The sequence below is a fragment of the Lonchura striata genome, chromosome 9 (genome assembly GCF_050655825.1).
Source record: "Lonchura striata isolate lonStrDom1 chromosome 9, ASM5065582v1, whole genome shotgun sequence".
Classification (NCBI taxonomy): domain Eukaryota; kingdom Metazoa; phylum Chordata; class Aves; order Passeriformes; family Estrildidae; genus Lonchura; species Lonchura striata.
Window position 1 is genome coordinate 28,900,634 of NC_140711.1, and position 128,511 is coordinate 29,029,144.

General features: G+C 43.6%; 1 protein-coding gene and 1 long non-coding RNA gene across 3 annotated transcripts; one reads left to right on the forward strand and one right to left on the reverse strand.

The window, feature by feature from the left end:
• Window positions 1–15,576: 15,576 nt before the first annotated feature.
• On the reverse strand, window positions 15,577–87,690 carry LOC116183971 (uncharacterized). 2 transcript variants are annotated; one of them, XR_014957416.1, is made up of 6 exons: window positions 87,554–87,690; window positions 87,096–87,452; window positions 86,493–86,666; window positions 83,023–86,312; window positions 16,430–16,532; window positions 15,577–15,713 (listed from the first exon to the last, which is right to left on the reverse strand). It is a non-coding gene; the product is annotated as an uncharacterized LOC116183971 (long non-coding RNA). The 2 variants fall into 2 exon arrangements; XR_002467101.4 differs by lacking the exons at window positions 15,577–15,713; window positions 16,430–16,532 and adding an exon at window positions 75,248–79,754.
• SLITRK3 (SLIT and NTRK like family member 3) lies at window positions 85,851–98,808 on the forward strand. Its single transcript, XM_085588060.1, has 3 exons — window positions 85,851–88,896; window positions 96,623–96,680; window positions 97,129–98,808. Exon 1 carries the CDS (start codon window positions 85,851–85,853, stop codon window positions 88,686–88,688), a length of 2,838 nt encoding a protein of 945 aa, XP_085444186.1. The 3' UTR covers window positions 88,689–88,896; window positions 96,623–96,680; window positions 97,129–98,808.
• Window positions 98,809–128,511: the final 29,703 nt, after the last annotated feature.

Sequence of the window (128,511 nt, forward strand, 5' to 3'; positions counted from 1 at the left end):
CGCTGGTTTTTATCCTCATTTCCCCATTTGGCACATTTTTTTCTCCAAAACCCCAATCTGGTATTTTCTCAAGGGCTTTAACAGAGTGGATCCACTTGGGGAAATGTTGTAGGGAGAGAATTTAATGGCTCAGCCTCCAAGCCAGGCTGCTTTTGTGTTGGGAGGGGGAGATGCAGATGGGCACACAGATACAACTTCACACAGGGATGTAATCACTGATCTTAACAGAAAACCAGGAGTATTTCGAACAAAGCTCTTTCTGTGCCTCAGCTCTACTATCAGTGAGTAGAATTTTATGTTAGCTGTGTTAAGTTTAATCCCCTATTGATTAAAATTTTTTTCCTTCGTCTTCTGCTTCTCTTTTTTTTCTTCAGATTTTATTTGAAAATGGGCCTCTAATGCTTGCAAATTCTTAAACATTTATGGATAAACCCATGAATCTGCAAACACTTGCAGATTTCCCCTGACAGCTTGAATTCCTATATTAAACCTCATCTGGTAACTGCAAGTGTCAAAATTATTCCTAGTGTGCTGAATCAGCCTAACTTTGTCATTGCATCCAAGAGAAGTGGAAAATTAAAGTGAATTTCTTTGCTTCACAGCTTGATACATGAAAACACACGTACAAATGAACAGCACATACAAAATTATAATTTTAAATTACATTAATTTATGTCCTCTGGAGAGTTCTGTGTGTCACCAGGCAGGAAAAGACAATCTTCCTCAGTAACCATTATTATTTATTGATTTTTTTTTTAATATCCCAAAAAAATAATACCTGTGGTGGTAGGTCCAGGAATCATGTTGAATGTTTTAATAAAATTTCTGATGAGAAATAGGGAAATGTCAGAAAAACAGTGAAAGATGGGGAATTTCCTTTCCATGCCACCATGTGAATATTAGTGATTCCTTTCTCACAAGCTGTTAAAATTCCTTAAAAATCTGACATGAGTGAAAGACATTAATGCACGTTTAATTAATGCAAATAAAATGCTTTTGGGGGAATCACAAAGCTCAAAAGAGTCAAATATCATATATTCCTTTATTTGTGCTTCTGACATGTGTATATGTTAATATTTTATCCCCCAAACCATTTCATCTCCTCTCCTTATCTCTTTTTCCCAGTCTCTCAGAAGAATTTGAGTGAAATAAAAGGCATTTTAAAGCATTGTGAAGTTTCCACAATAATCTTCCTCTGACCATCCCTTGGGGGCCTTTTTTTTTTTTTTGTTGGTGTGTTCAGCGGTAGGGATAGGAAATAAAAAAAAAAAAAAAAAAAAAAAAGAAAACAAAAAAACCCCACCACAAAACCAAAAAAACACCAAAACCTCCTGTTAAAAAAAAAAAAACAAACAAAACAAAACAAAACAAAAAACAAACAAACAAAAAAATTTTCAATGTTATTTTTTAGCTCCTTTTCCCTTCCCCACCCCCTGGAGCCAGTTTGTGCTTTTGCCCTCTCTGTTCTTTCTCACTTGGCCTGAATCTCCTGCCATTTATCTGGAGTGCAAGCAGGCTGCCCTCTAATTCCAGCAGATTTGCTTTTGACCCAAGGAAATGGGGAAACCTCTGCACCAGAACTCAGGGATTGATGAGATTTAGGAATATTATTAATTAGAATTATGAGAATGTCAGCCCGCATTCTTCTGGTGTAGAACAGGTATCGGTCTCTTGGACCAAGGGTACTCCTGTGATTTTAGGGGGAAAAATATTTCTTCCACACTCCTTTGTTTTGTTTTATTGACTGGTTGTTTGTGTGGAAAAGGGCTTGGAGGAGATTCTGACCATTCCATTTTCCTCTCTGTGCCTCACAGAATTATCTCTGCTCCTTCTCTGCTGACCCCAGGCCTCAGAGAGAGCCTGGAGGTCTGAGTGCAGCGACCCAGGTCCCCCCGGTTGTTTCTTTTTCACAGCATGCCCAGCGAGTGTGAAACACCAAACAGCTCTAAAACCTTGCTTTTCCTGAGGTGAGCCATTCAGGATGAGCTCCTGCTGGAAAGGAATTGTGCTTTAGGCTCTCCTCAAAACCTCCTCGTCAGCTTTGTCTCCATAATGTGCTTTTACATCCCTGCAGCCCTGCGAGTGAGGAACCTTTATAGAGGTCTGCTTCCACCAAGCAATCAAAGCTTTTGAGGCAACTTTTTTGGGGAATGATTGCCTCAGTTCCCACTCCTCAGAAGCTCTGAGGTTGCTCATTGAGTGGTCTCAGTAAGGCCTAAAGAGCGCAGCAGCATAACACTGAATTTGGGCTTTTGTTTGGGTGTAGACACAAAGTTCTGCCCGACAGAGCCCCTTTCTGTTGCAGCATTTCTGAGAGACAGAGGTCATGATTTATGTTTGGAATGAGATTTGAGCTACTCCAGTCGAGGCCTCAGATTTCAGCCTTGTGAGGCCTTCCAGCCTCTGACGCAGTTAGAAATTAAGAGTTTTGGCACAGGTAGAAATTAAGAGTTTGTGGCACAGGTAGAAATTAAGAGTTTGTGGCGCAGTTAGAAATTGTATTAAGTGTGATGGGGAGCACTGGGCTGCCTGGGTGTGAAGTAGTACAGGTTTATAGTGTGAGGTTTAGGCCACCTTAAGACAAAGATAAACAATGTTAGCTTGCCAATCAGAGTGCCTTTGTAAACTTTAAACTATATAGAAGTGTATAAAAACTGCCATCTTCTCTCGAATAAACGGAGCACGTTGCATTAATCATATTGGTTGGATGTGTGTTCTGTCCTGTCCAGCTTTCCCAGTTTATGAGGTCCCTGGCTTTACCTTTCCTGTTGGAATCCTGGATGCTGAGAATTCTGAACTTTCTGTGCTGAAAGGCACAGACCCACAAGAGAACACTGCACTTGACCTGAGGTTGTGGAACAGGCTTTTAAAATTGATTAATAGCACTGGGATTACTGGGTGGGTAGTTGGTTAGAAGTGTGTAATATCACTGGGTGGAAAGCTTAGAGTTTGGGGTTTTAGAATATAGAAATAAATATGAAGCAAGATGGAGGTTTTTGGGCGGATGCAGATTGTTCTTCTTTACCTTCTTCCTTTTTCTTCATGGGTTTGGGTGATGTTTTGTAATTGGACAGAAAGGTCCTCATTGAGGGCTTCTGGGGATCAGTTATTGGGTTAAAAGGGAAAATAATCTAGGTGTCCTTTCTTAACTAGATAGTTTAGTTTTAAAAGGCCTTGTAACAAGATTTAGTTAGCAATTTTGTGCCTTGATAATGAAAAAGCTGTCAAACTCACAGTAATGAGACTGTAACATAGATAAGAAATGATAAACACCCGAGTCTGAACATGAAATACCATCTCAAGTGCCTTCAATCCCAACCTTGAGAAATCCACATTTTCCTAAAGCCCAGCTTTCAGCAGTCCTGGCAATCAGGTGGTTCTGGCCATCTGAAGGCAAAATTTCTCAAGAAGAGCCTTTACAGTCCTGAAAATTCCCAGGACACACCAGCTGAGATTGAAGGAAGGCTTGACTTCCAGCCAGAGGGGGAAAAAATCATGACAAACAAAAAATAACAACATTTTCCAAGTATCATAAAAGCAAAAGGACAGTGAAGAGACTGCATTAAGATGTTTTTAGAAGATCAATTCATGCTGCTTTATATCTCCCCTCATTTTAGTGCAGGCACACAGAGAACCTATTTTACCCATCTGGCTGAGTCTCCCTCCCTTAAATTGGGCTCTTTTTTGCTTGTCTTGCCTCAAAGTTTAAAGAGGAGACTACATTTGCTTGAAAATGCCATTTAAATATGTAAGAGTTTTATCAGCAGAAAGCCTTCATTATTGGAAAAACAGGAATATGAGCCACTAAAGAGACTCGGAGCAAATGCAGGAGGCAGGAGGTGAGGATTACTGTTGCTGTGCTATCAGTGATGCTGAAAGGCTGGGGAGCCTGGAGGAAATTTAAATCGTGTTCTATCTTTGGCAGCAGACGTGCTGGGTAGGGCTGGAGCAAAGGTGTGCAGCTTAAAAGCTCGACAAACCTGTGCAGAAATGAAACCACCTTTCCTCCTCGGTGTTTTATGGCTGCTTCTTCCCACTTAATTTTACAGCCTGGCAATGAAGATAATTCCTTGTGTCTTCCCTGTCATCTCATACAAGCATTTTGGTTTTGTTTAAACTCGTCCTCATCTAACACCACTTACTCCGGGTTTTGCCTCAGGGCTTTAGAGGTGTTTAGTTTTTATTGTTCTCTTGTTGTAAGCAGAAGCACAAACACATCTTAGATCATGGCAGGCTGTGTTTGACACGGATTCACACATCCATGAATTAGTTTGGAGCATTACAAGGAGAAAAGGGAGATTTAGGGCAAAGTGATGAGCAGGAGCAGAGACTTTCTGTCCATTCCTCTGCAAGATCTCAAACAATTCCTTTAAAATCTGCAACTGATTTTTTCTTTATGAAAAAAAATTCAGACCAATTACACCTGCAGACTATAAAGGTTCTATATTCCATTATTACCAATATTTAGATGTGGTGTAGCATTAAACTTACAAATGGGAATTTTTTTCATAAAGTATAAATAATTAGCATTGCTTTATTTCAACTACAACATCTGTTAGTTCAGTTTTGCTGGTATTTTTTTTTTTTTTTGCTGCTTTTTAAGCTGTAGAGTCAGAGAAGAGAGCAATTAAATGATATAATGTGCTTAATTTCATAACCTGGGGTAATTTCATGAAGAGTAAGAAATAGAAAAATGAAGCTTGAACATCAGGATAGGAGGTAAAGAAGTATAATAAAGAAAAAACCTCAGGGTATTTCATCATTTGGGTGTCTTAAAACTAGTCAGGAAAATTGACTTTAATATCTATTCTAGGAAGGAACCCCAAGAGTTTGCACAGGCTGGGCTGGAATAATCTCATCCCTTTGTTTTCCTGTTGTTTGCTGTGCTGTTCCTGAGACATGACCATGCAAGTTCTTTCTGTTTGAAACATGGAAAATATCTGTCCTTTTCCCAAACATCATTTCCACTCCCATCAAGCTGCTGTGAAGACCCCAAGGCATGAGCAAGCCCAAGAGGTGGCCTAAAGCCAGCAGAGAGTGAAGAAATGCCTCCCTGTCTCCATCCTGGGGAGAACATATTTCCCAACTCTCTCCTGCTGGAGCCTGCTGACTTCCAGAATAATCAGAATTTGTCTGGAAAATATTTCTAACAAAAAGCTTTGTAATGGCATCTCTGTCTTGGTCATAGCAAATGATACAACAACAGCTGTTTCCTCCCAATTAATTGCATTTAATGGTGCCCAGACTGGGATGCAGAGGCAGCTCCTTCAGATGAAGATGTCAAAACTAATGGAGTGAACTATCTCAAGGTGTGATTAATTCCCGGGCAAATATTTTTCTTTATTAGGCCGCTAATTAGATTACTTTCTGAATTCTCAGTTAATAAAAATATTAATATTTGATATTTATCTGGTGCCAGGCACTAATAGGCAGCCTGTGAAAGGCAGCTCTCGTGGAGCTGTATTTTCTCTGGGTTGATGAGCTCTGCTGCAGCCGGGGTGGGCTCGGTGCTGATTTCAGCACTGCACTCTGTAGCAGTCATAACACCTCCTATTAGTGCTCCAGGGGCCAGGAAAATCAGAGCCCTGATTATGCTGGGTGTGCTCTTACACAGAGTTGTAGAGCTCTACAGGAACTGCTCTGAAGCCAGATGTAAAAAAAAAAAACAAAAAAAACCAAAAAAAACAAAACTTAAAATATAATAAAATTAGAGAATGTGTGAAAGTCCCTGCTTTGCAGGGAAAATAAAGCAACTGTGAAGGAAGGAATCAAAATATACAGAGCTCACATTAAGTCCTGTTGCCAGACCAACAGTCTGGGGGGAATTCTAACCCAGCACTTTACTCAGAGTTGTATTTACAATGAGGCTCCTAATTGTATATGGTGCTGGAGAATTGCCTGGTTACAGATAAGAACATATAGCTAAAATTCAGAAGATCTGTGAGCAATTCTAAACATCAGGATCACCTCAGAGGTGCCCAAAGGGGGAGGTGGGCTGGCAGAGGTGAGGGCTGATTCATGTTCTTAAACCTGGTTTAAATAACAATTATTATTATTTTTTTTTAAATAATAATAATAATTTGTTAAAAGAGAAATCATAAAAGAGAAAATAGAAAAGGAGAAAGGAGAGAAAAGATAAAAGAGAAAATAGAAATGGAGAGAAGAAAAGAGAAAAAAGAGGAAAAGAGAAAAGAGAAAAGAGAAAAGAGAAAAGAGAAAAGAGAAAAGAGAAAAAAAGAGAAAAGAGAAAAGAGAAAAGAGAAAAGAGAAAAGAGAAAAGAGAAAAGAGAAAAGAGAAAAGAGAAAAGAGAAAAGAGAAAAGAGAAAAGAGAAAAGAGAAAAGAGAAAGAAAAGATTGACTCATTGCAGCTCAAGCCAAGGCTGGGAATGTGTGAAATTTTACCTAGGTCAGCTGCTGGGCCTGTGGGACATGATAAAGTGCTGCTCTGTGATAAATTAAAAAGAGATAGATAGATGATAGATAGATAGATGATAGATAGAGAGATAGATAGATAGATAGATAGATAGATAGATAGATAGATAGATAGATAGATAGAATATGATATTATTGACTCCCAAAATGTAATGGGACACTTAAAATCAGACAATGAAGCTGCAACAATGGCAGAAAATGCCAGCTGAACCCCCCGTGGTGGCTGGGAGTTAAATGCCATTCTTTAGGAGTTACTGGACAAGTGGAAATAATCCACAGCACATGTCAGTCTGGAATAATTAGCAGGATGAAAGCTGATGCTGTGGCGCAGGAAGCTGAGGTGGAACTAAAATCAGGTTTCAGTTGTCAGGTGGCAGACAATGAAAATAGTTCTGAGGACAATTTAATGCTAAACATTTGGGCCAGAATAAGTGATGGATGGCTTCCCAATAGACCCTTCTCAAAACCTCCAGTAATTCCAGTGTGGTTTAAGAAATTAAGTCTGGCTCTGCTCTTGTGTCAAGATAAAATGGTATCTCTAAATTTCAAGGAGATTTGGAATTTCTCCTTGGAAGACAATTTTAATGGCTATTTTGGTTTTGCATCCAAGAAGAACACTGATAATGCCAACAAAATCAGACTATAATATTAAGAATTAAAAATTCAAGATCTATCTCTTATAGGAGCATATTTCACCTTTTATTCTCTCATGGCATTTGTGCCAGGTGACACAACGCAGTCCCCACCACCAAGGGCCTGCCACCTTGTTATCTCTTACAAAACATGATAACCTTTATTCTGAGATGAAATTCATTAAAATGCAGTTTAGCATTTTTGAACATCGTTTTCTATATCAGATTGTTGTCTGCCTGTGACAACAAGAGAGTTTAGCACTGTGACACTGACTGAGTTAAAACCCCCATACTTCAGTGTGCTAGACCAGCTGCATTGCTGTGAAATAATTTTTCCTTGATACTGAAAACAGTTGCTTCTGCTCAGCTCCTGCATTATGTAATAACCTGGTGTGTTGTGTCATTCTGTACATTGAGGTTTTAAGGTTTTTAATGTCATATTTTCAGCTGATGAGCCCACACAATCATTTGGAGTGGTTCTGATGTTAAAAGTTTAGTGACCTGCTGGCATTTGAGCCCTTGACCATTTCCTTCCATCCACAATAACCTCATTATGCCTCTCTTCAATCACCCAGAGAGGAAGGCAAAGCAAGGACCACATTTGCTGATAGAGCAGCCTGCTTTCCGTGGAGTTTTGGAATGATTTGATTTTGCACAAAGCTATATCTCTCTGCACGTATCCATAATTAATGACGGTCAATTGCTCCTGGTTTTGTTCATGCCAAGGTTATTTTGGACAACACTTTGGTTCAAAAAGCTTCAGCAGAGTCCTGTAAACACTCCTGGGTCACTGATGACAAGGTTGCTGCATAATTTTAATACATTATTTTCCAAGCTGCCCCTTGATGTCTCCACTATAGCCCAAACACTGTTTTGAGTGCCTCTATTTACAGATGGTCTCTGCTGTCCCAAAGTTTAAACACATTCTACATGTCTGGATTTAATTTATTCCCCTGAATGAAACTTTCAAATAAAAGCTGCTTTTTTTGGTCACACAAATACCAGCACATCCAAAGTCAGATGAAGTTTGATGTGGGAGTTTCTGGAGCATCCACCAAGCTGAGCTCAGAGCACATAGTGTGGGGGATCCTCATCCATGGGAGTGTCAGGTCTGGGCAGAGCTGTTGGAAGAAAACCTCAGAGGCCCCTTCTTGATGCTTCAGATTTAGTTTTTACTATTTTTCAGGCTCTGTGCTGCTTTACTGTGTGGGTCTGGGTTTCACCTTATGGGATGGTGAGCTCTCCTCACAGAGCAGAGACAAAACAATTCCTGCTCCAGCTGGGCACCAAGGACAAATGATCCAAACCTCAGCCCAGGAGCACAAACAGCGTGGGCTGGAGAGAGAAAAACAAGCAGGGTGGGACTGATGGGCTGGAGCTGGAATGGGACAATGACCTCCAAGGTGCCAATGGAGCAGAACTGATCCCAGGGAGAGCCCCGGGAGCGCTCGTGCATTTTGGGACCATTTTGGGTCATTTGGGTGCAGCCCTGGCTGGGCTCTGGTGCTGCCCAAGGTGGATCCATGGAGGAGATCCTTGAATAAATCCCTGCTTTGTTCTGTGACTCTGCCCAGCTCTGCTCCAGCTCAGCTGCACAAGGTTTGCAGCCATCCTGGAAAAGGAAGAGGGCACAAACCCCTGGGGGACTTTGGAGGGGTTTGAGATCCGACCCTCGTGTCCTGAACACCACCACTGACCCCACTCCTGCTCCACCACCCTGCCCAAGTGCTCTTCTCCAGTCCAAAAAGTGGCATTTTCTCTAATACTGATGCTTGGATGTAGTAAAATTTTGAATGCCCTTTTTAGGGTGGGGCTGGAAAAATTGCATTAGGAATGAAATAATTTCAGGAAAATTTCCTGAGTAAAGTGTTTTTGCTGCTTAGATAAAAAAAAAAATCCCAAAGGGAGCTTATTAGGACAATCTTTCTGTTTTTTAAGAGTAAGGATGGCTAAAAGATGGAGTAGCTTGTGGAATTATTATTATTTTTTTTTTTTTTTTTTTTTTTGTGAAGAAAAGGCTTTCAAATATGATTAAATAGACATTTACCAATATTGCTTTCAGGACAGGTGACCCTGGTTTGTGTTAGCAAGGACTGAATAGATGTGTCACATCTTTTCTTCCTTTTATTTACTCTTTGACAGTTAATTTTCATTTTTATAATACCAACTTTGACACTTAAATCAATTCCTGTAGGTTGTGTTTTGAACCTTTCCAATAAGATGAAAACTCAAATACACCTGATTTTCCCTGGCTGTACCATTAGTTTCCTGAAGTTGACTTGCAGGCTATTAGCTCAAGGTTGCTTTTACAATACAAAGAAATGAAATTTTCTAAATTTTTAAGACTTTTAAAATGCAAGACAAGAAATAGAACCAGGATCATTCGATTTTTCAACAGGAAGAATTAGGAACTTGCTTATGTAACTAAATAAATATAAGAAAAATGTACCTAATGGTTTAAAGAGTGCTTTGGTTAAAATATATTTGTGAAGTACAGAGGTATTTGCTTTGGCAGCTGCAGATGTCAATAAAATTTACAGACTTTGGTTTTTCCTGAGTGACCCATCCCACAGAATCATGAAATCATTTAGGATGGAAAAGACCTTCGAGGTGAGGTGCCACATCTACTAGTTTTTGAACATTTTCATCATTTAATTGCCAAATTCTTGCCACTGCTGTCCCCTATAACTGCCTGCTGAAATGCTTTTGACACCTCGGTGAATCCTTAGGGAACTTGCACAAATATTGTCGTATAGGAACTTAAAAATATTTTTTAAGATGTTACCAATTTGCGAAATGCCCTTGCCCAGTAACTCACAGCTGATGGCTCCATGGATTGCATTTCTGTTTTCGTGTCTCATTTCTTTGTGCTGAGATCTCCCAGAGTGAGCCCTTTGCACTCCAAATTAAATGGAAATAAAGATGCACAAATTCAGAAGAACTCTGAATAATTTCCACTTGCTACTGTTCCACCTGCATGTTTCAGTTACTGAGCATGAGCTAACGATGGAAACAACACTAAGAATATTTTTTCATTGCTAAAGTGGAGTGGAAGGTTTGTCCTTTCCCCAGTTTCCAGCAGAAAGATCCCTGTCAGAATCGGGTTGCTGCAGCACAGATCTGCAGTACCTGGGGATGGCAGCAGCCCAGAGATGCTCCAGAGGATGTGCTGGGAATTGCATCTTTTGCTCTTTCCTCACCTCCAAATAAAAATAATAATTTTCCCTTTAAGGAATCATGTTCTGCTTCCTTGAGTTCTCTGCTCCTCAGAACATCCCTACAAAAATAAAGGGATGTGCCCAGTCCTCTGCCACCACTTCCAGCTGGACGAAAGTTGTTCCTCTTCTGCTTCACAGTCCACACACACAGGTTTTTTGGGGGCAGCAAAATTAAAAATATATTTCTTAATTTTTATCTCTGGATATGAGACTTGCTAACAAAACCCATCTTTTTTTTACCTTGCACACATAGTAATTTCTTTTCTGATTTATTGACAAGATTTGTTCTTAGGAAAAAAAAAATTGCTTATTTTCCCTATTTCTTTTCCAAAAGTACAGAGATAAATCCACTTGTATTGCTAATATGATACTTTGCCAGTTGCATCTAGTTATTTAATAAGAAAGAAGGTGATATGATTTGTGGAGAAAAAGATGTTCAAGCTAATAATTTTAAAGTTTTACTAAATGAAATGTATTCACTTATAAAATATTTAGTATTAGACAACCTCAAAGTATTTAGAAGCCTGGAACAAGTGGAGGATTTCATTTCACAAGCTAACCTCCAGTTTTGCTTTTGGCTCAAAAGGTTTCAAAATGCTTTTGTTAAAGCCAATCCAAAATTATTTCCCTCGATTTTTCAGAACTGGTAGCTAAATAAAAAATCAGCTCATACTATTCCGAGGTTATTTGAGGATTTCTTTGTGTTACGCTTGCTCTTCCAGTTTCATTCTCCTGGCTTGAGTAGCAGTAGTTAATTATTTTCTCAAAAATCGAAGTAGACCAAAGCAACATGAAAGCAATAAAGAATTTCAATGGATTGCATTCACTCAACAGGGTAAAAATTTCTGAAGCCTGAAAAGTTCCTGCCCTGGAGAGTGAAAGGCCACTAATAACCCCTTGTCCTTGAGAGCAGCCCTGAAAAGAAAGAGGCAAAACTCTACTTGGCTGTGAAGTGGGGTTTCATTCTCCAGCTCCTGTAGATATTGCAGCAGACACATGCAAGAAATAAAAGTGCTCCTGAAGCAGTTAACAAGGTTTTTGCAGAAGAAAACACACACCCTTCATTATCCTGGTGTGAGGGGCCTTTAGTCTTCCTCTTCAGGGCTGGAGTGAGACTTGAAGCCCAATAAAAATTAAGATTTGTTGGTGTGGTTGAGGTATAAAAGGCAAAGAAAAGAGCTGGTGTTGGTTTTAACACCCCCCACCCCCCAATCAAGGTTTACATCCTTTGCTGTAAATATTGTAATATTCAGCTAAAGTCTGGTCATGGGAGAGGGTTGGGGTTTTCCCCCTGTAAATTTAGTGATCTGAAGATTGTCTTTATTTGGTGAAGTTCGTGATTATTTCCTAATGAAGGCCTTGCTTTGCTCGGCTCCCAGCCAAGGCTGAGGACTGGGAAACGACTTGCAATGAGCAGAAGTGCCACCCTGCATTTCACTAACTTGCTGCACCCTCCTTGATCCAGTGCCTTTTGTCATCTGGGGTCTCATCTTGAAGCCCTTACTGAGGGAAAATTCCCTCTGACTTCAAAGCTGAGCAAAGCCTTTATGAATAAATCACCTGAGGTTTTGGTGTCACTGATCACAGATCCAAACTTCCCAGCCCATGTGGATTCAGGAGTTGTTACCAAGCTTTGCTCTTGGCATCCCTAATTCCTGCTTGCTGTGTCTTCCCTAATTCTCTTTATCATCTCACCGCTTGCCTTCTCAAGGGCTACCTAAAATAAAAGCAGGCAAACAAAACCAAAACCTCTTTTGGATGAGCTGACTTCACAGAACTCACAACAACTAGTTTAATCTCCATATTTAAATATTTAAACCATTTCTCCTACCCAGGATTTTCCTCTTATTATAAAAAAATTACACTCGCATTGGAAGTTAAAGAGAAAATAAATTCATTTAAGGGGTATTTTCCTTCTGTTGAAGCAGCATCTTGCTGTTGCTGACATAAATGGGTTTTATTGTCTGAGGTAGGAGGGAGATTCTTGTGGGTGTAATTGAGGGAGCCCAGGCAGTTTTCCCACTCAAGAGAAGCTGAGGATGTTGTCCTCAATTTTTAAGCCATGTGAAACTATTAGTGCCTGATGGAAATAACAAAGGGGATAATCAGATGTTGGGTTGTAGACATGGATAGAAAAGTCCAACGAGCTTTTTATGAAAGCTTTGCAGAGATTTCTTCAGATGTATTAGCAAAAGCAAATCTCTTCATGAGAAGTGTTGCTGCAGCAACAATCACACACCCTCCTTGAGCTGTTACAGTGCAATTGTTTGAAGGCAAAAGCAAAGAGCTGCAAATTAACAAACTTCAATTATTGTTTTTAAACTTCAAGACTTTCTTCTTTCTTCTCTGAGAAACAAAGCAAATGTTAGAGAAGCTGACAGATCATCTTCCACACACTCCAAAATCAAACATGCTATCACTTGAAATATTTAAGAAAATGCAAGTGATATACAGACTTTTTTTTTTAATGTTTCTCCCATCAACAGTAACTTTCATATTTCCAGTTTAGCAGATTTCTGTTTCCTCTCAATTAATTCTGGCTTTTTCCAAGAGATTCATCTTTATTCCTTTGAAACTGAGGATGGATGTGTGTGTGCCTGGCCTTGAGAAGAAGAGCCCAACATCAAAGTTCATCCCCTGACCATGGCACAGATTATTTTATGTGATTAACCAAGTCTTCCCTTGCTCAGCTCTGTGAAAGAGGCTGCTGATAATTTTTCTTCCCCACGTTTTATCTCTTTCATCCAGTACATGAGATTGGCTGTCAGGGTATGTCCCATTAAGAAGCAGAGCACCCAGCACAAGAGAGCCTAAATTGCCACTCACGCTTTCCAAAGCAGAAATTATGAAGAGATCCAGCATTAAATTAATAAATATAATGTGTCCCAAAATGAGGGAAATCATCTCCACCGTAAGCATCTTTATTTTCCTGGGGAAACTTCAGACACATTCAGAGTAGCTGATGAGCAATAGAAGCAGTGCTAAAAGACCAATAAAATACATGAAAATCAACACAGACAGATGCCAGCAGGTCACCTTAGATGGTTTTGTGTAAATTAATAAGAAATATGAAACAATTTACAGCTGGCCCTTCTGTGAGACAGTTCTTTGGAAAATTGATTAGTAATCTCACAGGCTACCCCTTTCTTTGCCTTAGTATTTTACAGCTTGCACCATCCATCTGCCACCCAAGCATATAAGATCAGCAGCTACACAAATCAGGAGCTGGATAAGAACACAGCCTATTTGCTCGTTTTTAAAAAGAACTGCAGAAAAATTGGGAAATTTGGGGTTCTGGGGTGGTGCTGGAATCCAGGACTGCACAAGGACTGAGGTGATTTTCAAAGGTACAACACCCTTGCACAGCAATGTCCCAAGGTCTGAGAACTCAATATATTAAAAAATTACTGAGTTCCAGTTGCAAGCAAAGTATAAAATAAACTCTAATAGAGGCAATTTCCACTGTGAAATGTGAGCCAGCACATGTAAACAGTGATAGAAGTGCAGGCTTGGGTTTGTCTGAAATGAGATTCCTGAGGGCTCAATCCTGACCTTTCCTGGTTAAACAGATCCTATCCTGACCATATTTATAAATATATTCGTGGCATATATATTCATACTGTTTATGTACTCAGAGAATGATCTTCCTGTCTCAGAGACAGATCATCTGGAAGTGCTGCCATCCTTCCTCCCAGCCAGAAAAACCCAACCAAGCTGTCAGAGCACACAAGTCAACATTATAAAATACTAATACCATTTTTATAAGTAATTGCTAATTAAATACAGCATATATCTACTGCCTGGTGCGTTTAAACACTCTTGAGTGTGCAGAGTGCTGGACTTCTCACCTTCAGCCCTGTCCTGATCCTCCCCAAAATCTGCAGGAGATGGGGCTGGGCTGTGGCTGCATCTGACACATTCTCAGCTAAATCCTAATCTGAGCTTGTGCAGAACAACCTCCTGCAGCCTTCAATTACCTCTGCAGAACTCTGAAATTGGATCACCCAGGGCTCTCCTGACGAGGAGAACACGAGGTGATTTTTATTGTGCACAGCCAGCTCTGGAGTGCCAGGTTAGGCTGGAATCAGCTCTAATACATATTTTTAATTATACCTTTGCAGCAAGGAGTGGAGATCGATAAAGCAGCCTCTTTTGTCTGAGATCCACAGGAGACAACGACCAGCATTCCTCTAGGGAGCATTTCACCACCAAAAAACAAGGGGGAAAATAGGTGGAAACCTGGGATTTCTTCTCTCAAAGAAGATGCAATGCATTTTCTCATTGCCCAGCAAATTTGCCTCATTTTTTAGGTATCACATGTCCTATCACCATCTTTTCTTTTTTGTCATGAGCAGAGTGGTTGAATGTGGGAGTCCAGGGCTTCCCTCTGGCTGCCCTGGGACCCTGGCAAGGGTCAGGAACCCCCTGGACAGAGCCCCAGAGACACTGTCTGTGATCTCTGGCCATGGAAAAGAGTTTTCAATCTTACAGGATGAATTACCAGCTCTGAGCGTTTGATATCAGTAATAATTAAGTGTGGCACAGGTGCAAAAGTAAAATTTTAGGATTCTAGATGAGGGGTCCAAAGGGGACAAGATGGAGGAAATTGGGTGTGCCTTGTCCTTTTTCTCCTTCTTCATGCCCTCCATGTCTCACTGTGGTGTTGGCATTTTTCTGTTGGTTCAGGCTGGGGACACACTGTCCAACGTAGGTGACAGATATTGGCACGTTCTTGTAAATGCAGCCCAGGGAGTTTCTGGTATTTAATGTTTGTCACATCCCACTGAGGGCAGAGCCCCACACGCTGCCCTGCAGGACAGAGCTGGGCAGGGCAGCAGAACATGTGAGAGAGAAACAGAATAAACAACCTGGAAACCAGCACAGACCAATTATGGCTTCTGCTTTGGCAGGGGGCTGACAGACAGAGACTTTTACAACCTCAGAATCATCAATACCTCAGATTCTGACAGTTGAAGGAGTGACTTCAGAGCAGCCCCTCCTGCATTTGCTTGAGGGGTGGCTGCAGCTGGGGTTGTCCCTGCATTGGCCTTTGGTCACATTCCTTCCAGGAAAATCCCTCAGTGCCACACTCAGGCCAGTGGAGAAACTCATCAGCATTCCAGGTGCCCTCCTCTGAGCTGCCTTCTCTCACCCAACGGGACATTTCCCACCCTGTTGTCAGGGCTGTGTGGATTCAGCCTCTTACAGGCTCTGGAAAGAGGTGGGCAGCAGAGTCACCAAGTGCAGGGGTGCTGGCATTGGGCACGAAATGAGAACACAGAGGCTTGGTAAGTACAAAAGAGAAAAAGAGCTGATTTTATTTTTGATTTTGCGATATATAGAATTCCAAAAGTGACAGTGGATTGGAGGATGAAATTTCCACCTCTCCAACTACACTGATCAAACCAACAGTCCATCACTTCTCTCTTCCTACAAAGAAGAATGCAAAACAATCATTATTTACATGAATAGTGCATGAGAACGCCAGTAGAAATATGTAAACATCGGAAAGCATAGAAAACTTTTAAAAAAACTTTACAACTTTCAAAAGAACTATAAAATAAAACTTAACACTTAAAAATTAGGGCAACACAGGGGTGATGGGAGATGCTGTTGCATCCTCTCCCAAGGGGCTGGGAATGAAATTGAAATAACCCAACAATTATCCATTCTGCCCTAGGGGAGGTGGGGGAAAATCCCTTTATTTCTATGAGAACTCTGAAATGCTTTACTTATCACAACCTGCAATGCAAATGTTGGGAGGCAGTGGGAGAGGTCACCCAGAGCCCCAGGAGTGACACTGCACACCTAAATCAGGAGAATTCTTGGAGAATTAGAGCTGCCTATTTGTTCCTAATTATTCATCCTCTGATTTGCATTTTAAGGAACTCAATTACTGCAATATCTGAAGGAAAAACACTTTTTTGGATATGTTGTGCTTAAAACAAAGCAGAAAACACCAAAATTCTCTGTTCTGCTTTTCCCTCTTACCATGGTGTTTATATTTTTATTGATTATTAATAACAATTTTTAATGTACTGAAAGGACTGAGCCGAACACTGGATTATCCCCCAGAGCTCTGCTTGACCTTGTGAATTTGGAGGACTTTTATCAGGTGAAATTACCTGAGAGTCAGATTTCCTCACCTTTCTCCTCATGGATTTCAGTTCCCCCCTTGGTGTCTCCTTTTTGGGTGCCTTTGCAGAACTTTTGGACTTCATCTCATTTTAAGCATAAGGCAGAGTTTACCTGAGAAATATTTAATAAGAAATAGGCCTAAACAACAATTATGAATTTATCATAATATTATCTGCAGCTTCAAATGTGAAAAGACCTTGCAGTGCATTTAAAATTTTGAAAATATCTTTCAGAATGTATTTTTAAATTTTCAAATATTAACATTGCATCATAATATAACTTCTCTATTAATTTTTTGAAGGATTCCCAGGTACCTTCATTATTCTTCCCTATATACAAATTATTCTAAATACATAACACACTTTTTATTAAAAGATTGGGAGATTTTATTCTCCCAACTCAGTTTATCAGAATTTTCACCTGCATTTCTGGGAATTTTCTGCTCTGAACTCTGTGTGGCCCACAGGGATGAAAGAAAGAGCCTAAATAAGCAGGGATTTCTGATTTTCTGCCAATAACTCTTTTTTCAACCTGGAAGTGACAGCTGTACATCAGGAATTCTTTGTTTCAGAGATTTACCTCCAAACTCTCTTTTGCTTCCTTTCAGTGGATTGTTAGAAAATCTATGGTATAAAAAACCCCATCTCTGATCAGATTCTTTCAGGAATAAGATGCCCAAATGAGCAGATCCTTTGTCAGTAAACCAGGAAAACTCTCCAGAAAAACTACTTCAGATTTATTTGGCCATCAATATCCCTCAAAAAAAAATTAAAAAACAATAACACATAATTATCATTTCAGCAGGAGCAATCCACATTTAAACTTCCAAAATTGTCTCTAACTGGAATAAAAATCTTGATTACGATTGCTAAAGAGACACATTTTCCCCAAATAAAATAGAATTATAGCTACAATGCTCAAGACTAGGGGATTTTCCTTTTTTTTAATAGTGAAAACTTCTATCACATTTGGAAATTTTTTCCATAGGCCAAGGTGATATTGGAAGATGCATCTCAATAGCATAAGGAAAAATATATTTTTGGTTTTTTTGTTTTTTTCTGGAATAAACAGAGAGTTGGTTTTTCTCCTTTTTTTTTCCCCTTTTCTAGATAACAAAAACTACAAAATTGATCCAAATAGAATTTTCATATTTTAAGTTACACTACATCAGACATTACCTTTTCCAAAGGTTAAGAAACCAAGGGCTACCTAAAATAAAAGCAGGCAAACAAAACCAAAACCTCTTTTGGATGAGCTGACTTCACAGAAATTGTAATAAACACGTGAAATCTGATATACCACAAGCAAAATCAAGGTTCATCATTTATTCATGGCTTCATCAATAGCTCCAAGAGACTCCCAGCACAGACAGATTTGTTATGCCACATTAATATTTTATTGGGTTTTATGGAACGGGAGAAAAAAAATGAACAGGGAGGATAAAATGATACAAATAAGATTTAAAAGACAAAGGAAGAAGAGGGGGGTTGGAATTGCTGAGATTGAGGAGAAATGAGAGGGAAATGGTTAAATTGCACTGGGTGGGGCTGGGTGCCACCACACCAGAACTCACACAGGACTCACAGAGCTTCATTCTCCTTCTTTGGCATCTAAGAAACCCATCTGAGAAATTTATATTCAGACAAGAGGAAAAAAAACATTGAGTCTGAACTTGGTCAAACTTTTTCTCAAGTGAACGCCCAGAGCTGCAACCCAGAGTCCTGGAGCCCAGAGCTTTGCCTCTGCCTGCAGCATTCAAACTGAAACGTAAATTTTAAGGAATTTAGAGATTTTAGAGGAGCTAAGATTTCAGTTAGAGATAAGCTTTACTAGAGTTAATTAAAATAAATGAGTAGGCCTTGATGAAGTTAAGAGTTAGTGGTTAACTAATAACTGATTGCTTGTCAGCACAATGTTGAGTTAGCTGGGTTGATAATGAAGAATATAAATTGACAAATTGCTTTTAGGAACATCAGACAATTGTGGGGCTCCTCTGCTCTGAAACCAACTGGAGACAAGGAATGGGAGTTCTACCAAGAGTTCATTTGTCAGATTGGCATTGGAAAGGTGGAAAGGTCAGAAGGAGGAAGACTTCATTGACTTCCTCATTTTGGGACCCCTCCCATGGAAGAGACACCGACCCATTTCAAGGAACAAACCACACATGCTGAATGGCTTTTGAAATGATCAGCATAGAAAGTGAGGAATGGGATGTACCAAAATTATAAACATGTATTTGTATTTTGGTATTCAATACTTGGATTGATAAAAAGGGCTCTGTAATCACCTGGAAGCTGTGGTGTGGATTTGGGAACGATCCCACACACAATAAACATACACTTTCTAACTTTACACTGTCAGAGAGTTTTTGTCCTCACAGTTGGATATCGGTAATAGATGAATATCTGTATTTTTTTAATAAATCAAAGCCATACTTTCTCTGAAAAGTGGGATTTTCCCTCAAATGCACTCCCATCAAGCAACCCGTGTCAGCAAGGCCACGCCTGTCCTGCTCTCAGCACCTTCCACCTGGAGCAGTTTTAGCTCAGCTGGTGACACTGCAGCAGAGTATTCTCAAAACTGAAAGTTGTCTCTACTTGAAGAAGCACATCTCCCAGCTTGAAATTAGCTTTTTTCACTTTTTTTTACCTTTTTTTTTTTTTTTTCATGGCAGAGAGCACAGTCGAGAAATGATGGATTATCATTTCTCATTTGGACTCAAAGTCCATGCAACGGCCAGAGGAAATAAGCAGTTTCTCCCAAGTGGCAGAAAGTGCATTGTTAAGGTGAAAGGAAAACCAGGAGATAAAATTAAAGTGATTTGTCCCAGATCCCATGGCTGGAGAGCTGAGCTGAGGCTTTTTGAGATATTCACTCCTGACACCGACTGGGGGTGGACACAAAGAAAATCCTGAGAAATGGAGGCTTGATGGAGTGAATTCAGCTTAAACTTCACTCCAGTTTTAGAGTGAAGTGATTTTAGATGCTGGGTTTGCTCCTGGTTTGTGGTCACATAAGGAATGGCATCCTGGTGAAATCCCCCAAAAAAAGGACTTTGAGGGGATGGAGTGGGGCCAGGGAAGGGAATGGAGCTGGGGAAGGGAATGGAGCACCAGGAGGGGCTGAGGGAGCTGGGAAGGGTTTGGAGAATCCTGAGGGAGCTGGAAATGGCTCAGCCTGGAGCAAAGGGGGATCAGGGGAACCTTGTGGCTCTGCACAGCTCCTGACAGGAGGGGACAGCCGGGGGGATTTGGGATCTCATCCCAGGGAACAGGGACAGGAGGAGAGGGAACGGCCTCAGGCTGGGCCAGGGGAGACTCAGGGTGAATATTTGGGAAAATTATTCATGGAAAGGGTTCTCCAGCCCTGGCACAGCTGCTCAGGGCAGTGGTGGAGTCCCCATCAGGGGATTTAAGGTCCCTTCCAACACAAGCATCGATGATTCTCTGAGTGTGACACAAAACACCAGATCTCACTGCAGAAAAGGCACCAAGAGAAACAGAACTCCTTTTCCTTGGATTCTCCAGGACACCAGAACCATCCCATATTTTCCTGTGCCTCTTGATCAATTCTAACAGCAGCTCTCCTGCTTTTTCTTCTTTGGGGAGTTTCTGAACAAGTTCTTGGCTTCCCAGCCAAAGCTTTGCAGTTCAATTTCTCCCGGAGCACCAGAAAAAAAAAAAAAAAAAGAAAGAGCAGTCATTTGCTGGAATCATGAGCAGCTAATTTGCTGAGTTTAGTGGCAGGAAGCCTGAAGATAATCAATCCAGCTCTTCTCTACATATATGAATGTAAGGCAGAGTGCTGAGGAGGGAAAATTGCGCTGCTCAAAGCAAGATGAACAATCTTATCAGGTGAAACTGTGGATAAATCTTCACTGGCAGAACACTTTCCTCAGAGTATCTCCAGGTTCTTGGGAGACTTTTGAGCCTCTCATGTAGTCAGAACCCAGCACAATTGGATAATTACACTGATTTAGGATATGTTTATGTTTTTATTTAGAAGAAAGTTACATTTGCAGCACAGATTTCCAGATTGCTGCAGTTATTCCTCCTCTGAGTTCAAGCAGTTGGACATAACTAAGTTTATATGGAAGCTGTTTATATTTAAGTTTAAATTAAGTTTATATTTAACTGTTAAACAATTCCTAATTCTTTACTGCCTCTTTGTTTTTCTCTATGTAAAAACTATTTTTAACACTCTCTAGTACTTGCTTGCATTAAATTATAGCATAATATATTAAATATATAATTACAACATAGACAAATATAGATATAGATACAGAAAAAATAAATATATAAATAACAACACAGATTTTGGCCTTCTGTGCAGCTAAAAACTCCCTTCTCTGTTTCATCCAGCCAGATTGCTCAGATCCATCAGGCAGCAGAGGAAGTTTTCTCTACCCATCACATAGCTCAGACCCTGAGACAGCCAAAATAAATGTGAGCTGAGCCGGGCAATATAAAACTGCCTAAAATCCTTCTGGGGCTGTACAACTCCATAATTCTTCTGAGATTCACTGAGCAGTCATTTCTCTCTTTCTTTCTCCTCTGAGCTGGGTTTAGGTGACAGGACCAAAGCTCATTGCCAGGAAGTAAAAAAGGAGAAAACTCTAGTGGGTGTTTTCCATCTGGGTTGTAGCTGGAGAACTTCAGCAGCCCTGCTGTAAAAATCCCCCCATTGGCATCTGGCAGGGAAATATGGACAGAAAGACAAACAAATCTAGGAATCACTTCCCTGTCGCTGTCGAAGCAGGATGGGAATGAAGAGACTCTGATCAGAAGCTGCTGAGAGTAAAACTCCGATTTATTCAAAATACACTACTCTTTTATACAGAGCTTCATGAGGAACAACTCCGTTGGTCCTGAAATGAAAACAACGTACACCATTGGTGTACAGTGCTTGACACACAGTGATAGAACTTAACTATAAACAATGTGAAAAATAAGAGAAATAAAGAATTATTTACATTCTTCTCCAGCTCTTTCCCAGGCTTCTGCCTGGATAGAAACTCTCGTTTCTCTCTTTGACTGAATCTGAGACCCACACTTCCCCACAGATGACATTTAGGGCTGTGCTGGGTCTGTCAAATGAAACCCTGAGCAGGGAATTGATTCACAGCTTGCTTCATAGAGTTGGGACCCTCCAAGGTCTGCAAAAAGAGTCTTTGGGGAAGTTTGAAATCCCTTGCTGCGTGATGAGGTTTCTTCACAATTGTCCAGAAACTTGTTGGAAATCCAGAAATATCCCGTCTTGTGCTCTTTTGGAGTTCAGGCTTTATACTCTGCTGTGAGCAGCAATCCATGTGAAAGCAAACAGACAAAGCAAAAACAATATCCTTTGTAAATTCCCCTGGCCAAGTTTCAGGCACTTACAAAGCAATGGCTTTATTTTTCCCACACCAGGGATTTGTGTTCCATGTAGGCACACAAAGCCAGGAGCACCAAAGGGAAGGTGAGATCCTGAATTCAGGTGCATAAATTTGGACAATTTTGCCATGTCAACACATGTTACTTTTTTCACTGACAGGGTCAACTGCGCTTTTAGAAATGAAATCTGAAATAAGCTTCGGTTGCAAAGTTTCAAATGAGCTCTTTTAAATTGAAAAACAAATGAACAGGCTGCTCAGCCTCATCTTTTTGAGGGCATATGTGAGATCTCAGCATTAGAGCAGACTGAGAAAAATATTGTGGCCTACTGAACTCTGTACAGAAAAATAGAAAGGAAAAGCAATATTATTCCAACTTATTGCACAAATACACCTGTGTGCACCCAAACTGAAGACTGAAAACCAGTGTGCCAACGTTATCCTCTCTAATTAGGGAATTGTGAATAATGCTGCCAATAAAAAAACACCGTAAAAGGGCAAGAAAATTGCATCCCCCATAATAAAAGATGTCTCCTTTGGGGTCACATTTAGCTTTCGTGGGCTGACAAAGGGATCAGTCTCCATGACATATTGTTAAGTGACTGATCCTGTGATCCTGGAATGTCTTCTCCACTCACAAACATATTTCTGGCTTGTTAGGGAGGCAGCCTGACAGTACAAAGGGCTGGATGTATGTCTGTGCATTGTAAGCAGAACTTGGAGATGCTCTGAGTCAGGATTTTATAATCAGATGCCAGGGCTAAGTAACTGGTTATGTTCTACATCTTCCCCCAAAATAATAAAAAGAAAAGTCTGAAGCAGCTCTGGATGCAGGGAGGCTCTGCAAAGCTCTTTTTTGAAGGTTTTTAAAATGCAAGATTGGAGATATCTGCTGGGTTTTTTTGTCTTGTGTTCCTCAAAATCTGATCAAACGTTGACGATGATCAAATTTACATGGGGGAAGAAAGCACAAACTTCCGCCATTATCTCCTTTTCTGCTTCCTTATAAACCCAAACTGGATGGCATCCAATTTCTGCTCGCAACTGCCTCTGGAAATGAAAGGGAGCCTGAATAGAGGAGGAGATGAGCTGCTTTAAATGCTTTTTCATAGTTCTCACTGCTATGAAAGCTTCATTAAAAGCTGCAGCTTGCTTGTTTTCGAACTCTTCCGAAGTAATAAGCATATAATTGTGCTGGAAGCTCGGGAGGAGCGTGTCCCTGCCAGCCACTGCAGCAGCCTTTCCTTTCAAGGTCCTTTTGCATTTTCGTGGGGATCAGTCATTCCCATCTGAAGGAAATTTAGAATCTTTTTTTTTTTTTTTTTAAGAACATTGACGATTTCCAATGTTGATATGTTGACAGAAATTACTTCCTCACGTATTGTTGACTCTGAGGGTGTGTTGTGAGGCATAACAATTCTTTTGCCATTTTTTGTTGTTTTTTTTTTATTATTATTTTTTATTTTTGCTCTTCTTAACCCACATTCAAACTGTGTCAGGCACAGGCTCACTGCTGAGCCCTCTTATATTTATTTTGATTCCTTCAGATGGAGAAATGTGAAGAATGAGGAAGAAAATTTGTACTACCAGCATTTTTTACAGTTTCTCCTAAAAAAATTCAGCTGCAGTGCTGAGATCCACGCATGTTCTGAATGATTCCATGGGATTTCTTCTGCTATCTCCTGTGAAGCAAAAGCAACCTTGCTGCAGATGTTAATAAATGCTCTTTTGAAACAGCTGGAAGGGATTTTGGGAGCATGGACAGATGAATTTCATAACACTGAGGGTGAGAACAGCATTCAAAGCCCTTAAAACACCCTCCTTAATGAAATCCTTCAGTATCAAAAAATCCACTTTGTGGGTTCAACAAATTCAATCCAATATTTACTCATGAAATTCCACATTCAAAGTCCTGGTCCAGGATGCAAGAAAACAGAGATTTCTACATTGATTGAGACAGGATCAGAATCTTTTCTTATTTGTCTCAAAAATCACAGCCTGAAATATCCCAGGATGAAACCCAGTGTATAACAAATACAGTATTGACAAGATTTTAGATAATTCCCACCAAAAATGTAGGGAAAAATCTCAGGGTGAACTTAAATTACTGAAAAAAAGCCTAATGGGAACACTGACAAAGATATTTAGAAAGTCAGCTGTGGATTCTGTTAAAAGGAATTGACATTTATTTAAAATATACATTCCTGGGGAATACATTTCCAAGCCATGCTTCATTGCCTTCTTCCAGTCTGCACAAATTTATTACCCAAAATACAGATCACAGCGCCCAAAGAGTCACTTTGACTCCTTTCCATCTTGTTTCCAGTTTATTTCTAGGATTCCAGTGAAAATTCCCTCCTAGTTTACAATGAAACACATTGGATTCATAAATCATAAACCACAAAACTATGAATTTTAATTTTTTCTCACAGAACCTTGAGCGCAGCATTTCCCAGATTTCCCCAAGTTAATTCCACACCAGAATCCAGAAATAAGAAAGTGTATTTACATTTGTTAATTTGCTTTTCACCAACTGAGAAAAATAACACACAATAATAGATGTAAAACTGATAGTGAGGTTGAAGATAACTCCAGTTCCCACTGAAACAGTGAAAATTTCCTGGCACATAAAATAAATAGGAATAAAACCAGTGGAAAATCATTGCTTTACTTTATTTTACTCCTTCTTTTTAATCAGTAAAGATATTGCCACATAAAACCCTATTTTGGAATTTTATTCTCTGAGAGGCTCTTTTGATAGAAATAATACTCCCAGCAAGTCAAACAACTTTTACCCCACAGGTTTTGCCATAATTCAGAGGAAAACATCCCTACAAGCCAAATCTCACTGGAGAGTTGAGGATAGAGGGTGATCCTAGAAGAAAATATTGAGTTAATTCTCCTCCCCCACCATTTTCTCCTCACAAATTCCTCATTTCCAAGCCATAAATTCCCCATGAGTTGCACCACTTGAGGTTCTAGGAGCAGATCCTAAATTTAGGACCTACTCAATCCATACTGCCCAGCCATGGAAGCCAACCCAGCTGGGTGGGGAGCTTGGAAATGGACTCCTGAGCACAGATGTGACTCTTTTCCTTTTTAATTTGAAAATCCAGTGAGGAAATGAAGGAAATGTTTGCCTTGTTGTCTGTGCGCCACGATCTGTGAGTTTTCATCAAAACCCTCCAATATTTTCAGGTAGAGTCATCTGCAGACCCTCCCAGAAGCAATTAACACAGCCTGGGTTTGTAAATGCTTCCTGCCCGTGTTTGTTTGTCCTGGGAGCTGTACAAATATTATTTATATGGTTCCTGGTAAAGCTGGGAATGCTCATCCCAGAATCCTGGAGCTGCCTGCGAGCTTGGGGATGCTGTTTGGAGCAGGATATTTTGCTGTCAGGCATCACTGGGGTGGGAGATGGGTAAATCTCTCACTTGACATTAAAAGGGGGAAGAGAGGGAGAAGGATGCTCCAACTTTGAGTGGCTGAGATGTTTTTCTTCTTCTTCTTCTTCTTCCTAGGAAAAATTCCACGAAGAAAAGAGCCTTGAAGTGCAGCTCATTCAGGGCTGACCTGTGCAGAGGGAGGGGGCTGGCTGTTAGAAATAAAACAACAACAACAGTGGAATTTTAGGGCTTTAGGATTTATGTGGAATTTTAGGGCTTATGAATGTCCTCAGGCATGTGAAGGTCTTAACCCTTCAATGCTCTCATAACCCTTCCTACAGTGACATTGGCATCCACAAATTCAATATGAAATACCCTGAAAAAAGAAATCCAAGTGCTTCAAATCCTCCTAAGCAACAAAAATCAATTTAAAATATGTGATCCATTACCACAAGCTTACCAACTTTTTTTTTTTTTTTTTTTTTTTTTAAATTTTCCATTATGGGCAGCAATTTCCCAGTTGCTTTTTCTGCCTCTTGCAGCAGAGAAGGATGGGGGGCTGCAGAACCAGCACTTAGGATTTATGCTGAAATATTTATTAACACAAGAAGCAAGGCACCACAATGTTCTGGCTTTGTGTCACACTCGATTCACCCACGCAGGTACAACCTGTGGGCAGCTGTTACACCCAAGGAACAAATCAGTCAAAGAATTGAGGGGCACTAATGCAAAGCAGCCCCTGCCAGTGGCATGCACAGCTCCTAAAGAGGCTGACTGGCACATTTTCTGCCTTGTGCTCTGCATTTTTTGCTCTGTTTCGTGGGCTGAACAATTTGCAGGGCAGGAATTTGATGTGGCTGCATGTCACTACAGGTGTTGGAGGTGCTTATTTGATTTATGAGTATTTTTGGGTAATGCTGGTGTTTCCGAGGAGCTTTTTCATTTCATTTGTTGCCTTACAAATTCATATGAATTAGGCAATTATATAAGTTACTATTTTGACCAGAGGGAGAAAGAAACCTGTTAGGACAGAGCAGTACAGAAAACCAGGGCTTAGAAGTGGCCTCAGGCATATGAAGGTCTTAACCCTTTAAATGGTCTCATAACTCTTCCTGCAGTGGCAGTGGCATCCACAGTTGCAATATCAAATACACTGGAAAAAGAAATTCAAGTGCTTCAAATCCTCCTTGCTCCCACTTGTCAGTCATGGCTCATTTTCAGGATTATTGAGAGAAAAAAGAAATTATTCTGTCCTGTGCTTTTTTCCCTCACAAAGCTGCTGCATTGTGGGGCTTGTAGGAGAGCTCACTCGACAGCACAGCAGGCAGAGGCAAAATCTGACTTTATTAAGATGAAATCATTGTCTGTAGGCAAAGCAAAGCCATGTGATATCTCCATCAGCGAGGCTTTCATAGGCAGCTACTCAAAACCCTGGAATAAATGGAGCTGATTGAGGTGAGCCAGAGGCAATTCAGCCACCAGAGCCAAGCAAGGGGAGGATCAGAGAATGGAGCTCCCTCGTTAGCAGGGAGCTCCTCCAGCTGCCAGGGGGAAATGAGGAGATCCAGAGCTGGAAGGTGCTTTCTGGTGTCCACAGGTCCATCTCCCAGCTGGAATGTCCCAGCCTTGGGAGCTGAAAGCAGCCGAGGGGCAGTCAGAGAGCCCCAGGAGCTCTCAGTGAGGGACAGTGTCCCCAGGAGGTGACTGGCAGCTCAGCAGAGCAGATGAGACACTACAAAAATTAAAGTGGAGACAAAGAGGGATGCAGGGACAGCAGCTCATCATTATTCTCTTGTGAAATGTTTCTGCTCCAGCTCCAATTAGCCAGGAGAGGAGCAGATTGCCATTTCATTTCAGACCTCCAGCCTGGGGGACAGAGCTGGGCCAATGTTTAAGCAAGGCACCTGGCAAAAAATACGAGAAAGGGAAAGAGCATCTCTGTGGCACACTTGCAGGCCATGCAGATTAATCTCTCTGTGCCTCCCAGCTCTTCCATTCAAAGATCGTGGAATTATGGAATATCCTGAGTTGGAAAGGCTCCACAAGGATCCTCAAGGATTATCCAGTGCTGCTCCTGGCCCTGCACAGACACCCCAAGAATCCCACGCTGGGCATCCCTGGGAATGTTGTCCAAACTCTCCTGGAGCTGTGGCAGCCTCGGGGCTGTGCCCATTCCCTGGGGAGCCTGGGCAGTGCCAGCACCCTCTGGGGAAGAACATTTTTCTGGTGAAAGAAAAAAGTACCTCCTTGTGGGAGCGTTGGTGGATGGAAATGCTTTGCCAGTGAAATAACTTTTAGAGGCTCCAGCTCTGAGAGAGGTAAAGCCACTGGTGACCCTCACACAGCATGTGCTGAACTCCTGATAAGTTGTCCATGGGCTTCAGAACTCCAGCTTTGGGCCCCCAAAAATGTCCAAAACCGATCCTGAAAACTGAGCTCCAAATTACCCCTAATACACAGTTCTTGGGGAAGATCTTTGGATGAATGCAACCAGCAAAGCAGCATTTTGTAATATCTGCTGCAGATCATAATGAATTCACTGTCAGGCCTCCTCTCCACTAATCCTTCCTGTCCCAGTCCAGGATAATCCAGTCTAACAGCTCCTTTTCTGGACACATGGAGCCCTTTTTAGCTGTGGCTATCTTCACATTACCAGATAATATTGGCTGAGCCCCTCTTTTCTTCCCATATCCAAGATTTTGTCACTCAGTGTAGAGAGCTGGAGTTCAGTGTGTAATTCCCAGTGTCCCTTGTGTGCCCTTTCTGGGACAGTTTCCAAGCTGCAGCAATTCCAGGATTTACCATGTCCAGTGAGAAAAGGAATCCAGGCTCAGAAATCAGGCATTTCCAGGGTCTCTCTGCTGAGGTGGTGACTGTGTGTGCCAAAGAGCCACATACCCCATCATGGCAAAAATAACTGCAACAGTGAATGCAGTAAATCAAGTGTTTAATTATTTCTTTAATGGGAGAAGTCATTGCCCAGAAGCTGGTGGTGACAATCCATTCGAATCCAGGGATGGAAATGTGTGGAAACCACCAGTAAAACCAGCAAAACCAGGGTTAAAGAAATGCCATTTTTAATTACTATGGAAGATGGAGGCCAAATGATATAAATATAAGATGACAGGACAATAAACAACAGAATGAGAACCATGAAGTCATGAGGCAAAATATCCTGGCCAACATCACTGCAAAACCAGTTTTAGATTGATAACCAGGATATTTTTATATCACAGCTATGAGCGGTCATTTGCAACCCATGATTTTTTTGGTTTGGATTGATGGGGACACGCTAAAAGAATTGTTGGTATTTTATGTTCTTTTAGAGAATTGAAAAGGCAGTCTATGGATTAGTTTGAAATAAAAAACTTATGGCAGATGATTTCAGCTGCTCATCAGCTCCATGCACTCAATTATAGTGCCCACAGTGAGTTGTGTTTTATAATTTCCCTAATACATCAGAATTGGTTGATTTCCCTTCGTTTTCAGTGCTAATTTTGAGCCTTTATTGGATTATTGCACAAATCAAAGCACACAAACCCCACTATGTGTATGATTTTATCCTCGCTGAAGATTTTAACATTGATTGGAAAAACTACATTTCTTCTTCAGCATTAAATGCTTTTAAAAATCTGGTAAAAAAATCTGTCACTGATAACTGCATTATCTAATCCATATATTGGGTAAAGAACATCTGTGCATGTTTTCAACCAGAAAAAAAAAAAGCTGTTTTTTCCTTATTTTTTTATATTTCCATTAAAACAGTGCAGGGGATTGAGAAGCTCCTCTGGGATTTAGGTGTTGTAATTTGGAAATGAGTTTTCTTTATGATGAGGGATAAGAATAAAAAGCAGGTTTGTGGGGCAGGGAAGGAGAAGTCTCTGCAAATTGTTGTGTCAGCTGGGTAGAAATCTTGCAAGGAACTTCGCTGTGCTGCTAATGATCTTTTTGGGAAGTTGCAACAGAAAGGAACAGGAAGTTATTTGATCCAACTGAGAGTATTTTAGAATAGGTGCTGGTATAACAATGGGCAGAAAAATAGATTGATCAGGGAACAAGAGGATAATTGGCAAAAATCACTCAGGCAACTGATCCCTTCAGGGAGATGGAATTCAAGACTTCTGGAGTTGTGCAGCTATTTCTATGTCAAAAGCTGTAATTTCCCTTGAAAATGAGTGACAGCTTCTCTGACTAAGCCCACTTGATTTTGATTTTCTCCACTGAGACTCTTCATCCATTGGCCTTTTGTATTCATTTTCATCAGTGAGGGCTTCTTCCTTAATTAGACCCAATATTTTGGAAAAAAGCAAACCTGTTTCTCCATTTCTCCATGTTAGGATTAGAGTTTTAGCTTTAAAAATCAAGTTTTACTGCAAGATGGCATTTCAGCAAATATTTCTAAGAAGGTGAAGCTGTTAAATAACTCTTCATCCCATTCTGGAGAAAGATCTCCAGTAGCAAAGATGTTCTAAAGAAGAGGCTTGGATAAACTTGTCTTTTTAGCTGGGTTTCTGTTGAACAGCCCATAATTTTCTTTATCCAGCCCTTTTTAGAACATAGGAATTACAGGGCTGTCATGGAGACTTTAAATTCAAACAAAATGTGAATCTTTGCAGATGCAGCAGGAACTAAGGAAAGGGGATGTGTCCAACTAAGAATTTCCTCAGAGGGAGCAAAGGGTGAGCAAAGATCTCAGTAATAAACAGGCAGATGTGATGGAACAATGCCAGACAGGAATTCCAACAATATTAGAAAGGTGGTGCCTGTAGGACACATGAAGTACGAGCAGATGGAGGATGCCTCAGATCATGGCAGCCCTTGAAATCAAATCGTAGAATCATGGGATGGTTTGGTGGTAGAATCCAGAGCTTCCCTCTGGCTGCCCTGGCAGGTCTGGGACCCTGGCAGGGGTCAGGAACCCCCTGGACAGAGCCCCCAGAGACACTGGCTGTGATCTCTGTCCATGGAAAAGAGTTTTCAATCTTACAGGGTGAATTACAAGCTCTGAGTGTTTGATATCAGTAATAATTAAGTGTGGCACAGGTGCAAAAGTAAAATTTTAGGATTCCAGATAAGGGTTCCAAAGGGCACAAGAGGGAGGAAATTGGGTGTGCCTTGTCCTTTTTCTCCTTCTTCATGCCCTCCATGTCTCACTGTGGTGTTGGCATTTTTCTGTGGGTTCAGGCTGGGGACACACTGTCCAACGTGGGTGACAGATATTGGCACGTTCTTGTAAATGCAGCCCAGGGAGTTTCTGGTATTTAATGTTTGTCACATCCCACTGAGGGCAGAGCCCCACACGCTGCCCTGCAGGACAGAGCTGGGCAGGGCAGCAGAACATGTGAGAGATCAACAGAATAAACAACCTGGAAACCAGCACAGACCAATTATGGCTTCTGCTTTGGCAGGGGGCTGACAGACAGAGACTTTCTGCAATCCCAGAATTATCAATACCTCAGATTCTGACAGTTTGGGTTGGAAGGGACCTTCCAAGGTCATCCAGTTCCATGGGACATCTTCAACTAGACCAGGTTGTTCCAATCCCCACCCAGCCTGACCTTGAATATTTCCAGGGATGAAGTATCTACCACCTCTTTGGGCAGCCTGTGCCTGAGTTTTCCACCCTCATCTTTCTTAAATCCAATCTGGATCTACCTTCTTCTAGTTTAAAATCATCACCTCTTGTCTATCAAAGCAGGCCCTACAAGCTTCTTGGGTAGAAGCTTAAAGAATGGTTAACTGTTTAAAAAAATTATAATGAAGTCTAAATTCTATTAGTCTAGACCATGAGCTTGCTATTTTTTGGTTAATTTTGCTTTATACCTCTGCACGATTAATCTGTCTACAAAGTGGAGAGAGAAGCCATGTGGCTTTTCAGATGCTGATAATCTATTTATTTATCACCTTGTTGTAGGAACCAGAAAACCAGAGCCCCTGATGGATTTCTCACTCACAGTGGCGATGGCTAATGGTGGTTAATGTTTTCTCCTCCAGCTGCACATGTGCTGGTCTTGAGAGGTTACTAAATGATTTTTCAGGAAACACTGAATGATTTTTCAGGAAATTGCAATATTTTTGCAGTTGTCATGCTCATATATAAGGATAAAGCGGCTAATCCAGCCTTTAATTTTGTGAATAACAGAGATACCTAACAGAACTCTATGAACAATGCAGAAGTTTTACTAAAAATCAAAAAAAAATTATAATTTTAATCACCTTGAGGTTAAAGTATTTCTATAATTAAACCTAACTCTGTAAGGTAAAAGGTCACTGTAAATTATTTTTAAAACATGCTTATTAATTTCAATTATTTCCCAGTAGTCTTGCTTGGATTTAATATCACTATTATTATTATTATTGTTGTTAACTCATTTAGCCCTAGGACAAAACTGTGATCCTTTCAAAACACACAAGAGACACAAAATGTCTCTGTAGCTTTATGGATATATAAAAATAAGTAGTTTGATCTATTCCTTTAGAATCTTGCTGCTCTCAAAAGACTTTTAAATCTATTTTACTTTCAGTCAGCGGTGAACTTTGGTGTGACAGATGAGTTTGCACCAATTCAGCTGAGTGTAAGGGAGAAGAGGAGGAGAGGATCAGCAGTGATCCAAAAAGAGAAATTAAATAAGAATTGGTCATTTTGGGTAAAGAACCCTTTTGGCGAGGTTGGCTGCCCAAGGGTTTGGCTGCACTGAGCTGGGTTGGAAGTGAAATTCTGAGTGCCCTGAGTGTGTTTGGTAACACCCACCAGGGGATGTGGGCATGGCACCAGCAGTGGGTAATCCTAACCTTGTAGAACACAATAATTAGCTCTCCCTTTCCCCTTTGTCTTGGGCAAACAAATTGCTACCATCGTTTTCTGAGATCATGGAAAAATCCCTGCAAATTGAACATCTGCTTTTTGATTAAACACATGCAGAGATATTTAAGCAGATACCCATTAATCAAACTTAAACTTTGTTTTACCTCATTTTTAGTTAGTCAATTGTTACAAACATCTACTTTTTTTTCTATTTATCCGATGGTTAAAGAGGTACAGGGCTACAATGTGGTTGGGGAAGGACGTGAAAACATTGAAGACATTATTTTCCCATGAATTTCCCTCACTTGTAAAATTCATTTTGGTTTAATTTTCGAAATGGGTGAGCAGCTATTTGAGATAACACAGCCAGGGCTGAGTGCCTCTAAAGCCAGCACTTCCAGAGGTCCATCACTGCCAGCTTTATTAAGCTCAAAGCTGAGGAAAGAATGATTTGCTGCCTGCAGAGTCTATGGCAAAGCTGATTTGGGAGCCTTGGGAAGAGCCGTATGAGGGAAGAGCTGAAGGAAATTTTTTCTGTCTCCAGCTTTTCTGAGTTTTGGCATAATTAGCTGAGGAGTCAAAGCTGGCAATGCTTTAAGTATGAAAGCAATAGAATGACCTAACGTGTAGGGTCAAAATGTGCTAATTAGGTAACAATTAATGTTGAGTGACCTCTAGTGGTGCTTTCCCACAGTTTATCCTCAGACTGGGATCTCTGACAGGACCTGGAGTTTGGGATCTATGTTAAGAGCTCTCATGCACCAGTAGGATAAACAGTCTGTAGAAAATGGGGTTTGTTTATCTGAGAAAAGTTCTGATAAATTGAAGAAGAAAATATTTTTTTTAATAAATTGCTTTGTGCTAAAATCCTTTATTGTCACACCAGGCAGAGCAGCAAACTGGAGCCCACCCCTCGACACAAGTTTTGATATAAAATTATTTTTTATTACCCCGACATTTGAGAAGACTCCAGCTCTCAGAGGGTCAACTGTGAGTGCTTTGTGGTGATTCCATTTTCCATATTCCATTTTCCACATTCCATTTTCCACATCTCACAGGAAGGCAGGACAATCATTTATTTGCTAAGTGCCCATCACACACACACCTAGACCTGTACAAACACCAGCAGCTCTGTTTCTTTCCTGAGCCCCTCTCTCAGCATTCCCACACACCTGGGATTCTCCCACTGGCACTTGTGCCATCAAACCTCTCCTTCCAAAAACACACCTGGTCCCCAGGGATGTGCCAAAGGCTCTCCTGGAGGTGACCTCTTCTGATGAGAAGTGAGAACAGGTCCCTCACAACTCATAATTACAAAAATAAAATAATCCCATGAGGTGGTTCCTAAATGGGGCAGAATGAGCCCAAATGTCTGGACCAACAGGGTCAAGTCTCACCCTCCATGTGAGATGCTCCTATGGGTATTCATTCCTAAACATCTCAAAGTGATGTTGGGAGAGGCTGCAGCCAGCCAGGCTGATCCCAAGGCCATCCTTGGAATTCCATGGACAGCTGGAGTTTATTCTGGTGAAAAGAAGGCTCAGGGAAAAACTCAGCCTGACAGGAGGTTGTAGACAGGTGGGGATCAGGCTTTTTTCCCCAGGGAACAAGTGACAGGACAAGGGGAAATGGCCTCAAGTTACACCAGGGAAAGTGCAGGTGGATATTAGGAAAAGAATTGTTAGAGTGGCTCAGCACTGAAGTGGTGGAGTCACCATCACTGAAAAAGTTCAAAAACTAAGTATGTGTGACATTTAAACTCAATATTTTTTAGTGGGTGTGATGATATTTGGTCAATGGTTGGACATGACGATCTTGGAGATCTTTTCCAACCTTGAGGAGTCTATGGGATCACCTGGAATGGCCTTACAGCAGCTACCCCACAGACAAACCAGCTCCCCAAAGAGAGATACACAGATATTAAATCACAGGAAGTAAAAGGATTTGCTCAGGATAATTTTGTGCGCTGATGGGGATGGTGGGAGTGATCCAACGTGACAGCACCTAAATACAAGCTTCAGTTAAATGCTGTAAACATGATTTTTTTTAATATGATTTTTTCAAATGTTCCAGAACACCAGTCAGGTAATAAATGAATCCCCTTTATTCCCCCTAAACTCTTACCTCGGGGTGAATTTTGAAGCGCACCCCGAGCAGAAATTCTCAACGTTTGTTCTGGATGAGCGAGGGGCCGTAAAACCTTTGACGAGGACCACGAGAAATCCAAACCCGTAAAGATTTACTGTGCTCACAGTTACAGCCCCACAGCCCCGTGAAAAGCCCCAGTAAAATATACGAGTTAGTTCTGCTGAGCAGAGCTGCAGGCTTTAAATCCGCACAGGTGCTGCCTTCCAAACACGTAAATAACACCTCAAATGCTCCCTCAGAATGCACCGGAGCTCACTGGGACACGGGGCCTGTCCTGTAGGTGTTCGTTTTTGTAACGTGGAAAAAGTCACTTTTTATTTGCATTCCCTCAGTGTTGATGAAGATTTCAGCTGTTGATGAAGTTTTTCAGTTCAGCCTCAGCTGGGATGGGAGTCTGAAGACATTTGTGGGATATATGACATAATTATTTTCCCTAATGGAAAAAACCATTCCTTTCAATGGCAGTCCTAAATTATTGATGCCTTAAAGGCAAATGCTTTAATATATTAAGGATTTGAAAACTGGGTGATTAGTAGAGTAAGTCTTGAGTAGGAAGAGCAAGAAAAACCTGTGTTAATCCATTACTGAATTCAGCACTGAACACCTTGCAAGAATTTATCCTACTCTATATTTATTTCTTCTTCATGCATGCCCTGCTATTTTTATGGGCTGAATATATTTGTTTCTTCCTTAATCAATATTCTTTTAGCTCTTTAATTTCTTGATAGCCAATAGAACTCTATGAGCAACACAAGTTTTACCAAAAAACGAAAAAATAGATAATTTTAATCACCTTGAGGTGAAAATATTTCTATAATGAAACCTAACTCTATAAGGTAAAAGGTCTTTTTAAAATATGATTATTAATTCTCAATTATTTCCCAGTAGTATTGCTTAGGTTTAATACTATTATTATTATTATTATTATTATTATTATTATTATTATTATTAACTCATTTGGACCTTGGACAAAACTGTGATCCTTTCAAAGCACATAAGAGATAGAAAATGTCTCTGTAGCTTTATGGCAATATAAAAGTAAGTAATTTGATCTAGTCCTCTAAAATCTTGCTGCTCTCAAAAGACTTTTAAATCTATTTTACTTTCAGTCAGCGGTGAACTTTGGCGTGACACATGTGAGTTTGCACTTAATCCATTTTGTGGTGACCTGCTCCTTTATTGCTCTCTGCTCCAGCGTGGGAGAAAGATGGTTAAAAACCATCAGGAGCTGATGGAAACGCCTCCAATGAAATTTCATTTTTCAGAGCAAGGCAGGGCAGCTCCAAGAGCCAAATTTGTCTCTTGTCAAAGGAGAGAGAGCTGCTCTTTGGAGGCACTGACTGCAGGCAGAAAGAGGCACGAGGAACTTAGGCAAGGGTTTAACTTTAAAAAAGACATAATCTGAATCTCTTGCTTTCACTTGGGCGATGATTTAAGTTTGCAATTGTGTGGAGGCCAATTTTCCAATTTTAATGTTTGTATTGGGATCCAAAATGAGAGCTTTCCATTAAAAACCTTCAGCTTTGTAGCAGATCCTTCTTAAGTTGCCACTGTCTACTCAGTCTGTTTTGTGGGGTTTGATGGTTATTTTTTAACTCATAAAAAACCCCTGAAAAATGCTGTTTAAAATATTTAAAAATAAGCTTATAGATAAAAAGCCATTTATGAGACTTTCCAGACATATGAAAAGAGTGGAAGATTTCAAAAGCTTCTTATTATGAAGAGTATTTTATGCAAATGCTGTCAAAGATACATCTATGCAAAGGAATTTTTACTGGTAAAGTAAAAATACAGTTTAAAGATTCATGCTGCAGTTGCAGGGCTCAATCTTGGGTTTCCCAAAGGCAGCAAGATGGATTCTGAAATCCTTATAAAGCCTCTGCAAAACATCATGTGCCTGCCACAAATTCCTGCTTAGAACAATTTAAGTTGCAAATAAGGAACCAGTCCACAAATTCTGCATTTTTGGCTTGCTTTAAATGACTTGTCCTTGTTGTTATGGTAATTCTATGAAAAAGATTCTCAGAAATCAATTTGTTGTTTTTGTATAATTCCCCAAACTGAGAAAGAAGCTGCTGGGTGTTGGCTGGATGAAGGAACTGGTGAAGGTGTTGAGCTCAATTTAAGCCTATCAAATGTGGCAGCATTTAAAATTCAATAATCTTGAATTTTGAATTCAAGGTCAGGAGGGAGTGAGGATGCTGAAGGCATGGCTTGGATCATCCCAAAGGTTATCACCCAGCATTTGTCTCAGAAAATGAGATGTACAAATCCCAGGAAGGGCAGGGCCAGTAGAGCTTCTTGGTGTGGGAAATGGATTTGTAGAGAGTTTTCAGGGTTTGACAGAAGGTTTACATACTATGTATTTGTATGTAAACTTTGAGATAAGAAATGTTGACTTAGAAATGTTATAGAATGGGATAGATATTGTTGAGAGAGAAATGGAGTTAGAAAAAAAGTTTTAAAGGATGGTTTTGTAAATAAGATTAGATACTTTGGAGAAATAGAACCATAAGAGATGTATTGTCGTAGGACTCACGAGGAGTAATTTCAGATTATTGCTTTTAAGGTATTTACAGTATAGTGTGGTAAAAAGCTGATAAGATAAGGAATGTTTATAGTTTTTTGTGATTAATAGTTGGCTTTTGATTGTGATAGTGTGAATTATAACATTTGTATTGTCTCACTCTTTTCATAAAACTGAAAATAGAATAAAAGATTTTAAAACATGTCTTAGTTGCCTCATGTCTAGGTTAAAAAAAGGCATAATCCAGGTATAATAAACCAGTACCAACATATCAACAATAAACAACCAATAGCTTCACTGGTAAAGATGTTAAATTACAAAAATCAGACAAAACTTGGAGCCAGGTAAGAAGCAACACAATAACACAAATGGGAGGAGCGAAAGTTGGATTTACCAAGCCAAAAACTGTGCTGAAGGAAAAGTGGCAAGAATATTTCCACTTGTTAGAGGTGTAATTGTGCAGAACACAGGCAAAGGCACCGTGGAAAAGCAATAACAGGCGTTGGAAGAGTGGGACCGATTGTACACGAGGAAGTCAGGGCAGGTGCTGCACTCTGCGTGCCCATTAAAACCCCAAAGCACAGGATTTACCTCGGAACCTGGCAGAGGGAATAGACTTTTCCAAAGTGTGCTTGTCCAAAGGCTGGCAGCGCCGTAGGAATCCCAATTTTAAAAACACGCTAATTCTGACTGAACTCACACGTTGGTGCCTATTGAAGTAGGCGAGATTACCCTGGGGGGAGCCAGTTACCTGCAGGATTTCAAAGACGAATGGATTGAATCCTGCAGAGAATAAATAGTATTTTCTGGTTTTTGGATGACATACTAATACCTGGGAGGAATTCAGACGAGTATTTACAAAACCTTGAGGAAATTCCAACATGTTATAAAGCTATGCTTTAAAGCGAACAAAAATAAGATTGTAAGCATGAGATTTTTTTTTTTCCCAGCTCCCTAAAACCAAGTTCCTTGCCTAAGTTTCAGAAATAAAGGCTTTAAAAAGGAAAATAAAAACTATTGAGCATGCATTAGTGCCTCAATGTTACCTAACTTCTGTTGTTTTTATCCATGTGAAAGGCTTCTTATGGAAGTTCCAAATTATCATTGCTAATTAGGTTGCTGTTTTCCTGATAAAGGAAACATAAAGTAGATGTGGATGGAGCATTAAAATAAGATTTTTTTTTTGAGGAAGAAAACCAAAAATCCCAAGAGCTCTATAGCACCCTATAATTTGAGGTCATTCAGAAGAACCTTAAACCACAGTTTCCTGAAGGAAAATGGGCTGTTCCTTCATAAGACTCCATCATGCAAAAAATTCTCAGTTATTTGCCTTTCAGATCATTATCAAAATCTGAAAATACATCTACATTTTTAAAAGAAAAATTGCACTCCCATTGAGAAATTAATAAATTCTAGGAACATCTCTTAAAACATATCTTGATGCTGATAGAAAACCGGAGGTAAAAAAGAGGGGTGACTAATTTACAATTTTTGGGGGGAAAGCAGTTTGGGGGATCAATCTTTTTATTGTTTTTAATATTGTAAACTTCCCTGTAGACTGTGAAACAAGTGTTCATCACATGCCTCCTTCCAGTCAACCAGGAATTCAGCTGGAGACAGAGAAGAAAAGATGATTTTCCAAGGAGAGGCCTGGATTTCTGTGTGTTTTTAAACAGCCTCATCACAGGAGATATTCAAGCTCCAGTGCTTCACTGAGCAGCGTTACCTGGGCAGGAGATGCTGCTTTCCAGGAGGACCAGCTCCAAAGAGCTTGGGGACCTTTTTACCAGCAGAATTACCCCAGTAGCATCATGGAGAAATAAAGAAGAACCAAAAGAAGCTGCTCTCGGTGCAAATTTTGATCAGGGCCCTGAGCCCTCTGGAGCCCGCAGGAACAAGGGCAGGACGTGTTTCTTCCACTCTCTTTGGCCTGTACCTCTTGTGTGTGGTCACCTGGACTTGCAGCAGTGTTTTTATGGAGGATTTCTCTGCAAATCTCTTGCGAGGCCTTCCTGGGGGACACAGTGACCCCAGGAGCACTCGATGTGCTTCTGCCTTGCCCCATCCCATGAGAGTCCCCTTGGTAATGTCCATTCTCTCCCCAAACCCAAGAGAAATGGGGTCCTGCATATTTGAGTACAAACTCGTGTCTTTTGCTCAGTAACAGGGAGGAAAAGAAAACATTATTGTCCTCAGTTAATTGCTTCTTTGTGACAGGCACACTTCAAAGGCACTTTAGTCTCAAGTGCATCTTAGCAGAGAAAAACCCATATTACCGATTTTAACCCCCACTATTTCCAGCCACAAAGATGAATGAATTCCACCTAATAGAATCCCCACATGGTGGAATGTGAAATTAATGTGGGGTTTGGTTGGGGTTGGGTTTTTTGGTTTGTTTTGTTTTTTAAAGTCCTGTTTTAATGAGGTGTTTAGTTTAGCACATTTGGCTCCTCCAAATTACCTCAAGGGGATTCATATGTTAACGAACTCCACAGCTGTTGTTTGTGAAACCAGCCTAGCACAAGCAGAGCATGTTGTGCAAAGATTTAAATGCTCTGTTGGAGAGGTCACTGCACTCCTTTGTCTGCTGTGAGTTATTAATAATGAGCCTACTACTTAATTTTAAACACTGAGTTAATTTTTTTTTTCAGCATCGAATACATTCCAGGTGGGTTTCGTTTGGGATTCAACGCCTGGGTTCCCTGGCAGAGGGAAGCTGCAATCAAAGGATGACCTGATTTTATGCAATTGATGAAACATTTTGGGGTGAGGACAACTGGTGATGAAGTTTCAGGCTTTGGAGGTGGCCTGATGAGCCTGCATCGAGCAGAGAGAACGTTTGCAATGGTAATTGTTTTATAAACATGCCTTGATATGCTTCAAAAGCTTTAATTCTGGATTTCTTAAATTAGGCTGGCTTTGCTCCTGGCAAGCAATAAACTGTTTTCATTTCAGATGTCACTTTACATTTAAGGAAATTAATAACTAGGAAAGAAAAAACAATCCTGTTTGCTAAGTAAGGGCAGACAATCGGTTTATTTCAAGTATCCAGTTAAAATCCACAGCTCTCCTCGTTGAACAAACCTTGGGTTTTAAGGGCCAGAGTGACAGAATTTATATGCTAGAAGAGTAATCCCAGTTCTTACCATCTCATCAGAAGCAGGATGTGCTCTGCTGTTCCTGGAGCCCACCTGGCCACATCCCAGAGTTGGAAAATCCCTTGGGCAGCAGATTGTCCAAAAGAATTGGGCTAGGGACTGCTGCTTCCCAACCTACTCCCACATAGCACATTCCATGGCATTCTGGCTCGTAGATCATTTCATCTTTTCAATATTTGTGTTTGATTTCCTCCATGTGCTTTATTACTGAAAATAATGAATGATTTAATAATGAATCATTAACATCAGAGCAGCCTCTGCTGGCTGGTGGAGACAGAGCTCTGATGCACAGCTCCACGGGGGATTTCATTTGGATGGACCAGGCTTTATTCCCTCCCTCAAAGGTATCAGCATTTAAGTGCAAGGAATGATATTTTGCCTGGAATTTAGGCAGAATATAAAATAGATGTCCAACGGGAGCATTGCCAGATTCGTGCACTCCATATTGGATGAGATCAGGGCTTCTGTCAAACAAATGCAAATGTGGTGTGACTTTCTTGCACACAAAGCAAGAATTTCATCTGAGCCTCCATGACACAGCTCTGAAAACATAATTAAGCTCAGACTCGGAATAAAACCTTTGCCTTCCTCAAGACAGAGATGTTACTAATTATTGTAAAGTGGGTTTGTTTTTTTTTTTTTTTTTTTTTGGTAAATCGTGTTTTTGGAAAGATTTGGCATTGCTAGAAGAGCTCATCTAAAAAGAGAATAATCCGTGTCTAGCAAAAATACAACAATGCTTTCCCCAAATCCTTGTGTTGCTATTTTGCAGAGGCAAAACTGAGGCACAGTGTCCCTGAGAGCTCATTCTCCCAAGGTATTTAGCTTGAGAACAACCTGCAAGCTCCCATGGGTTCAGAGTTCATTTTTAAGATTATGGGATACTTTCCATCCAATACCACCTGAGAGGGACGGTTGGGATGTCATTTAATGTCACCTGCAGTGGCTGCTCAGCAAATGGTCTTCTGTCCTCGAGGCCGGGGGGTGAAATCAGCCCTTCATTTAACACAGGCCATTGGAAACCAGCCATGCACAGGCTCCTCACTTAAGCAGATGAGCTGGATGCAAATGGATGAACAGGATTGCTGATGTTGTGTTCACCCCCTCCCATTTGCAAGCCCCATTTCCAAATGTCCTTTGAATGGGGATAGGTGGAAAGGGGAGAGATTTTTGCATTATTTTCATTGCTAACTCTGAATAATGGAAATGCAGCAAATGCAGCAAATGCAGCATGTGGGCTATTTTTTGGACCATTCTTTGGACCATTCTTTGGACCTTTCTTCTGTGAACATTCAGTTCAAAAATATTTGTTGCACAGTGAATAAGAGGCTGTTCTTTTGCTCAGCATGGAATTAGAATGACTGCCAGTTGGGAATGAAGTCACCTTCCATTTCAGGATCTTTGAGCGAAAAAGGACAAGTTTCCCTGTGGATCTGGATTTGTCATGTGTGTTCCTGAGGAAATGTTAAGAAACCAAATATTTCAGGAAGGTGGCAGGCTTGGAAATGCATTTATACCAAACATTTTGGGAAGGTGGAAGGTTCAGAAATACTTTTCTACCCTCTTCTCCTTTGTTCAGTGCATCCCAGCCCAAAGAGCCCAAAGGCTCCAGAGCACAGCTCCTGTCCCCACTGTGACTTCGCTGTCTCCCAGGACATGCCAGGATTTCCAAAGGGAGCTAGAACTGGGAACAGGTCAGCAGAAACCACAGCACCCCAATATTTCACCTTGTTCATTTATGGATTCCCCAAAATATATATTAAAAGAGCTCAGAAATTCAGGAAGGTGTGGATGGATGGATGGATGGATGGATGGATGGATGGATGGATGGACGGACAGCAGGTACTTGAGGTTCACCAGTACTCCTAAAAGTAAAATCCCCTGACCAATATTTAAGCAACAAAATTAGCGTTCCTTTAAGGAGTAATTCCAATTTTCTAGATATTTCTCAGGTATTTCTAATAACAAAAAACCCCCAAAAATCTAATGACATCTGAAGATGTAGCAGGTCCTGTGGAAAGTAACTTGGTCAAGTCTTTTGGAAAGGGAGACCAACAGTGATAAAGATGCAGACTCACCTCACTCGGGGCCATTTCACAGAACAGCAACACACACTATTTATATAAACCCCATTTATAAAACCCTTGTTAGACCCCTTTAAATGCTCCCTGACACATCCCCACTGGTGCAGTGCCATTTCTGATAAAAGCCCAACTCTTTTCCTGTATCAAAATGCGCTCATTGTGCAGCAATTCAAAGACACGGCTCTTCCTCTTTATGAGCTCTGAAAATATCTCATTAAGAGTTTCACAAATTACCACCATCACTTCTGCTGATGCGCTCGTTCGTCCTCGGAGCCAAAAACCTGCGGCTGACAACTTTAATGGAACAAAGCAGGGCTTTCCCAGGCTGTGATTCAGCACTCAAACACCTCGGTGTCATCTTGAGCTTGGAAGTTTGTTGGAGCCAAGGTGTGAGGTGCCACTTGAGACAAGTGAGGGAAGTGTGGGGATATTTTTCCTCCCCTCTCTCGGATCTACGGTTTCAGCACTCTTCACCATCTGGTGGAACACTTCAGAGAAGAAAACAGTTCTGCAATATCTAATTTTGCCATGTTTTTGGAACATCATTATAATGATCTTTGTGTCATTTAAGTGTGATTACTCGTCCTCCAAGGCTTTTCCTGTTTACGCTTAAATAGTACTGGAGCATGGCCAGATACGCTTGAAATGAAATGGTACAAAATACTACATTTTTATCATAAAGGCTTAAAAGCAACATTTACAATTAGGAGACTCAGCCTGTGCTTTGCATTCCGGTAGGTTTTTTGTTTTGATCTCATTGTAGTAGTAGATAAATAAAATTAATTAAGCAAGCGTAATTGCCGGTTAAATTTTACAAAATCCCGAAGAAATGGAAGGCCTAATTCAAAGTGGCGGTAATGGTGTAAATAATTAAGTCAAATTGTTTTCATTTTCATGCCGCATATTGTTTCCTTCAGCATGTAATGGTACAAGGCAAAGTGTACGCAGTGCTTGAACTAGACAAATAATAGATAAATTTATTCATAAATACTTTGTGGATTGTAATTAGAAGTTCTCTGCTGCAGTGTCTATAGCACCAGTCTATTTTTTCCTTCAGTTTCTGTAAATATTTGTCTGGGTAAATTTGTGCTTTGAGGAATGTAGAGAGAAGGAGAATACATCACAAAAAGTGTTGCAAAATCATCTTTGCTGCTTGTTTTGATGGCATCCGGGGTCCCAGCAGCATGCAAGCTCTGTGTCCTTAGCATGGCCCAGGTGGTCTCTGCCTGCAGCAGGAGGCTGGGAGCTGGGTGTGAGATGAGTTTCTCTTCTCTCACTGCTTGGTGCCCCAAATAGAGCTTTTCCAGACAGGAGATACAAATTACCTGGCAGATCCTGCCAAAAAACCCACGGGATGTCAGGGCTCCGGTAGAGATTGCCTGGACACGGGGCTGGGTGCACCCAGTGGGAGGAACACTGTGGGAGGAGAATGGGATTGTTTCTCTCCAGGCCTGGGGAACTTCTCCATGAACTCGTTCCAGGCAGAGCTGTGATAATCCAGGCTGGGTGGAAGCTCAGGAGATCCTTCAGGGGTCACCTGAAGTATCCTTCAGCCACTCACCGTGGCTTTGAACACTGCTCAGCAACCCTGAAAGGAGAATTTGGGGACAGCCCCCCATCAGCAGCTCCTGGGTGAAAGCCATTTGTGTAACCAGCTCGCTCTCAGCATAGCACAAATTTATTAAAACAGCAGTTTGGAAAATTCAGGGACAGAGAAGGTGAAACCTATTGGATAAATCTGCACACTCTCAATGTATTCCCAATGAGAGCAGTCAAGGATTGCTTTAGGAATTGGGAATGAGTGAAGTCAAGGATTGCTTTAGGATTACCTGTACTCCCTAAGGTTTGAGGCACCTTATTCTGCCCCAGTGCACCCACCTGAGTACTGTGAGTGTTGTTAAGCCATGGAATGAGCAGCAGAAGAGATTCTGGCACTGCTTGGAGCTGGCATGTGCCATTCCTCGACCACCTGGGCACAGAGTGCAGCACCAGGCACTGCAAACAAATCCCTGCAAAGCTCTGCATGGGGGTCAAAAAGACTCCTCGGGTCTGTTGGTTTTTCCATGTTCTTCCAGCTGGAGGGAGAGCTGAAAAATACTGTGGAGCTTTTGTTCACCTCTCGCTGCACTGGAGCAGAGCTTCTGCATAGCACTACTGGCCTCTGCTGCCAGCATGGGAGAGGAGGAGAGCAGAGAGGCTTCCCACACCTCTGCCTCTCCAGAGGGCCTCCTGATCCCTGAGTGCAAGCTGCAGGGAAACCAATCTTTCATCTTTACCTTATTTTCATGCTTACAAATAAAGGTCAAGGCTCCTGTGCTGTAGCCGACGCCGAACGAGCTTTGAACAACCACCCTGAAATGTGATTGTAATTAGTTTCCTTTCAATCTTGATGTGAACAGTGATCTTAAAATGCCAGGACTGTAGCAGTGCATATGATTAACAAGCACACAGAAAGGCAGTCTGCGGAAAAATATGGATAGAAATGAACAAAATGCAAATGTTGCACTGCTTTAAATTTTATTATCCTCCCAGCTCTTCATAAAATACTGTAGACATAGTTTGATTATATTTTTAGTCTAGGGAATTAATTTTTAACTAGGGAACTCGTTTCTGTCTTATGATTACTCTTCTCTTCAATGGCCTGTAGGTCTGAACTAAAAAAAAAAAAAAAAAATCAAAGTTTTTATTGTGCTAATGATGCCCAGAACTCAAATTAATCTCACTTAGGTGTGTGCCATGCCATGCAATATATGCCAGAGCTGCAGGCAACTCGTGCATCTTTTCATACCAGTGATTTCTCCAGGAGCCAGGTGCAAAGCCTGGCCAGGGCTAAGGCAGTGTCCTCACGGTGTCACCACCTGGGAGACTCCTTGGAGGAGCCCGAGTCTGTGCAAGCAGTGGGGGCGAAGGAAGAACAGAGGCAGTGGTATTTCCTGGTCACTCCTCTGATTTCACTTCATTGTCTCAAGTGGCAGCAGAGCCTATGGGAGGGTGGAGTTTTGAGCACGGTGCTCTGGTCACATCCACTCACAGCCCCCGGTCCAGCTCCCTTCTGCACCAAGGGATGGGTGGGAGCTGCTCCCAGGGAGGCAGAAATTCCCTCACCCAGCCAAAAAGGACTTCAGGGCTGCTCCACTGCTTGGAGCAGGAGGAATGGGAAGGAGAAAGAAACAGAAGAAATTACATGGGTAATATTTTGCTTGAGAAACTGCCGAGCTGTATTTTCTACCTGGGAAAAAAAGTGTTGTTTTTTTTTTTCTAACTGCCAAGTAAATTCACTTTGTCAAAAAACAGATCTTAAAAAAAAAATCAGAAGAATAAAGCTAGAAGGCTATGGTGGAGGCACAGAGGAGATAAAACAGAGAAGAGTCTTCAGAGGAGGAATGTGGCTTAACACCCTGCAGGTAACTGTGGCTCTCCTGCCCTTCAGGCTGACTTGTCCTGTAGCATCCTGACCCAGACATGCAGCAGTGTCTCAACCTTGACATTGTTCTGGGAGCCAAAACTGCACTCCAACACCTACCCAAACCTTATTTATTCTCTTCTCCAGACATTTTCAACTCAGATACCCCTGCTTTAGAGCAGCACAATACCCTGATCCAGAGTTTGTGGTAGCCAACACCTCAAGAGCACAGCTCTGCTCAGTTACCTCATCCCACTGCCTTGGGCTCTCACTCTCCACACTGAAATCCACTTCAAATGGAGTGCTGAAAATCCAATTGTTTGCTGTCAAAAAGTTTCCATTTTGTGATGAAAGATGTGACCTTTCCTTTTGGAGTGATTAGTAAACATGAGGTAAAATGCGGGAGCACGCCAGTGTTAACTTGATACTGCCACAGGCTCTGTGCATCAAATATTTCTGCTTTATTCTGAACGTCCTGTTAATGAGAAAAATATTCAAATCAAAGAAATGTGTTTCCTTCAATTCTCTTCACAGTGTAATTTGGAGCTTCAGAATAGCATGCTCAGTTATGTCTGTCTTATTCCTAAATTAGGGGGGGAAGCATCAGAAAATTATTAAATAAACCTCTTAAAACCATTAAGCAACATCCATATTAATTGTTTAATTGCTTTTTTATTATTTTCCATCAGGTAAGAAGTGAATAGCACGCTTGCTCAAAGGATTTCTTCTACAAAACACTTTGGAACACCAAATTCCAAAGTCAGGCAGACTCCAAAGGCAAAATGCCTTGGGAGATGGGCAGGAACCTTTCCTTAAAAACTGCTGGAGAGGCTCCTGTGACCAGATGCAAGGAGCAGCATTTTTTCACATGTTCTGGCACTTCATGGGATGTCTGGCAAAGGCTCACTTCCAGACTGAGCAGCAGGGATGTGCCCGTGCTGCAGAGCCAGCAGCAGGTGGGGGCTCCTCGATGCTCAGCAGCTCCCCAGGGTGGATGCAAGCCCTCTGGGCATTGGGTTTGTTTTACCCAGAGCTGGTGCTTCCCCTCGGGATGAGGATTTATTCATCCCAGCTCCCCTGGGCTGCTGGGCAAGCCATCCCACGCTGCCATCCCACTCTGCATTCCAGGGAATCTCGCCAAGCCAGGGCTTCCCCTCCCGGGGCTCTGCTGCATCCCTGCGGGGCCACCAGCCCACGGTGGGCTCATGGACACGACAGCAGGAGCTGGGATTGCTGAGGAACCATCCCAGCCATGCCCACATCCCAGGAGACTTCCCTGAGGAGGCTCCTGAGCTTCCTGGGAAGAGTGAACAGCGTCAGCACAAACCCAGCGACACCAGGGGTGTTTTGGGGGCATGCAAAGCAGGCCTGCTTCCCAAATTTCCCAAGAGCCACGAGGAATTAATTCCTCAGATATAAAACATGCTTCTAGTATCAGCTAAGATGGCACATACCAAAGGAAACAGATGGGCAGTGTTGTTCCTTTCTCCTTCTTTGCACAGGCTGAATTTTCCATATTGAGTCTGCGTAGGTTGCATTATCCATAGGTGGGATTTTAGGGAATCCAGAGGGTGCTGGGGCCTGCCCAGGCTCCCCAGGAAATGGGCACAGCCCTGAGCTGCCAGAGCTCCAGGAGGGTTTGGGCCATTGCCCAGGGTGGGATTGTTGGGGTGTCTGTGCAGGGCCAGGAGCTGCATTGGATGATCCCTGTGAGTCCCTTCCAACTCAGGATATTCCATAATTCTATAGCAGCTTTTTTTTTTCTCAGTATCCCTTGGGCAGAGTGCTGAGACCACCACACTGAGGCTGGGGACATTTCAACTGTGAAATGAGCCCGTGTACTCCCCAGGTGCACCTTCCATCATCAGCATTACTGCTGGCATTTACTGCCACCCCCATAAAATGCATCTGCACAAAGGCTGTGAACTGCTGATGGAGACTGAACCACGAATGCCTGAATGAGAAGAGTCTTGAAAATTGCCTCTGGAAGGCTGAGAGGACAAAGGACCATGGATTCTATGAAATGGGACACAATACAAACTTTTTTTCTGGCATCTATAGATAGATAGGTTTCTTTTCAGAATCCTGCAAATTATTGGTTGTCTTGTTCCTCATAAGGAGGAGAAGATTAAGGTCCACATGTAAATTTGTTCACATTTCAGCAGCCAGATTTTCCTGGACTACCTTCAGCAGCACCCCTGAAACCCTCTTGAACACCTGGGATGAGGATCTCTCCTCCTAATTTCTGCCAGGACAAATTGTGCCCAAACACACAGTCCTGCAGCTGTCCAAATCCTGGCCTATGGGTTGGAAGTTGCCATCCAGGTCAGGACTGATATTTATAAAAAATCCATCTATGGCAAGTTCTGCACCTCAGCTGCCTGGCTTTATATTTGATTTTTTGTCTCCATGAACATGCACTTATTTCCTAAACCTTTTTTTAAGAAGTATTACCATAAAACAGCTCCTTCAAGAGCAATAACAAAGTCCCATAGTTTCAAGTCCATCAAAAAGACTTTGTCACACTGCAAAATAGAAGTGTCTTCAGAGATAAACCTCTTGCTCCCTAAAATAGTCCCCATCTAAACATAAATACAGAGTCCAAACACCTTGTTATGTAGTTCAAAATTCTGCTCAAATAAAAACTGTTTACAGCAATTCCATCAGCTGTCAGTTGACAGCACTTCTGTACCAAGTATGTGATTAATCCCTCATGTGAAAGTCACGAGTTATGTCAAAATAAATGACAACCAACCCGTCTCACTACTCACAGCAGGGAGGAGATGCTGAGAACGAGGAGCTGGGCACAGCAAAGCCCTCAGCAGGACGAGGACCAGGTACAGAACAAGAAACTTTCAGATTCAGGCTGGATGCTGGTCCTCGGTGGATTCACATCCATCTGTCAGCCTCACTTGGGACCTCGCTCCCTGATTCGAGCTGATGGCAAGGATCTGAGTCAAATAAGTGAATATTTTTGCTAAATGTTGTCTGTCACATCCTGTTAGTCCCGCTGGGTTCCCCGCCATACGATGTGGTGGAACGTCGCGTGATGCAGCAGGGATGATTTCATGTGACATGACAGAGCAACACTGCTGCAGATTTTGGAATAAACACCTGCTTTTAGCAGTTATTTCATCTGCTGGGAGTGGTTTCCTAAAACAGATAACCTGGATCCTGCTACATTGAACTTTGCTCTTTGTATATCTCTAATATCTTCCATAATACTTTGATAATTTTCTTTTATTCCATAAGTCATGTTGCCTTATAGGGTTGGGTTTTCATGGTTTTTCTTTTCAACAGAATTTAAAATGAACTTACAAAAACTGGGAGAAAAGGAACTACTCTAAACCAAGAGGAGACACATGGAAAAAGTTCTTATTATGGAAGGAAGACACCGACTATATTAACAGCAAAGAACATATTTGCCCACAGGTAAAATAATAACAGAAACAAAGTTTAGAAGACTTATTCTTCCTTCAGAAACTTCAGCAGAATGTTATAAGTGAAATCTGGGTAAAAATCTTCTCTCCTTGGAGAAATACAGACACAGAAAAGGCAAACATTTAACTGTTGATTTTGTACTTGCAGATGTAGGTTTTATGAATGGGAACATTTGGAATTTAAAAAAAAAAAACAAGTTTTGGGTGACCCTTTCTAGAATTCTGCTTCATTATCCTTGACCTGACTGACAGAAATATTAGCAGTGGGGAATAAAACTGCTGGTTTAGTTATTTAAAAACTGAAGTAATTTATTCATCTTGAATAGATTCTCTCCTTCCAAAAATCCTTCCATCTGCATGTGAATGCATGAGAGCTAATTAAATTGGCAGCCATGGCTCTGTACTTCTCATTTGGAGGACCTTCATCTCAAGCTAGAAGAGCTTCATCCTCCAGGACCTTGTTAGAGAAGAGGGAAAGGGGATCAAACACAAGTGCAAAGTTCAAAACAGACATGGATTTCAGGAAAAAAAAAAAAAATAATAAACCAAAATAATTAAATTTGGATCACCCCAGTCTTCTCAAAGGGAATAAAACTGGTCCCACAAAGCTCCAGAGATGGTTTCTGCACACAGAAGCTGGCAGAGAGATTGGGAATGTTCTTTGTGTACCTGGCACTTGTGATGGAAAAGCCACAATGTCACTGGGTCCCTGCCAGGATTCCACCTGTCCTTCCTACCCCTTGCCCAGGACAAGATGCCACCTCTCTGTATGGCAGGCAAAAATTCTAAATTTAATTAGAATTACTTTTCAGAGAGGCATCACAAATCTTGGCATTTGATAAGACAAATGGAAATGGCCCCAAATTGCACCAGAAGAAAGGGACTGGATATGGGGAAAAATTTCTTCAGGAAAAGCCTTGTCCAGCCCCAGCACTGGTGGAATCACCATCCCTGGAAGGATCTAAAAGATGTGTAGAAGTGGCATTTCAGGATATGGTTCAGTGGTGGCCTTGGCAGTGCTGGAGGGACTGGTTGGACTTCTTGATGATTCTTCGCTAATATAAAAATTTCCCCGATTCCGTAATTCCACGATTCCATGAAACACGGGCTGGGCTTCTGGTCAGCAAGGAGGAGAGGGCCTTGAGCCCTGCAAGGGGGGAGAAAAAGGCTGATTATTGTGGCAAATGTGTCTTCCCACGGGGACTGTGCTGCTGTGTCACCCCGTGGTGGCCCTGGGGACCCGGGGGTCCCTCCCTGAGCGCGGGCAGCGCCGGCAGGCAGCACGAGCTCGCTGCTCCTCATCAGAACCAGGAGCTACACTGGGATTCATTTTCTCCAACTGCAGAGCACCTTGTGACCTTCAGTAAAAATTAAACACTCGGAGGGATTGGGCAAAGCAGATTTTAATTTCTAATAAATCCAGGCCGCCGGTGCCTCCCTTTGTAGAAAGGCCCCGAAGAGCTCCCGCGCTGTGCGAGCCCTGCGAGCTGGCAATGTATTTTAATGTATTTATTTGATGATGCATTCATTCTTTCATTCATTCATCTATTCAGTCATTCATTCAGACACTTGTTCATTCATCCCTGTCCTTTTGCAGGAAGAGAACATAAGCCAGCAGTGGCATACTTCTTCACTGTCCTGATTTACAGCCACGGCTCTGAGTTGGTATCAATAAATCTCTTTGGCCCTCCTCAATCCAGCATTATCCCTCATTAGTGACTGGGATTTAAAAAAAGGGATTAAAAATAATATCAGATTATAAATAGATGGGTAGATATGTGTATTGTTTGCAGTGCTTTGATTAAAGTGCTGGGCTGCTGATGGGGTTTTTTTTCTCTTTTATTTAAAATCTCTCATATTCACAGTTCTCTGGACCTTGCAATTATTTTCACAAACACTCCCTGATATTTTATTAGCTGGCCCAATATTTTTTTTTTTTTATCAGGGATGGATAACTGCCCTCCCAGAGGTTGTTGATGTCAAGGGAAGCTCTGCTGAGCTTGGCTCTCACCTCTACCTTTGCCTGTGGGAGATTTTTGGTGTTTTCTGGCCCAGGGAAATATTTATTTAAAACTATTTTAAAATAACCTTTGTGGGGCCATCCCAGCTCTGGCTGTCAGACTGTGTGGGTTGTGTCTAGAATTGCTTCCCCATCACTGCTCTTCTCAGCCCAAACATGCACATTTTATCTGCTTCTGAGTATGCTTTAAACATGGGAATATTTTCTCTGAGGAGGACTGAACTAAAGGGGAACTACTCTCTGAGTTGGGATTACTCACCCTCTAATAGCTGCTGGAACAATTTTTCTCCCATATCTCTGAAATACCCTTAATTAATCTTGCAGACAACTTGCAACATAATTGTGTCCCTAAACTGTTAACCTTGAAAAATATTTGACAGTGTATTACCATCTCAGAAACTTGTTATCACAGGGAATAGAGTAAATCCACAAATATCCTGGTTTCTCTTGAAAGTCACAGAATAATTCTTTGTTGACAGTCTTTATGTTTTTTTTTTTTTTTTTTTTTTTTTTTTTTTTTTTTTTGTTCCTGTCCCCTTAGTTTTATTTTTGACCTGGTGGCAGGAGATGCAGGAGAGAAAGGGGGCACGTTAGAAAAAACAAACGAACAGCAGTCTGGAAGAAAAGGTGGTTATATATTATGCATAACCTAGTGGTTTTTATACAAAGGAGCTGTCCCTTGCATTTCTTCCTCATTTGCATATCTTCAGGGCACCAGAGGACAGAGACACTGGATGGCACCAGCTGCCATCTGCAGTCGGGTCACAACTGGTCCCTGCTAAACCAAACAGACAAAAACACAACCCTGCAGCCCAGGGAGGGCAGAGCCCGAGCTGGCCCGTCCACACAGCTGCTGCTCCCCAGATATACAGCTCCTGCTGAAGCCTTCACTTTGGTTTTCATGTTTTCCAGACTCTGCACTGCCTCAGTGTGTGACTCTGAACTCCACACGAAGTGCCAGCAGCTCTGCTCACAGCTCAGAAACGTCACCACAGGACACGTGAAAGCACGACGTGAGCCGCTGCTATTGCAAAGGTGAAAAAGAGGAAGTTTATTTTCTGACTCCAGCGTTTATACTTTTCCAAAGGTGACAGTGGATTGGAGGGTGAATGCGCCACCTCTCCAATGGCATTGGACAAATAACCAGCACATCAAATTTCTCCGCCTCCATGGAGAATTGGTAAATAGGTTGTTTACAGAAAGTTGTGTGAGAAAGTTCTCTGCAAGAATGTAAACTCAGAAGGCTTGAGGAAATCTTAAGAATCAGGGCAACACAGGCACACAGAACAATCATTCTCCAGCCCCAGAACTGTGACAGCTTCAGGCCCAGAAAGTGCAAACAGGGAATGGAGGAGAGCAACCTGGGAGGATGGGACTGCACAACCTGGAGCTGGAATTGGACAATTAAACCCCATATGGAAATGGACCAAAACTTATAAAAGTGTGAAAACTCATGGCCAGGAGTCTATCTTGGGTGTAGCCTTGGTTGGGCTCTTGTGCTGCCCAAGGTGTATCCTGTAAAGGCTTTTCCATAAATCCCTGTTTTATTCTTTAACTCTGTTCCAGGAGGGAATGGCGATGTCCCCCAGGCTGGCGCCTGCTCAGTGGGGCTGGGACACCCAGAGGTGTGAGGCACCTGCCCTGTCCTGCCACCAGTGACCCTGGAAACCTGATTAACTTCAATTAAAGTCATTAACATCTCTTGGTCACAAGCTCTGCTCTGTTTAACAGCTTGGCATCCACTGTTGCTAACAGTGATGGGCTTCTCCCAGGCCTGTCTGCTGTTCTCACTACGCTGCCATTTGAAATCACCAGGCAAAAAAAAAAAAATAATCAGGAGCTTAAAAAAGCTAAAGCAGACAGGCTGTTTCAGATTATTTCAGTATGTGTGCTCGCTGCACCAGCCAAATGTTCCTGTTAAAGCCATAGTCTGATTTTTCCCCCTGAAAATCAGGTTATAAACAAAAGGATTAAACAGAGACCAACCCAGGCAGAGAATTTAGATCTGGGTTCAAATATGAGGTGGAAATGATGGAAATGCTTTGGTTTGAGGCCTTCTCTATTTTAATAATAGTCCTTTTCAAATATATGTATCCTTTATGTATTTTTATATCAGGGATTATCTGTGTATCTTGGGAGAAAACAGAAAAGGAGGTCATTATTTTACAATTCAGTTTGGAGGAATTGGAAGGTGGGGATCATAGGGACAGCAAGCACAGCTGCATTTCTTATAATTTTCCCATTAGAATATACTAATTTCCACACTGCTGCTCCCTCATTTTTGGTATGTTTGTAGGTATTATTCTCATTTTTGGATCTAGCAACCCAGACATTTGAAAAGAAGGTGAGTGGTTTTCACTAAAGGAACACTTTCTCACTTAATTCAAACACTCATTCAGTTTGTATTTGCTAATCTTCATATAAAATTAAAAATAATTTAAAAATGCAGCTAAATGATATTATATGAGGTTGATATTATGTGAGGTTTCAATGTGTATTCTGAAAAATTAAACTCAATATATATCATATATTTATACAACTGTACCTAAAATGGTTCCAAGAGAGGTTTTGGGCAAGGGAGGGAGGGATAGGACAAGGGGCAAGGGTTTCTTATTGATAGGGGGCAGGGCTAAGGGATATTGGGAAGGAATTCCTCCTTGGGAGGGTGTGGAGGCCCTGGAATAGAATTCCCAGAGCAGCTGTGGCTGCCCCTGGATCCCTGGAAGTGTCCAAGGCCAGGCTGGAGCCACCTGAGGTAGTGGAAGTTTTCCCTTTGCAGTGTTTGATTTCCTCCTCGTGGGGAAGATTTGTTTGGCTCACTCCTTTTTGCATATAAGAACACTTAAAAAGAGGTTTTTAATTCTCACTAAACAAAGGGACTAAAATGAAAAAAAAAAAAAACCCAAAACCTAGAAAGGCTTTCCAGATATTTTTACTCATTTCAATCAGCTTGTTCTAACGAGAGCAATTCCATCAGCAGCACCAATCCTATCAATTCATTTATTTACCCTAGGAACAGCTTTATCCCAGGGATCCATCACTCTGCAATTCCAGCTCCTTTGGGACTGTTTCAGGTTTTTTTTTGCAGAGTTCTGTTTGTCCTACACGTGCCACAGCTGCCTATTGAAGCACCAGCAAAAGCCAAAGCTTTGGGGAATTCCCAACAATGAAGTTGAAATCTCTTTCCTGGTTAGTATTCAGCCACACTGTAATGTTTAGCAGACATTTTCCCTTCTCCCAGTTTTCAATAGGCTGCATTTATCAGCATGGAGTAGCAATCAACATGTATTTGCTCATGTATTTATAAAAGTCAGCTGTGTGCTTTCACATTATTTCAATTTTTCCTTTAAAACCCCTTTGCTTTGTTTGCCTTCAGCAGGGTGGATTTGATGTGTGTATGGTTGGTGTGCAATAAATCCAGGAGTATTAGCACAGGTATTTCATTAATAGCTAAAGTGAATTATTTATGGAGCCCCTTGTTCCATCCCCAGATTTATTTAATATTGGCATTATAGTATTAGATAAGTTATCTTCAAAAGAAAAAAAAAAACTGGATTGTTATTTGTATCTCTGCACTTAAAATGACAATTTCCTACTGGGAGATAAATTCTAATACCACTGGATTCTTGAGAAAATCATATATTCTGCAAAGCTCTGAGGGTGATCTGAGATAATTAAGCTGTGAATGGACAGCATTTCTAAAACTCTGAGGAATGACTGCTCTGGATCAAAATGAGAAGAACAACCATGATTTACCCTGAGTGACCAAATCACTGATGTGATTGTTTTGTCCTTCCAGCAATATTTTTCCAAAGTAAAAAATGCAAAAATGTCCTATCCTTGAGGAAAGCCTTGAGGAATTTAATTCTGAGAAGTCAAAAATTTAATTTAATTCTGAGAAGTAAAAAAAAAAAATTGATTTTTTTAGTGCTGCTTTTCTCAACAAGTTGATTACAGCTACAAAGGGTCGTGAAAGACAATTAGAAGACACAAGGCATTTAAAATCTTATTATCTCCCAAAATGAAATAAAAAATCCAACTCCTACTCCCCCATTCCACTTATGCCACAATCCCCCAAAGTCCCACCAGCAATGTTCCCAAACACAACCAACTGCACCACAGAATTGGGAATTATGGACACAGATTGGAAGGGAATTTATTATTCCTGGAAGGGGAAGGGGGTCTTAAACATATTACACAGAAAATAAAGGTCCACTTGACATATTGGAGTAGTCATTCAACAAATGTGTACATTATGCATTCATTTATCTCCCCTCCTTATGTCATTGGCTTGTCTCATCAAATAGTTAAAATACTGTGCTTTCAGATATTTAGACCAAGCCACAGGTTTTTTTTTTTTTATAATATCCAGTTCAGAAGAGCACTTTGACACTTGCCTGGACCCCACTGTCTCCAACTTAATGGGCATTAACTGTCCTAGCTGAGTTTCTGGAATAAAAGCCATTGATCTGTGTCAGTCAGGATCTTGAAAACTGAAGACCTGAGGTTTCAAATCCCAATCTGCTCATATGCATTAAAATAAACTGGAAGTCTTCACTGGACTTGGGCTCAGGCTCTGACAACCCCAACTCCAGCTAAAATTCATTTGAGTAAACCTCAGAATAAAACTGAATATTTCCCTGGCAAGACAAAAAAGTTGAGATGATGATTGTGATATTATTATTTTCATTTATCGTTATTATTGTTGTTGTTATTATTGTTGCTATCATTGCTACATAATCCTTTCTCTCTGTTCAGTGGAATGTCCATCCTGCAGCAGCAGTTGGGGATTTCTATTTTACAAATCAAACCCCAAGTGCAGTGAAATAGAGCTGGTGAGAGCTCAGGAAAATGATTCAGAGTTGAATGGATTCATTCAGGATGCTTTCCCTGTCTGCTGGCACATATGGAACACGTGGGGATCAGCTGAGCTATAATTATAAGACAACATCAAGAATGGTCAAAAATTTCCTGGGGCAAACACCCCAAGGAGGGGAAGGATCCTTTTGGGGGCTGCAAGTAGGATACATGGGACTAGAGGGGAAATGGGATTGAAGATGAAGAATTTTTTTTTTTTTTTTTCCCAGTAGCACAACCAGCTAAACTAAAATAATCCCCAGGGGAGGAACAGAAATGCAGCTGTTTGGTGTCTGATGTTGGAAACACAGAGTGGACAACAATTTTACATCTGCCCAGAGGTGTGGGGGCATCCTAAACCAACCTCACTGAATCCCTGACCTTTCCAACTGCCTGGGTTATTTGCAAGGAATATGGATCAGATCCCTAATTCCTGCACTGTGATTCCTCCATTTGTACATGGTAGATCACAGCAGGTGTGCAGAATTAATGAGACACCATCATTAAATTTAAATTAATTTCTCTTTTTCAGATATAGAAAATTCCCACACAGCAAGTGGGGTTAAAAAAACAAGATTATATTTGTTAATGTTCCTCAAGAAATGCTTCTCCGTAGAGGCCAGAGTCATAATTAAAACTACTTAATCCAATCCCTCGAGATCTTTCCATACATGTTTCATGTCCCAGAGCAATTAGAAATATAAAGTTATTTAAAGTAAATCTGTCAGGAGGAAAACTGGACTGGTTTTCCTGCTCAGATCCCAGCGGGACAGGATGAGTCTGACTCCAACTGTGTCAGCTCACGGCACGAAGGAGAACAGGGATGAGAGGGAGAGGTTTGTCCACAGAGGTGGGCGAGCTGGAGGAGGAATCTCCCACTCTGCTGAGCTGTCCAGAGCCTAAGGAACTGCAGAATTAAGCCTGGCCTTTATTAAATCCCCAGTCCTGGCTTTTAATAGGATCAGCTGTATCCTCAATTCCTGAAATCCGAGTTCAGCTCACTTCAGGTTGCTTTGTGTTGTGCTCAGCCACAAACCTTGCACTCCTTCCCCTGCCCCTGCTGACAACTGAGATCATATTTCTTAGTGGCTCTAGCATGCAACCCTCTCCAATTCCCTCGTTTGGGGCTGACTTCGTTAGTGACCTCCCAGAGCAGCGTTTTTCCGAGTCAATAATTGCATTTCCATTTTAACAGCAGGATTGTGAGCCCTGACATTGGGCTGTGTGGAAATGATGCTTCAAGAATCCTGGGGTATCTCACCACCTCCACCTGCATGTCCAGGGAGGAGCAAAATGCAGCTGCTCTTCATGAACCAGGCACCACCTCTGTAGAAGCCCAGGGAGATGAAATTTAACTTGGTCATGACCCACAAGATGGTTTTTATTAATACATTCTTCTCTCCTCTCTTCCCTCTCATCCTTCTGCCTCTCCAGACAGAGCAAAGTGTCCCCAGGACTGGATCAACCCAGAGGTGCAGGGAATGATTTGGCTTGGCCACACTTCTCCTGAGCTAAAGCAGAGCAGGAGCAGGCTCAAATTCAGATGAGATTAAGAAAAAACAGAGGCAGCAGAGACAAAAACTATGGAGCAACAAACAATATGAGTTTTGCCTCTCAGCAGAGGCACAGCCAAGAGCAGCCTCGGAGTTTTCCTGCCCGAATCAAAACTCCCACAATCTTCAAGCGAGGCCAAGGATAAAACGTCAGTCCCAGCAAATGACATTACTTCTGTTGTTATTAAATCTTAGGAAGTTTGAGGTGTCTGAAGGCCCAGTCCACATAGGTGTTTGTTTATAGGTATGAATAATACATGCTAGATAATGTAAATTATGTATAGACCACCAAGCCTTCCCAGACAAAGTGAATTACTGAGCTTGGTACCAGCTCATACCAGACCTGCTGATGTCAACATCGACAACGCCTTGTCCTCGCCCTGGAGGGTGTTCCATGAGAATGGAGCTCCTCAGCTGCTCCAGAAGGACTGAAGGACAACTTAAGGGGTAAAAAGAAACTTGAAAACACCTTGAAAAAGGCTGGAGATTTGCTGCAGTGCTGTATCCAAAGGAAAGTAAACACACATGGCTTCGTTACACAGCTCACTGCACCCAGCCAGGGAGATGCAATCCCTTTTCCCTGGCCACATTCTCCATCTCATCAGCGCTTTCTGTCCAGGAAAGCCAATAAAATAAGAACGTGTGTTGCCAAGGTGAAGCTTCAAGAGTTACAATTTTAAATTTCCTATTAGGGATAAGGTAAGATTTACGGGTGATATACTGATTTATAAATATGTTTAGACAGTGAGTATTTCTGGCTTTAGGCTGGAATCAGAAAGCTCAGTTTAAAGAAAGATTTTTAAAGGTTTTGTGGTACATAAAATAAATCCAACTTATACTTTCAAAGATCAGTCTGACTGTATAAAAGATGATGACGGCGACAGTGGGAAAAAATGTTTCTTATATCCACAATGTTCCATTATTTTCTCATTAACCGGAGTTTTAAAGGGAATCATATTAGTGCCTCCAGAGGACGAGCTATATAAACAAGAGCTACAAATTTATCTGTGCATTAAAACAAATGCTATGGTAACAGGTTTGATTGCTTTGGCTGCAGTTTAGAAACCTACAGGGTGTATTATCCCGAGATAATCTCACCCTTGGGTCCTTTTATAGATTAGATATCCTACCTCCAATCCTGGGAGACACAGCCTGGCTAATAATGCTCCCCCTGCCCTTGGTTTGTCACCACTGCACCCTGCCTCTTCCAGCTTCAGATAACACATTGCTCAGGCCATTTCATTTTGATCATCCAGAATCAATAGTTTACAGCTGGAGAAGGTGCAAAGATTTATATCCTTGGACAGAGCAGGGAGGATTTCCTGCAGCTGGTAGAGCAGGGGCAGTGCCAGCCTTGGAGTCCAGTGATGGATGATCAGGGCATTGGGCACCCCAGGGTGGGCTTGATGGCCTTCACAGAATCACAGAATTCCCAAAAGTCACAGAATTCACAGAATCACTGGGTTGGAAGAGACCTTCAGGATCATCAAGTCCAACCCAGCCCCAACAGTTCAACTCAACCCTGGCACCCAGAGCCACATCCAGGCTTTGTTAAACACACCCAGGGATGGTGACTCCCACCTCCACCACTTCTGGAATGGGCAGCCATTCCAGAACTTCATCATCCTTTCTGTAAAAACTTTTTCCTAATATCCAACCTCTATTTCCCTTGACAAGGGAGCTCTCAAGAGTTCATAGGCTCAGGATTCCCTGGATTGTCAGGGGCACACAAGGATCACCAAATCCAGCTCCTGGCTCTGCACAGCACCACCCCATGAACCCCAACATGTGACTGAGAGTGTTGTCCAAACACCTCCTGAAGGTTGGGCTGCAAACCACCCAAAACAAAATTCCTTTGGCCACATCTTGGCATTCCAAGCCTTGCTGGGGTCCCTCCCAGCCCACCAGGGCACGGGCACAACTCAGAGCTGCTTAGGCTGTGCTGCCTTCCCAACCATCTGTGAGAAACTCACGTGGGGCTGGACTTCTGTCAAGAACTTGTATTTTTAAATCCTTTGTTTGAAGTCCTATGGGTGTAGGTTTACTGATTCAGGATGATTTCAGCCTACATCCATAATTTTCAGGTCATCACAGAAATTCCTTTGAGAATTCCATCAAAATCTGAGCTGCAGGTGGTGAGGGATCCTCAGGCTTTGGCTGGCACATCTGTGGTGGACCAGAGTTTGGAGAAGTGCACAGGGATGAGGACACAGGGTCCTGCTCTTTGCACTGTGGGTGAGGTGGTGCCTGAAAGGCTCAGATCCCCATGACACAAAAATCTGGGAAGCTGAAGGCATTATCCACTCTCCAGGCCTGAGCTTTTGTCCTGGCTTGTAGGGAGGGGGTTTACCTTTTCCATTTCACAGGAGGCTTTTGCCTTCCTTTCAAACCAAGACAGATTTTCAGCAGCCCAACCTCTCTCAGAAGAACCTCACACTCACAAGAGCTGAAGGAAATCAAGCTCTCAGCACATCCCCTCCATGCTGAATCAGCCTACAGCTGCTTTTCCTGCTTTTTCCCACTCATCCACAGCTGCCCTCCCCCTGCTCACTGCAGCACCACGATTCCCTGTGAGTGATTTTCCTGGATGAGCTGCAGCATGCTGGCACTGGGGAGTGATTTACAGGTGATACCTTATTAAAAAAAAAACCAAAATACTGCTGCTTTTCAACCTCTACAGCAAATCCTGAGGGTTAGCAAAGACCCCCGCCAAGGTCTCAGGCTGCTCGGGTTGCTTTTATATTCTCTTCCCAGGATAAATTGCTTCTGAGCATGCCTTCCCCTGTCACTTCTGCTGAGACACTTCTGAGTGTCAGAAATTCCTACACCTCCAAGCCAGCTGTTGAGAGGATCCCTGTTATTACCACGACGTTGTCAGCGACAATAACAACAGTTAATAAGTGATGCTAGGGACAAAAATGTCTGGTTCCTGTGTACAGCTTGTCATCTGCAGTCAAACCTAGCTCTGCTAAAGGAGCCTTTGGAGGGAGTGCTGAAAAAAGGGATCTCTTCTGGGAGAGGGCTCTGTTAAAAAGGCATCCATGTTTAATTCCACTTAATCTTCTCCAACTTAAAGGCGCTCATGTAAAAATCAGTCTGAGCCTGTACATACGTGCATTAAGAATTTCTGAATTTAAAGGGGCTGTTCCAGCCTTCAGCAGGGTGACAATTGAGGCTTGGACACACTGCCTTGGGCAGTGCTACCAAAATCTCACTTGGGGACAGAATCAAGAGTTTGGACTCTCAATTCAGAGACAAAAACCACAAAAAAGCAGGTAATTTGTGTATTTGTGTACTTGTTGCCCTTGCTCTGAACAAGAAATCACATTTTTGCAGGACTTTGTCACAAATTCTTTGTGGCTAATTCGTTTTCTGTTTTGTATGGGCTAAACTCAGGGACTCACTGATATTTGCCTCAGCAAATTGTTTATGGAGTGGTTTTTTGCACCTCTCATGCAGAAAAAAAAATTAAAAGTGGGCCTGAAAAGGAGCTGCTTGTGACACCTGAGGGAGACACATCCTTGCACTCTGCCTTGCCCTTCTCCTGGGCTTTCCAGCTCTGCAAATGCCTCCTGCAGGAAATCTCCCTCCCTTACACACACTGTGTGCATTTTACCTCTCCCAGCGTATTAAACAGCCCATGTAAGAAAAGTGGATGAATTATTGAGCCTGTACAGGGGAGAACAGGGGGAGCAGAGAGGATATTCCATGGTGTGATGCAGCCAGCACACATTTCAGTGGGAATCCAGGTGGAGGGAGCCTGTGGTTCACAGCTCAGGGCACTCCTGGTGGATCTCAGGCACTTTTTCACTGTGGTTACCTCACTCAGGTTCTGAGCCTAAGCTGATAAAAAAGCTTCTACAAATTATTTAAGTGAGAAGCTCAGCTCTGTCTTCAAATGGAAATTGAAATTCCTTCCTTGTAAATCCAAGCCATGGGGAGATCCAGGCTTGCTGCTTCATTTTGATCTTTTGCAGCATTCATTGGCTGTTTAATTTTTTACATTAAATTATTCCTTTTGGCTGGGAGGGGAGTCCTTTGTCTTCCACATCAGTCTGGATTTTCCCACCTCAGATAATTTCATCAGGTGATTTCCTTCCTGCATGACTTGAGGGCTTTGTAGCTGAACATTGCCTCCAACTGACCACAGGTAGATGATCAAGCAAGGCAAAAAGTCAACGAAAGCCATAATTCTGTCCACCTGGGAAAAACCAGCAACTGCAAGATATGGATCTTCCTCATTTTGTATCTTTTTCTACCTTTTCAGAGTTCCTTTTTTTTTTGTATGTGGACGAAGGTCAAAGCCCATTTTGTCCAACAGCGCAGACTTTTGTGCTTTGTTTTGTGTCAACTTCATTTTATCAGTTCTTTTCCTTTGATTGAAGTGGAACATCAAACTGAAAATCACTCCTTCATCTCTTACACTGTGAGTCAGGGAGAGAAATCTTTACACTTTTTAGGAAATAATTGGGCAGTGCTGCAACAGGACCTCCTGAGAAAATCGTGGTAACAGCCTGTCATGGGCTTTGGGAATAGAAAGGAGAAAAATTGTTTCATGAAAGCCTTTAAACAGTTGTATCTGCAGCCTTCAGGTGAGCGGATTTCATGTGGGCAGTGAGGAATAAATCAAGCTCTTACATAATTTTTTTCAGTCTGCATTGTTCCTGTCCCGAGCTCCACAATTTTGCAGATCATTTTGAGCATTTCAAAACCTGAAGGTTATTTTTAGCCCCTAAGAAGTAGCTTCCACATAAATAGTTGTTGCTAATGTATTATAAACTCGGATTAGCTTAATTAGGGACTTCACAGGAAAGTAATGACTGTTTAAGCCCTGAAAACAAGCTAATTATTTTGTATCAATCGTTGCTAACACTGTCTTCAGTTCTTCTTAAGGTGACTGTTCAAAAAGATGTATAGCAGACATGCTAATTAATGGATTTCTCGCCATTATGTTATCAGTTTTTGTAATATATTACAATTCTACCTTTATTGTAATATATTAAATTCCTCCTTTATGTAACACTTCAAATATATATATATATATATATATATTTGAAGTGTTACATAAAGGAGGAATTTTATATATTACATATATATATATATATATATACATTGTGTACATATATATACATATATATATATATATATACATTTATACATTGTTGCTCAGGTTATTTGACAGCCCGATTCAGTGCTTTTTTAAGGTTACATCACCATCAAAGTTGCTGCCAGAACTGCACAAGATCCAACAGGGATTTCTCCCCCTCTGCTCTGCTGGAAAAACAAATATTTTCAGCATTTTTGCCACGAATTTTCATCAGTGCCTTCTATTTGTATTACTTCATCACAAGCCATTTGAAAGTGTTAAATAAATCCAAATTAATAAGCAGAATTTGAGAAGCTGAGCTCCCAAGGGGCAAGACCCCTTTAACAGCATCTGAAGCCCCTCTGGATCATTTCCTTCCCAGTTGTCCTTTTCCTGCCATTCCACCTGTTGGGACTCATGTTAAATACCAAGAGTTAGGGATATAAAGCCCATAAAATACCCACATTTTACAGAATACAATGAAATTCAATTTATGGCACCTTTCTGTAACTAGTGTTTGGACTAATATGGAATATCCAGCATTTAATTCTTATTGCTATTTCCCCTTTTTTTTGCAGATGACAGTTGTCTTTTCTTTAAAATCCTCTTTTTATTTTCAATTCTTCTGTTCTCACCTTTCATATTCAGTATTTTTTCACTGTGGCAGCCTCTGCACAACCCATTGCTTCAACTTCCCATGTGTTCCCACACATCATATCCATATGCCCAGATCCCAGTGGTGGGTTTGCAATTAATGCCTCAATTTATCCTGCCACACCACCTCTCACAAAGTGGCAACAAAAGGTTCCTGGTTAGAGCCCTGATTTCCATAAAAGAGCCCTGGAACTGAAGCAGATGAATTCTCAGCTCTGCTTTTCACTGGCACTGACTCTGGCTCATCCTAAATTTCCCATGGTGTTCGTCAAAGGAAATCCTGCCTTGGAAAAGGAGGAAAATGGACAAATGCAGAGATAAATATACAGGTGCATGGTTTCAGTAAATACAAATATCTGTTTCAGCCTGAGGAATGCAATCCCACAGATCCTGCTGCAGAGCAAGGGGCTGACAGGAAATGATCACACTGTGATCAAGCAACCAGCCAGAGAATGCTGCTAGGTATTAAAATCCAAATTATTGACCTTCATCAGGCAGTGGCTGCTGTTAGGGCTTGTCAAATCCAAATTTCTGAGCTGGTGCCTTTCACAGGATCCCTGGGGATGAAGGCCCTTCACTGAGGACTGAAAATTCCAGCTCTGCAGCATCCCTGCTCCGGCTTTTTTTCCCTCTGAAACTTCCCATGGTGTCATCTGATCTAACCATGGCTGGATAATGTTGGATCCAGAAGAAATCTGCCAGAGAAAATGAGAGTTCCTACATTTCCTGCTGGAAATGCCCATGAATTATGGCCCCAGCCAGCACTGAGCGGCTCCAGCTCTGTGGAAAGGCTCTGAAGGAAGAGGAATTCCATTTTTATTTTCATTTCATTTCAGGGCATCCTCAGGATTGTCCCAAGCACTTGAAGGAATAGTGGGCAGTCACAAAGAAATCTTTATTTTTGCCTTCTCAGAGCCACAGCCAGGAAGCAGTGACACCTCCTGTGGCACAGAGAGCACAGGGACAGCCCTTCTTTTGTACACTGAGGGCAATTCTTGAGGCAAATTCACCCCTGAGCTCAATTCTTGGGTTAAATTTACCCCGAGCAGCCCTTGGTGAAGCTCTCACATGCAGGACACACCAATTTTCCACTGACACTCCCATCAAGTGAGTGTGACTGCCATTTATTGTTGTCATAACTGGATGATTATTCATTTTATGCTCAGTATTTTGATCCTAAAGCAGATCCCAGCCTTCGTGTCTTATAAATACCATCCCCAGCTCCCTCCTAAAGCCAGCTCTGCACCCCGGGGAGCCCTGGCAGAGCACCTTGGCCATAGACCCTCCTCAGGTGTTTCCACTTGATGAAACAATTAATTTTTTTGAGATCTTTAATTGACATTGTGATCCCAAGAGCACAGTGGGAGTTAAATATTTCCTTTTTATAATTGCACATTTCACATGCCAGAAGCAATTTCTGGATTATATCCCCGGGACCATATTCTACACCAGAATTGAAACTTTGTGATGGAAATTAATTACATTTTCGGTATGTCTGAATTACTGATGAGCCAAAAAAAAAATCTATCTAAATGTAGTTTTTGGAGGAAAAAAAAACAAGAAGTGGTGCTGTGATCTCTTTTGTAAAATAGCTTCTCATGTCACCATTAAAGTTTGTTCTCTGCCTGAAAGTCCTGCATGGAAAAATCATGGCTACAGAATGTGGTCTTTGAAAGAAATGTTGCATGAGATTAAAAATATCACATCAGCTTTCAGAAGAGAAATCTGAGAAAAACTTGGAAAAATAAAAGCATTTCCAAGTCAAATATTTGAGATGAAGTGTTACCCATGGGAGCTTTCTTCATAAATACATAAAAGCAGCTTTTGGGGAATGCCCATAATTGCTGCATTACATATTCCTGCACTTGGCAAACTGATGCTTGAGTTTGAAAATAAATCAATTTGGGCTTTTGCAAGCGAGAGGGAGAGACAAAAAATATGTTTGTGTTGGGCTGCAGTGCTGGAATCTGAGGTATTGATGATTCTGAGATTGTAAAAGTCTCTGTCTGTCAGCCCCCTGCCAAAGCAGAAGCCATAATTGGTCTGTGCTGGTTTCCAGGTTGTTTATTCTGTTTATCTCTCACATGTTCTGCTGCCCTGCCCAGCTCTGTCCTGCAGGGCAGCGTGTGGGGCTCTGCCCTCAGTGGGATGTGACAAACATTCAATACCAGAAACTCCCTGGGCTGGATTTACAAGAACGTGCCAATATCTGTCACCTACGTTGGACAGTGTGTCCCCAGCCTGAACCAACAGAAAAATGCCAACACCACAGTGAGACATGGAGGGCATGAAGAAGGAGAAAAAGGACAAGGCACACCCAATTTCCTCCAGCTTGTCCCCTTTGGACCCCTCATCTAGAATCCTAAAATTTTACTTTTGCACCCATGCCACACTTAATTATTACTTCTATCAAATACTCAGAACTTGTAATTCATCCTGCAAGATTGAAAACTCTTTTCCATGGACAGAGATCACAGCCAGTGTCTCTGGGGGCTCTGTCCAGGGGGGTTCCTGACCCCTGCCAGGGTTCCAGACCTGCCAGGGCAGCCAGAGGGAAGCCCTGGATTCCCACACTGCAGTAATTTTTGGAGTACATCAGCAACTTTGGGGGCTTTAATAGGTTCACCGAGAAGGGCTTTTGTCCCCAAGCACAGCACACCCCAAAAGCAGGACAGTGGGGACAGAGGAAGGCAATTCCACGGGGTGTGGATGTGCTGCTGAGCTCTGCCTTGCCCAGGGGTATTTATAGATCTGTGGGGATGCTCAAGCTGAGCCAGGGTGGAACTGGGGCTGGGCACAGCCCACAGAGCTGATGGGAGGGGAAGGCGAGGAGAACAAAGGAACCACAGGGACGAGGTCGGGTCCTGTGGCCCTGAGGAGGAGCAGGTGTGGGTTGGACAGAGCTGAAAGAGCAGCTGGATAAAGGACAGGGAGCACAGCACGCCCAGAGCAGGAGTTACTTCAAAAGGAAAGCTTCTCTCATCCTACAAAAGATTCTGCGTGTGCAGCCTGAAAGGGAAGAGCTGGGAGCTGATGGATGGGTCAGGAGCTGGGCAGGAGCTCCTGACCTGCCCCTGTCCTGCCCCACACCTCCCTCCTGCTCCTGGGGCACCCCCAGTGCTGCTCCTCACCCAGCCCAGCCCACCCCAATTCCATGCCCTAATTCCATATTCGGCTGCTCTGAAGGATTGGGGTCGTGTCAGTCCGGGCACAGCTTCCCTTCAGGAGTCATGGACAGGTTTTGGGGGGCTGTGAGCTAATCCTGGTGTCCTGGAAATATCCTTTGGGTTTGCAAATGGATTCTGACCTGTCCTGTGAAGGGTTCTTGGAGTGCTCAGCGTTTTCCCCTGTTAATCCTGCACATCTGAGGCATTTAAACAGGTTTGCAGACACAATTAATTAATTGTTCTTGCCGTTCCTTCATTGAGTCACTCAGGCAAATTCCAAGCAGAAAGGAAAAACAATAGTTCCCTGGTTTTATTGCAAGAGTTTCAAATCCAGTGCAATAGGGTTTTTTTCCTAAATGATGTCCTGCCAGACTTTGCAATAATTCTGCCCTCCTCCTTCTAAATCTCCCCAGTTTTGTTAATTCCCTTCCAGGCTGGTGTGGCTCATCCTGGATGCCAGGGCTGACCATGTGCAATGTTAAGGTTTTTTATTAAGTCTTCCAAAAATTACATGCAGGGTCTTAGCTTAGTGAGAATTCTGGGAATCTTAAATAGAAATTTTAAAAGCTACTGATAACAATAGCTATTGATAACCAGCACAATTCATTGTATATTTGCTTACAGTTTTATACATATATGTGAACTTTCCAACTCATTTATTGCCTTTACTGACATGAATAACTGAAGGCATGATTTATAATGATTTGTCATTTGGTATTAGATTATAAAAAGTTTAATTAATTTTTCATTAGCCACAGTTAATGATGGGCTTGTTAAGCATCTCGAGGTGAAGCCAAAAGCTATTAGCTGTATTAAAGACAAGTTTCAAGAGAATTACTCCTTTTATAGTCCCCAAAATGAGTTATAATGTTATTTTCCCCTTTCAGAAAACTGGTTTAAGCTATATAGGTATATTAAATTCTATACAGAAGACAAACTTGAAGGCAAACTGTTCACATAATAACAATTATTGACCAATTTTTTCTCCAATTGAAATAAGATCAAATTTATTGAGGATTCTTTAAAATCAACACATTGGTTTACCACGTAGCAAAGAACTGAACTAGAATGAGTGACTATTTGCAGGAATTGGCTGCCACAAGACTTCTGCTTATTGTCTCGACTGTTTACCTAATGGAAAGATAAGTTATGGTTTGAAAATTTATTTGGAAATGTAATTTGATTGAAAAATCCTTTTGTTCTGCTCTAGGGCCTGTGCTGGGTGTGCATGGCAGTGGTGGTTAGGGAAGGATCCATGACTCAGAGAACTTGCAGAAGAATAAGAGATACCTGTGAGTAATCAACATGGAAAAATGTGGGGGCAAAAAATGGAAATTTAAATTATTTTCCTAGCAAGATTTCTTTTGATTTCCATAAAAAGAAAATACATTAAAACTGAAATGAAAATCTTAAAAATAAGTGTCTAAACATAGAGCGCTGCAAGGCGAATAGTCTTAAGGCTTATTTTAAACAGGTGGGAGGACCAGGCCTATGGAAATCACAGGGAAACGTGCACAGAAACTCTGCCTGGAGCTCAGAAAGCTCCATTTCAGCAACCCTTGGCCATAACCTACATTTCTAGAAATGTATTTAACTGATCTAAGCAGATGTATAAGGGTATTGGTGTATGGTTGTGGCTGGAAATGTCCAAGGCCAGGGGGATGGGGCTTGGAGAACCCTGGGATGATTGGATGGTGCCTTCCAATCCAAACCATTCTCTGATGCTATTCCATGATTCTGTGACATTTCCTGGGATCGGGAATCCCCTCTGCCAGTACCTGTTGGAGTTCTGGGTGCTGAGAGTTTTAGACTTTCTGTGCTGACAGACTCTGACCCCCCAGGAGAGGGGGTCACCTCCACCTGAGGCCGTGGAGAAGGCTTCCAAAATTGATTGATAGCACTGGGATTGAGTGGAAGTGTGTGGTGTCATAGGGTGAAAAACTTAAGAGTTTTGGAGTTTAGAATATAGCAATAGATATAGAGCAAGATGGAGGTTTTAGGGCAGAGGCTTCCTTCTTCTTCTTCTTCTTCTTCATGGGTTCAGGTGGTATTTTGTTATTGGACAGAAAAGTCCACATTGTGGACTTCGAGTGATCAGTTATTGGGTTAAAAGTGAAAAGAATTTAGGTGTCATTTCTCCATTAGGTAGTTTAGCTTTAAAAGAAGATAGTTAGTTAGTGTCAAGTTAGTCCCAAGAAACTCACTTCCTCATCAACCTATGACACTTAGTTAGTTAGTTTAGCCTTGTAAAGAAAGCTAGTTAGCCATTTTGTAGCTTGTTAGCAGAATGCTGTAAAACTCATGACTTGTGATATAGAACACAAAATCCCATCACCAGTGCTTCAATCCCAATCTCTACAGAGGCAGGAAAAAGAAGCTATATAGATATATTAAAATCCATATAGCAGACAAACTTTAGGGCAAACTGTTCATATAATAACAATTATTGAACAATTTTTTCTCCAATTAAAATGAGATTAAATTTCTTGAGGATTCTTAAAAATCAATGCATTGGTTTACCATGTAGCAAAGAACTGGACTAGAATGAGTGACTGTTTGCAGGAATTGGCTGCCACAAGACTTCTGTTTATTTTCTCAACTGTTTACCTAATGAAAAGAAAAATTAGCGTTTGAAAACTTATTTGGAAATGTAATTTGATTTAAAAATCCTTTTGTTCTGTGCTGGGTGTGCCTGGCATGGCCGAGGAGCTGCAAGTACCCAGCAATGGAATCATTTATTGCCCGTGCCCGGGAACTGGAATTAGATGGGCTTTCCAAACCAAGCCATTCTGTGTGACACCAAGCAGACCAGCAGCAATATCTGGATGCTCCCTGACCTTCCTGATGCCCGAATTTCCCCCGGGAGAGGAGCCCGAGCAGCGCTTCCAGCTGCGGGCAGATGTGCTCAGCGCACGGCACGTCCCTGCCCGGGGAGGCAGCGCTTCCCCGGCAGAGAGAACCGGCGCTTTGAAAGCACAAAAAGACCTGTAGGACCCTCTAAAGAAATGTCTTGCCCGAGGCAATCTGTTTCCTTTCGCAGGATTGCTCAGGAACCAGGGCTGCTCTCAGCACTTCGCAGTAGCGCTGCTGATGAGGGCACGGTTCTCACCCCAGATCCCTGCAGAGATCCCAGAAACTCTGGTGGCTGCTGCAGACTCATCCCAGCCGTGTGTCCTGCATGTTCCAGCCCCTCTGCCCTTCCCGTGGGATCATGCAGACACAGAATTACCAGAATTCACAGAATTCACGGAATGACCAGGTTGGAAGAGACTTTCAGGATCATCGAGTCCAACCCAGCCCCAACAGCTCAACTCAACCCTGGCACCCAGAGCCACATCCAGGCTTTGTTAAACACACCCAGGGATGGGGACTGCACCACCTCCCTGGGCAGAACTTCATCATCCTTTCTGTAAAAAACTTTTTCCTAATATCCAACCTGTATTTCTCTCGGTGCAGCTTGAGGCTGTGTCCTCTGGTTCTGTTGGTTCCTGGAGACAGAGCCCAGCCCCAGCTGAGCACAGCCACCTTTCAGGAGGTGCAGAGAGCGCTGAGGTCACCCCTGAGTCTCCTTTTCTCCAGGCTGAGCACCCCCAGCTCCCTCAGGGGTTCCTCACAGGGTTTGTGTTCCCAGCCCCTCTCCAGCCTCGTTGTCCCCTCTGGATGTGCTCAAGCATCTCAATGTCCTTCCCAAACTGAGGGGCCAACCTCTATTTCCCTTGGCACAGCTTAGGGCTGTGTCCTCTGGTTCTGTCAGTGCTGCCTGGAGAAAGAGCCCAACCCCAGCTGACCACAACCACCTGAGACCTGCCAACCTCACCCTGAGCCCTTCCCAGTGCTCAGTGCAGATCCTCCACCTCTCCAGCACCTCTGTGACCAAATCCCACCCCAAAACTAAGGGCAGGAGCCACACCTGAGTCCCTGCAGGGGTAGAACTCGAGCTTGCAGGACCTTGGAACACCAGGCACGGGGTCCCCTCTGTGGCAGAGCATCCCTGTGCCTTGATGTTTCCAGAAGTCTCCCTGCCAGGAGACTTGCTCCCTGCTTAGATTTGCTTCTGAAATAACCACATTCAAAATATTCTGAAATGGTTAAACATATTTCTCTATCTTCCATTTGATTTTTTTTTTATTTAATAAAAGCAATATCTATGTTTGGCCAATACAAACATGTAATCAGTGTAAATTATAAGGCAAAAAGCATGAGTGGAAAATACAGAGTTTGCACCTCACAGCTTTCCAGCACACGTGAGTGGAAGGAGCAGAAGCTGAGGTGCACAAATTACCCTGACCCTGGCGTGTCTCACCATCTCTGTGCTCAGTGACACAGCCTCAACAACCCTCCGTTACCTCAGGACTTTGCAGGAGTGGAGGTGTTGCCAAAACTCTGCTGGATTAGAGGAAAGTCTTGGTGACCTGTCTCATGAAAATTATAGGGTTTCACTGCTCCTGTTAGCAACAGTGGGTGTCTATCATTTGTTAATCAGTCTTCACTGAACACTACAGTGGAAAGGAAGAAATTGCAGATTTCACAGCTAAAAATAGAGGGAAATGTAGATGGAACCTCCTGGGTCCCTACTGAGCTCTCACGGACCTGGAAAGGGGATGTAGATCACACCACTTTTGCCAAAGCAGCAGATCTTCCCCCTCCATGTATCCTCTCCAAATTTCCCTGTACCTGTGCACCCCACAACTTCCATGGGGAAGTTTTTCTGGTGCAGACGAGCAAATTCCAACAGCTCTGGGGCTGCTGCAAAGAGAGATTGCTGAAGCTCTGGTGGAAACAAATCCCAGCTGGTTCTAATGAAGTGGTGCTCTGTCCAACAGCGCTGGGCAGGAGCTGCACCCCTGTGCCCATGCAGGGAACAGAAGGATGCTACACGACAGCTCAGGACTTACTGCATTGCACAGATGTCAGACACAAACCAGTACAACGTCCTCAGGGAGGGGGAAATCATTTTACGACCTATAAACCACAAAAGAGAGCAAAATCAGAGGCCATTGCGGATGAAGATGGAGGAAATGTTCGTGCTAAACTCCCAGCCTAATGTGCTGTCTGCATATTCGGAACTGGAGGACTAAATTTAGCAGCCCTGCCAAAACCACAGCGAGGAGATTGGAAGCGTGTCCCCAGTGCTGGGGATGTGTTTGGCACTGCCCCTCTCACCCAACCCATCAGCTGCTGTGCCCAGGGCCCCTGCTGGGGACAGGGCCATGCTGTGCCACCTCCCAGAGCGTGCCAGGGCAGGGAGGGATGGGAGGAAAAACTGCTGTGGGAATTTGTCACGGTGACACCGGCGGTACGCGGAGTCCTGCATGGTAATGATTGGTTTACAATAAAAATTACTTCAAATGCTGGATCAGAAAAAGGATGGTTCAGTCCATCAAATCGCTGTCAGCTGCAAATTAGGCTGCCATCCCTAGGCAATGGAGAACATAATTGGCTTTGTCCATGGCTGGGTTTATTTTTATCTGTTCTGTTAAAGTCAGGCTCTTGCTTCACTCGTACTGGAACAAACAGAGAAAAAAGGTCTTGGTGCAGAAAGGTTTTTTGCTCCTTCCACCTGCAATAAATGGGGCAAGTTACCCTTGGATTGCTAAAATTAGCCAAGGATCCTTTGAGGGACTATTTTGTGTCAGCCAGGTTACCTGCATGGGAGAAAGTAAGAATAAATGGTATTTTGGTGAGAACAAATGGACTTCCAGGAGCCTTAGACTGGAACCACTCTTCAAGCCAAGCAGCCAGGGCTCTAATCCAGACCTCAGGGTTACACAAGGGAGGCTGGAGGAGGTGGGAACCTTCCCCAGTTCTGTGAGAATCCCAGGAACTCCCCAACCTGCTGTGATTTCCTGCAGACAGGATGGAGATGCACACACCTCCCGCCTCCCATGCCGGGACTGATCATCCCCACCCCGCCAGGCTTTCCTCCCAAAATGTGAGATGAGGCTGGGACTGAAATAACCACCAGCACACTTCCCTGGGGCTGGATGAGGAGCTCAAACCCCTCACTACTCCTGAAGTTCCAGGGATTTTGGCTTTTGCTGCTGGGAGTGCCTGTGCCACAGGCTGGGCGTGGAAGGAGTCTCCATCCCACTGCCAGACACTCAAGACTTTCCAAATCTCCCTCAAATTCCTGCCTCTGTCTGTAAACTCCAAACATCCCTCTCTGCTTCCCTCCCTGTGCACAAATTGAAGACCATGCCCTTCCCTGGGTGGCTGAGCTTTGTTAACACATTTCCCTGACACTGCAGGGTACAGTGAGACTCCAAAAGGGAGAAAATCCACTGAAAAATTAAATATAGCTGACTAAGTAGGAGAGGGAACAATGTCTGTCATCTTAACCTGTCTGCCAGCCTAACCCAGAGAATTCTCTGCTCCACTAACTTGGCTCTGCCTTTATCCCCCTCCAACTTTAGGGCATTTGAGCAGCACCTGGGAAATCCTCTGCTGTGTAAGGTTTGTGAGAAATAAGGAAATGCAGGCAGAGGGAAGGTTTAGTTCAATTTCAAGTTCCACCATGTACAAAAGATCTGTCTGTGAGCGACTCCTAAGATTGTGCTCATCAGCAAAGGCCAATAATTAAGAGTGACAACAAACTGGAGACCTCTCTAAGGTACAAATGGCAGGAAAGGATTAGTAATTATTTACTGTCCACCTACTCCTCTAGGTTTGTGTCCCAGTTTGACCACTCTTGCCTTGCTGTATGTGCATGGATGGCAGAAATTATGGCACTTCCAGGAGCTGCTGCTACTTGAAACATGAAGCAAAGAATTAAAAAAAAAAAATATACACTTAAGAAGATGCATAAAATAATGATCAAGGCTTATAAGGAGCTAGTGAAAGGTAACATTGTTGTTATTGTAATTATTGTTGTTGTAGTTGTTGTTCTTGGTGGCGGTGATGATGATGAGTGTTGTTGTTATCATCATTATTATTAAGTAGGGGAAAATCACACAGAGCAAGAGATTTGCATCTCATCCTTGGCAGGCAGCTCTGCCACTAACCTGGAGCCTCAATTCCTTCTCAAAATCATAGAAATAATTCTGGCACACCAAAAACCCAGCTCTGACCTCAGTAAATCAGCATCCCGAGGAATCCCAGACTGGGAGCTCTGTGCTCAGGGCTGCTGCAGATGGGCTTGGGGTGAGTTTGCCCTGATGAGGCTTTTACATTGTGGGAATCCAGAGCATCCCTCTGGCTGCCCTGGGACCCTGGCAGGGGTCAGGAACCCCCCTGGACAGAGCCCCAGAGACACTGGCTGTGATCTCTGACCATGGAAAAGAGTTTTCAATCTTACAGGATGAATTACCAGCTCTGAGTGTTTGATATAAAGAATAATTAAGTGCGGCACGGGTGCAAAAGTAAAATTGTAGGATTCTAGATGAGGGGTCCAAAGGGACAAGCTGGAGGAAATTGGGTGTGCCTTGTCCTTTTTCTCCTTCTTCATGCCCTCCATGTCTCACTGTGGTGTTGGCATTTTTCTGTTGGTTCAGGCTGGGGACACACTGTCCAACGTAGGTGACAGATCTTGGCACGTTCTTGTAAATCCAGCCCAGGGAGTTTCTGATATTTAATGTTTGTCACATCCCACTGAGGGCAGAGCCCCACACGCTGCCCTGCAGGACAGAGCTGGGCAGGGCAGCAGAACATGTGAGAGAGAAACAGAATAAACAACCTGGAAACCAGCACAGACCAATTATGGCTTCTGCTTTGGCAGGGGGCTGACAGACAGAGACTTTCTACAATCTCAGAATCATCAATACCTCAGATTCCGCGATTATGTGATGCTGCCTTTGGGTTGTCAGCGAAAGTCCTGCAGATTAGTGTCCCCTGAAATCTCCCTAAGCAGCTCTAATGCTCTCAAATGTTCTTGCTGTGGCTCTCGGGGAAGGCTGCACGAGACATAATACTAATTATTAGTGCAAAAGTAGAATTTCTTTTCATGATTCCAATCACCGTGCGCTTCTCCGCTTGGGATACGCCGCTGAGAACTTCACTCCTTTTCCTAAAGTCTGGAAAGGAATTCAGAATGTGACTCTGCTCAAAACTGCAAAATGAATATCAGAAGCAAAATATTTTTTACCTTTCTCTGTAATTGAATCCAGCTGGCCTCCTCCTACTTCTACCCTGCCTTGCAGTCATTTACAGATATGCAAATGGAAGGAAAGAAATGGTGCTGTTTGCATCTGCATTGCACACCAAAAAAATCAGAAAACGCCTGTGTTCTCACAGGTTTGCAGCAGTTTTGCCATTCTGCTGCCTTTTTTTTTTTTTTTTTTTTTTTTTGATCCAGTCCAATATGTTTTAGTCATATATTTAAAATTAAGGAATCAGTCTCTGCCTGGGCCATCCTGGTGTCCCTCTGGCAACCTGAAAACTTTCACTTCTACAGGGTTTTCAGGATGCAGAAGAGCAAGGAGAGGTGGAACTGGAGCCCTGGCAGGGAGTTCCAGAGCTCCACATCTCCCTTGTGTATTTAAGCTGGAAAATTGTTCAGGTTTGAGGGATTCTTCAATGGCCTTCAGGTAAGGCTGGTCCCAAATGGCTCCATCTAGAATGGATTCTCCTCCCCAAAAAAAACTACTGCTTAAATGGCAAAATAAAAGATTGTATTTTAAACAGCACAATTTCACAACTAAACAGTAATATTTTTAAAGATTAAATAAGCAAAAAAGAAGATTTTGCACTAAATCCCACCTAAAGTCCTGAAGAGGTTGCTGCAGTAAGGAGCTGGTTTAGCAGCTGGGGTATAACCCTAAAATCAGATAGGGGATTATTTGGGGCAAATATCAAGCATCAAATATTGGATCTGCCTCTATGGCTTCTTCAGAAGAATAATGAAAACAGCCTGTTAAAATTAGTAACCTTTGGGAGAGCTATACTAAGAATTGTGCTGCATTTATTAGGCCCTGATTTAGAGTTGTAGGTATGAAGAGGAAAAATCCCAGGTAGATTCACACTGGTCATTGGCTGGAAGATTTTGTGTGTAAAGTTTTTGTTTCTCCAGTACCCTGCGTAGAGGGAATCCTTGGCACTCCCACAGTGTAAATTATTTTTTATTTTTATTGTTATTATTGTTATTATTATTGTTGTTATTATTCCTTATGTTAGACTATTTTCACCTTCAGAGTAACCTCAGTGGGAAAGTGCAGAAGCTTGCTGGGGGGTAAAAACAGCTGCTGTAAACCTATTTTCATTGATTTTTTTTTTCCTAAAAGGGTTAACACAATAAAACACAATTAGCCTTGAATTATCCTGGATTTGTTGGATATTTAGCTTGAAACATTCACATCACCTGGCCTGCAGTGTCACCATTTCACTTCAGCCTCCAACTTCACCCCTTGGTATTGCTCAGCAAGGAGGGAAGGGCAAATCAGACAGCACCAGCTCAAAAATATGCTCAGATTTTGGCAGCCAGATTGCTGCTGACCACCCAGAGGACAGGTGTGACACGTATTTATGGGCTTGATTGTAAACCAATATCCGTCCATTTCGTTTATGAGCCCATTACATGTTTTTTATTTTGACAGTTCCACCGCCGTGTTCCCGCAGTCTTCTGGCCATAAACTGCTCACAGTAGGATGTGGAGCTTATTATTTGGTGTGTGGGCACTGAGCACCCCACAAGCTGATCAGCTATGGACAATTTATTCATTGGATTTTAAGCCCAGTTAAATCAACAGCTAAAAGGGAGCCCCGCTCACACTCCCTGGAACTGCAAACATTCGATGCTGTGAAAGCAGGGAGGAAATTGTTACGGATTTTACATTCCAACATTACCCTCATGCCTAAGATTTTATCTCTATTCAGGAATCCCAGTGCTCAGAGCTTGTTGTAAATCTGCTTATTTGAGATTTTTTCCCCAAAGTTCTGAAAGGTGACTTCCCAAGGAGCTGGTATTTCCCAGCTATCCAGCCAGCCAGACGGAGATGGATGGTGCAGAAAGAGAGAAAATGAATGGAAAATAAAAACCCTAAACACAGGACCCTTGAAAACTTGCAGATGTGCACAAACAATCCGAGAATGCAGGTGAGCAGGCATGTGGGTGTTTGTGTATCCATATACCCATGTATATACTTCCAAGAAGATGATTTTAGCCAATTCCATGAATTCAGGGCCAGGATATGAAATGCCCTGAACACTACTTAGCCACGTTGATCTAGAAAGCTTCAATCCTTTCATGTTACATTTTTTATGTCATTGTTTCTATTGGAACCTGGTTCCAAATCTGCTTTTTACTGGATTTTCTCCCTGTGTTTATCGACAATATATTTATTTTAAGGAGCGTAATATATGGTCACAAGCAATTTGTCCCTCAGCATGAACAGCCACAGGATTGTGGGGTTGTGACCTCCTTAGCCACTCTCTCCATCAAATATATTTGGTATCAATCTAAATTCCAAATTAAGAGCAATTTATTGTTCTCTCTCTGATGTTATTTGTCAAAAGCAGAGTGTTCCCTTTATTTTTCAACATAATCTTTTATAATTCAAAAGTATTGTCATTTTCCTTCCACTCTTCCATTCAGAACTATCCTAATTTACTCTTTCCTGGGTGAATCTGGCTTCCTAGACCTCTGGTTCTCTTTGCATATCCACATGTAATGACTCCTTGGATGAAGTGACCAAAAATCGCAGTTCCCAAAGTTCCTGGTGAAAGAAATTTGGTCTTTTGTAAAAGTGCCAAAACCTTGGAATTTGAAAAAGAAAACCAGAAATTTCCCTCTTCAACAAAATTATATCAGAGAAGGAATCAGGGAACTCCTGCATGTAAAGTAGCCACGATATTTGATTTCTGATGGCAATTTCCAGAAGGACTCCTGGCTGGTGGGAAAGAGGGAGAGCAGTTCTCTTCCAGAGGTCACTTAGAGCTGCAGGCCGAGGAGGACACTCAGCTCATTTTGGCTCTCACCGTTTCATAATTTTAACGTAAGAAAAATTGCATCCTAAGTGCCTGCTGATGAGTTAATGCACCACGCACCGGAAACCCAAGAACTGCAGTGTTGGTGTTAGGAGACAGCCACAAGTTCAGGCCCCAAACCTCTTTGGCCATTTTTAGAGGTGCATTAATCCACAACTTCCATTAGGGATAAGTGGAATGGGAGTGAGTCAGCTCATCTTGAACTTCCCAGTGAGCCCGTTTTGGATGAAAGGTCACCTTCTGTCCTTGGGAGCAAAACAAAACTGGGGCAAGAGTTGCAAGAGCAGAGCAGACATCATTGCCATCATCCTCTCCATGGCTAGTGAACTCCTTTTTCCATGAGATTAAAATGACTTCATCTCACTAACTCTTTTCAATCAGTTCTGTCTCCATGTCCTAACTGTCCTCGAAGAGGAAAAATCCTGGAATCACAGAATGGTTTGAGTTGGAAGGGACCTTAAAACCCATCCAGTGCCACCCCTGCCATGGGCAGGGACACCTTTAGTGTCCCAGGCTGCTCCAAGCCCCAGTGTCCAACCTGGCCTTGGGCACTTCCAGGGATTCAGGGGCAGCCACAGTTGCTCTGGGAAACAGTGCTAGAGCCTCACGACCATCACAGCCAGGAATTCCTTCCCAAATCCCATCTAACTCTACTCTCTTGAAGCCATTCCCTGTGTCCTGTCCATCCATCCCTTCTCCAAAGTCTCTCTCCATCCTTCCTCCAACTCCTCCAGGCCACAGTGAGCTCACCCCAAAGCTTCTCCTCTCCAGGCTGGACAACCCCAGCTCTCCCAGCCTTTCCTCCCTGCAGAGCTGCTCCATCCCTGGGATCATCCTGGAGCCTCCTCTGAGCCATGCCAGGGATCTTAGGAAAAGGAGGAGAGGAGGAAATGGAGAAGGAACAGCAGTAAACAGAAAATTCTGAACACAAGTGGCATCACCGACATCACTAAAAGTAGGCTCGAGTCTGATCTGAAAAGCAATTTCGAATATGAGCTTTTCTTTCCAAATGAGCAGTAAGTGCCTTCCTTCACCCAGAATTTGGTGCTTTCTATTACATTTTAAATTGATTGGCTTTATGGCCCAGTGCTGGGGAATTGCCCTAGCATGATCTCGTCAGGCTCGTGTTTCTAATTCTGGCAACTCTAAATCCAGATGCCCTGAAAATCCAGGCTGTTGCTTACAGCACATACTGGAGGTTAATCTCCATTTCTGTGTACCCAGGCAAAATCCAGGAATTGGGATGTATGGAAGATTAGCCCACAAGGTGAAAAGGAAAGGAAGCCAAAGAAGAAATTGCAATAGAAAATGTCCACATGCAGAGTGTGGAGGTGTCAAAATAAACCACAACCATTATTCCACAACAAGAATTCAAGCAGGTTTTCTGCATTATCTAGGATTTTTCTAATGGGAGTAGTGAAATTGCCATCTGAAGGTGTGTCCTGCCACCAGGATCTGTGAGCAATGGATGGAGAGATTCAGAAAACACAGTTCCAAGTCCATGTTCTTCCTCTCTGTGGTCCATGTTCAGCCTCCTTTAGGACATTAAAACCTCCACTTGGGCTGCCAGGTGACAAGAAGCCTCTCTACTGAATAAAAAGGGTTGAAAAGGCTGCAGCACATTGTCCTGATGGAGGAAAGGAGGTTGTGGACAGGTGGAGGTCAGACTCTTCTCTCACATACCAGGTGATAAACAAGAAAAAAACAGCTTTTCATTGTGCCAGGAGAGGTTTAGGTCGGGTATTACGGAAAAATTCTTCATCAAAAGGGTTGTCCAGCACCGGAAGAGGCTGCTCAGAGAAGTGGTGGGATCACCATTCCTGGAGCTGATTTAAAAACACCTGGATATCCATTAGGAACGTGGTTCAGTGCTGGGCTAATGGTTGGACTCGATGATCTCAGAGATCTTTTCCAAGCTGAGTGGCTCCACGATTCTGGGATGTGGCTGCAGGAGGGTGGGAAGGGCTGGAGGAGCCCTCTCAGGGCTGGAGGGTGGATCAGAGGTCTCAGCTTGGGTGGGAACAATGCCCTGGGGGCATTATTTTGCCTTGGATCCGTGCATGAAATTCCAGCTGCTGCCAGAGGAAGCTGAGTGTGCCCACCCAGGGCTCTGATCATCCCAGGAAAGGCTGAGGAGAAGCTCATATATAAGTGGAGTGTGGAGCTGTTTGGTTTTTTGTTTTGGTTTGGGTTTTTTTTGACACTAGCTATAATAAATATTAACACATTTACAAAAAAACATTTTTGGGTTTCAAGGGGAAAAAAAAGCTACAGCTGAGTGTGGTTCACCAGAAGGAAATACCCAAAGCTGTTGAAACATTAGATAAAAAAACTGATCTTGAAATGTCAGGAATCAGTGAGGATAACAACTGTCAATTTTGTCCAATAAAACCTCCCTTTTATTTTGCCTACTTTGCTCTTTTATTTTTAATAGCTATCCATTAAAATTATGGCACCCACAATTTGCTGGTATTTGCTGTTCTGTTTTAATGCTGTCTATTAGTTCTTCCCTCCTTTCCTTTTAATATTTACACATATCATCAAATGCTGGGCAAAATTTCTCTGCTGGGAAAAAAAAAAATCCCATGAGTATAAACCAATCACAAATAACTTGTTACTGAGGCCATGGCTGGGCTTTCTGTACTGCTCCAGTGTCCTATTGAGTTTCAAGTAGCACTTTTATATTAGAAAGAATTCATGTTAATATCATGTGGTGCATTGTTATTTCTTAGCTTCATCAGAAAATAGAACAACTGTCCTGCAAAAAAAAAAAAAAAAAATCAACAGTTATGCCTTAATAAATAACTGATAATGAGTGGGCTAAGAAAAAAATTGTGGCCAAGAGCATCAGTTCGACTTAAGCTACTCCAGCCTGAAGGATTCCAGCTGGAAAAGCCTAGTTTAAAATTCTTACACTTCCTCCATTTCATGTGCACTCAGCAATGCTTATGCAGCTCAAATAATCCCTGCCTGTACTGAATATATGGCGTGGCAAATGCCAGCAGTGTATGGAAAACAGGATCCAGCCTCCAGCAGAGCAGCCAGAACGGGATGAAGGGACCTGAGCAGCAGCTGAGCCTTGGGCTGAGCTCTCCCAGGGCTAACAGGACCCTCCAGCAGCCAGGGAAAGCTCTGCAGGGGCTGGGGGGGACAGGACAAACCCCTGCGTCCAATTTGGGAGCCCTCGTAGGGAGGCTGAGCTGTTGATACAACAGCAAGAGAGGTTGTGGTCCCTAAAACACCCCTGGGACAATGTGACAGAGATTTAACAGAAATTGTGTCCTCCAGAGAAGGGCTAGAGGTAAATTCCAGCTGATGATTCTGTTTCTCCGTCTGTGTTTGTTAAATTAATTAAGGAACAGAGAGGGAATAAGAAAAGTGAAGCCTCATCAACTGCTTCACTGACTGCTGCACAAAGACTCTCAATTCTGACTGTCCTCTATCAACATTTTCAAAAACACTAACATGTCTTCTTCTTCTTAAATAACTTCTAATATAGAATCCCAAGGATATTTGAAAGGCTCTCTACAAATAAAAGGGAGAGGGGAACCTCAGTATTGAATATGAAAACACCATGCAATACAGGAATCTCGTGGGGACAAGGAGAGGGGTTATCAGGGCAGGGAAGGAGGTTAAGCTGAGCTTTGAGCCCAGTCTAATGGCATGAGCCTCTTGCAGCCTGTGCAGCTGGGAGTGTTTCTGCCCAGGGCCAGGAGAGCTCAGCTCTGTGCTCTGCAGAGCTCTGGCCTTCCCTAAATTCCAGGATTTCCACTGAGGAACGTGGCAGGGAGAGCCACGGGATGTTCCTTCTGAGCTCCTGGAGCATCTCTCCCTGGAGCACCGGGCTGGCAGCTCTGCCAGGCAGGAGATCCCAGCAGGGATCAGTGATCCCATCAGGGAGCAGCACACCCCGCTGGGATCTCCCTGCTCCCCTGCCAGCCTGGGCTCCCACAGCCTCTCCTGCCCCAGAGCTGGCAGCTGGAGCCCATCCCTGACTGCCCTGCAGGGTGGCCAGGGCTTTGGGGCAGAAATGCAGCTGGAGCTGTGTTCCAACCCTCCCAACACTCGGACCCAGCACCCCCAAACTCCTCCCGACCTTAACAAACCCAGCGGGCTGGGAAGCAGCTCCCATTTTGCAAGAATTACAGCAGAGCTTCCCTCCCCCTTGCACTACTTATTGCTTTTGCCCTTGCCATGGATTGCTGGAGACAGAGAGACTAGGAAAGCTCAGAATATTTCTTTCTGGACAGTCAGGGCGAGCTCTGGGAGAAAACTCCCTCTTTTCTCTCCACCACCGCCACTTGTGCTGGGAAGGGCAGGGAAGGGAAGGGGATGGTTCCCACTGCAGGCTGCCTGGAGCGCTCCGTGCCTGCTGAGCAGTGACTGCAGCAGGGGAACGCTCTCCTCTGGTGGCAACAGAGCCCTGTAAGGATATTTCTGCAAGGTACAATAATTGCCCAAGCATCCACCTCTAAGTTGGGTCTCCCTCCCTTGTTGTCACAATAAGGGGGGAAAGGTGCATTTCAATATTTCAGTGCTGACAACTGAGGCTGGCAAGAGGCAGCCAAAGGGCACCTGCCAGCTCCCACCCTGCTGACAGCATCCCCACAGCTCCAGGATGGGCTTTGGCAAGGAGATAGCTCGCTTGCCAATAACCATAATTGTCATTAATAACCGAGTGACGTCCTAATCTGGGTTACATCAGCCGTCCCCTTCCCCGGAGCTGCTGCCAGTCACACTCACACCGAGCAGAGACACGAGGGCCGGGAGCTGCTGTGGCTGGAGGAAGATGAAGGCGATGGCCCGAGGTGACTTCTGCCTCCTGGCTCAGGGGACAAGGGGACATGGCCCGGACAAACCCTGGGAGAGGCGCCTCTCTGTGTGGATTTGAGTCTCCTCAGCCCTCTGGGAAACTGCGGGGGCACAAAGGATGGAAAGGGAGGTGCGGGGCCATCCCCTCCCTCCTCCTCCCCCGGGGCATCCCGCGGGGCTGTCCCGTGTCCCAGGCGGGCAGGGGGCACAGGGGTGTCCGTGTGTCCCTGCCTGCGGGGCAACGCGGCGGGATGTGCGTGCATCCCCGCAGCGCTCCCTGCTCCGCATCCCAGGGCCATCCCTGCCCTCTGCCAGCCCCTCTGCACGACGCGACGGCCGGAGCCCCGGCAGGGAAAACGAGCGATATTCGGGGGCCTTTGGGAAAGTTGCAGGTCAAGGCTCCCTGCCCCCGCGCACCGCGACCCTGCTCCAGGGGCGGCATCCATGGGGAAGGGGGGCTGCCCCCCAAACCCAGCGGGGTTTGCTCCCTCAGGTCGCTTTCCTGAGTTGCTGCCAAGCCCCTCCGTGCGAGCTTGTTGCAAGAACAAACTGTTGTGATTCCCCCTTTGGCCCTTTATTCCCCGCCTCCCCCCATTCCGAACGGGGGGTGTCAGCGCACGGAGCCCGCCGTACCCCATGCCGCTCCCGCGTCAGAAAATGAATGATGCAGCAATTTAATTAGGAGGGAGCGGTGCGTCCATATTGCACCGCTGGAGGAGAGCTCGGCAGCCGGGGGAAGATGGTGCGCGTCCGCGGGCGCGGAGGCTGCGCCCCTGCCCGCGCAGAGCGGCGCCGGGGCGGCGGGACCCCGCGGAGCGCCCGGCACCTCCCGCCCGCGCCCGCGGCTCTGCCCCTGAACTTTTCGCTCCCGAGCCGCGGTTCCAGTTAAGTCTCTCCCGGCCGAGCCACCGCGGGGTGCGGGAGGGGGGTCCGCGTTCCGCGCAGAGCGGGGGGCTGCGGGATGCCCCGGGCAGTTCCGCGGAGACCCGCGCAGATGCGTGCGCGGGGCCGGGCGGGCGCGCAGGGATGCGCAGGGGTGTGCGCGGGTGCGGAGAGCGGGGCTCACCTCCTGCCCTGCCCGCAGCCCTTCCCTCCCGGCTGGCCGAGCCCCGGGGCGGGCAGAGCCCCCCGAGCCCCCTGCGCATCTCACCCACCAACTTTCACCCGCTGCGCGCCCCTCCGCGGATCCGCCGCGCCCCGCGCAGCCCCGTTACCTGCGGCGGCTCCCGGGGCGGGCGGGCACCCCTCCGCCTCCGCGCACACGGCGGGAGGATGCGGGAGGCGCCGGTGTCTCCCCGAGGTGTTGGGCTCCGCGGGGAGCTGCGGGATCCCGGCGAGGCTCGGGACGGGCGGGCAGCGCGGAGCGGAGCAGGCGCTGGATGCGGAGCGGGACCCCCTGGCTGCTCCCCGCCGCAGCCCTCGGCTGGCTCTCGCAGGCAGAGCAGCTTTGATTTCCTCCAGACTTGGGCTTTTTGTTCCGTTCCCCCCCACCTTTTTTTTTTTTTTTTTTTTTTTGGAAAGGGGAGTGCGGGGTGAGTGCAAATTCTGCCCCATCCCGGCGGCTTTTTTCCCCTCTCTGATTCTTCTCAGGTTTTTTTCCTCCCTCATCTGCCCGTTTCCCACTTCCCTTCCTCTCCACCAACCAGCCCCCTCCTTCCCTCTTAGAAAAAAAAAAAAAAAAAAGAAAAAGAAAAAAAAAAAAAAAAAAGAAGGAAAAAAAAAAAAGGTTAGGAAAAAAAAACTGTGTAGTCAGGGCTTCCCAAATGCGCGCCCCCGACCTGGAGCCGAGCGCGCCCCCTCCGTTTGTTCCCCTTCTCGGAGCTGATTTTCATGACGTGGAGGAGCCTGATCCGGGGCAGGAGCGGCAGCGCACACACACACACACACACACACACGCACACGCACACGCACACGCACACGCACTCACACCCGCGCGGCCCCGCAGCGCCCCGCACCGCGCACAGCCGCGCACGCAGCGCACCGCGCTCCGCCGCTGCTGCCCGGGGAAGGCGGCGGCGGCGCTGGAGCCTGCAGCAGCCCCTCTCCTCCCTCCTCCATTGAGTGTGCCAAACAGCAGCTCTGCATCCTAAAAAGGATCATTGAGGGGCTCATTGCATTCCCAGCACGTTTCAGGCTTGCTTCTTTTTTTTTTTTTTTTCCTCTCTCCTTTTTTTTTTTTTTTCCTTTTTTTTTTTTTTCCTTTTGCCTCAGCTTCAGCAGGAGTAGAGAGAGAGGGAGAGAGAGCCACAGAGAGGGAGAGGCAGAGACAAACCAGCAATCTTTAAACTCGAGCTTTCTTTTTTTTCCCCTTCCTTTCTTTTGCCTTTTTTTTATTTTTATTTTTATTTTTTTTTTTTTTGGTAACGATGTGCTAAAATCTCTCCTGCAAACCGGTAAGTACAACCTTTCTGGATCCTTTTGTTTCCGCCTAGGGTCAAAGACACCCCCCTCTTCCAAAAAGAAGATATAATAATCCTCTTTATTTATTTTTTTTATTTTTATTAGAGCCCTTGCAGAAGAGAACTTAAGTGGCTAATATTTTGCAAAGGAGACAGAGAGATTGATACTGCAATATAGCTCTCGTCTCTCTCCCTTCTCCCCAATTAGATGCTGGTTTTAATTGCAGAGGGTATTTCTCTTTTCGTGCTTTCAACCATCTCCTCTTTCCCACAGGGGAGGGTTTCATTTGCAAGTTGATCCTAAGGATTTCTGTTCCTCTGGCATTTCTCTCCCCTAAATGCATCTTTCTGCTCTTAAGTTTACGGATTGGGGGCAATTTTTTCTAGTTCTTGCACGAGGAAGGCAAAAAGGACCTTTTTATTGGGAGATTGAGACTAAAAGCAATGATCGCTCCGAATCATTCTAATGGGCATTTCAGGGATTCAAGGAAGGCTGCATCACCACCGGTATTATCCCCATCCTTAGCGTTTCCCTGTGCCCATACATTTAAAATATCTGGTGAAAGGAAGGGTGAAACCATATGTTGAAGGAGCTGCATCTCATTAGGGCAGTGTTATTTTCATCTGATTGGAGAAGAATGGTGTCTTCATTCGGAATCGTGTATAGTAGGATAGAGAATTTATCGGCTGGTAAGTGTCAAGGTATTTTTTTTCTTCCAGTTTCAGCTTTTAAACCGGGTGTCTTGCTTGCTCCTGGGGGCACAAAATGCCCTAATCCAAGGCAGGCTGAGCGTTTCAATCCTAGGTGCCTCTTCAGCTGTCACTTCCCTTTAGATCTGCTGATCGCATGGGCATGTGCTTTAGAAAGATTAATCATCTCTAAATGCTTTAATCAGCTAAAATGACTAATATGTGGTGTGTATTTATCTGATAATATACCAGTTGCATCAATTCACCGTCGCTTTTTGCGAGGGGAAGATTTCCTTCCCGAGCAGGGTCGTTAACCATTTACTCGGGTAAAGATGCTGTGGGGATTTCTGAGGGGAACCGTTCTGCCAGGGACAGCAGCAAAGCTCGCACATTCCCTGGAACTCGCGTGTGGAATCTATCGAGCCGGGAGGGAGGGAGATGCGAGGGTGGAGGTTCAATAACTTTGGGAGTTTGCATGGATGAAGGATGTGGTGCGACACCGGAGCAATGTGCCCACACTCGGTGTGATTCCCCCCCTGGAGTCGAGGCAGGCTGTGATGGCTCCCGGGCTAAAACTGCACCCGGGGAGGAGATCCGGGCAGTTCCGAAGCCTGGGAAATGTGGAGAGACGCAACACGTTCGGTGTGCTCGTGGTGCCGTGTGGGGCTGCATGTGCTGTCCTCTTTATAGGTGGCATTTACCACGGGGAGGGGAGCAAGGCAGGCTGCTATCGCGTGATGGAGCCCTCTAAAATCTCTCAAGTATAAATCAGGGCAAGGCTCGCCCAGCCGACACCCCTGGAGTTGGTTGGGAACGTCTGCCCAACAACTGCTGAACTTTCCAGGAGCCCGACATGAGTCCAGCAGGTAGGGGCTTAGGAAAAGGAGAGGGGCAAGGCAGAAATACTGAAATCTGTGTTTCTCTTCCCGTTGCAGTTTTGTAAATGTCAACAAATGATGAAACCTTCCACGGCAGAGACGCTTCATAAAGGAAGGATGTTGTGGATAATTCTCCTAAGCACAATTGCCCTAGCATGGACTACACCTATTCCCTTGATAGAGGACTCGGAGGAACTGGATGAGCCTTGCTTTGATCCATGTTACTGTGAAGTGAAGGAAAGCCTTTTCCATATACATTGTGACAACAAGGGATTTATAAATATTAGTCAGATAACAGAGTCGTGGTCGAGACCTTTTAAACTTTATCTGCAGAGGAATTCCATGAGGAAATTGTACACCAACAGTTTTCTTCACTTGAACAATGCTGTATCTATTAACCTTGGGAACAATGCACTGCAGGACATTCAGACGGGGGCTTTTAACGGGCTCCGAGTTCTGAAGAGGTTGTATTTGCACGAAAACAAATTGGACATTTTCAGGAACGACACTTTCCTGGGTTTGGAAAGTCTGGAATATCTGCAGGCAGATTACAATGTCATTAAACGGATTGAAAGCGGGGCATTTCGAAACCTAAGTAAATTGAGGGTCCTTATCCTAAATGACAATCTTATCCCCATGCTTCCCACCAATTTATTTAAGTCTGTGTCCTTAACCCACTTGGACTTGCGGGGGAACCGCCTCAAAGTCCTTTCGTACCGCGGGATGTTGGACCACATTGGCAGGAGCCTGATGGAGATCCAGCTGGAGGAGAACCCGTGGAACTGTACGTGCGAGATTGTGCAGCTCAAGAGCTGGCTGGAGCGCATCCCCTACACCGCTCTGGTGGGGGACATCACCTGCGAGACCCCCTTCCACTTCCACGGGAAGGACCTGCGGGAAATCAAGAGAAGCAAGCTCTGCCCCATGCTGTCCGACTCCGAGGTGGAAGCCAGCCTGGGCATCCCTCAGCTGTCCTCCAGCAAGGAGAACGCGTGGCCTACGAAGCCTTCCTCCATGCTGTCCTCCTTCCATTTCACCGCTTCCTCTGTTGAGTACAAAACGTCCAACAAGCAGCCCAAGCCCACCAAGCAGCCCAGGGCGCCCCGGCCTCCCCCGACCCCCCGTGGCCTGTACCCCGGGCCCAACCAACCGCCCGTGGCTGCCTACCAGACCCGGCCCCCCATCCCCATCATCTGCCCCACCGGCTGCTCTTGCAGTTTGCACATCAACGACCTGGGCCTGACGGTCAACTGCAAGGAGCGGGGATTCCACAACATCTCCGAGCTCCTGCCCAGGCCCTTGAACGCCAAGAAGCTGTACCTGAGCGGGAATTTGATCCAGAAAATCTACCGCTCCGATTTCTGGAATTTTTCCTCCTTGGATCTCTTACACCTGGGGAACAACCGGATCTCCTACGTGCAGGACGGGGCGTTCATCAACCTGCCGAACCTCAAGAGCCTGTACCTGAACGGGAACGACATCGAGCGGCTCACCCCGGGCATGTTCCGGGGCCTGCAGAGTTTGCATTACCTGTACTTCGAGTACAACCTGATCAGGGAAATCCAGCCGGCGGCCTTCAGCCTCATGCCCAACCTGAAGCTCCTCTTCCTCAACGACAACCTGCTCCGCACGCTGCCCACCGACGCCTTCGCCGGCACCTCCCTGGCGCGCCTCAACCTGCGCAACAACCACTTCTTGGCGCTGCCGGTGGCCGGGGTGCTGGAGCACCTGCACGCCATCGTGCAGATCGACCTGAAGCTCAACCCCTGGGACTGCACCTGCGAGCTGGTGCCGCTGAAGCAGTGGCTGGAGGCGCTCAGCTCCGTCAGCGTGGTGGGCGAGGTGCTGTGCGCCAGCCCCGAGCCGCTGGCCCGCCGCGACCTGCGCTCGCTGGAGCTGGCCGCGCTGTGCCCCGCCGCGCTGCGCCCCGCCGCCGCCGCCGCCGCCGCCTCGCCGCCCGCCGCCGCCCCGCCGCCGCCCGCCGCCACCGGCGCGGCCGCCTACGAGCTGCCCCCGGCCGCCGCGGCCGCGGCCGTGCCGCTCTCCGTGCTCATCCTCAGCCTCCTCGTCCTCTTCTTCTCCGCCGTGCTGGTGGCCGCCGGACTCTTCGCCTTCGTGCTGCGCCGCCGCCGGAGGAAGCTGCCGTTCCGCGGCCCGCGGGCGGAGGCGGCGGACCTGGGCGCGGTGCCGCTGCGCTGCCCGCGCCTCTTCCCCGAGGGCGGCGGCGGCGGCGGCGGCGGCGGCGGCGGGGGCGGCCCCGGGGAGCGGTCCCCGGAGAAGGCGCCCCCGGCGGGCCACGTCTACGACTACATCCCGCACCCGGTGACCCAGATGTGCAACAACCCCATCTACAAGCCGCGGGAGGAAGAAGAGGCGGCGGGCGGCGGCGGCGGCGAGGCGGCCGAGCTGCTGCGGGGCGGCGGCGAGCGCGGCTTCGCCCACCCCGCCGCCCCCGCCGCCGCGCCGGAGCCGGTCAGCAGCTACCGCACCTTGCTGGAGAAGGAGCAGGAGTGGAGCCTGGCCGTGTCCAGCTCGCAGCTCAACACCATCGTGGCCGTGCACCCCCAGCACCCCGCGGGCGGAGGGCTGGCGGCGGGCGCGCTCGGGGCGGCGGCGGCGGCGGCGGGGGGAGCCCCGCGGGACCGCGACCGCCCGCCGCCCTGCGCCGTGGGCTTCGTGGACTGCCTGTACGGCACCGTGCCCAAGCTGAAGGAGCTGCACGTCCACCCCCCCGGCATGCAATACCCGGACCTGCAGCAGGACGCCAGGCTGAAGGAGACCCTGCTCTTCGCGGCCGGCAAGGGCTTCCCGGACCACCAAACCCCCACAAGCGAATACCTCGAGTTAAGGGCCAAACTCCAAACCAAGCCGGATTACCTCGAAGTCCTGGAGAAGACCACGTACCGGTTCTGACCGCCGCCCCGCCGCCCGCCCGGCCCCGCCGCCCGCGAGCAGAGGATCCAGCTGTGCGCTCTGCCCCGCCAGATGTGCGCGCTGCGGGGCAGGGCCCTTCTCAGATCAGTAATCGACGAAGTGCCTTCGCAGACTTTTGCCAGCAGATGTTAATCAATCATTATTTTTTTATACTGAAACTGAGACTTTGACTGTGCCATGTCTAAAGGTATATTATTATTATTATTATATTATTATTATTATTATCGGGGATCTTTGTATTGATCCTGATTAAGTAAATTCTATGTGTGTCTCTTTCTCTCTTTTTTCTTTTCCCTTTTAGTTTCTTTATTGTTGTTGTTTGTTTTGTTCGTTGGCTCTTTTTTTTTTTTTCTCCCCTTTTTTATTTATTTTTTTTTCCGTTGGCAGTAGACTTCCTTGATATTTTCCCTTGGAGGGGAGGGGGAGGGAAGATGGCATTTTCTTGGCCTGCTTTCTTCTTGCCCATCATGGCACAGATTCTGTACATTTATTTAACAGAGAGAGAGAGAAAAAAAAAATAATAATGCAAAGAAGCAAACGAGCGCAGTTTGCTGCATGCCTGGAAACTGCAAGAGGGAAGGGAGGGGAGGGTCTTGCTCGAATGTCTCACTCTTGTCTCCCTCCCTCCCTCGCACGCACACTCCTCGCCCTCACCCTCCTCGCACCCCTCGCCAGCCCAGCCCCGCCAGGGGGGCTCGGGGGTCGCGGGGGGATCCCGGGGGCAGCCCCGGGGGCTGGGGGAAGCCACCCGGAGCCGAGCAGCCCAAAGGATGTCACCACGTGGCGCACACACCTAGGGGGATGCTCAGTGACACTTCATCATGACGCCATGGTTTTTTGGAGGACATCCGCACTTTCCTAATAAAAGCGACATGCAAATATGCAGAGAAAAAGAGGAGAAAAAAAAAAAAAAACAACCAAAAGCTAATGGGCACCTCTCACTAACAGCTTTGTAGGAAGCACTTTTAATGTTTTCTCTCATGCACCCATACACGCACACACGCACACACACACAAAGGTACAACAATGTGCATATATTTATTCTGTAATTTCAAGTGAATATAAATTGTAAAGGTAATGTTAAATCATTGTACAGTGATGCGTCTGGTATAGCTTTCCTAATAAAACGTTTTGAAAAAAATTGCAGATATATATATATATATATAGACCCCCAAATATATATATATATATAGGAATACAAAGCTTGAACCTGAAACTTCAGCTTCCTCCACAGAGATTTCCTTCCCCCCCATAACCTTGAACGCTATTTTATTAATAACAGTTCAATGCACTGTGATGTTAACAGAGAAAAAACCCTGTACAGCGTGTCTTGCCAAGATACCACCCGAGACTGTCACAAATCCGATTTGCGATCTGTATCCCTGCCGCACTGTCCTGACAGTTAAAAATATCGGGAAAATTGGGAGCGCATCCCTCCGGAGCGCTGGTTCCCGGCCTGCTGGAGGCACCGGGAGGCATCGCAGGGATGCTGCCGGTGCTGGCAGCGGGATGAGCACTTAGAGAGCTCCCACCCCTCCGGAGCGGGGATTTTAACCGCATTTCCAGTTTGGAATGCAAATAAAAAAACAAGCATCCCAGCGGCCGCGCCGCGCTTCTCCCACTCCCTCCGCAACCGGAGGGAGACCAAAGGCCATGGGATTCCATGGGATTCCATGGGATTCCATGGGATTCCATGGGATTTCCCTGCCCGGGCGGGTCCCGGTTGGTATCTTGTCCGCGTTGGTGTCCGGTCCCCGGCGGTGTCCCCCTGTCCCTCTCTGTCCCTCTGTCCCGCTCTGTCCGTCTGTCCCGGTTCTGTCCATCTGTCCCGTCTCTGTCCCGGCTCTGTCCCGGTTCTGTCTGTCTGTCCCGGCTCTGTCCCGGCTCTGTCCCGGTTCTGTCCCGGTTCTGTCCATCTGTCCCTCTCTGTCCCGGTTCTGTCCCGCTGTCCCTCTCTGTCCCGGTTCTGTCCCGGTTCTGTCCATCTGTCCCTCTCTGTCCCGGTTCTGTCCCGCTGTCCCTCTCTGTCCCGGTTCTGTCCCGGTTCTGTCCCGGTTCTGTCCATCTGTCCCTCTCTGTCCCGGTTCTGTCTGTCTGTCCCGGCTCTGTCCCGTCTCTGTCCCGGTTCTGTCCCGGTTCTGTCTGTCTGTCCCGGCTCTGTCCCGGCTCTGTCCTGGCTCTGTCCCGGCTCTGTCCCGGTTCTGTCTGTCTGTCCCGTCTCTGTCCCGTCTCTGTCCTGGTTCTGTCTGTCTGTCCCGTCTCTGTCCCGTCTCTGTCCCGGTTCTGTCCCGGTTCTGTCTGTCTGTCCCGGCTCTGTCCCGGTTCTGTCCCGGCTCTGTCCCTCTCTGTCCCTCTCTGTCCCGGCTCTGTCCCGGTTCTGTCCCGGCTCTGTCCCGGTTCTATCCCGGCTCTGTCCCGGTTCTGTCCCGGCTCTGTCCCGCTGTCCCGGCTCGGTCCCGCTGTCCCGGGCGCGGAGCGCGGCCCCTCTCGGCCGCCAGGTGGCGCCGCAGCCCCAGCGCTGAGGCGGCGGCGGGGCCGGTGCGCCCGGGCTCGGTGCCGGGATCGATCCCGGGATTGATCCGGGACCCGATCCGGGATTCCATCCCGGGCCCGATCCCGGATTCCATCCCGGGCCCGCTCCCGGCCTGGAGCCGCTCCCTGTCCCCGTCCGCCGCTCAGAATGCACCTGCCTTGAGAGCCCCAGAGAATGGGGCTTATCCAGAAATCCCAAGGCGCCCTTCCCTCAGACCATTTGCTGAGCAGCCGGCAGGGTGAATTGAGGTTATTCCCCCAAAAGTGCTGCTGGGAGCGCTCCTGCCGATGGGAGCGGGGTCTGTCACCTCCTGGTGACATTGGTCACCTCTTGGTCACATCGCCGAGGTGCCCCTGCCCACCACCTGCCCTCTTTCCTTGGGGAACAGCCCCTCACAATGCGTTCTCACAGAAATAAACCCATAAATGATTGTTGTCCCCACAAAGTTGCTATGTACAGCTCCGGGCAGGATGCTCGTGGCGAGCTTTTCTCTCTTGGAGGTTCATTTCCCCAGCCTTGGTAGCAGCCGTGTGTGTCTGGAGAAGGTGGGACAGCTCCGAGCCTCTGTGACTCTGGCATCACCCTCCATGCCGGCAGTAAAAATATTGCACATTGCAATTTGCTCTGTTGAGTCGAGATTGTGTTTCCTCACTGCTGCCTTCAGCTCTGACCCGTTGGGGTTTGCTCATTTGTTTGTTTTGTTGAGTTTTTAATAGATAGTGGAAGAGCATGCACGTGCTAAGAGTATTAAACATGCGAGTGCAAAGGCCAGATCCTTCTTGCCATAATTGTAATAATTACATTGATAAGCCTACATGCAAGTGATGCGTGGAGCTGTATAAATCAGGTTAAAGTACAACCCCCAGTGAGAGTGGTGCTGTATACATTTGGCAATGTCCTCAAAACCCCAAGTGTTCATACTTGTATCCAAATAGAGTAAAGCCGGTTGCAAATAATGTTTATATTTTAATTAAACTGCAGAAAGGCAAGAGAATTTCATCCTTACTATTGGCAGTAATCTCACCCATGGACAGTGAGCAGATCTATTTATTCAGTGGAAATAAATTTGTTCTATGAGAATGGAATTTTGTATTAAAAGAGATAATTTTTGGCTTACGTTGAGTTATTTTTCTTTCCTTGCGTAGGAAACTTCCTTTTCCTTGTGAACTGAGATGATTTGGGGATGATTTGCTCTGGAAGTGTTGACAATGTCTAAGTGTGATGTCTAAAGGGTGTTTTGATGACTTTTATTTTGCTTTTTCATTGTGTTGAGCTGAGGCTGAGTGGGTAGCAGCATTCCTTTCCCACTGGAGGAAAGAAAAGTGGATCCATCATCTCTGACCTGCAGTGGGTGACACTTTGCATGCTCCAACCCAGATTCCTCCTAATTAATAGGGAGTATTAATGATAATTCTGTCTTTGTCAGCAGTAGCATTGGTAGCATTAATGCTACTGGGAAGGAATCAAATAAAGTCAAATGATCTGCAGTTGAATTAGAGCTGTTTGATGGGATACAATGTGAAATAAATATTTTATTTTAGCTGATTTCATGGTTGTACAAGTACCTGGTGTCAGCCTGAGCAGCTCAGCCTGTGGTAGTAAAACCTGCAGCAAGTGTTTGGTTTATTCCCTCACTGACCATTGAAATTTTTCCTACAGGTGGAAAAGGTAAGCCAGGTAAGCCAGGTAAGCCCCGGTGCCAGCCAACAACTGCACACAGGGAAATGGAAAGGATGATCCTGGTGCTCAATTGTTGGTGCTTTTTGTGTTTTCTGGACATTGTCATTGATGTCACCATCACATTGTACCCTAGTTTAAAAATTCCTTTGGAAATGGCTTCATGGATCTCTTGAGTGTATCAACAGGGATAGAACGATGTCAAAAGTTATGGGATGAGTAATAATCTGAATTATGGAAAGCCTGTTGCCTACTGCTGTGATTAGAGTGTTACTGGAGAGTGAGAATCTCATTCCTTAGGAGATTCAGCGAGCATGAGTTAAGCTGTGGTGGCTCCAGATTTTGTCAGAGACTTTCCAGACAAAACCACCTTTGAGTGTGGCAGCACAGCTGATTTGGTTTTAAACCAGAAATATCTGGGTTTGTCCAGCTTGTGTTCTCTGGGAGAACTTTGAGAGCACCAGAAGGGAAAGGTCTCTCCAAAATGTGAGGCTGCTCTTCTGAAGTACTTGGGTGTGCAAAGTGCTTGATGATCTCTGTGCTGCTTCCACTTGCTTCCAGCACCCACTCCACACCAAGAAGATGCCACGCTTGGGGTTGAGGTTTAACAGAAATGTTCACGTGAAGAGCAGCGTGTAGAAATGTAGAATTTGGCCCTAAGTGTGGGAGTTCATTGCTCAGGACATTTCTTTACCACGGGTGTGACTCCTGGCAGCGCTCCCACCACTCCAGGGTGAACTTGTTCCAGGATTGCCATTCATCCAAAGGCACTGGCTTTTACAACGTGGATTTATGGACACGGGGAAATCAGCCTGCTGTGTGCTGCATATTCCTATTTTCTGAGTTTTTCCGAGGCTTGGTTTTCAATCTGCAGCTGAGGTTCTCCGTGAATTTATGTCTGTATGTATTTGCGTGCACACAATTATGTATTTATACTGTACACAGTACCACACAGTTTTTCTCCATGGAAGAAATGCAAATTTACCCAGGATGTAGCTCACAACAGCTCTTTGTGAAAAAATTCCTATTTTTTAATTCTGATATGAATGGAAATATTTTTTTCCAGTTCTTGAAATATTTCTGGTTTGATTGGGCAGTGGAAGAATTGGAATGTGCTTGGAAAGAACCCTTGAGTGGGAATAAGTAGAGGCCCAGTTCTGTTCCCTTGGAATCCAATGTTGAAACCCCATTATGCTCAGTTTTAGTCAACAGACTTGAATGAAGAGCAAAATCTGATCTCAGAAAATTACAACATCTATTAAGTGGATTCAAGTATTTTGAGACAAGTACTCCATGGGACTGTTTCAGAATAAAATTAGTAATGGTACAGAGAAAATGGGTTTGCCATCAATTCAATAATTCTCTGATTGACCTCACTCACAAATTAACCAAACAATCTTTAAGGCTTTTGATTTGAAAGACAAATTTGTTTAGCTCAAATGTCATTGGTGACCAACTAGCCAAGATTACTAATGCAACAATTGCAAATTATTTAGAAATACTTTGTTAGTATTATCTTTTTCTTTGGGAGCAAGGATATGAAGGTCCCTTCCAACCCAGGGAATCTGTATTTCTGTGACTGACAGGCACTGAAAACTGTGTTTCCTAGAACTTCTTTAAAATGTCTTTTCCTTGTTCCTTACAGTTTTCCAGTTGTAAAATTCTGTCATTATCTCATTTTTGTTCAGGTTTTTGGGGCAGTTTGGCAGATTTCTATGAAAGCATTGACTTTGCTCAGAGAGCAAAGCACAGAGTTCCCCAGGAGGCTGCTGGGGTGACACTTGCAGGTTATTTTTGATCCCTGTGGAAGTGTTTGGAAACACTTCCCTGTGGTGGCATTTTCTCTGCTAAATTGGTCAGTAATTTGGTTTTTCTCAGGATAGTGTCAGATGGATCATTTTTGTTGGAAAATGAGAGGAAAAGGCTCAAAGAGCAGAGCTGCAGGAATGCTGGGTGGTCTCTGTAGGGTGGGTGGTGCATCAATCCCGATATTTCTGAATGTTAAGGCTGTGGATCTGAAGTGTGGGGTTTATTTTAATTAGAGGTGTGGACATGCAATACTCAGCTTTAGGGTGCCTTAAACAGAAGAACAGAGGGCAGAGCAAATATGAAATATTCATGACCAAGTCCTATGTACTGTGTCCTGAATCTTTAATGTCCATTTACTTTTCCTAACATCTTTATTTTTCCACTAGAACTTTCTAAATCTCTCAAGAATATCCTATACATTCTGTGAATCCTGAAGAGGTATTTCAGGTTAGCCAAGGAATGACTCTCTCTGTACTTGGGAATTCCAACAAATGCCACTGCCTGTGGAGGAATATCCTGCCCATGGCATGTGGCACAGCAATTTGGCTGGTCCTTGGAGCACGGTGCCAGGGAGGGAGGTTCTCTGCAGTGCTCAGATTTTGCAGTAGGGCTCGAATGATTCCAAGCAGGAATTCCTGAATTGTGACAAATCACTTTTTTGGAATGGGAAAGAACTTCATTTGTGCTGCTGCTTCTGGTGGCACTGCCATCCCTGCTGGTGGTGGTGGCACCCAGCACCATTCCTGAGGAGGGGCTCCTGCGACAGGTACTCTAAAAACCAACCAAACAACCAAAAAAATAAAGCTGAAGAAGAATTTGGGCCTTTTTGTCCTACAGGAACCTTAGCTGAAGTTAATGACATTCTCCAAATGTTATAGTGGCATTAATATGCTGTTTATGAGGGTTTTATGCATTTTTTTTTTCTTGCTTTCCTTTGCTGTTCCAGAGACAGTAGATGGGTTACACCTTACAGAATTACAGGAATGTATTTGTTGATCATTTTTTCAGGCTGTACTTGTTTAAAACTAAGTCAGTCCCAACTGTAACTGTCCTAAACTGAGTTTTATAGAAAGATACATAAACCTTTGGTTCTCTGCTTGGTCTCTAAATTATTTTATGTGTTTCAATATATATATAAAATGTCCATTATCTAAATAACCCTTGAACCAAAGTCTGTCTTTGAACTTTGGAGGCTTTGGCTTTGCAAATCAGAGCTAATTAATGGGTTGGATTGTCGGTTTGTTGGTTTGTTTATTTTTTGTTTGTTTGTTTGTTTGTTTGTTTTGTTCTGTGATTGTTCAGTTTGATTTTATCACTGGTATGACCAGAGAGAGAGAAACATAGCAGTGTGAAAATTCTCATAACAGGACTTCCATTATTGTGCTTCTTTTCTTTGGAGAGTGAAGGAGCTCTGCTCCAAAGGGTGTAGGAACTGCTGCTCAGAGCTGAAATATCTTCACTCTGCTGTGCCCTGGCAGTGCCCAGCACGGTCTGGCTCAAAGGCAAATGCTAGAAATGCCAATTAGTGAGATTTCAGTGTTGGATGGGCCAGCCAAGCTGCTCCACCCGACAAATCCAGTCCTTGTGGTCCTGCACCACTGGAGACACCAGGTCTGTGTGTGCTGGGAGCACTGAGAAAATTCACATTGTGCTGCTTTGGTGAAAAATGAGCTTTACAAAAATCAGGCATCGGTAATGGACGCTGGCCAGTTAAGTTTGCCTGTCTTTTTTAGGGAGCACATCCAGGTTTCTCTGGTGCTGTTAAACTGCCATGCAAGGGCAGGACTGACCAGCTGTCCCCAAAGCACTGCTGGAATAAATCTGTAGCTAAATGCATTCTTCTTAATCAGAGAGACATTTCCTGTGGCATCACTTCTGTTATGTTTTCTTGCAGTGATCCAAAAGCCTGGCTGCTTTGGAAAGTGGATAGTATTGGCAAGCAAAGAAATATGGCAAGTAAAAAGTCTTTTTTAGATCCAGTTGATGTCAGTGTTTTCTTCAAAAAAAAAAGGGCAAGTCACAGCCCTGAGGGGTCCTGAGGAGGAGTCAAGGCACTGATTAAGGCAGAGAGTAATTGTTCAGTCCATGCTTAATTCTCCCCTTCAGTTTTAAACCAATGAAAATCAAATGCCTCTCGCTGGCTTCGACACAGCCAATAACTACATTATATTCCTGTTGCAAACCCTGATTTTAGAGCAGGTAACAAACAGCTCCCACACCCTATTTTTCCTGCTTTTAGCCCAAACTCTCACCAGCCTGCAGGTCACTGGCATCCCCAAAATTTCTTTCACCTGTCTGCATGCACAGATCCTCCTTGGGTTTAGCACCCTGACCCCTCTGTTTGTGCCTGGAGTGGAGACCAGCTGAAAACACAATTCTCTCTGTTGTGTTTTTCTGTAGAGTGGTGTATTGCACCTCGAGACCTCCCTGTGCCCCGCCTGGAGTGCCCTCAGCTCGCTGGCAGCCTGGCCAGCTTGGCCGTGGTGATGTCCCAGGTTTTGCCAACCAGAGTTTGTCCAAGCCTTCAGAGCACAAAGCCCTGGTGAGAAGGATCTCTAACAGGTACGCATCAGGGAGAAGGAGGAGACCTTCCCAAAATTACTTGCTGTCAGCTCCAAGCAGGAGCGAGTGCCTCGTGTGTCACGGAAACGCTGAGTATGTGCTGTGCCTACTGTGTGTATATCTGAGTATGTACCTATAATTACACTATTGAAGTGTAAAATTTGAGCTTTGCAAACTTCTGGGAGGTTCAGGAATGTGGCTTGCTTTGGGCTGTAATTAAAATACAGGCATTTTGGTTTAAAAATAGCTCCTTTCCGACCTACATTCCCGATGTAGGTCAGTGGAGGCACTTTTCAGACATATTAGCATTTTGGACACTTAATCTTAGCAGCATATTGCATCTCCTAGAATAGGTTAGGAGAGGCAAGGCAGGAGGAACTGCTGCATCTCCAGTCACCCAGAGAGGTTGCCAAGTTTCTCAGGCACCAGAGAGGCAGAATAATGAGGATTATATTTAATTCTGGGCTGGAGAGACAACCGTGGGGTGTTGAGCAGAGGCAGCTCGGATCATCTTGGCTCTGTGGGGGAGGGAGAATTTATAACTCTAGCTGGCTCCAAAGCAAGCTGTGTGTGCATTTGCGTGTGTATATATATTTATATATATGTATATACAAATCTGGATGTGTATATAACACCCTGTGTACATATGTATGTATGTATGTATATGCCTACAGTGTACAAAATGTGTATCTATAGAAATGTATACATTTATATGAATTTCTATTTCTCTATATAAATAGTCATGCAACTAGGGGAAATCACATTTCCACGGCGTGACCTTTTCTGTAACACTCCCCCAAAAAGAAGCTGCTTCCATTAATGTCATATTGGCACAAATGACTTAAATTTTCTTTTCTGTTTTGAAAGGAGTGGTGCTTAGTGCCTGAGCACAAGCCTGGAAGGTTTTTACACTTCCAGAGGACTTCCAGTAAATCATGACTTGCTCCAGAGCTGTTCCACATTCGTGAAATAAAGTGGTGGCCAAAATGACTCAGGGCTGGTTTTATAGGCAAAGGAAAGGGGTTGTTGAGTGTGCATTGGAAACCTCTGCCATGTTCTCAGAGTTCTGATGGTGAAATACCTGCACTGCTAATTACTCTGGTTGCTGTTAATTTCCCAGCAACTGGCTTGAACAGGGGAAAAAAAAATCCTGCTCTAAAGTTAAGTTATCTGAAGTTTGATTATGTTGCCTCAGTGATGTATGGATTTCCATTTAGGGTCAGGATGCTGGGCTGTAAATCAAGAATTTGAGCTCAGTAAACATCTAGTTTGGGATGTGTCTTTTCTGTTCTGATTGATTTTAAATCATTTCAATTCATCATCAGAACAAGCTATACCTTAATTCATGATAAGCTCAAAGAATTTCTCATTCATATCAGGGTGAATTTTGCACTTGACTTCGATGGGGCTGAACGAGGTCAGAGCGTTTCATTCAGCACTGGCATAAAAAACAATCTTGTAGTTGTGCAACTATTAATTCAAATTGTAATTTTGTAATAAAAGCAGCCTAAAAATGAATTGCTAGTTATGTATTCTATGGTTATAGCACCTTTCTGTGGATGTGTTGGAGCTGGTGTTGGTTTTCATTTTGAGTTGCTGTTCCTAACTCTGAGTTTGGCCCCGAGCAGAGCCAGAAGTGGCTCAGCCTTGGGAATACCAGACCATAAAACGCTGCATTTGAAAGGAAAACCTGGAGAGAACTGATCCCTCAGCATTCCTTGAGCTGTGTGCCCAGGAGTGCTGCCTGATTGCTGAATTGCCACATGCACTGTGCAAATATTCCAAGAGATGTAGGTCATGGGAGCGTGGATTTTTCATGGGGGTTTTGGCTCCCTGTGGCAGAACCCTTGTCTGATCCTGCAGAAAAACCTCCTTGTGCCTCCACCCTGACTGAATATTCCCATTCCTGGTCCTTGGGGCAGGGTGGAAATGTCCTGCTGCCCTTCTGCCATCGTTTGCAAGCTGGGATGTGATTAAGAAAGAAAAAAGGGAGAATGGATTATTCCTTCCTAAGCCCTGCACTTCCTTCAGGAGGAAGACAGACAAACATGAAATCACCGTGGAAATCAAAACAAACACCCAGAACATATGACATTGAGTGAAATGTTTCTCCTGAGCTTCTGGATTGTGCTTTGCCTTATTATTTCATCTGGGGGAAATCAGCAGTTTATGGAAAAGTGCTTCCCAATCTCTTTTGCATAAACGTTACAGTGAAGCTTCTGTGATGTATAGCTGCCTGTTCAAGAAAATGGGTCATTTCCATACAAATGTCATATTTCTATGCAGAAAATATGCTGAATTCATACCCTATCTCCTAGTCAAAGCAATCCCTTTGCTGGTTTTGTGATTTCAGCATATTTTTCTGACTGGAAACAACCAGAAAAGGAGAAGAAAAAATTATTATTTTTTAATTAACTCATGCAGGCCTAATGTCAGACTGAGCACTTGAGTGCAGCATCCCTGGGGCACATACAGGAATATCATCCTCCAATGGTTAATTTCCTTTTTTGAGCAGGGTGAAACACAGAGCTCAGAGAGAGTCTGGAGACTTGGGGAAAGAAGTTTTTCTGATGTCACTGTTAAAGAAGATGCCTGGATGTCCCTGTCCTCAGGGGAGCAGCCTTTCACACAGGAACCCACAGGCTGAGGGCAGCAGGGGAGCGATGAGCTTTGCAAATCTCCTCACACTCTGCAGCAATCTCCTCCTCTCAGGATGAATTTCATGGAAAATGAACCTGAGCTCCTGGCACTGCTGCTCAAAAGAAGCCACAAACCCACCCTGCCTCGGGAAAGTTGAATTTTCCATGCCACTTTATATCTGGAAAAGGAACAGTGGGCTTTAGGATGGGAGTTACAAGCTGAGTGGATGCTAGAGATGGACAGCCAAAGAAATGCTGTGGCCCAAAGCCTGCAGTGCTTGGTGTAAATCCTCAGAGCCCACTGCTCCTGGTGTAAATCCTCAGAGCCTCACTGCTCCTGGTGTAAATCCTCAAACCCCACTCCTGGTGTAAATCCTCAGACCCCTCTTCTGGTGTAAGTCCTCAGAACCCACTGCTCCTGGTGTAAATCCTCAGAGCCCACTGCTCCTGGTAGAAATCCACTGCTCCTGGTGGAAATCCTCAAAGCCCCACTCCTCCTGGTGTAAATCCTCAGAGCCCCACTGCTCCTGCTGTAAATCCACTACTCCTGGTGTAAATCCTCCAAGCCCAGCCCAGCAGTGCTGCTGCCCTGTGCTGCTCAGGTGCCACGAGGTGTTTGCTCCCTGCTGCTGGAGCTTTCCAAGCAGCCATTATTATTCCTTGAAATAATTAAGATGAGTCTGCCCAACTTCTCAGCTCGTGTGAGCTCCAGCCAGCAAAGTCCTCGGGCTGCTTCCCTCTGCCAGAGGCATTTTTCTGCCTCTCACCCATGGGAATGTGAAGAAGTCCCTGCTGTGGGATGGCCTTTGGTGGCACAAGTGTCCCCAGGCCCCTGGACAGGCTGGGAATTCACAAGGGGTTTTCAGGCTCCTGTTCAACCTCTACACCCACCTAAAAGCTGCTCCTGTCCTTGTGTGCTGGGGGAAAAAAAAAATCTCTAAGGAAATCTCCTTTTACTAAATCCTTCTTAAACCAAGTAAAGATATTTCACAGTAATAAGAAGGATAAAGCTCTATAGAACACATTATATTAATAAATCAGCAGGTATTGACCACCTTGTCTGGAGTGTAAGACACAACTGCCAATTTTTCCTCTGACAAAATGCTTTCCTCCTCCTCCCCCTGGGAATCTTTTTGGTGCAGATTCATCCAATTTGGTGAGAAACACTTTGTCCCCAAAGTAGCAAATGGGAAAGGAAAGGGATCCTAAGAGATTTGTGTCTGGAGGAGAGCAAAACATTCCCAGGAAGAGGCCCCACTTACCCTACCTGCAGCTTTGGGGGATTGTGTTGTACCTAAACACCAAGATATTTAAAATTAGAGTTTAACTGGAATTAAACTTCTGTTCCCAATTTCCTATCTCCATGGGGAAGACAGTGAAAATTTCTTTTCTCATAAAAACATTATGAGTATAATACGTGTTACTTGATGTCCAGATCCTCTATTTAATGAAACTTTGCAGATATACAAAAAAGGGGAAATTTTGTTACTGGCATTTCTTTCTATAAGAAAGGTTTTAAGAATTAAGTAAAAATTAAACAAACAAGAAAATACATTATTAATGTAAAAATAATGATTAGCATGCCAAAATAATACACTATGGCATTAAATCACTGACAGATCTGGGTAGAGATGTGTTAGGATGAAGTTCTGAACACTTAAGGCTGTGATTAAGTTCCTGAAGATTTTTCATCTTCAAAAATTCTCCATTGAAAAATGTCTACTTTTAATTGGAAAACAAAATCCTCAGGCTGACTTTTTTTATGAAGATTTGGTAGCTGAAAAAAATGCGACTCCTTGAATGTAACTTCAAACAAAAACCTTTTCAACGCTGTTTTCATCTTAAGAAAAAACCCACATTTTTCATCTGAAGGAAACTCTGTTTTGAAGCCTAGGGAAGCTTTCTGAAAATAATCCTAATTTAGAAGAAAGTATGCTTTTAAAAAAACTTTTTACTCATAGAAAGAGCAATTTTTTTTTTTTTTCCTTCTCTTTTATTACCAATTTTTCTGTGCTTTGGTTTGTGTCAGTTTTGTCTGTAGGGGAAAAATGGCACTGTGGGAAAAAACCCAAGCACACAAAGGTTTTGTTTTTGGACTCAAAAATGTTTTCTAAAAGATATTGCACATCTTAAACTTCGGTAATTGATTGGTTTAAGGGATAAATAATTGTTGTGTCCCTGGAAATGTCCAAGGCCAGGTTGGACAGGGCTTGGAGCAGCCTGGGACAGTGGAAGGTGTCCCTGCCACGGCAGGGGTGGACCTGGATGAGCTTTACCTTCCAACCCCAACCATCCTGGAATTCTCTGATATTAAGGATAAACAAATGAATGAAGTATTGAAGGGAAGAATAATTAAAGTATTGGTGTCAAAGGGCTTAAAATTTAAAAAAAACTGGGTTTCCATTGCCAGAAATGTGGATGTAATCACCAGGGGCTTGGGAATGCCTAATCCTTTGGAATTAATATCCAATAATTTTCTCACTTCTGGTATTACATTAATCCAAATGCAAACTATGACTGAGTTCATGATCTTTGTGGCTGCCACCTTGTCATTACTAAAAGTAATATTTGTAGCAGATGAATAACTGAGAATAGGAGAACCCAGAGAAAAATTGCAATTACTTTTTATTTTCAGGGACAGGCAACACCGTGCCCAAAAGCTGTTCTATGTATAATCAAATTAATGAAGTAACAAACTAATAACAAATTAATGAAGTAAAAATGAGTTATTAATTATGGAGAGAATGGGAAAGAGGCCAAATGTGTGTCGTTAGTTGGCCTTGTAGCATTCAGCTGTGTATGGGCAGGCCCTTGACTGGTTAACACCAGAAATAAGATGTTTTTCTGAAGTTTGACCCTTTTACACATCCTATTTTATTTCCACAGAGAAAAAATGTCACTGCAGTATGAACAGGACAGTCTCAATGGCCTAATTTATATTTATTTTCGCTTTTGTGCCACAACTCTTGTCCTGAATAACCCGATGTCCTTGAAGGAGGGCAAACAAACAGGTTTTCATCTGTTTATTTGGGCGTGAAACAAAAAATGTGCAGAGAGGCTGAAGCTCTTTGTGTGCCTAGGACAGGGCTGGCAGTACGATGTTCATGGATAAAGGAATTCTCACTGGCAATGTCAGAACACTCAAATTAGCCCCCGGGAAAAGAAAGGCTGTGCTGTACACACCTGCAGCTGTGGGCAAACCAGAGAACAATGGCCATTGTTCAGTTGTTAATGCACTGAATTTCTGTCTCACCTTCATTATTGGCTGACTTTCAGTCCCTGTAATTAATGTGCCTGGAGTGGGTGGATCTCTTTACATTCGCCTGTTTCTTTTCACAGCTTAATCAGAGCAGGAGAAAAACTTAAAATTAAGATTCTCTGTGTTTTCCAAGCTTCCCGGTGCTGTGGTGAGCTGGTTGGAGAGAGCCCAAACAGGGAGATGAACTTCTGGAGATGAATTGATATTTGATCCCGAAACTTTCCAGTTGCTTGTGTTTAGGGCTGGTTTCCAATTCTTCTTTGTAAGGAAGAAAGGAAACTCCAATATTCAGGAAGTCCCAAACTGTGGAGCCGTGCAGCTGATAGCCAATATATTTCCTAGGAAACTCTGCCAGGGCCTCACCACCCTCTGCATAAAGGATTTCTTCCTAATATGACAAACTGCAAGATCAGCCCTTGAGTTTCTGTAGGGTCAGGTGAGTGTAATTTAAAGCAGAATTTACCTACAATGGTTTCCTGGCATTAAAAAGCAGCATTTTAGTTCTGCTTTAAGAGTGAAAATTGATCCCAGTCAGCAATACAAGAAGGGAAATAACTGAGCTGTTTCTACAGTGGTTTCTCCAGTTCAGAAACCTACAGTGGCTGGCACCCCACAGAATTCCATCTATAAGAGTACACTAAGAGAAAAAAATCAGGCTTTTTTTAGTGCTCCTGTTTGGCTTTAGGCAGACAGGGAGGATGCTGAGGCCAGTCTCAGAATCTGGTGAAAATACTTAGCAGTGCATGAGAAACATCCACATCCCATGGGACCAATTTCCTTGGATCACCTGGAGCTGCCTTACTGGACAGAAGACCAGATAGTCTTTTATCCAGACAAATCTCTTAGAATTTGTTGTAACAGAAGTATTAAAACACATTTCTTGTAGTGTTTTACCTCGGCAACAAGAAGGGAGGAGTCTGCAAAGAACCTGTGGGCCCTGTCCTTGATGCAGCTCCTTCCCTTCCTTGCAAGCAATCTCAGCATCCTCAGCAGAAGCAACCTTAGCCACTGTCATGTTTGTTATGGCTCTACATATTTCACATTAAGTGTTATTTACTGTAACTCTGCCCATAAAGGACTAACAGCGTTATTGGGAGCTGTCCTTTGCATGCCTGATGTCAGCTGCAGCTGCAGATCACATTTACAACTCCAAACACATGCAATGGAGAGTCATAAATTATACAGGAAACAACACAGAGTAATGAGAGACGTGTCAGCTCGAGTTTCTCACTGCGGAGGCAGCACTGTGGCAGGCAAGATTTATTTACTATTCCAGCCACTGGCTTTTTTGCAGTCAATAACTCGTCACTTTTAGTCTGCAAATAGGAATAAAGATGTTTTGCAAGAAGGAAAACAAAAGGCAGCAGAGTTGTTTGACCTCTGGGGTGAGTTACAGGAATTTTGGAGCTCCAGGTCTCCCTCTGCACCAGCCAGTTGGGAAAAGTGTAGTTTTTGCATGTCTCCCACTCCTTATCTATTAGCACAAAAAAAAAATCACCAAAAAAAGGTATGGAAAGCATGATGTGAAAGCTGGGAATTAGTCCCATTTTTGCTAAAGGGGACACACTGGTCCCCAAGATCCAGGAATTCCGTGGTCCTGAGTGCTGCCAAAGAGCAGGAACAGCAGTGGGGAGCAGAGAGGGACAAACCTGAGCAGGGACTGGGGAAACCAGGGCTGTGGTGGCACTGAAGAAATGCAGGGAAATGTCCCCCAGTGAAGGTGGTGAGAAAGAGGATGGAGATTTCTATTCAAACCAAAATAAACAGGGAACAATGTTCTGGATATATTTTTTTTTACTATCTTTAGGGGTTTGCATTGTGTTGGGGTGCAATGGTCAGACATGAAAAATCCCTGTTTTCCTGCCTAAAATTAAATCAAGGTGAAAATATTCCCTCCCACCTAAGGTGCAGGTTTTATTAGGGCCAATATTTCTGCATCAGCTTTCCCACCTTTTCCCACCCTATGGGATTTCTCTGTGCAGCAGCTGGGTGGTTTTTAGTGGTTAAAGAGGAGGGCTGGGCCAGACAGACACCTGCAGAGACAAGGCACGGGGACAAGGGAGGACACAGGGATGTGCCCCAGGATTTGGGACAAGGATGGACACAGGGATGTGTCCCAGGATTTGGGACAAGGATGGACACAGGGATGTGCCCCATGATTTGGGGACAAGGATGGACACAGGGATGTGTCCCAGGATTTGGGACAAGGATGGACACAGGGATGTGTCCCAGGATTTGTGGACAGGGATGGACACAGGGATGTGCTCCAAGGCTGGACACAGGGATGTGCCCCAGGATTTGGGACAAGGCTGGACACAGGGATGTGCCCCATGGCCTGGGGGTGCTGCCACGGAGGATCTGCTTTGCCCCAACACGGTGGAAGGCTCTGCTCATCCGGGAGTGAGCAGATTCCATCCCTGTGAGTCAGGGCAGATCCATGTCTGCAGGGAACACTGCTCAAGCCGAGTGCAACATGCATGTTTGGAGGCTAAACTTAGTCCTCAGTTACTGGGAATGTCAGCTTGCATCATCAGTAAACTCGGAATGGAATTAGGCCAGAAGGGATTATGGATAATGTGGTTTATTTTGAATATTTTATCCAGGCAAATCTGAACTGAAAAATCACAAGCATTGCCTTTAACGAGAGAAACAAAACCATAATGCATTGCCTCTTTTCGTGTTTATTTGGGAAAAAATAACCACCTAAGGTTGGGGAAGAATTCTTCTGATTGCTTTTCCAGGGTATGGTTCCTCCCATGACTTTGTGTGGGCACATCCCTGTGGACACAGAGCCCAGCAAAGCGAGCTGGCTGCTGCTTAGAAATTCATGGAAACAGAAAGATCCTTTCAGTGAAAGAAGTTTCTTTCCAGCCACTAAAGGCATTTGCAACACTCAGAAAAAACACTGAAATTATTTCCTGGTGGACTCCCTCACCATTTTATCATGTTGTGTCAGATTGTGCATGTTGCTGATGAAAAGCAAAAAAAAGCTCCCAAAAGTTATGTAGGCAAAACATCCTCCAAATTCCTCACTGTCCTTTAAAGGCTGAAAGTCCAAAAGTCAGGTTTCAGCTGGGTTTGTCTCTTTTGTAAGAGTACTTAGTATTAGTCAATAGACTTTCCCATCTGCTGGGCTGGGAAATCTCAGTAGAGGAGGTGGATTTGGGTGTGATCAGAAATTCCAGTGAGGTAACTACAGTCAGAGGAAGGGCTGGTGCTGCATCCATCATGAAGGTTTTATTTTAGCAGATAGACTAGAAAACATGCTGTGATTCAAGGCATGTATTCAACAGAAAAATGTATAAACATATACAAAGTAGTGAAGAAAAATGAAAGTTTAGTTCATGCCAAATCCCCACATTTGTTAATATTTTTATCTGAATTTAAACAATAAATTGAGACAACTTGATTGACTTAACCTTGATTTGAAAATCCAAACTATTAAAGCTTCCAAGAAAATAATATCAAATGTAAAATCTATGGAGTCCTTTGGAGCATTTGGATGCTCTAACTGTGTACAGGCTGTTGGATGTCACGAGTTTGTACATTATTAATAAAAGTTGGAGCTTTGCATCTTCCCAGTCATAATTACTTCTCTAAATATCTCCAGGAAACAGAAGCATAAACTAGAGAGCATTTAAAAACCCTGGGTAAGCATCTTTTGGAGAAAGTGCCTATAAAATGACTCATGCTTCTGTTTACAGTTTGAAATTGGTTTTCAAATCATAAAATAAGTGCAAGGTTCCAAAACTGCCCAAATTAAGGCTGTGACTGGGAGGTGACAAGTCTGAGCTGCGAGGCTCTTGCTGACCTAGGGATGAGAATCTCCACCAGGACTGATGGATAACTCTTGGTTATTGATGAAGCTCAACAAAAAAAATATGCAAGAATCACCTATTTCAGGAAAAGAAACCACATAAACTCCATATCAGCAGCAGTTTTTAAACAAATAAAAAGTCACCTCTTCAAAGTCACTCATTTTTACATGTGAGCCATGTATAAAAGCCCCAGTGATTTCATTTCTGAACACATGACTATTATTAGATGGAAAACACACACATTGCAATCATTTGTGAGATGTCCTCAGGACTTCCAGAGATCTTGAACTCTTCTCCAGAATGATCAAAATCTGTTAAAAATATTGTCTGGCTCATCGTAACCACAGAGACACAAATTCTGCTCGTTGGCCTCTGATGAGATTTGTCATTGTTACATGAATTCCCTGACTGAGGATTTTGTCTCCCTAAATAAAACCCTGTCTAGGGCTGATCGTGTCCTGTTTTATTGCCTTCAGAACCATGCTGTGCACTCTGTATTTTCCTTAAAGGAAAATATTTACAGTGGTTTGACTCCTTCTTAAATATCACAATTGGAAAGTCAAACAAACATAATTACTTTTTAAAATAGATTTATTTTTAATTCCTTCAACACTTTTCTCCATTTGGTTGCATCCTGTACAACAGAATGGTGATACAGTCAATATAAAGTTGATAACAGTAATTCCTTTTTAATTTATAGAGATGTTGCAGAATTTGCTGAAACACCACCCTAAGGAGCTGAGTTACTTTGATGTTCATTTTCAGGAGATGTGACTTTGAAGCAGAGCTCTGAACTGTCAGGAGAAAATTCCCAGTGTACAAGAATTTGTTCCATCAGATGCTCACTCCATTTACAACCTTGTATTGTTGTTTAACATTTTTCCTGGGAAATAAACAGATGCTCAGCTGTGGTTGGCCAGAAATAGAAAATTATTACTGCTTGAAAATTATACTGAGGAAACACCCCCAAAACTTCACCGTTTATGCAAGATAAGCATGCCCAGAACAAACCAGAAAAAAAAAATCCCATATTTTTAATTAAAAACTGGTTTTAACACAGACTTAAAACGTGGCAGGGATTTAGCCTTGAATTTGGGCACATGGATTTCAGTGCACTTGGTGGAGATATCTTGGGTTTAATGATATATTTAAAAAGCATATTCTGCATTTAAGTACCAACAGTCATTTGCTTGAGAACTCTCCGAATTTTGTGTAAGTGCCACACAAGCACAAAAGTGAATGTAAATGAGGTTTTAAAGCACGAGGATCAGATATTTCATTCAATAAAACACTCCAGGGGTGCAGAATTGTGCAAGTGCAGATGGATTGAGACAGGGGTCTGAGTGCAGCTTTTCCTGCTGCAGTGATGACTTTTGGGGGACCCCAAAAACACACAAAGGCTAAGCCTAAAAGATTTCTTTCAGTTTGAAACTGAAGATATGGGACTGGACAGGGAAGTGTAAAATGTCAGGGCAGACAGTGAAACTCTCCCAAAGTTGAATCTCCAGGGTCTCAGTCAGGGTTGGCTGTGCAGGGAGGACACAGGGAGTGCTCCTGACAGGGAACAATAACTTATGAAGCTTCCATGTTGCAAACATTCCTTCTTCTTCCTTTTTAATCAGAAGGTGAAATACATAAAATTTTTGAAGAGACATCAAGAACCTAGTCCTTTTGGAGCTGACAATATTTTATTTTACTAATATAAGACCCAAGTATTTGCATTTTTCTCAATTATTTTATTCATTCTGGCAGAGACAAACATCCCTAATAGACACCCAGGAGTTATGGCAATTGACAGAGTAGATCTCCAGCAAAAGTGCAGATGATTTTCTGAACACCAACAGCACACACCTGAAAAACAGACCTGGCTCCTCATTTAGAGCTGACCAAGCAGCCACTAATGAAACCAACAGAAATATCTCTCCCACCCCGGGCTACAGACTGCGCTGCTCTGTTTGCATCTGCTGTTTCCCCTTGTTTCCAAACGCCTCAAACGCCAGCTGAGGAGCAGACCTGATCCTGCTCCAAACCTCCAAGCAGGGCTCGGTTCCTCCTCGCTCCCGGCAGCGATTCCTGCGGGGGAAGCGTGGAATCCTTTGAACGCCCCAGGGAAATCCTTGCCCTGGAAGAATTAATCATTGAGTTTCCACCTAGGCTGAAAGAAAAGACTAACCCATGGAGCCTCTCAACACTGATCCAGCCCAGTTTGTGTTCCCCATGTCAGCGTCCAGGAGCACACAGAATCACAGGATTTGATTATCTGCAGGTGCTTTATTGAGAGTTCTGAGAATCAGGGGTACAGACCCAGATCTGACTCTGACTTGGCTTTTGAGCTGAACGTATTTCATATTCTATCATTATATAACTTACATAGTAATTATTAAACTTATATTGTTCTATTGTATACATTGACATGAGTTTCTTGTGGTCTTTCTTAGGCCCCTGACCACAGTTTCTCATGATTATTTTTATGATTAAATAGTAATCATATTTAATTACTAAACCATCATCACATCTAACAATTATATCATTTATCATGTACTAGCCACACAGGTGCAGTTCTAGCAAGGTACAAAGTCTTCTTGTACCTAGGGTATTTAATTATCTCTTCAGGTCCTACTAAGCTTAATTTTCCTTTTAACCCTAAATCCCCATGATTCTAAACCCTTTTACTATCACCCATATGTCCCAAATTCTCATGGTTTCTCCTTTCCCTGTTTCCCCAGGGCTGTGGGATCCCTGGTGGCCGGCCCCACTCCCTGTAGGGCAATGCCCTTTGCCCTGCCCTTTGTGCCACCCCTGTGCCCTCACACCTTTGGCCACTGACCCCATAGTAAACCTTGTGCAGACACATGTTCACATCTTTTGCCCTGACGCCCTTCGGCATGCTGGAGTAAAGCTTGGCTGGAATTTATCCCACAAAAGGCCCCTCTTGGCTGAGCTGGCCGTGGTGAGTGTGCTGTGTGCTCTTGACTGCCTTGCCTGAATGCCTCCCCAGGCAGCTTTTCCACAGGCTTTTCCATGTTTATTGGGAAATAGGGAGCAGCTTCCACCACCTAAACCCCACGCTGCTGCAGGGAAGAGCCGGGATCCTGGAGCAAACCTTAGGCACAAGTAAACCCTTCCTTATTGGAAATGCAGGTGAAGTTGGTGGGAAAAAATGGTGATGTCTGACTCCAGTTCAGAAGGCTGAATAATTTCTTTATTATAACTATGCTATAATACATTAATATACTATTTAAAGGAAGATACTGCAACTACAAACCTACTTTTTCTAACTACCATATCTAACTCATAACTCGTGACCCTCTTGCTCGAGCCCAGCCCCAGGTGGGTTGGATTGGCCACCAGGCTCAAACAATCCTCACCAGAATCCAACCAAGCAACCACCCCAGGTAGACAATTCTCCAAACACATTCCACATGGGAAAAACAAGGAGCAGAAATAGAAATGGTTTCTCTTTCTTCTCTCTGTGCACTTCTATGAAAAATCCTGAGAGAGAGAAGGATGTACCTGCCACATTTCCTGCTCCTGGAGCTGCTGGAGAACTGCTCCAGCACAGGCAGCTCCTGGGTGTTGTGACAGCCACCACCCTTGGGGAGGTCGTGGCATATTCCTGATTAAGGAGAAAAGACACAATGTAAAGGTATGGGATGGGCAGGTGCAGATCTGGAGGATAAAAATCCCATCCCACCCTGGGTGGACAGCAGCGGCTGCTTAAGGCAGGTGATGGAAACTTCAAGAGCAGGCTGAAGGAATGATTTCAGGTATCTCCAAGACTTCTCTCAGTATTATTTGGGCTTTAAATGAAGTATCTGTGGCCACACATTCCTGGTTAATTGTGGATAAAAGAAAAACCCCACCAAGAGGTTCCCCCTACTAAAACCAGAATTATCAGAGAATCCCAGGATGGTTTGGGTTGCAGGGATTTTAAAGCCCACCCAGTGCCACCCCTGCCATGGCTGGGACACCTTCCACCATCCCAGGCTGCTCCAACCCCAATGTCCAGCCTGGCCTTGGGCACTTTCAGGGATCCAGGGACTGCCACAGCTGCTCTGGGCATCCTCTGCCAGGGCCTGCCCACTCCCAGGGAACAATTCCTTCCCAAAACTGAGTTGGGCCAAGGGGAATGCCATTAAAAGAAAAGCAGCTAAAATGGGAGTAACTGAGGAAAATTTTCTTGTTGTCTCCTGGATGTCACATGAGAAAAACAGGAGGTTTTTTCCCCCATCAACCCAATAATTCTCCACCTCAACTCTTGGAATGCAGAGGATAAATGGAATTATTTAAATGAATCAGGCACAGTCCCTCTCCTCTCTGACAGTGCATCTTAACCAGCTTTGACTTTCACTCTTGGGGTAGGATTTATTTTGGAAAACTAGAAAAAAAATTGTCTGCATTATTCTTCAGACAGGAAAAATTACATGTTAAGAACCAGCAGTTCATTTTTTCATTGTCTAAAAATAATTTACAATTACATAATGCTTTCCTCTTTCAGAGCAAGATTCATGGTAATGAATCTTGAAAATGCTAATGAAAAGGCTTGTTAGAACTTTTTCTTTTTCGTTTAAATTTAGCTTAGGATTGGTCAAAAAGTTGTTCTTGCTCTTTATATGTGTGATTTGAAGAGGTGGCCAGGATCAGATTCCTTTTATCCTGGTACCTGGAATGTCATCATGCCTTGGAGGTAACTGATGCCTTTAGGGAGGAATTGCCCAGGCTGGAAGTGGAAACCACACCAGAACTTTCCCTGCATTTCCAAACCTTCCTTCCCAAGGCAGGGGTCAGGCACGTGGTCCCTCTGCTGTGCTTTCTGTCACATGTAGATTCATTCATTTCATTAAAGTCGTTTTGGGACAAAATACTGAATATTCAGATGTTTTTAAATGTTTGAAATTCCCCTTGGAGCTGACGAGGTTGTGCAGTTCCCCCAGCAGCCGGAGTGTTTAGGGAGGATGTCAGGACAGGCTAAAAGTCCTTTTAGTCCCAGGGCTAGACACAGGATGGGGTTTGAGCTGAGCTAACCACCAGGAAATTCCACAGGCTGATTGTCCCTCACGCTGAGGAAGCCAATTTTTCACTTGTTCCCTTCACAGTGGACGGAAGAAAGGGAAGAGAAAGCAACAACTGCAGCAAAGAAGAGATCCATCAATGTCACCGTGGCAGGGCCAGGTCGCTGCACTCCTGAGTGTGACACTACAAACTGGGGCTGCTCCCTGGGGAGTGAAAAGCAGCTTTGTGAGAGCTGTCAGACAGCTGGGAGCTCTGACACTGAGAGATGGAAGTGTGAGAAATATCCCAGTCCGTACCTGGAGCAAATAGCACATGTGAGCACATGGCTCTGTGTGAGAGGCAGGGATGGGGACAGGCAGGAGGTTGGTGACATCTCTCATGTAGTCTGAGGCACAGCAGGAGGTTTCTGACACGGGGTTGTTCCTGCAGAGACTGAGCAGCAGCAGAAAGGCCACAGAAAACTGTGACAGCAGCCCTGGTGTCTTGGCTTGAAGAGAGGGGTGTCTGCTAAGGAAGGCAGGAGCCTCCCCTGAAATGGAAAATGCAAACCCCCTCCCTCTGAATTATTATCATTTTGAAATTAAGGGACTCTCAGGCAAAGATATGAAAGTAAGAATAACAGGTGCTTATTAGGAAAGAAATAAAATTAAAATACAAATGCAGTAGTACCAATCAGCACTGCCAGAGCCAGAGCAGCCCTGTCCCCTGTGGGTCAGGGAGTGGCTCAGCCCCATCCCAGGGGGGCTCAGCCCTCCTGCAGTGCCAGCTGTGCTTCTGCTGGAGCAGGATCTGCACAAGGGGGGAGTTTTCCTTGGAGCTCCAGGGCTGGGGGAGATGGGCCTGGGCTCCCCTGGGAATGCAGGGGGAAGGAAGCTGCTCCTCTGGGAATGCAGGGGAAGGAAGCTGCTCCTCTGGGAATGCAGGGGGAAGGAAGCTGCTCCTCTGGGAATGCAGGGGGAAGGAAGCTGCTCCTCTGGGAATGCAGGGGGCAAAGGCTGCTGTGCTGTTCCCAGGTCAGATTGGATCCAGGTAGGAATGTTTGGCTCCTCCCCTGGGCAGAGCATCTCCTCATAGATGATGGAATTTTCTCAGCCGTGCAGGGACACTCAGTGGCCATGAACATAAGATAATTAATAATTAATGGCCCATGAAGGGAAGATAATTAATAATTAATGGACCATTAACAGCAGAGATCTCCTGGAGGGAGGCTTGGCTGTGGGAGAGATAAAGAAAAGTGCCCAAAGAACAGCAGAGAACTGCCCCAGCCCTGATAGATGGGGACAGAACACACAGCCCAAGATACCTGGAAATTAAGAAATGAAGCATCCAAGGAGCAAGGGCACCATGGACAAGTGACAGCACAGTGACAGGAACCACTTAGCTAATCATCTGCCCAGGAAGAGGGGAAATATAAGCACAGGAGCCCAAGAAATAATCTCATTTGTGATGAGATTTCCAGCCCAGGCGGCTGCAGCTCCTGGTTGCGGCCTTGAATGGAGTATTTTAATTCCCAGTATTTTTTTCCAACAACTCAGTAAGTAGCCAAACTAAATATTAATTTTCCTTCTCCTGTTTCTTATTTAAAAAGATCATGGAACAGTTTGGGTTGGAAAGAACCTTAAAACTCATTTTTTGTGCCCTCAACGCTTTCCCAGGTTGCCCCAAGCCTCATCCAACCTGGCCTTGGACACTTCCAGGGGTGCAGGGGCAGCCACAGCTCCTCTGGGCACAGATATTCCCACACTTCCTTAACTAAAAATAACCAACTTCTCTGTATTTAACTATGTTTTATGAGGTTAAATGCCCTTAACCTCAAGCTAAATGCAGTGGTAGCTGCCCGTGTGTATTGATCTGGCTGCTGGGATTAGTTTTAATTAGTTTTAATCGGTTTGATTGCTGGTGCACAGTTCAGTGTTGATGGGTCTGGGTTGTTCCCTGAGCCAGCACAGCCCCCTTGGCTTAGCACTCCTTGCTCCACTAAAGAAAAAGGGAATTTGGGAAAGCCATGAGGTTTTCAGCAGTTTAAGGCTGGAATCCATCTCAGTATGCTCCCATATTTCAGTTGGGATTTCAGCAGCCACCCCTGGAGCTCTTGTGAGAGCTCCTGCTGCTCTCACTGAGCTGCACCTCTGGTGACCTCTCAGGATCTGTTCTCCCACTGCACCAACAGGAAATTCACCCTGTTACCTCTGTCCTGCCTTTTCATGTTCTGAGCATGTTAGAGAGCTCCCTAGAGGTTGTGGTAAATTCACTTTTAACAAATCAACAGCCTCAGCTGGACATTGCTTCTAAAAGAGGTGAAAACATGCAAAACAACAACAACAAACAAAACAAACATCACCTCGTTTTGTTTCTTTTCCTTTTCAGGAATTTTAGTAACCTGTAGGAAACTCCATAGTTCATCTCAGGAGAAAATTTTTCTCTGTGTGTAAAGTGCTTTTCAAGCAATAAAAAACATTTCTCAGTACTTGCCCACTGGTGTAATAATGCCGTAATCTGTGCTGGGTGAATTGTCCTGAACTGGAGATTTATTTCACAGAGTCCTTAAAGAGTGTTTGATTTAAACCCTGAGATTAGGGGGCACGATTTAAAATCTGAAATATTTATAAGTGTTGATAATTGAATAAGTTAGTGATGTAATTTTTGGAGCTTTCAGAGCTGTCACTTGTGTTTTCCTTTTGCCAGTGGGGTTTCTCTGGGTCTGGATGGGCAATGCAGAGGGCTGGAGTTCACCCTGATCATCCTCTTCTGCCTGGCAACAGTCACAGGATGTGTCCTCCTTGATTTTAGCATCAGCACACCCCTGATCGAGGATCAGGCGACTGTGGGAGCAGAAAAAGCTTGTGGAAAAAAACTTATAACCATAAAAACGTTTACTGCTAGCTCAGAAACCACTGCCTGCCAGGGATGTGATGCAGAGCACCTGCTTTACTTCCAGTCCCATTTTGTGTAATTCCATTCACACGCAGGGGCTGGAGCACACAGCTTGGAGGTGAAAGTGGCAGAAAAATTAAAATTATTGCTCATACAAGGCAAAACCTTGGTGTTTTAGTAAAACTGCCCAGGCAGACTAATATCTGCATATTTTTTTTCCTGTTTCTGTCAAGAGCAGGAGTTTCCCTGAGCAAAAAGCACAAGTGCAGCTGATGCAAAGAGGCAAATCTGGGGGTGTGTGTCCATCTCAGCCCAGGGCACATCCCTGCACTTCATCCAGCCATGAACAGCCCCAGATACATAAAAAAATTTCACTGCAAGTGACTCTGTATGTAAAATATTGCATGGACTTATCCACTGACTTCTTTCTCCAAATTTAGGTTCTAAAAAATAAATAAGTGAATGAAACCAAACCCACCAACCCACAGGTGCCCTGAGAGCAGGGAAGTGCCAGGATGAAGGTGTTCATTAAATCAGCCAGGAATGATTACCTGTCACAGGGCCGGGCCACTTGGATTAGCAAGGCTTCGAGTTGAATTAATTAAGGGTTGCTTTTTGCTCTTATTAGTATTGTTTTCTTGCTTGGAATCCTCTGCAATGATTGATTTGCAATTAGAGAGGACACAAAAGATGGACTTGGCAGTCAGCAGTGCCTGACTGATTAAACAGGTACAGGGAGGGGGATGAGGCACCTGAAACAATTCTCTGGAAAATTTTCCTTAGGCCTTTGTTCAATTTCAGAAAAGTACTTTGTGGTCTCTAGAGAAAAAAAATTACAATGGTGCACCAAACCTCTTAATTATCCAGGTAATTAGAAAGCCTTCCATACTCCAGCCCCCAAAAGGGATTCAGTTTAATTCTCTGTGTGTTTATTTGTTTAAGGACCTCTTTAGGCATCAATATTCAGCAGTGATGAGTTGATGTAGGGATTCATATTTCTATAATGAACAAATAATCATATATAATTATATAATTAATAGCTATCTCAGGGTGATGAACACCCTCAAAATTAATGTCTGTTTGTGTAAAGTTGAGAAAAAGTTGTGCTACTGATATGTGAGTATCATGCCTGTTAAATGTTATAAATGTCACATAAAAAGAGAGACAAAGAAATCCTCTTCTAAATAAAGATTATGTGGTTTTAAATATTTAAACCAAGATTAATTTCACTCTTTTATCTCTTAGAAAAAGCTGTGACAGAGAAGCAGACTCTGGGCTGGCTTGGCCAGCAAAGTTTCAGGTGTGACTCCTCCTGTGGTCTGTGCTGGTGACAAAAATGCTTCCCTTTTGTGGTTAATAATGTTCATTTTCCTCTTAGATTTTGAACATTTCTACTTGGCAAATGCATCAGGAAGTGGCTTGAGTTTCCATCAGCCATTACTTTTAAAATGAAACAATCCTAAATAGGATGCAATTGTGAGTTAAAGCAGATTTAAAGCAGGGAGTAACTGCAATGAGGCTGATCCTCAGATTTGAAGGTTATTTTCAGCTTCATTAAACCCAGAGCTTACAGGGATCTGCAGGAACCCAGCCTTGCTCTGGAAGCAGAGAAAATTGCTTACTTTGAGTTGCCAGAATTCCTCTGTGTTTATAAACACCACCCACAGTTTCAAAGGAATAGCATTTTATCCACTCACTCAATGGAGTTTTAAGTAGAAACTCTTTTTTTTTTCCATATTTTTGTGTGATACTTGTGCCATTTAGCAGACATGATACTCACACAGGGAGAATAGCACAACTTTTTCCCAACTTTACACAAACAGACATTAATTTTAAGGGTGTTTATCACTTCAGGTGCTGTAACTGCAGATAGTTTATTAATATATAGTTATATAATATATGTATATTTGTTCATTTTGGAAATATTAATCTCTGCCTCATCTCCATCCCTGTGGATGTTTCCCAACACCCATCAGGAGGAGATGCACAGGGAAGCATTTTTGGCACCATCAGGGACCACAGGAGGAGTCACACCTGAAATTTTTCCTGCCCAAGCCATCCCAGAGTCTGCTTCTCTGTCACAGCTTTCCCAGTGCTTCCCATAGGAAAAAAAAAAAAAAAAAAAAAAAAAAAAAAAAAAAAAAAAGTGAAATTAAGCTTGGCTTAAATATTTAAAATCCTCATAATCTTTATTTAGAAGAGGAATTTTTTGTCTCTAATGAACAGGAAAGGTAAAATGTGCAAAATTAAATTAACATAAGGAATGTTACTAATGGAATTGACTTTTGCTGTGTGTTTTGCTAACAGCTGGAAAGAGGAATATTGATCTGTTCTTGTTGATTTATCTTGTACAGATAAATGCACTCATCTCTGAATCTGTTTTCAACTCTAGCTTCCCATTCCTTGGAAATTTAGCTGCTGCTTTATGCAGAACTTGCCCCAGGAAATGTGGCAGCCTTCAAATGGAACCTGCACCATGTTAAGGATCACATTATTGCTTAAATCTGAGTTCTAAGCTTGGTTTACTCCAGAGCTGCCACTCAGCCACAGTTTCTCTCCTCCTGAGGAGATGGACTCAAACTAGGTCTTGTTCCTTTTCCCCAGGAGGCAAAATCTGATGGAACAGATTATTTCTGGATGGTCTCAGCCTGCTCAGAGCTCTGGGTGTAATCAAAAATTTGGAATTTGTGCCTCTTACCCCCAGACACATTTTCTGGGATTTTTTTTTTTTTTTAAATGAGAGGTTTTTCTCACTGGGTTGATGTGGTGTGAGCCCTGATGGAGCTCCCTGGCAAGAACTCTGGTTATATATGGAGTGAACATCATTAGCAGCTAACCTGTTAATGAATTAAGCATGAAATGTGTGGGTGGACACTTCTGCTGGTGAGCCGTGGGGGTTTATGGCTCTTTAAGGTGTCCCTCCTGTGTTTTGGTGCCTCTTTGTCCCCCCAGAGTGGCAAGGAGGGCTCACAGAAGAAGGTCAGTGCAGGAATAGCAGGAATAGGATAAAAACTGCTGTGCTCAGCCTCCTCCTCTGGCAAATGGATATTCCTGGCTCTGCTGCTGGACTCCCCACAGGATCTGAGCCTCCTGGTTCTTGTCTAGATCCAGCTGGAGACAGGAGAAGTGTGGTTCTAAATTAGGCCTGCGTGTGACTGCACTAAACACACACATCCCACACACCCCCCTGCTGCTCCTCGTGTCTCTGAGCCTTCTACCTGTGCCTTGCTTTAGTTTTTATTTTCTCTGCAAACTTGATGGCTGTGGGGGGAGTTTGACTTGAGACACTAATTATGCACTGTCAGGATATAATTACTAAAGAAGGCAATGCAGAGCATGATGTGGCCCAGCGAAACATCATGAAGTTAATTTAGTTTTCAGGACTAAATGTTGAATTAGCTCACATTTTTCTCACGATAAACAAGGTCTGTTATAGAAATAATCACATTTATTTCCTGACTTTACTAAATATGCCTCCTATAAACTACCTCATCTTAACACTGAGGTTTGAAGACTTTAAAGTGTGAGGGCAAAGCTTTATTTTGAAGCATTTCTTTTCCCAGCTCCAAGGCCAACATGGTTATCTGTCCCTCTGAATTGTCCCCAGCCTGCTTTAGGTAACAGAGCTGGATCTTTCATTTACAGTTCAGCCACTGAGCAAGGAGCAGATTTTCTGCACAGCTCTTAATGACCTTAAAGCCCTTGGGAGCTTTGATATTCCCATCAAGAGAGGAACTATCAGGGCAGTTTGGATTTGTGAGGGGATGCTCACAAATCAAGGCAGGGGCAAAATTGATGCCAGGACAGGACGGGATGTCTGATCCCTGTGCCAGCCCAGTCTGGTGGCATTTGGGCATTTCGAGTGGGAAATAATAAAACACTAAGAGGAATATTGCCATCTTTGCTGTGTGTTATGTGTGAATCAAACTGCAGTGAAAAACCTCCTGTTTGCACAGGTACCCTAACAGAAATCACTGTGATAAATTACACAGCTTGTGCAGATATCCTTGCACTTAAACTTTTGAGAAAAATGTGAGTTTAAAAAAAAATGTCTGTACATCAGCTCCCAAGTTATTCTTTGCTGCCAGCTGAAGAAGCACTTGTGCAAACGAAGACACATTGTAATAATAATTTATTCTGGTAGTAAACCTTCCAAGCAGGAAGACCTTTTGCATGCACAACACATAAAACCCTGTAGCTGAAAAGTGAGCATCAATATTTTATATAACCCGGTGTCACTTCATTTCTCCATCCATTAGGCACAGAAACTTGGGGATCCTGCCTTGATGCTGTTCTTTTGTAATGAAGTTTCTGCATAATTCTGAATACAGGAACCTTCTGGAGGAAAATTCAAGCTTTTTAACACAAATAATTGCTTTCCATGGATATTTTGGTTCAATGCTAGAGCAGAGATCTGCCACCTCAACAGCAAAACTCTTGAGGTGTGCTCATCCCTGAGCAATTCTACACATGACATTCACTGTCTTCACTTTTGGAATTTTAGCTGCCACTTCCAAAACATCATTGACACAGGGAAAGCAAGAAGAGGCTGGAAATGTTGGATAGCATCAAACAAAGAAATAAAGGATCCTAAGAAAGTTACTGTTTATCTTGGAGGAAATAATTGTGGCACATTAGTCTGGTTTAATTGCTGTAGTAATTTAAGTGACTTGTGTATCTTTGCTGTAATTATGGTGTCACTAAAGCTGCAAATCCTATAGAAAAATTAGCAAATAGTGCCTTATTAAAGCAGCAGTTTAGGCAATTATGGGGCTCTCGTTGGAGAGCAGTGGGATTTAGTCAGGGCAATTTTCTGACACGTTTTGTGTTTGGTTTTTGCTGCAGTGATTCAGGGTGCAAAGGGATTTTTCCAAGGAAGTTGAGCAGAAGTTCATCCACACCTGTCAGAGAATGGTGTTTGCATCCCTGTTGGAGCAACTAAGGAGCATAAACAACCATGATTTGAACAATATATATAATAATTTCAGAAATGGAGTTAATTGTTGTATGTGCACTATCTATGTGACTATCAGCACACCAAAGAAAGAGAAAACGTAAGGAATTCTTTTTCCTTCTAGGTGTGAGGGAGTTCAGGCTCTCTGGAGTACCTTATGAGCTAATGAGTTATTACCTTCCACTGATTTCCCTTGATTCTGTACATGATTTTATCTCTATCAGATAATTTTTTAACTTTCAGAGAGCAGTTGGTATAAGTGGCTTCTTCAAAGACTCAGAGTATGAGCTGTACCTTCCCTGGATGTGTTTTACCCATATTCCAGGAGTCACAACCAGAAAGGAACAAGAGTGAGTTGCAATCATGGTTTTGTGCCCCCAGAGGGGCTGCCCTGGCATTTGGACACTTGAAGGAAGCCCCTTCTAACTTTGCTTTCACTGAATCAAACTCTACATATTTTCCCCTCTGTGCCATTTGGATTTCAATGAGCTACAGCAGGGCTAAAATGGAGATTTTGTGGCAAGCACACCTCAAGAAACAGAACTGACCTCGGTGCTCTCAGCCCTAATTGCCCATAATTATACAACAAATGAGAAAATGGGGCAGTGTAATAAGATGCTGGAGTGAGACTCGGGAATTTCTGTGCTCTGCATGTTTGCCACCATCAGATATTGTATTTCTGCTGAAAGGAAAGGGAAATAATTGCCTAAATGTAAGCTAAGGACTGGAGTGGAGAAAGCTGTAAAACAAGATAAGTGGGAAAATGCAAAAAAGGGAAACAGCCCTTGTGTTCCAGGGAAAGCTCCAGGTCTAGCAGAGTGGAGCTATTTAGAAGGCAAATATCTAATGGATTAAAGTCTCCTTTTCAAAGCCGGCTGCTTTATCTCACAGCACACACCTTCACGGGCCCTGAAAGCCTTCAAAATGCAGATTCAGGGTTATCGTGGGGCTTCCAGTCCTTCCCAATTTGCCAAGGTATTGTTCCATACATTTAATAAAGACTTGAGGCTCTCCTGACACCAGTCCTTGGTGCCTCGGACTCTCGCTGTGAGCAGAGGGCTGATGGATGATGTACCCTGGGAGGTGTCACGCCTTGGGGACACTTTGCATTAAACATTTTTTTTTTCCCAGGATTTCCCCAGAGTTTTTATCAGTTTTTCCCCTTTTTAGTTCCCTGCTTGTTGTTTTTAGTGTTGCTCGCTCCATGATCAAAGAATAAATAAATGGAGGCATTAAAATAATTTGTCCAAGTGACATTTCGGTAGTCTCAGCTCTAAATCTCTGCATGGATTTCCATCCTCATGGTTTGAGCCTGACCAGGGCATCTCCGTGATCAAGGATTCCTAAAGGCAGCTGAAATAAATGTATATAAGTGTGTTTATATGAATAAATGTGTGCAAATATTGAGGAGGTGTCACTCCTGTGGAGAATCTTCCAGTTAGGAGCAGAACTGCTGAGGTGGGATGAACAACCCCAGCCTCACTTGTCCCCAGGCTTTGTTCAAAGTCTGAAACTGTTTGATGCTTTCATTCCCACTCCCATTTGAATTACAAGAGACTGTAAAAATATAATTAAAAACCCCCAAAGAAATGCATCTTCCAGCTCTTGTGTTTGGAGAGAAAATTTTGGAACCACTCTGATCAGAATCTGTAAGATTTTGTGGTATCTAATGGCATGGTTGCATTTTTTCATGGAGGATTGGAATCCTTCATCACAGGGATACAAAAATTACCCCTGGGTGCAAGTTTAGAGGTCACTAGGTGTTGGAACCCTGGTCACTGAGAATTCCAGACTTTTTGTGCTGCCAGGCACTGACCCCCAGCAGAACTCTGCATTGACCTGGGGCCGTGGAGAAGCTTCCAAAATGGAATGAGGGAACTGGGATTGTGGGGGTGGGGTTTGGATACAAGTGTGTGATATCACAGGGTGAAAACTCTGAGTTTAAGTGTTTAGAATACAGGAATAGATATAAAGCAAGGTGGAGGTTTTGGGGTGAAGGTTGGTCCTCCTTCTCCTTCTCCTTCTCCTTCTCCTTCTCCTTCTCCTTCTCCTTCTCCTTCTCCTTCTCCTTCTCCTTCTCCTTCTCCTTCTCCTTCTCCTTCTCCTTCTCCTTCTCCTTCTCCTTCTCCTTCTCCTTCTCCTCCTTCTCCATGGGTTTGAGTGGTTTTGTGTAATTGGATTAAAAAATCCTCATTGCAGGCCACGGGTGGTTGGTTATTGGGTTAAAAGTAAAAATAATTCAGGTGTCATTTCTTAATGGGACAGTTGACCTTTAAAATGCCTTGTAGAGAGAGAGATGGGGCTCCATGTTTAGTTTGTTGAAGTGCTGCAGAACTCGGGGTTTGTGAGACTGTGACATGGATAAGAACTGACAAACACCTGAGTCCCAACAAGAAATCCCATCTCATGATTTAATCCCGACCTTGGCAAAAAGAAGTAAAGACTCAACAACAAGGAGCTGAAATTCCATGGAGATGACAGTGGCAATGAAGGTCAAAGCTGTGAACTTTGTTTTCCCACATCTTGGATGGTGTTGGGATGAGCTGCTGGGTTCTGCCTCAGCAGCATCCCAGCCCAGCCCTCCTGGGCAGTGCTCCCTGAATTACCACACAAAACCAGGTGTAAGGAAATCACTTTCTTGGCACTGATGTTGTTTGCATCTCTCAGTTGTTATTACAAATATCTGAATATTAAACATACACCCAAAGCTCCTAAGCCTTTAATCCTTTTGTTTTCCTACAATAGCCATCTAGTCTTTTTTTACTGGTAAGAAATGCGAAGCTGAATAATATCCAGCAGTATCATGTCTAAATAAGCAAAAAGCTGGCGAGGAATCAAGAGATAAAAACGGTGGCTTTGCTTTGTTTCCTGCTCAGGAGCAGCAAGGAACTCAGGAATTGGCTGTTGGACCATCTGCAGCAAGGACAGGGAAAGTCATGGGAGCAGCAGAAAAGCTCTGACAAAAAAAAAAACAAAAACTGAAAAGGGTCAAAGCCCTGATTTCATTAAGCAGCTCCTTTCAGAATTATCTTTTTCTATCTCCAAAAGCTGGGGCATAATCTGTCATTTCAGCTTTTGTTCAGTAAAAACATGAAAAAACTCAATGGAATAGGGTAGGAATGGTGGATAATGAAGTTAGGTCTTTATAAGATTTATTTTGAGTGTTATTTACTAACTGGAGGTTTTTATTCCTTTTATGTTGTTGTCGTTATTGCAGATCCATAATTTCACCTTAAAAAGCTTTATTTTAATTATTATTATTATTATTATTATTATTATTATTATTATTATTATAATTATTAACCTATATAGTAACCTTAATTAAAAAAACAACTAAAATTTCTGGTCATAAAAATTTGCATATTTACAAACCAAGAAATTAAGAGTCCCCAATTTATTGTGTTGTTGTTTTTTTTTTTTTTTTCTTAACTAGCATTACAAAATCCATCCAAGGCTATTTTGGACCTGCCTGATGTATGACTCAAGGATCTTTGGAGCTGGCAGACTCTTGGGTGTCCTGGTGGTCTGTGCATATGTGTCTCCAGACTGGCACAAGGAGATGCTTGTGTCAATATTTATTTTATGTTAGTGAGTCCTTGGACAGCCTAAATACAGAGGGTGATTTGGGCTCTTGAATCCAAGACTCTCATTTGTCTATATTTGAATTATTGAACAGTATCTGCTTTACTTAAGCTCATCACATTTGCATTTATGCATTTCTAGAAGGTACAAAATTAATGATGTGCCTTGAGAGGTTTAAGAATTTCCCCTGTTTTTAAGGAATCAAAGGAGAAAGAAGGACATTTTTAAAGGGATTTAAGACATGATGCATCCTTTCTTAACCAGTTCTTCAACTTAGGTTTCATAGGAAACAATACCCATTTTTTTATTCAAAACTTTATTCAAATTTAACTTGAATATTAACCTTGATATGTCCTCATGCAGAAAACATCTCTGCTGTTTCTAGGTCTGCCAGCAGGACTGAAAATTCCTTTCTGCTGGTACATTCCAGGTAGGAAGGAACATGGAAAAAAAAATCACATAAAGCTGAAGAAGCTGAGAAAAGGACAGTTTGAAATTAAACCTGACAGTTGTTCCCAGTGAAAGGACCCCAAAACCAGCACCCAACAGCAGGTTTGGTCTGAAAAATCAACAAACTGAAAATTCAGATATTTGAGGAGGAAGGATAATTACTAATTTATTAGGTTTCTTTCTGCTTGTTTGGGATTTTTTTGTCAGCTTTTCTGTGGTTGGTGTTTTCATCCAACTGCAAATGAAGAATTCTTTTCTCTCCATTTTGCCCAAAGCAGAGCTGGGGGGATGCAGCTGAGAGTCACTTTAGCTTGGTGCATTATGTGGAGCCAGCAATTAGCTGGAAACCAGTATTAATTGTCCTTTTCCCCTTCATTTACAGGCAGTGAGCTCTATCCTGGAGTGAACATTGTCAGCTACAAATACCAGATTCAAATCTCTTGTTTGTAGGATATTTCCATTCTGGAATATCCCTGATCTTCTATTGCAGCTTAAAAAAAAAAAAAAAAAAGTCAAAAAGCAGATGATAAATTTCAATCAAGTAATAATGTCAGGCACATTTTGATATTTTCACATATTTATGCATGAATGGCCAAAAGAAAAATATTCTTTTTATTTTTTCTCGTGCAATCTTGTAATTTCTTTGTCAGTTGAGAAGGTAGATAATAAATATTGGCAATACATAAGACTTGGCTCTACTAAGAGCTACCCTTTGCTATCTTGAGCAGCAGCAGTTATTAATTTTCAGACATAATCAAGTGATTTATATTCATGATTATGGTTCAAACCATCCTGACACTTGTTCCTGCTACATCTGACACCTTCTCACTTTGTGCTTTTTGTGTTCAGCAGCAATTAAAATAAGAATGAGAGGGTTTGGGTTTTTTTAGGAGTATTGTTATAACATTTGTCCTCTGATTTCAGGTCTTACCCGCTGAGTCATCACCTGAGCAGTGTGTTCTGCTCTGACTTCCAGTCATTATTTTTGTGTTTTAGACTCCCAGCAAGTAATTTCCTCATTTGCACTGAGAACTGCAAAGTGTATTTCTCTTTCTATGCACCATAGATCCATTGGAATTCTTACCTTTGTCATCATTATCTTGATCACTGATCTCTAATTATCACTGGTTGACCTCATAAAAATTCATAAAGAACACTGGCATAAAATTTTAATGTTCATCACCTCTGTCATACTTCATTGGATCAAAAGTGGTTTTGGAATGGGAATAAAGATCCATTGTTGAGACATAAAGAAACATATTTATCTAGAAAAACAATTTCTATACAATGTCTATTTGCATTTCTTTGAGAAGAACTGCACATACTTCGAAAATGAACTTCAAATATGTTCTGTTTTTCCACAACAACTAAATGACTCAGTTGATAATATTTCTCCGTCTGTTTGGTAAACAAAATCAAAATATTTTGGTTATCAATTACTATAAAATGAAAACTGCTTTTGTCTGAGTCGGAGCTCACAGCATCTGATCTTGAATTGTGATGTGCTTTGGGAAAATGACACAACATGGGATGAATCCAAATGCGTTCTCTCCAGAGTCTCTTTGGGGGAAAATCTGTTTCCAATGCCTTGAAGAGGCTTCGAAGCTCCTTGCCTTGCTCAGCTGAATGTCTGGAGGAGATCCCAGGCCTCTAAAAACAGCTCAGCCTCTTTCCTTGCTTGGATGTGGCCAGAGCTGGCCTGGAGAGCTCCCAGTTTGGAGAAGTGGGATTGCAGGGAGGAATGTGGGAATGACAGGAGCCTGCTCCTGCTGGATCTGTGCCAGACATCCTTTCACAATAACAATTATGTTCCTGGCTGGACTGGAAGCGTGCCAACAGATTCTTACAGAAATTAAGGGCTGTAACTCTAACTTATATGAAATATTTGACACCAAAACAGTGAAAAAACAAATCTTAGTAAACTGCAGAAAAAACGTAAGCCATTTCTGTTTCCTAGCATGGTCCTGTAGCTGAAACCCCAATTTTTAGCCCTGCTGACTGAAGAAATGTCAGGGAGCTCGCCCTGCCCAGCTAACGAGCTTTGCATGTCGTGTGTGATTTAATTAAAAATGGACCTGTTCAAAGCAAAGAGATAAATGTCTCATTTTAAATTACTGCATTTTAAACAGTCCCACATTTCCTAGATTGCTTTCCTGTGCCATTCTTTCCAGCCCAGCCTGTACCCCTGGGTTTCCAAGAATTCTTCTTCCCAGCTTTTTGTCAAAAGGAATGAGCTCTGAATTTCTGAATTCCTGGAAACCAAAGCAGGAGCTGCTCCAGCTCCTCACTTAATGGAGTTCTCATTGTTTTTTATGGCCTCTCAGTGTCCCTGGCTGAGGAGCCTTCCCTGTTCCTCCCTGTTGGAGTTTGATCTCCCTGATATTCTTTGGTGAGGAACGAAAAGGCTCTCAGCTGGGAAAGCTGCTGGGAAAGCCTCCCTGGAGAGCTCAGTGCTCCCTGGTTCTGCACTCTGGACAGCAGGGAAGCGTTCCCTGGCTGATGGATAACAGGTTTGTGGCACTGCCAGTTCGGGGAAGCACTTAAGCAAATGGTTTTATTGATGGCAGGAGATTGTTAAACGGAACCCGTGGAATATGCTGTGCTGGGCCCAGGGCTTTCCTGGAACAGTCAAAGGAAATAAATCAACTTTTGAAAACAAATATCCATCAAATAAACCCCTCAGGCTACCCCAGCCGCTGTCATCCTCATAACCCACACAAAACAATTTTGGATTTTTACTAGACACTCACAAAGCAGCATGTTTAGCAATTTTAGCAATGTTTCCAGCATTTTCTTGGACTTGGGAGTTGTTCCCATGGAAAGGAGGAGTGAGGTTTGTTTGGAAACTCTGCCTGGTGTTCACCTGAGTCCCTGGGAGTGGTGGCATTGATCCGAGGGGAGATGGAGGGAGGGATGGAGAGATGGATGGATGGATGGATGGATGGATGGATGGATGGATGGATGATGGATGGATGATGGATGGATGGATGGATGGATGATGGATGGATGGATGATGAATGGATGATGGATGGATGGATGATGGATGATGGATGATGGATGATGAATGGATGATGGATGGATGGATGATGAATGGATGGATGGATGGATGGATGGATGGATGATGGATGATGAATGGATGATGGATGGATGGATGGATGGATGATGGATGATGGATGGATGGATGGATGGATGGATGGATGGATGGATGATGGATGATGGATGGATGGATGATGGATGATGGATGATGAATGGATGATGGATGGATGGATGATGGATGGATGGATGGATGGATGATGGATGATGAATGGATGATGGATGGATGGATGATGAATGGATGATGGATGGATGGATGATGGATGATGGATGATGAATGGATGATGGATGGATAGATGGATGGATGGATGATGGGTGATGGATGATGAATGGATGGATGGATGGATGGATGATGGATGATGGATGGATGGATGATGGATGATGAATGGATGGATGGATGAATGGATGGATGGATGGATGATGGATGGATGGATGGATGGATGGATGGATGGATGGATGATGGATGGATGGAGGAATGGATGGATGGAGAGAAGGAAGGAAGGAAGGAAGGAAGGAAGGGAGGAAGGAAGGAAGGAAGGAAGGAAGGAGCCTCTTTGCTCTGTGTGTGCCGTTGAATTTCCTTCCTTTAAGTGCTCCATCCCTTCTGTGGTTCATCAGGAAATAGTCTAAATGTCTCATTCCTGGGGCTCCATAGGCAGAGCTGAGGGATGTAAGAATTGGAATAAATTCATAAGCAGAAAAAAAAATACAAGTGGCACTTCTCAGCCATTTTTTTGTTATTGAAAAATCACTTGAAAATTCTTTAATAATATGAACTAGAACACTTTCCTTTGGAAAATACAGATTTAATGTTAGAATCCCACCTATCATTTGCAAGAAAAAGAATAAAACCAGTTAGATGTGAAGGATTCATATTAAGATTATGATTGAAACCCCTTTGCTATAAAATGATAACATTTCTGTATTAATCTTTTTTCTTATTCATCTGCTTTTGACATTTATTAGTACTATTCCCTGAAATCTGTTTTTATTGTGTCAAGATTAATATTTTATAGTTAATTCCAATACAGATTTTAATGGTCATAAATGTGATTCTCCCCTGCAATGTGTTCAACAGCTCTTTCCCTCACTTGGGAATGTTTAGCAATTTCTTGTGGTGATTAAACCAACATAATACATGAGGAACATGAGGGCTCCACGAAGGTTAAAGTAACAAAGATATGGAAAAAGAAGAGATTAAAATCCCCAGCTGTGAAACTGGACGAGCTGTCTGGCGTTTCAGAGCTGCTTTTCACCCCTCTGCAGAACCTGATGCTTCATGTTGAAGTCCAAAGAGTGTTTAGTCCAAAGAGTGTCTGTAATCTGCCCGATCCTGGCTGTGCCTGCCATTGGCCCAGGGCTTTGCAAACACAGCTGAGAACTGATAACAGCAGCTCATAAAGCCCCAGCTTTGGTGCTGAGCTTCATGGCCAGGAGCAGCCAATGAAGGAACCACAGGAACCTTAAGGTAAGGATTTTGTTATTTAAATATGCATTATATAATTTATTCCAAGGTTCTGGAGAGTTTTGGATGAATGC

Excerpts from the sequence above, each read along its gene's own strand:
- SLITRK3 (XM_085588060.1), top strand. The coding sequence starts at position 85,851 with ATGATGAAACCTTCCACGGCAGAGACGCTTCATAAAGGAAGGATGTTG.